Consider the following 103948-nt stretch of genomic DNA (forward strand, 5'->3'; position numbering starts at 1 on the left):
AGCGGGGCCGGAGGATGTCCCGGAGCTGCTGGGAGGGCTGGAGCCCCTCTGCTGTGGGGACAGGCTGAGAGAGCTGGGGGGGTTCAGCCTGGAGAAGAGAAGGCTCCGGGGAGACCTTCCAGCCCCTTCCAGTCCCTAAAGGGGCTCCAGGAAAGCTGGGGAGGGACTCTGGAGCAGGGAGGGGAGCCATGGGACGAGGGGGAATGGTTTTAAGCCAAAAGAGGGGAGATTCAGACGAGATATTGGAAGAAATTCTTGGCTGTGAGGGTGGTGGCCCAGGTTGCCCCATCCCTAAACACCGCAGGCCCCCACCCTTCGTCCTCGTCTATAGGGGAACCGGGCAGCGCCCCAAAATCAACCCCCAAACCACCCGTTATTTTCTAGAAGAGACTCAGAAAATCCCCCCAAACACCTATGTACCGCACTTGTTTTCTGTAAGACCCGCTCCCCCCCCCCCCAAATTAAGCCTCCGCCAAGCTGTGCTATTTACCCCCCTCCCCGCAACCACCACCCAAAATCATTTCGCGTCTCCCCAACGCCCTAAAGCACCCCAAAAATCATTGCCCGCAGCCCTCCCTGCCGCGCCGGATGGCCGGGAATCGCTCAATTTATTGGAACCCCCCCAAAACTATTAGAACACTCCCCCTCCCCCCCCCCCCCCGAAAATTAGAAAATCTGCCCCCCCCCAAAAAAAAACGAGTCAGGAGCCGCAATGACCCTTACGCTTTATCTCTTGGATACTCTACGTAGAAAACGGGGCGGCGGGGGCTCGCACCGCTCCCCCTTTACAATATAATAAGGAAAGTAATAAAAATAATAAACCCTCCCCCCTCCCCCTTATTTTTTTTTTTTTTTTAATTATTATGTGCACAGAAAGGAGGGGGAAAAAAAAAAAAAAAAAAGGACTTTTTTGGTTTTTATGCTCTTTCATGCACAGTTTCCTTAGCACCACGGTGAAGATCCGGAGCGGGACGGGGAGCCCGGGAAGAGGAGGATGGGAAGGGGTCGGGATGCCGGGATGCGGCCGGCGCAGGGGAGGGGGGGGGGAAGAGTTGGGGGGGGGGGGTGGGGGGGCGGTTGTTGTCCCCCCCCTGGGGCTCAGCATCCTCCGCAGCTGCGGGCGCAGGATGCGACCACGGTTTGGCAGAGCCCGCTGGTGGCCATCACCCCGCACTTGGAAAACTTGTCACGGCAGAGATCGGCTGCGGGGAGGGAGGAAGAACGGGAAAGGAATAATCCCTGGATGCAGGAAAAACAAGGAGGAGAAGCAGCAAGGCACCCCCCCCCCACACCCAGGGTGATGCTGCAAGGGGGTCCTCAGTATCCCCCCCCCCCCCCCAAAATGGGATCCCGGTTTAGTCCACTGGTGGCGGAGCGATGCCCGGCCCAACTTTGGTTGGTTGCTGGGATTTACCCCCCCACACTATGGGAAAAGGAGTGACTAACCCCAATTTGGGGGTTCCCCCCCCCACGCCCCCCCATTTACCTCTCAGCAGCTCTTCGTGGGCGCACACGGTGCGGACGCAGATCTCCTTGTTGATCACGTAAACCCGGCGGAGGCTGGATTGGGGGGGGGGGGGATTAAAAAAAAAAAAAAAAAAAAAAGATGGGGGGTTTAGCGCAAAAGCAGAGGGGATCCTCACAATATGGGGGGGGGGACTGTGTGTGTCAAGGAAGTTTCCCCCCCCTCCCTGCTCGCCTGTAGAAGCAGATCTCGTTCAGGCACTGCTTGCAGGGCTTGTGCACGGAGTAGAGCCTGGTGCAGGGGTACTGCTCCTCCCGGCAGTCTGCGGGGAGAAAAAAGCGGGGGGGGGGGGGGCTGTCTGGAAAAATCCATGGTGAGGGGGATAATCTGGGAAATCCATGGGGGAAGTCTGAGAAATCCATGAGGGGGAATCCGGGAAACCCATAGGGGACGCCCCGGGGATGGGCTCAGCACCCCCTGGATGCTTTCCTCCCACCTTCACATCCCCCCCCCCCACCACCCCAGAGGATGGAAACCTCCCCACGGAGTCGGGGGGGGGGGGGGAAACACTCACCGAGGGGTCCTGGCTCCGTGGGCTCGGTCTCGGGGGCAGCGGCTGTTGGGGGGGTGAGGGGGGGGGAGAGTAAATTTAGGGCTGGAGCAAAAGCATCTTGCAGCCTTTTTGCCCTGGGTTTTAGGGCTGGAGCATCCTTACGGCACCCGGGAAGCTGCTCCGGCGGGGGGGGGGGGGGGGGACACCACTGGGATAAGGGTGCAGGGGTGGGATAAGGGTGTGAGGAGCGGGGAGGGGGGGGGACAGTGGCTGTCACCCACCTGGGGTCGGAGCCGGCACGATTTCATGCTGGGATTGCTGCTGGGACTGGTACCGAAACTGCTCCTCGGGGGCACGGGGGGTCACATCTGCAGGGAGAAGAGACAGTGTGGGCACCCCCCCCCCCAAAAAAAACCTGCCCCCCCACCCCGGCATCCCGTGGAGGGGGGGGGGGGACCACTTACCGTGATAATCGTAGTAATCCTGAATTTCTGGGGAAGAAAACAGAAAGGAAGAGCGGAGGCTGAGGACGGAGCGGGTTTAACTGTACGGGGAGGGAACACCATCCCCCCCCCCCACCCCCCCCCCCGCCATCGGGGCCAGGGCTTTCCCACGAGCTTCCCAAATTTTTGCAGCTGAGTGATGGGAAAAACACCCTCCTGCCACCCCCAGGAACGAACCTGGGCAACATCCCACCTGGGTTTTGGGGTGTTTTGGGGGTTTTTTTGTTTGGTTTTTTTTTTGTTTGTTTGTTTTTAATTAAAAAAAAAGCTTAATAAAGGCTTAATAACTAAGTGGCGGCGCGAGGAAGGGGAAAGGAGAGGGATATGTCCGAGGGGGGAGGCGGGAAGGGGTCAGGGGTCGGGGAGGAGGGGGGGGAGGTCGGGAATTTAAGGAGCGGGAGAAAAGGGATGGAGGGGGGGGAGAAGGTGGGAGAAGAAGGAGGCATCAGGCTGAGGTGGATTTGCCCGGACAAAACAAAAACAAACAAAAAAAAAAAGAAGAAAGGGGGAAAGAAAGGGGAAAAGAAAGGGGAAAAGGCGAAAGAAAGGGGGAAAGAAAGGGGGAAAGAAAGGGGGAAAGGCAAAAGAAAGGGGAAAAGAAAGGGGGAAAGAAAGGGGAAAAGAAAGGGGAAAAGGCGAAAGAAAGGGGAAAAGAAAGGGGGAAAGAAAGGGGGAAAGGCAAAAGAAAGGGGAAAAGAAAGGGGAAAAGGCAAAAGAAAGGGGAAAAGAAAGGGGAAAAGAAAGGGGAAAAGAAAGGGGAAAAGGCGAAAGAAAGGGGAAAAGAAAGGGGGAAAGAAAGGGGGAAAGGCAAAAGAAAGGGGAAAAGAAAGGGGAAAAGGCAAAAGAAAGGGGAAAAGAAAGGGGAAAAGAAAGGGGAAAAGAAAGGGGAAAAGAAAGGGGAAAAGGGGAAAAGGCAAAAGAAAGGGGAAAAGAAAGGGGGAAAGAAAGGGGAAAAGAAAGGGGAAAAGGCGAAAGAAAGAGGAAAAGGCGAAAGAAAGGGGGAAAGAAAGGGGGAAAGAAAGGGGGAAAGAAAGGGGGAAAGGCAAAAGAAAGGGGAAAAGAAAGGGGAAAAGAAAGGGGAAAAGGCAAAAGAAAGGGGAAAAGAAAGGGGGAAAGAAAGGGGAAAAGAAAGGGGAAAAGGCGAAAGAAAGAGGAAAAGGCGAAAGAAAGGGGGAAAGAAAGGGGGAAAGAAAGGGGGAAAGAAAGGGGGAAAGGCAAAAGAAAGGGGAAAAGAAAGGGGGAAAGAAAGGGGAAAAGGGGAAAAGGCAAAAGAAAGGGGAAAAGAAAGGGGGAAAGAAAGGGGAAAAGGAAAAAGAAAGGGGAAAAGAAAGGGGAAAAGGAAAAAGAAAGGGAAAAAGAAAGGGGGAAAGAAAGGGGGAAAGGGGAAAAGGGAAAAAGAAAGGGAAAAAGAAAGGGAAAAAGAGGGGGAAAAAGAGGGGGAAAGAGAGGAAAGTAAACCTCTCCCAGTTCAGGGGGCTCTTACCTGATTGCTGGTCGTACTGGGAATATTGTACCGGCTCGGGGTAGGTGATGCCTTCAAACCTGCTGTACTGTCCCTGGACCAGGAGCGCTGCTGGAAAACAAAGCCGGGGGTGGAAAAGCATCACCAGGAGGGGCACGGCCACCCCCAGCTCGGGAATTCGGGGTTCCCTGCTCCGCCTTCCCCCTCGTCCCCCCAAAATATTCCCCGCCCCAGTGGCTGTCCCCGGGGAAGAGGGAGAGGAAAGTGGGATGCTCATGGACCAGCACCATCCCGGCGTTCCTATGTTATCCAGGTGCTGGCGGGGATGATCCCGGGCGATCCCGATGTCTGGCAGCACCCGGGTACCACGACCCCCTACCCCCCACCCCCCTACCCCCCCCGGGGAAGGGGCCAGCGTCCGGCGATGCTCCTGACACCCCCGGGGACCAGGACGCCCCCCGCATCCCTTGAGAACCCCTGGGAGCTGATCCCGCCGCCGATCCCGGGGCGGGGGGGGGGAAACGGGGTTCCACGAACTGTCGCGATCACACCGGCAGGATGCTTCGGGGGGGGGGGGAGGGCGGGGAGAAACAGGTCACACACACCCCCCCCACCCCCCCACCCCCCCATCCCCGGGATACTGCGGGGACAACACCATGATGCTCCGTGGTCCATCCAGCCCCCGCATCCCTCCGCCTCCTCACAAGAGGCGTCATCCACGAGCCAGACACCTCCGGGAATGATGCTGGGATGGGATTTATCTTTTCCGCCCGCTGCCCACCCACCCCCCCACCCCCCCCCCACGCTGCCCCCCCCTTCCCCTTCCTTAATCTTTCCCAGCTGCTCGCCAGCCTTTGTGCCGCCCAACTGGTTTCGCCCAAAGTTTTCCTGGCTCCAGGCTCCCCGTCGCCTCCCTCCTCCTTTCCATCCCGCCTTTGCCAACCCCCCCCCCCCCCCAGCCCCCCCCCTCCGTGGTGCCACCTCGATGTCCCCAGAGCAGCAGGGACTTGGGTGCCAGACCCCACGCCCCCCCTCCCGTGCCCTCCCGGTTGGAGCCAGTCTCAACCCATATACGAGCTGGTTTTTGGGTTAATTTTGGGGTATAACAGGCAATAAGGTGATGTTTGCCCCAAAGGGTGCAGGCACCCAAGCGTCATTGAGGGGGGGTGGCCGGCTCCTGGGGTGTCACCTCGCCTTGGGGACAATAAAAGGATGGTTTTGGGGTTAATTTTGGGGTATACCAGGCAATAAGGTGGTGTTTGCCCCAAAGGGTGCAGGCACCCAAGCGTCATTGAGGGGGGGGTGGCTGGCTCCTGGGGTGTCACCTCGCCTTGGGGACCCCCGGGGAGGGGACACTCACCTGGCAGACACAGCAAGAAGAGCCCCACCGCTCTCATCCTGACGGCAGCGATGGAGGAGCAGCGCGGGCCGGGATGCAGCCGGAGGAGTCTGGATGGGGCAGAGGGAAACGGAGGGGTCAGTGTGTGTGGGGGGGGTGGGGGGGACGGGACATGGACCCCCCAAACCCCTTGCTTCCTCTCTGCCCACCCCGCCCAGTGATGCCGCGCACCTCTCAGCCCCCGGGAGCTGGCTCAAAAAAAAAATAAATATATATATATAAAAAAAAAACCCAAAACCACAAACCCTAAAAAATAAAGAAACCTCCCCCAAAAATGCAGGCTGAGCTTCCCGACCGCTGGCTCCCGGGAGAGAATTGCAAGGGACAAACGCCGGGGGGGTGAGAAATGCCGGGATGTCTGAATCACCGCCATGAGGGGGCACATCTGGACGCCCCCCCCCGCCCCGGGGATAACGGACCCACGAGCCGGAGATTCGGGGCTCTTTTCCTGAGGTTTTTCAGCCCCACTCCTCGGCAACGGGCTTTATTTCGGGGGTCTGCGCTGCTGGGGGGAGGCTGTGTGTACTCCGGCATCCCCCAAATCTAAGGGGATGTTGAAATTTGGGGAGGGGAAAAAATAAAAAAAAAAAATAATAAAAAAATAATTAAAAAAAAAAAAAAATCTCTCTTTCAAGAAAATTCCCGCGCTGGGGTTTGGCAGCCTCGGGCGTTGGCGGCTCCCCGGCGTTTTCCAAGCGGGGATTTGCATGTCGAGCGTCTGCTTTCCCGACGGGAAGACGAGCCAAGGCCGCAGCCGGGCCCCCTTCCCCAGCGCGGGCTGGCAGGGACCCCGGCTGCCCTTCCCCCTCGTCCCAAGCCAGCTCCCGGTGGAGGGGGGGGGGAAATCGGCGTGAGGGGTGGGGGGAAAGATGAATTCTCCCCCCCCCGAAAAGCTCCTTCAAACCCAACCATTTGGCTGGCAGGGATAAAAGACGTCGGCTTTCCCGGCTTACCGGGATGGGGAATCCCTCCCGGCAACCCCGGCTCTGCTGCCGGAGCGGGGAAACTGAGGCACGGGTGGAGAGAAGCCGGACCCATTGGTATCTCGCTCCTGCTAGGCGGTTTGGGCTGAAGTATCAGCCCCCCCTCCCCGTGCCAGGAGGCACCCAAGCACCCATCCCGGCTCCTGGGGTGCAGCACCCTGGGGTGGGAACGCGGCTCCAGCCCCAGCACAGCACAGTCCCCGTTGTGTTTAAGGCCACGCTGGGGAAGGTGGGGTCAACGGGCCTGACTGCACCTTCACCAGAGCATGGCATCTTCTAGGGACCGTGTCCTCACCAGCACCAAAGCAGAGCACCTTCTAGCCACCACGTCCTGCATCATCAACAGAGTACAGCACCTTCTGGAGACCATGTCCTGCACCAGCACCACAGCGTTGCACCTTCTAGCCACCACATCCTGCATCATCAACATAGTGTTGCACCTTCTAGCCACCACGTCCTCACCAGCACCAAAGCCCAGCACCTTCTAGCCACCACGTCCTCACCAGCACCAAAGCCCAGCACCTTCAGGCCACCACGTCCTCACCAGCATCAAAGCCCAGCACCTTCAGGCCACCATGTCCTCACCAGCACCAAAGCCCAGCACCTTCAGGCCACCACGTCCTCACCAGCACCAAAGCCCAGCACCTTCAGGCCACTACGTCCTCACCGTCACCAAAGCCCAGCACCTTCTGGCCACCACGTCCTCACCAGCACCAAAGCCCAGCACCTTCAGGCCACTACGTCCTCACCGTCACCAAAGCCCAGCACCTTCTGGCCACCACGTCCTCACCAGCACCAAAGCCCAGCACCTTCTGGCCACCACGTCCTCACCAGCACCAAAGCCCAGCACCTTCAGGCCACCACGTCCTCACCGTCACCAAAGCCCAGCACCTTCAGGCCACCACGTCCTCACCAGCACCAAAGCCCAGCACCTTCAGGCCACCACGTCCTCACCAGCACCAAAGCCCAGCGCCTTCAGGCCACCACGTCCTCACCAGCACCAAAGCCCAGCGCCTTCAGGCCACCATGTCCTCACCATCACCAAAGCCCAGCACCTTCAGGCCACCACGTCCTCACCAGCACCAAAGCCCAGCACCTTCAGGCCACCATGTCCTCACCATCACCAAAGCCCAGCACCTTCAGGCCACCACGTCCTCACCGTCACCAAAGCCCAGCACCTTCAGGCCACCACGTCCTCACCAGCACCAAAGCCCAGCACCTTCTAGCCACCACGTCCTCACCAGCACCAAAGCCCAGCACCTTCAGGCCACTACGTCCTCACCGTCACCAAAGCCCAGCACCTTCAGGCCACCACGTCCTCACCGTCACCAAAGCCCAGCACCTTCAGGCCACCACGTCCTCACCGTCACCAAAGCCCAGCACCTTCAGGCCACCACGTCCTCACCGTCACCAAAGCCCAGCACCTTCAGGCCACCACGTCCTCACCGTCACCAAAGCCCAGCACCTTCAGGCCACCGTGTCCTCACCGTCACCAAAGCCCAGCACCTTCTAGCCACCGTGTCCTCAAGATGACCAAAGTGTTGCATCTTCTAGCAATCGTGCCCTTGCACCACCACCGTAGTTGCATCTTCTAGGCATCCTCCCCCATCCCCAGGCTTGTAGGTACTGGAGACGTTGACAATTGATTTCCAGACCCTTCCCAGCTTTGGGAAAACCAGAAGGTCGGTCCCTACCTGAGCTGGGCTGGGATAACCAAGCTCAGCTGATGGTCAGACTTTGGTGGTCCCAAGCGAAGCGCCCAGCAGTGCTCTATCCCCCACCCACAGCTGCACCTTGGTGGGACCTGGTCCCCTACAAGCCCCATCTGCTTCCCGTGACAAGGGAAGCCCCAGACCCGGGTTCAACCGAGGTGAAGCGTGTCCTGGGATAAAGGGGATTGCGCGGGGATGAGCGAGATCAACGCACGGCTCTGGGTTTGGTGGGCGCTTGGCCGGCATCTGGGAGGCTTTATCCAGCCCTAGCGCTGCCAGCAGACCTTGGGTTTGGGAGAGCAGCTGGGGCCTGGCCAAGACAAGGCTACTACAGGGCACCGGTGGGGCTTGGGGCTACCTCGAGGTGGCAAAAAGGGACTGGAGATGCCCATCTTGACCTTTGCCGCTTCTCCAGATGGCCAGATCCCATGGGATGCCGACGCCGACGTCCTGTGGCCCCAGATCACCCTGACCCGGCGCTCGTATCCCACCCAGGACAGCTTGGGGCCAGATGGACACCCATCTCTGGAGGCATCACGTGCCGTCCTCCCATTGCTCCAGCGATCCCAAGGACACGGCCACACGGCTCGGGATCAACCGGCCCTGCCAGCCCCTTTTTGTCCCAAAGCGCCCAAGGTTTCTCTCGAGGTCTAATTCCCCCTGAATTTCCTCCAAACTCGGAGATCTTGGCCCGAGCTGGCGGGGTTTGGCCGGGGAACGGGGACAGTTGGGTCACGTCTTCCCCCGACGGCGATGCCGCCGTCTTCTCCTGCCGACGGAGGACACCGAAGCGCCCGCCGTCACCTCCGAACCCGGCCGGGAGCGACGCCGAGGGTCACCGCGACGTCTTCCTTCAACCATGGAGGGGACGAGGCCACCTCCATCCTCCTCCTCCTCCTCCTCCTTCCCCCCACCCACACCTTCTCCTACCACCAAAGCCACCCGGTGGGAAGCTCTTGGGGGGGTGGGGGGGGTGGGGGGGCGGGTTGGGGGTATGACACCCGAGGTGTGTGTGTGTCCCCCCCCCCCCTTCCCAAGCTCCTCTCCCCTCCGCGCAGGGGTCCGGCGACTCCAACCGCGCCAGATGTTTTTGCAACTGCACATCTGGGAACAATCAACCCCGAAGAAAGAACACCACAGTCTCTCCCTTTCATTCTGCTAAACCCCACCTTCCCCCCCCCCCACTCCGCCTTTCCCCCCCCACTCCTCCCCCCGCTTTTTTTTTTTCTTCCCCTTTTTTCCTTTCTTTTCCTCCTTTTTTTTTTTTTTTTTTTTTTTTTTTTTTTAAGCTCTCCAGTTGCCAGAGAGTGGGAGAACAAAGGGAATATGAAAGGATTCGAAGTTTTTTTGGCCCCCGACCAAAGGTTAACAAAAAAAAAAAAAAAAAAACCACCAAAAAAGAACCCCAACCCTCCTTCCCCCCCGCCCCCCGTTTTCACACATCGCATTTTCCCATCTCCCCCCCCCCCCCCGCCAACAAGAAGGGGGTGGGGGCAAAATCAAGAGATCTATTAAAATATCCCTTTTCTACAATCTCTTTCCAGGATGGAAAAATAAAAAAAAAAAAAAATTAAAACACACGGCTTCCTTGGGACGTGGGGGTATTTTTAGCCCTTTTTTTTTTTTTTTTTTTTAGAAGCGGTTAAAAAAATCTACCAGGAGAGTTGTCAGGCTGCAAAGATTGCCCCCCCCCCCAAGCCCTTCCATCCCCTTCGGCACCCCCCCCCCAAAAAATCAAGTGGGTTTTGGGGGTTTTCTTTTTTTCCGGAGCTTAAAAAGTTGAAAACGGCTTTTGCGCTTTCGCCTGCCCCGACCCGTGGAGTATTTAAAATACCCCCCCAAAATTAGGGGGGGTAGGGGGTGGGGGGTGTCCCCAGCATCCCTGCAGGATGCAGGGGGTGGGATGGGATGGGATGGGGGGGTGGTGGTGGGGGGGTGTCTTTCTTCTGGTCCTTACCCGCTCTGGGTGTTAGTGCCGGTTCTGCCCTTGCCCACCGCCTTGTTCTCTTCTCTCTGCTTCCAAAAACTCCGAAAGGAGTTTAAAAAAAAAAAAAAAAAAAAAAAAAGAGAGAGAAAAAAAAAAAACCCACAACACAGAAAAAAAAAAAAAACCCACCAAAAAACACACCAAAAAAAAAAAAAAACCCCGAAAAAAAAAAAAACCTCCTACCTCCAACATGGGGGCTCCGCTGGGTCCTAATGCCACACCTGAGCCGGCCCCTTCCTCCTCCTCCTCCTCTTCCTCCTCCTCCCCAACTGCTGTTTGCGGGGGGGGCAAATAATAATTAAAAAAAAAAAATATATATAGCAATACGTGTTTATCGATGCGATGGTTGTCAGATCTAGGTTGTTTTTTTGGTTTTTTTTTTAGTTTTTGGTTTGTTTTTTTTTTCTGGTGGGTTTTTTTGTTGTTTTGTTTCTTTTTCCAGCTGGATGAATTTTAAAGTGAATTGGAAAAGCAAGGCGGGAGGAGGGTGTCGTGCAGCGCCGAGCACGCCGGCGCCCTGTGAGCTGGGTTTTGTGCTGCTGGAGGGTGAGATGGAAGGATCAGGTCGGGGAATTGCTCCGCCATCTCGGATAAACCCCCCCCAAAATGTGAGATCCCGGGATCCCAACCACCTCTCCCGACTCCAATCCCGGCATCGGCGCTCCGTTCCCCACCCCCCCACCCCCCCAACGGCAAGGATGCTGCAACCCTGCGGTAGATTGAAAGCTTTATCCCAGGATGGAGGGGGAAAAAATTTAAAAAAATCCCCTTTTTCCCCAGCCAGGGTGAGGATGGCGGCAGCCCCTGCATGGCGGCGGAGCCGGCACTGCTGACCGTGGGGCCCTCTTTCCCCCCGGCTCGCTGGCGGCTTTCCGGAGGATGCGGGATGCCGGCTGCATCCCGGCGAGGCTGGGGATGCTCCCAGAAAAACCCCGCAGCCCGGCGGTGACATCCAGCCTGGCGCCGGGGGATAAAAACACGGAAATTTTCGGCACGTTCCGATCCAAACGGAGGGTGCTGGAGGGGCTGGGATGGAGGGAGAAGGTCTGCGGAGACAGGCAGCGGCGTGCATGGGGATGGGGATGAGAAACAGGGATGAGAAACAGGGATGGGGATGAGAAATAGGGATGGGGATGAGAAATGGGGATGAGAAACAAGGAGGCGGATGAGAAGCTGGGATGGGGATTAGAAATAGGGATGGGGATGAGAAAAAGGGATGGGGATGAGAAACTGGGATGGGGATTAGAAATAGGGATGGGGATGAGAAAAAGGGATGGGGATGAGAAACGGCAATGAGAAACAGGGACGGGGATGAGAAACGGGGACGGGGATGAGAAACGGGGATGGGGATGAGCAAACTGGGAGGAGACGGCAGAGATTCTTCACCCGTGGGGCAGGATTGCACCCACCGCACCCATTACACCAACCCCACGACCAGTTGTGCCGAGGCGCGAACATTTCCGCAGCCGAGAGGGTCCGACCGCTCTAAAAAAAAAAAATGAGGAGAAAACTGAAGGATGGATGAAACCATCCAGACGATTCCAAAGCTCCCATCAAGCTTCCGCCTGCCCCGAAAACCCAGCGTGGCCCTTGCCCCCCGCCCGGGCCCTGGTAATCACTAGCCCAGGGCAGGAGCCGCCTGTTAATAATTAAGTGGGACTTTACAAACCGTCCCCCCCCGCCACCGCCGAGGCCAGGAACACCCTGCAAAAACCAGCCAAACAAAACACCCCGGGGGTGGGTGGAAGAAAAAGGTGTAAAGGGGGATCCCCCCTCCCCGATCCCCGGGTGCCTTTTGTTTTGAAAATCGCCAAGTCCAAGGGAAAAAATCTGGGAGGGTTGTGTGTGTGTTTGGGGTTTGGGTTTTTTTTTTTTTAATTTTTTTTTTTTTTTTTTTTATTAAGCTCAGGAAGGCTGGTTTAATAACTCCAGCCTTGGCTGGGGTTTCAGGAAACCTCTTACCTCTGCTTGTGCCTCATTTCCTGATCTAATCCCCAGCTCCCGGAGGGCAGAGAGGCGCCGCCGGCGCTCGGAGGGGTTTTAGACTTTCCATGCAGGAAGAGTTCCCTCAAGAACCAGCCTTCCATCCCAGAGCCGGGCTGGGAGACGGCCCAAAAAAACCTCCCCAACCCCATCCCACCCCGGCCATCGGCTCTTCCCCTTGCGGGATGCGGCATCTCGATCTCCCGGCTTCGCCTCCCTCGAAGGAGCGAGGTTTTTCCAGCAATTCTGGCTTTTTCCAGCAATTCTTCTTCTTTTCTAGGAAATTCCAGCTGGAAACAAGGCTCCGGGGGGGGGGTGGAGGGGGGTGGAGGCGGGGGGGCGGTTATTTGGGCCGCCGCGATCCCAGCTGTGCCATCCCTGGGTTCGCTCTCGGCTTTCGGGAGTCGAGGAGAGCATCTTCCGAGCCCCGACGGGAGGAACGAGGTGACCCTAAAACCTCTTTTTGCCCGCTCCACCCCCCCCCTGCCCCCCCCCCCTCCCCGCAGCCCATCCACACCAGCAGGCCCTCAAGAAAATAGTGTTAATTTATTAGCCAACGCTCAGGAAAGCGCCATACGGCAACCGAAAGCGGCACGTCAGCCTCCCGACCGCGCTCACACTGCGACGCGCTTGGAGTAGAGTTAAAAAATAAAGAGGATGGGGGGCTTTTTTTTTTTTTGTGGGGGTGGGGGGTGTTGGGTTTTTTTTTTTGTTTTTTTTTTGTTTTTTTTTGTTTTTTTTAATGCTACAAAGGTCCCATCCCGAAGCAGAAACGCTCGGCAGGAGCGCGGCAAGCGGAGAGGGTGCCCGCGGCCGGTCCCCTGGGATGTGGCGGGGGGGCTGCGCAGCATCCATGGCAAGCCGGGGCCGGTGGTGGCGGGGGGGGGGGGTGTTTGTAAACAGTTCCTACACATCCAGGGCGGCGGCAGGGGGGGTTTTTTTTCCTTTCACAGTGAGCAGAGAGGCGAGGCTGGGGGAGGGTTGCCCTCGCCGTGAGAAGATCGGGGATCCTCCTCTTGGTGCTTTCGACCAGCCAGGAGAGGAAAAGAGTGGGGGGACCCCATCCGTCGTCTGTCCCCCGTCCTGTCCCCCCCCCGCCCCGTGAAACGGTACCGGTGCCCAGCGCGGGGAGACGGGTCCGAGGCCAGCATGGAGAGGTCCTGGAGGAAGAGCTGGACCATTTCTCCTCTTCTTCTGGACCTTCTCCCCCACTTTGCTTCTCCAGCATCTCCTCCTCTGGGCTGTGGGACCAGCATGGGGGCGGCGGGGGGGGGGGTATGCTTCACAGCCGCTGGTCTCCCCGTGGGGAGGAGGACCCGCGCTGCCCGCCGCATCCCTTGATTTACCAGGATAAATAAATAAGAGTCTCCAAGGGCTGGCAGGCTTGGGGAGGGGGGGCGCACAGCCCGCCGCCTGCTATCTGACGGCGATGGACATCTTGGGCGTAGCGAAGAGCGGTTCGTTAAGGGGGGGCCAGGATGGCTGCTGCTGGCTCAGCTCCTTCTCCAGCCTCTTGAAAAGCTTCTTGGAGGCTTTCTTGCGGCGCAGCTGGCGGAGGCAGCTCAGCAAACCGTGGTCCAGGGCGGTCTGCAGCAAAGATGGCGGGGGCCGGGGGGGAGGAAAGGGGTTTGGGGGAGGCTGCGGACCCCGAGGAGAGGGGCAGAGCCGATGCCAAGGTGAGCCTTGCTCCCTCCGCGCCCACCACTCCTGGAAAAGGGGTGGCTTGGAGGGACCCAAAAGGATGACGCTTGTCCCCCCGCCGTGTGCCCAACGTCGCCCCCCCCCCCCACCCCAACACCCCAGCCCCGGGGCTGACCTACCTCCAGGACGAAGGCAGCAAAGAAGTTGAGGGCGGCGATCCCCAGCAGCAGCAGCTTGAAATTCAAGTCGTCGATGCCCTGCAGCTTCAGCAAGCTCTTGGGGAAGCCCAGCGGGTAGAGGGTCAACCATACCATGAGGCCAAAAAGGAGGACGAGGACTACCAGGAAGAGCACTGAGGGCGAGAAGGAAGAGGGTTGAGGAGGGGAGGGGGGGGATGAAGGTTCGATGTCTCTCTTCGTCCACGCGGCCGGTGTCATCCTCACCGTTGGTGTAGAGCGGCTCCCGGAACGGGTAACCCTTGGACATGGCGACAGCCAGGATGAGGTACTGGAAGCCCGTGACGCAGAAGAGGACGGTGTTCTCGTAGTTGGGCAGGTTCTGGGGAGCCGTCACCGTGCTGTTCAGCGGCACGTACCTGAGCCAGGCAGGGGAGAAGGCAGGGGGTGAGATGAAGCGAGAGGCGGGGAGAGGGTCCAAACGCCCACCCCTTGTTCTCCACGAGCCCGTGGGCGCCGCTCGCTGCAGGGTGGCCGGGCGCATCCCTTGGCCAACGCCAAGGGCTTGGTTGCCATCCTCTGCGCCGTTCCCATCACTAATTGGATGGACGGTCCCAAAGAGCGGTGGTCAACGGAGTTAACTCCAGCTGGCGGCCGGTCCCAAGTGGTGTTCCTCAGGGCTCAGCGTTGGGACCGTTTCTGTTTAACATCTTTATTGATGATCTTGATAAGGACATAGAGCGCATCATCAGGAAGTTTGCAGGAGACACCAGGTTAAGCGGGAGCGTGGATCTGCGTGAGGATAGGGAGGCTCTACAGAAAGACTTGGATGGATTGGGTCGATGGGCCAACGCTAACGGGATGAGCTTCAACCAGGCCAAGTTGCAGCTCTGAAGAAAAGGATCTGGGGGTCTTGGTAGACAGTAAATTATCCATGAGCCAGCAATGTGCCCTTGTTGCCAAGAAGGCCAATGGAATTCTGGGCTGCATAGGGAAGAGTGTGGCCAGCAGGTCAAGGGAGGTCATTCTCCCTCTCTGCTCTGCACTGGTGAGGCCACAAGTGGAATACTGTGCCCAGTTCTGGGCTCCCCAGTTCAAGAGAGACAGGGAACTACTGGAGAGAGTCCAGCGGAGGGCAACGAAGACGATGGAGGGATTGGAGCATCTCCCTTACGAGGAAAGGCTGAGAGAGCTGGGACTCTTTAGCCTGGAGAAGAGAAGGTTGAGGGGGGACCTTATTAATGTTGACAAGTATCTAAAGGGTGGGTTTAAGGAGGATGGAGCCAGACTCTTTTCAGCAGGTCCCAGTAACAGGAGGAGGGGTGATGGGCACAAGCTGGAACGTAGGAAGTTCCCATCAAATATGAGCAAAAACTTCTTTACGGCGAGGGTGACAGAGCCCTGGAACAGGCTGCCCAGGGAGGGTGTGGGGTCCCTTCTCTGGAGACTGTCAGGATCCGCCTGGATGCAGCCCTGAGTGAGGTGTTGGACTAGATGATCTCTAGAGTTGGACCAGATGATCTCTAGAGGTCCCTTCCAACTCGGAAAAATTCCATGATTCCGTGAAGTGAAGGGCCACAACAACCCCACAGAGCGCTACAGGCTTGGGGCAGTGTGGCTGGAGAGCTGCCCGGCAGAAAAGGACCTGGGGGTTCCAACTGACAAGCGGCTGAACATGAGCCAGCAGTGTGCCCAGGTGGCCAAGAAAGCCAGTGGCATCCTGGCTTGTATCAGAAATAGCGCAACCAGCAGAAGGAGGGAGGTGATCGTCCCCCTGTGCTCAACACTGGTGAGGCCACCCCTTGAGTATTGTGTCCAGTTTTGGGCACCTCAATATGAGAGAGACCTTGAGGTGCTGGAGCGAGCGCAGAGGAGGGCAACGAAGCTGGTGAAGGGCCTGGAGAATAAATCTGATGAGGAGCGACCTCATCACTCTCTACAACTACTTGAAAGGACACTGTAGAGAGGCTGGTGCTGGTCTCTTCTCACAGGTGATTAGCGATAGAACAAGAGGGAATGCGTTCAAGCCGCAACAGGGGAGGTTTAGACTGGACATTAGGAAAAAATTCTTCCCAGAAAGAGTGGTCAGACACTGGAACAGGCTGCCCAGGGAGGTGGTGGAGTCACCATCCCTGGATGTGTTTAAGAGTCGTTTAGATGTGGCGTTGGGGGATGTGGTGTAGGGGAGAACTTTGTAGAGTGGGGTTGATGGTTGGACTCAATGATCCCAAGGGTTTTTTCCAACCTGAACGACTCGATGACTCTACAACTCTAATCCCAGGTGAAGCCGGGTCCCTTACCAGCTCTGCGAGACGGTGATGAAGTAGCTGAGGACTTGCACGGTGATGAGCAGAGCCGTCTGGAGGAGCAGGCTGCCCAGCACCAGCACGCTGATCAAGGCCCCTTGGGGACGCTCCACTCCCAGCTCCCGGGCAGGACCGGTGCGACCCATCAGCACGGCCACGGTGGTGGTGATGATGAGGTCGAAGAAGAGGAACTGGAAATCGCTCAGGTTGGTGTTGAGCTGGGAAGGAGAAACCAGCCGCTCTCAGTTTGGGGGCTCAGGAGAGGGACAAGGTAAAACCCAGCGAGGACAAGGGGGCCCGAAGGCATCCCCGAGCATTCGGGCAAGCCTCGACTCACGGTGTAGAGCAGCAGGACGGACACGAACTGCACCAGGCTGTACAGGGCCATGTACTTGAAGACACCGAAGGAGGTGACCAGTGAGCACCTGCCCTCCCTGCGGGGAGAGGGAGACTCACCCACCGCCCACAGCGCCCTTTCCAGGAGTTGTCCCAAAGAGGAGACAGAGGCACCCATGAGACACCCCCCGCCTTGATTTTTGTCTCCCCCCAGGAGGCTCCCGGCAGCTCACCGGATGACGGTGGGCACGCACTCGATGTTGGCCACGCGGGAGGTGAACGGCGAGGCCACCGACGCCTCCGCCTCCGACAGCGAGATGCCCACGTCGGCCGCCTTCAGAGCCCCGCAGTCGTTGGCGCCGTCCCCGCACATCCCCACGCAGTAGCTGCGGAGAGAATCACAGAAAGGTTTGGGCGGGAAGGGACATTAAACACCATCCAAGTGCCACCTCGCTGCCCTGGGCAAGGACATCTCCCACCAGCCCAGGCTGCTCCAAGCCCCGTCCAACCTGGCCTTGAACCCCTCCAGGGATGGGGCAGCCACAGCTTCTCTGGGCAACCTGGGCCAGGGGCTCACCGCCCTCAGAGTGAAAAAATTCCTGATGCCTAGTCTAAATTTCCCCTCTTTCAGTTTAAAACCCTTCCCCCTCATCCCGTGGCTCCCCTCCCTGCTCCAGAGTCCCTCCCCAGCTTTCCTGGAGCCCCTTTAGGGGCTGGAAGGGGCTGGAAGGTCTCCCTGGAGCCTTCTCTTCTCCAGGCTGAACCCCCCCAGCTCTCTCAGCCTGTCCCCACAGCAGAGGGGCTCCAGCCCTCCCAGCATCTCCGGGGCCTCCTCCGGCCCCGCTCCGACAGCTCCGTGTCCTTCTTGTGCCGGGAAGGGATCCGATATTTCACGCGGGGATGGGGGAAAAGCCCTGGGTCTTCAAAGCTGCACTGCCATGCTCAGGATCACCCCACGCGTGGGAGAGGGCAGGGTGCGGTTTCGCAGCTGCCAAGCACTCGGGCACGCAAGAGGAGTCTCCGGGCAGAGGGAGACCCCCTTGTCCTCCTCTGTCCCTTGTCCCCTCGGGGCCGGAGGGACTCACTTGAGCTCCTGCAGGCTGCCCACCAGCTGAGTCTTCTGGTCGGGGGACATGCGGGCAAAGATGGTGGCTCGGATGAGGATCTGCAGGGAAGGGAAGGCTTCGTGTCAGCACTGCAGCACCCCTGTCCCCGCGCCCCCGGCAGGATCCGGCTTATTTTGGGCTTTGCCAGCTCGGCAGGGCAGAGGGGACTTCGCACCGGCAAAAAAAAAACCCCCACCCCTCAGGGCATTTTATCTTGGAGCTGCGAGGCTGCAGCAGGGAATCCCGGGGAGGCTGACCCGGGAGGATTCCCCACCATTGGATTCCCCGCCGTCGGATTCCCCACCGTCGGACTCACCTTCGGCAGCAGGTCGGCGAAGTGCTCGCAAACCACAGCGAAGGATTTGCCGTTCAGGGCGAAGTGGCAGGGCTGCGGCCGGAGGAGGCAGCCGGGATCCCGCTGGCACGCAGCCTGCCAGGAAAAACGCCTCCTTTCTTAACCCCGCAGCCGCAGCCGGGGCTTCGACTCGCGCTCCAGCCCCCGGGGGCGACGGGCTGAACCCGCCTCCTCCACCCGCACGGAGCAGGAGGTAAAGCAGCTTCCCTTAAACCTCAATTTCGGGCAGATAAATGATGGTATTTTGGATAAAAAGTTTGTGCGACCCAGCCCTTCGTGCCAAGCCTGGAGCGGGACCAGGGCAGCACCATGCCGGCTGCATCCCACCGGGATGTTTGGAGCATCACCTCCAGCCTGACGTGCTCGCAAGGAGAAAGAAGAGCAGTTATCTTCTCAAGGAAGCATTTAAGGAGGGGCAGAATCGCACCCATAATTGTTTTTAAGAGTAACGATGTTGGGAAAAAGAGATTCCCGCCAAGGCCTTGGCAGTTCGGGCTTTCCAAAATCCTCCCCGCAAAGAACGGCGGCGTCGCGGGGACTCACCTCCGGCTGCTCCTCGCCCCGGGAATGCTCGGCGGGGATGAATTTCAGGGCGGCGGGTTTGTCGTGGCCGGGCGGGGAGGCGTTGACGAAGATGACCCGCTCTTTCGGCTCCACCATGCGGCAGCTCCTGGCCACGTTCACGGCCGTCAGCATGTTGTCTCCTGGCGGAAAGAACCCGGCGGGACTTAGTAACCCCCCCGGGGGTGTTTGGTAGCCGGCGTTGGCAAGGGCTCGCACGGCCGCCGAGCCAAGAAGAGCAGCTCCAACCTCTTTTCAAACCTCCAAACCTTTTTCCCAGCCACCGCAGCCGCGCCGGGGGGCTCTTTGCTCTCCCCCCACCCCCAGTTTTGGGCGAGAACGTCAAAATCTCCTTTCTGCCCTACCCCAAAGCAAAGCGGCGGCTTCCAACCCTGCCAGCGGCTTGCAAAAAACCCGCAGGCGATTCCTGCGTCCCATCCCCCCCCCCCACTCCGGCATCATCAGCCGTGAGACTCGGGGTGCGCACGAAATATCGACATTTACGGGATCGGGGGTGAAACCGCCACCGGTTTTGCCGTTTTAAGCCGCCCATCCCAGGTCTGTGGGTTCAGGCTGCACCCACGGAAAAGCCCCCCTGCGTGTCCCCGTCCCCCCCCAACCCTGCCGGATGCGAGCCCACCCGCAGGGACACGCCACCAAGCAGCGGGGCTGCGCCAAACCAGGGGCGCGGAGTCCTCGCCGTGCCCCCCCCACCAAGCCCCCCAACCCCGGCCCACCCCCAGTTCCGGTGGGGAAACCCTCTACCCCCACCCGGTGTCAAGGGGCGCTCGTGTCCCCTCTCCTCCCCCAGCCCGGCGTCCCCCGTCCCGCCTCGGCAGGGTCACCTGTCACCATGACGGGGCGGATGTTGGCGTTCCTCAGGAGGCGAATGACGGGCGCAGATTCCGGCTTGAGGACGTTTTTCATGACGAGGAAGCCCAGGAAGGTCAGGCTGCTCTCCGCGGAGTCCCTGGGAGGGAGACAAGGAGCCGTTCGACACAAGGCAGAGAGCATCAATCGGGAACAACAGCCAAAAAAGCCAGCAGCTGCTTTCGTACGGGTTAGGGTTTAATTCCTCGCAGGCCGCGGGACAGGCCAAGCGTCCCGTGAAACGCTGGGAGCAAAGACGACGTAAACGGAGCGAGAAGCGGTTGGCACCAACCTGGGGAGCTGCAGGGCCTCCTGGAAGGTGGAGACGGCGCCGAGGGGTTTGGAAGCCAGAGCCAAGACCCGGAAACCATCCGTGGTGTAGTGTCGCAGCATCTGGGAGAAATCCAGGGGCACTGCCGCGGGAAAAGCGAGGTCAGACCCATCCCTGAACGAACCCGGGCGACGCGGACCCAGCTCCCAAAGGACCGAAGAGCTTCGGATGCTCATCCAGCCTCCCACCCCCTTCCCTGGCTTCTTGGTTCCCGTGTTCCTCCTGCCACAAGGCCGGAGCTAATCCAAAGCCCTTGCGCCTCTGGGATGTGGCATCCCCGAGGATAATTTCCCGTTGGGATGTGCTATGGGGATGCAGAAACAGCAGAACCGGCCGTTTTTCAGCGGGGGAGCGATAGCGAGCCGCCGTCCCCGCTCCGGGGCACGTACCCGTTTCCTTCCTGCAAAGGCTGGCCACCATCTCCGGCGCCCCCTTGACGTAGGCGTGGGCCGAGGCTTCGCCGGGCAGCTTGGCCAGGACGCTCATCCTCTGCAAGGAGGAGGAGAAGGGGAAACGCCGGAGGATCCCCACGGGCGACTGGTGCTTCTGGGGAGGAGAGGGAACGGGTGTCAGGGCTGGGATGGAGCTTCTCTGGGAGGTGGAACTTCTCCGGGGGCTGTGAAGAACAACCACCTGGGGAGCCCGAGCCACCCTGGTCCCCGCGACCTACCCTGTCCCGCGGCTGTTCTTCCTCGGGCGGAGGTTTCATCACAGCCAAGACCTTTGTCCCAAACTGCTGGAAGGCGGGAAGCTCACCCTCCTCCTCCTCCTCTTCCTCCATCATCTCCAGGCGCTGAAACCAAGGCAGATGCTGGGATGGCAAAGCCCTGCCTCGCAACCCCCAAGCTCCATCCACCCCCTGGCTGGTTTAAACACCCCCTCTGACAGAATCCCAGCATGGTGGGGGTGGGAAGGGACCTCTGGAGATCACCCCGTCCCACCCCCTGCCAGAGCAGGGTCACCCACAGCAGGTGGCACAGGAACACCTCCAGGTGGGGTTGGAATGTCTCCAGAGACGGAGACTCCCCCACCTCTCTGGGCAGCCTGTGCCAGGGCTCTGTCACCCTCACAGCAAAGAAGTTCCTCCTCATGTTTAGGTGGAACTTCCCATGGTCACGTCTGTGCCCGTTACCCCTTGTCCTGTCTCCAGGCACCACTGAGAAGAGCCTGGCCCCATCCTCCTGACACCCACCCTTTCAGTATTTATCAGCGTTGATAAGATCCCTCCTCAGCCATCTTTTTTCCAGACTGAGGAGACCCAAATCCCTCAGCCTTCCTTCATCAGAGAGGGGTTCCAGTCCCCTCAGCACCTTGGTAGCCCTTTGCTGTCCCCTCTCCAGCAGTTCCCCGTCCTTCTGGAACCGGGGAGCCCGGCAGAGCAAGACGTGTGCCGCCTCCCTCTTCACGGAAACGCAACTTTGCCCGCCGTTTCTCTTACCCAGCCGGTGGATTCCATCATCTTGAGGTCCACGGGGTCGCCGATGGGCTGCGCCCGCAGCAGCGAGACGGTGTGGCAGGCGGCCAGCGAGTAGAGCAAAGGGCCGGCGGGCAGGCGGCGGGGCTCGTGGACGATGGGCATGAAGTGGTTGTTCTCCAGCGGCACCACCCCCCAGACATCCAGACCTTCTTCCGTCAGGGTTCCCGTCTGCGGGGAAGAGCGTGGTGGGTCCGGGTCAGTCCTCCCGGAGCTGGAAACCATGGCGCTGCCCAAGACCCACCTTGTCGAAGCAAACCAGGCGGATCTTCCCGCAGAGGTTGATGCGGGGAGGGCTGATGCAGAAGATGCCCTGCTTCTTCAGCCTGTTCTGGGCGTAGATGGTGCCCACCGTCATCGCAGCCGGGAGAGCCGGGGGCACGATGACGGTGACCAGGTCGAGGGCGCGGATGATGATTTGCCCCACAGGGACCTCGGCAGGCGAGGAGGAAGAGGGGTGGGCATCCTCATAGCCCTCCCCCATCTTCATCCCCGTCGGCTGATGGTCCCAGTGCCAGCCCGAGCGCGGGGATTCACCGCCTCCAACAACCCTACCTGGTTTTTAACCAAGATGAGGATGCTGTAGAGCGTGCCGATAAAAGCTGCGCGGGAGAACGGGCTCGGTTACAAAGCAGAGCAGGCGATGGGGTGGGTTCAACCATTTTAAGAGGAGTTTGGCTGCTCCCGGCCATCCCTCCACGCTCAAGACGTACCCAGGACGGCGAGGAACAGGACGAATTTCACCGCGTCCTTGTAGAACTTGAAGCTGACGGGTTTGGGGTAGAGGATGGAGCTGATGAGATCCCCTTTGGCGGTGCAAAACCCTGCGGGAGAGGAAGGCAAGCACGTTGCAAAGTCACCGCTCCCAAGGAGGTAAAGGCTTCATCCTGGTTTTCCCCCCCCCACATCCGTCACCTGTGCGGGTCACCACGGCCAGCACTTCTCTGCCCACGTAGGACTTGGCTTGGATGACCTGCGTCCCGCAGAACAACGTGTGCCGCCTGTGCTCCTCGGGGGAATAGATGGTGCCAGAAGCCTGGCTGCCGGCCGGGAGAGGGGTCTTCATCACCGGCACGCTCTCCCCTGCGGTGAGGAACATCACGGAGGGAGGGTTATCACCCTTGGGGGGGGTCAGGAACCAACCAGCCTGAATGGGAAGGGGCTGCCATAGGGCCACGGAGATAGAAGGTTCGTCCTCTCCCCCAAAATCAAAGCATGAGGTGGGGTGGTGGAGGGGCGCAGGCCGCCGGGTGCGGGGGCTCTCACCCGTCAGCATGCTCTCGTTGACCATGCACTCGCCCGTCAGCAGCGCGGCGTCGCAAGGGACCAGCGTCCCGTCCGCGGGGAGGCTGATGCAATCGCCCGGCACCAGGTCCGCCGAGCTCACCACCATCTCCTCTGGAAAAAAGGGCGGCCGCGCTCAGGAACGTCATCCCGGCATCGTCCCCAGGAAAAGTCATGCCAGCATGGTCCCCGGGGACGCCATCCCGGCATGGTCCCCAGGAAAGTATTCCCGGCATCATCCCCAGGAACATCATCCCAAGGAATGCCATCCCAGCATCGTCCCCGGAAATCGTCCCCAGGAACGTCATCCCAGCATCGTCCCCAGGGACGTCATCCTGGCATTGTCTCCAGGAACATCATGCCGGCATCATCCCCAGGAACTTCATCCCAGCAATCGTCCCCAGGGATGTCATCCCAGCACCGTCCCCAGGAATGTCATCCCAGCGTCGTCCCCAGGCACCATCCCCAGGAACGTCATCCCGGCATCGTCCCCTGGGATGTCATCCCGGCATCGTCCCCAGAATGTCATCCCGGCATCGTCCCCAGGAAAGTCATCCCAGCAATTGTCCCCAGAGATGTCATCAGCCCCAGGAGCACCATCCAGGCACCGTCCCCAGAACGCCATCCCGGCATCGTCCCCAGGAACATCATCCCGGCATCATCCCCAGGAAAAGTCATCCCGGCATGGTCCCCAGGAAAGTATTCCCGCATGGTCCCCAGGAACATCATCCCAAGGAATGCCATCCCAGCATCGTCCCCAGAAATCATCCCCAGGGACGTCATCCCAGCGTCGTCCCCAGGCACCGTCCCCAGGAACATCATCCCAGCATCGTCCCCAGAATGTCATCCCGGCATCGTCCCCAGGAAAGTCATCCCAGCAATTGTCCCCAGGGATGTCATCGGCCCCAGGAGCATCATCCAGGCACCGTCCCCAGAACGCCATCCTGGCATCATCCCCAGGAACATCATCCTGGCATCGTCCCCAGGAACGTCATCCCCACAACGTCTCCGGGAACGTCATCCCAGTATTGTCCCCAGCAAAGTCATCCCGGCATAGTCCCCAGGAACATCATCCTGGCGTCGTCCCCAGGAATGTCATCCCGGCATCGTACCCAGGGACATCATCCTGGTATTGTCCCCAGGAACGTCATCCCGGCATCGTCCCCAACGCCTTCATGCCTGCAGCCCTTGCTCATCGCGGACATCGCACTCACCTCCGCTGGGGCGACGGACTCGGACACCGACCGACATCTTGGCCATGTTCTGCAGCGTGGCGCTTTGCTGCAAGGGAGGGGAGGGTTGGCAGCACACCTCAAACGACAGCCCAAAAAGCCCAGCAAAGCAGCCATAGAACAGGTCTCGAAGGCTCGGGACCGCGGACGAAGGACAAGGAGACCCGCCCCACCGTTGGAGCACGGGTTGTCCCCCGCCAAGCCGGGCTCCGAGGGAGTCCAGCGACAGCACAGAGGTCAAACAGCAGCAGAAAAGGGGTCTACTCCCCTAGAGATGGTTGTCCCAAATAAGGCCACCCACCAACCTTCCTCGTCTCGTAGAGGGACAGCCCTAAGGAGATGGTGGAGATGAGGAAGATGCAGGCGGCGTAGTAGTAATAGGCGTCGCAGACCCACAGCACAATGCTGAACACTTGGAAGATGTAGAAGGGATTGAGCACCTGGAAGGGAACACGGAGAGAGAGCAGGTTTGGGGGGGATGGGACTACGAGAGCTTCCTCCAGCCCATCGCGAGACCGCCATCCAGGCTCCTCGAGGAACAAGTGTTTACGCAGAGGAGAAGACGGTCCTTCCCTGGGGCTGGGGATGAACCGGCTGACTTCTCGCATGCCCTCCGTCCTCCCCGGCTTTGCTTACGGCCGGTGCTCCCAAGGGACGCTCAGCCACCTCCGCAACCTCCCTGGGGATGCTCCTGTCTGAGAGCTGAGAGGCAGGACGGGTGCCCTCCGCAGCTCTGTCCGCTCTGCCTCCTCTCATCTCTGCCCCAGCGCCTTCTCCTAAAGCCCTCTCCCCTCCCCGCCAGCAAGGGACACGGAGACGGGGAAGGATCTGCCCCGGGACGACCCGATCTTTCGGAAGCGGGGCCGCGCGGGCGCGCACCTCCTCCACCAACAGCCTGGCGTAGGACTTGACGGGCACCTCGATGAGGTTGGGTCCATAGATCTTCCTTCTGCAAAAGGGGAGAGAAAAAAAGCCAAGGGGGGAGCAAAGGCAGGTTGGGGAAAAGCCGCGTTTCCAACTCCCAGGGACCCTCGCCCTGCCCAGACCCCCCACGGGAGTCCCGTTCCGCGGAGGAGCCGCACCAGGGCAATGCTGCACACTCGGGATCCTCCGTTTTGAGGTCTGGGGGCAAGAAAAACCCCACGCTCCGGAATTTTCTGACCCCTGGAAAAGCCACATTTCCAACTCCCAGAGACCCTCACCCTGCCCGGACCCCCCACGGGAGCCCCGTTCCATGGAGGAGCCACACCGGGGCAATGCCACACACCCAGGGATCCTCCGTTTTGAGGTCTGGGGGTAAGAAAAACCCCACACTGCGGAATTTTCTGGCCCCTGGAAAAGCCTCATCCGCACTCCCCGGGTGTCCCGTGAAGCTGGAAGATCCCTACCTGGTGTTGTGGTCTTGCTGGTCCAGCCCAGCCTGGGCGAGGTGGAGATCTGCGCAGGTCCAGCCTTCGTCCAAGAGGCTGGGCAAGGCCGAGGGGAAAGAAAAAACGGAGAAATGGGAGTTAAAATCCGCATGGAGCCTGGCCCGGCAGAACAAACGCCACGTCCAAGTCCTTGGGGAAATACACACACACACACACAAAAAAAAAAAAAAAAAAACCAACAAAAAAAAAAAGAAGCTTTGGGAAAGGGAGAGCATCTTGTTCCTCGGCATCCGCCGCGGCTCGCGGGCGCCAAAGAGCCGGAACAAAAGGGGCACAGTTGGGAATGCCGGGAGCGGCACAGGGCGGCGGGGACAGTCCAGCGGACGCCAAACGGCTTCGCCTGGTCTCCTCTGCCCACAAAGACGGGCAAAATCAACAACCTGGCGGTGTGGTGGGGGGGAGGGTGTGGGGGGAGAGGGGCAGCACGGCTTTCCCCGACCCGACGCCCCAGGGATGGGCTTTGCAGCGCAGGGAAAAAGCTCCGGCGTGGTTACGTGACATCCAGGCGGGTCAGGATCATTCTTGGGTGGGGGAGGAGGGGGGGGACAAGGAGAGCAGCAGAGAGACGCAGAGAGGTTTGCCGCGGCAGGAGGGGGCCGGCAATACCTGACTTTGCAGTACGCCTGCCGCCGCTCGATCCAGATGTAGCGCATGCCCTCGAAGAGGTAGTACCGCAGGACGTTCTTCTGAGCGGAGCAGGACGGAAAAAACACGGCGTTAGCGGGACAGGAGGGCAGGCGACGCCGCGGGAGAGGGTTTACGGTGAGAGGAGAGGCGGGGAGGGTTCGTTACCTCCTCCTTGTCATGGAGGCAGATGGTGTCCCGGCTCTCCTCCTCGTCCGCCACGCCGATGGCGATGCTGGTCCTCCGGTCCTCCAGCCTGGCCCCGGGGTGATGCTCCAGGCTGCTCGGGGTGGAAAACCGATGGTCGGTCCCTCCCTCCCCAGCGCCCGTCTCCCTCGAAGCCGAAAGCCCACGGGAGTCCTGGCATTGCGGCGGAGACGGGACCCCAGCATCGTGGCGGGGACGGGATCCCGGCATAGCCATGGGGACGGGATCCTGGCATTGTGGTGGTGATGGGATCCCGGCATGGCCATGGGGATGTGATCCCGGCATTGCGGTGGGGACAGGATCCTGGCATCGTGGTGGTGATGGGATCCCGGCACTGCGGCGGGGACGGGATCCTAGCATGGCCATGGGGACGTGATCCCAGCATTGCGGTGGGGATGGGTTCCTGGCATGGCCATGGGGACGGGATCATGGCATCGCGGTGGGGATGGGATCCCAGCATTGCGGCGGGGATGTGACTCCAGCATCGTGGTGGGGATGGGATCCCGGCATTGTGGTGGTGATGGGATGCTGGCATTGCAGTGGGGATGTGATTCCAGCATTGCGGTGGGGATGGGATCCCAGCATCGCGGTGGGGATGGGATCCCGGGATCGCGACGGGGACGGGATCCTGGCATGGTCATGGGGATGTGATCCTAGCATTGTGGTTGTGATGGGATGCTGGTATTGCGGCGGGGACGGGATCCCGGCATGGCTATGGGGACGGGATCCCAGCATTGTGGTTGTGATGGGATCCCGGCATCGCGACGGGGACGTGATCCCAGCTCACCTTCCCTCACCCAGCGCCTCCGTCCGCACGCGGGTGGTGAAGCACTGCCCGAATCGGTCCTGCAGGACAGGCAGGACTCTGAGCAGGGGGAAACGGGGAGCGTGTGTCCCCCCGACCCCCAGCTCCTTCAAACGGGGACGGTGTCACAGGCAGGGAGTCCCTGGCCACCCGTCCCCGATGACGGCGGGGTTTTAGGGACAATAAAGAGAAACGCAAAGCCAGGCTGGCTGCTAGGGAAGGGGAAAGCGCAAAATTATTCAGAGGCAGGCTGTGAGGACAGGCTGAGAGAGCTGGGGGGGCTCAGCCTGGAAAAGAGAAGGCTCCGGGGAGACCTTCCAGCCCCTTCCAGTCCCTAAAGGGGCTCCAGGAAAGCTGGGGAGGGACTCTGGAGCAGGGAGGGGAGCCATGGGACGCGGGAACGGTTTTACACTGAAAGAGGGGAGATTTAGATGAGATATCGGGAAGAAATTCTTTGCTGTGAGGGTGGTGAGCCCCTGGCCCAGGTTGCCCAGAGAAGCTGTGGCTGCCCCATCCCTGGAGGGGTTCAAAGCCAGGTTGGCCGGGGCTTGGAGCCACCTGGGCTGGTGGGAGGTGTCCCTGCCCAGGGGACAGGGACGTGGTGAACTTTAACATCCCTTCCCACCCAAACCACTCTACGATTCTATGAATAATCTGGCTGTGGGGCAGCAATGTCACACACAGACAGGGGAGGGTGACAAGCAGCAAGGAACCTCCTGGGTGGTGGCAGAGCCCAACCCAGGTCCCCCGGTGTCATGTCCCCCTGCCCCCGGCCCAACCCCGGTACCCCCCTGCCCAGGGACTCACCCTGATGATGACCCAGTCGGCCTGGCCGAGGGCGCAGGGCTGGCATTTCGCCTGCACCTCCAGGCTCGGCTTCCAGTGGAAGAGGACGAGGAGCAGCCCCGCCGTCAGCACGGAGCCAGCGTGGCACAGGGCCACCCGCCACATCCTGGTCTGGTAGCCCGTGACCTCCTGCAAGAAAAGAGATCACCTTTACGGGGACGCTCATTCACAAAAATCAACGGGTAATAAGATTATCAAGCGTCTAAATTCTAAATCGATGAAAACCCCAAGCCTCCCGGCGCGATTTAACGCCCGGCAGGTGACAAGCGAGTAGTTTTGGGGCTGGAAAAGCACCGTCTCGTGCCGGTGTGGCAGGTAACGCGTGGATTTTTTGTGCCGGCCCTTCCCGAAATTCCCTTCCTCCCCACGGCGAAGCCCTCGGACCTACCATGGGGGATTTATCGGCGTCTCGCTGCAGCGTCCCGTACCCCGGCCGCTGGTGGCCCAGCAGCCTGCTGCTGTCTGCGAAACCAAAATAAAAAAAAAGGGGGGGGGAGGGAATTAAAATAATAAGGGGAGTTGATCCCAGGGGTTATTTAGGAGATGCCTGGGGTGCCGGCTGCACCGATGGCATCCCTGGATGCGTCCCAGAAGGTGGCTGGAGTCAGCGTCCCCTCCGTCACGCAGCCCTGGGGAGGTGGCGGGGGGGGGGGGGGGGGGATGCTGTGGGCACGGGGCGCCCCGGCGCTGCCCGCTCACCCTCCCGCGGCACGTGACGGTCACGGAAACGATGCCAAAAGGAGCCCGGGGAGGAAAAACTGGCACAAACCCAGCGGCTTAACGGCCGGGGGAAGGGAGCAGGGCTGGCGCAGAGCCAGGGCCGGCGCGGGGAGAGCTCTCCCAGCCGCTTTTCAGGCTTGTTGGCTCCTTGGCTTTCCCCCCCCCCCGGCCAGGCCGAGGATGCGGGCACAAAACGTGCTTTTTTTTTTTTCCCCAGTTTTAAGGATGCCCAGCGCGGCTCAGCACCTCCCGCTCCCGCTGGTCCCCTCTGCCCGGCCTGAGAGACGGGAGATCCTCAGAGGCATCGCCGCCGCCGTCGTCGTTCCGGGTGGGATTTTAACCATCGCCCTCCGTCCCACGAAGCGGATCCCGCTCATCCCTTAAATCCACGCCCGACTACAAGCAGCGGCGGCCCAACTCCGGGATGGGAGAGCAGCGGCGGGGAGATAACACGTGGCGCAAACACAAACCAATTCCCACCCTTTGGAACCAGGCAAATAATTTCCTGGATGGGTTTGGGTTTCCAGGAGGGCTCTTAGACCCGGCTGGGAGCCCCTGTTCCCGTCCTCCGCCGGAAAAAACCACCCCGGCCTGATTCCTGCCACTCCCCGCTCCGACCCCAAAGCTCGCTCCGACCCCAAAGCTCGTCTGCAGGTGACAAAAGCAACTAATTAAAAACCATCCCCTGGGTTTCGATGATCACCAGGACCGGGGGCTTCATCTCGCCGTGCGACCCAGTGGGTAACCAGTTCCCAAAACGCGGCCGGTGCCGCTCCAAGGGTTTGGGGTTGGGGAAGTGGAGGGGGGGGGGGATGAGCCCAAGGGATGGTTTAATGGTTTTAATAAACAAAAGCTCCCCCCCTCGGGAGGCAAAAGCCAACGGTGGCGAAGCTCGGCAAGGGCCGGCGAGGAGGGGAGGCCTCAGATCGCCCCGCTGCCAGCGTCAAAGCCTGGGAAAAGCAGGGATTCCAAGGGAAACGGGGATGGGAAAAGCAGGGATTCCAGGTGAAACAGGGTCGGGAGAAGCAGGGATTCTAGCTGAAACGGGGATGGGAAAAGCAGGGATTCCAGCTGCAATGCGGCCAATAAAAGCAGGGATTCCAGGTGAAACGGGGATGGGAAAAGCTGGGATTCTAGGTGAAATGGGGCCGGGAAAAGCAGGGATTCCAGGTGAAACAGGGTCAGGAAAACCAGGGATTCTAGCTGAAACGGGGATGGGAAAAGCAGGGATTCCACGGGTGAAATGGGGCCAGGAAAAGCAGGGATTCCAGGGGAAACAGGGCCAGGAAAAGCTGGGATTCTAGCTGAAATGGGGATGGGAAAAGCAGGGATTCCGGATGAAACAGGGCTGAGAAAAGCAGGGATTCCAGGTGAAACGGGGCCGGGAAAAGCAGGGATTCCAGGAGAATCGTGGTCAGGAAAAGCAGGGATGCCAGGTGAAATGTGGCTGGGAAAAGCAGGGATGCCAGGGGAAACGGGGATGGGAAAAGCAGGAATTCCAGGGGAAACAGGGCCAGGAAAAGCAGGGATCCCAGCTGAAATGGGGCCAATAAAACCAGGGATTCCAGGTGAAACGGGGCCGGGAAAAGCAGGGATTGCAGGGGTGAAATGGGGCCAGGAAAAGCAGGGATTCCAGGGGTGAAATGGGGCCAGGAAAAGCAGGGATTCCAGGTGAAATGTGTCTGGGAAAAGCTGGGATTTCAGGTGAAACAAGGCTGGGAAGAGCAGGAATTGCAGGGGTGAAATGGGGCCAATAAAAGCAGGGATTCCAGGGAAAATGGGGCCAGGAAAAGCAGGGATTCCAGGGGTGAAATGGGGCCAGGAAAAGCAGGGATTCCAGGTGAAACAGGGCCAATAAAAGCAGGGATTCCAGGTGAAATGTGTCTGGGAAAAGCTGGGATTTCAGGTGAAACAAGGCTGGGAAAAGCAGGGATTCCAGGGGAAACGGGAGCATGTGCCGCCCTTCCGAAGAGCCCAACAAAGGAGAGGGCGAGGGCGGGGGGGACACACCTCGCACAAAGGCTCGGCGGCGGGGGCTGCAGGAGGGGGAAAAGTAGCGAAACAACCTGAAAACAACCCAATTTGCTCTCGGCACCTCCCCGGGCAAGAGGCGAGAGGCGCAGCCCACCTCTCTCCGCAACTCCGGAATCGTTACGGTTTTCACGATCCTGTAAGCAGGAAATCTTTCGGAGGAGGAAAAGAGCACGGCCGCCATCGGCTGCGTCCGGCGGCTCTTGCGCAACCCCGTCCTCTCCCGGGGGGGGGGTTTCTCACCTCCCATCCCGGCTGCTCCCCAAAACAGCGGGAAAAGGGCTCTCTTGACCTTTGACTCACCGCTCCGCTTGGGATGGGACGGGACGGGATGGGATGGGACGGGCACAGCCCCGTCATCGCCCGCCGGCGGACGCGTTCCGGGACGCATCCGGCACCGGCGGAGCTGAGGGCGAAGCTGCGCCACCGGTTGGAACGGGCCACACCTCGTCGGCAAACACGGCGCGGGGGCAACCGGCCATCCCCTCCTCCCGTTGCCAAAGCTCATCTGGAGAGCCCCGGGGAAGGGATTTGCTTCTCTCTCGGCTGCTAAAAGTGGGGGTTAAAGGTGGGGGGTGACACCCCCGAGGTGGCTGCAGATGCTGGGGGGGGGGGGTCAGGGATGCACCAGCCCCGCTGGCCAAGGGAAGGGGGGAGCACCGAGTCCCCGCCGACGCCGGGTTTTGCGCGGTCGAAACGCTGCTTGAAGTCCTCGGAGCTCCGGGATTCGCCCCGTCTTGCACCTTCCGGAGAACCACCCCGTGGCCCCGCCGGCAAGGTTTCGGGGCGGGGGGGGGGGGAAAGTGGGAAGAACGGTGCTCGGGATGCCCCGACAGCTAGCACACGCGCTGGCCACGAGGACGTAACCTTGAGCCCACGCGTCTCGCGGCACCAAACACCCCTCTCCAAAGCACCCCCAGCCCCGGCTGGGGACCGTTTGCCAACACCAGCACTGGTCCTTGCCCTGAGATTTTGTCCCAAAACGCAGCCTTTCTCCCCAGCAGCACCCCCCCACCCCCGAAAGCGGACACAGCCCGGTCCCAGAGACCTTCTCCACAAGCTCCTTTTGCAGCTGCAGCTCTTTTACAAGCACCTTTCTCAAAGCAAACCAACCCCAAGCAGACTTTTAGATGTCCCTCTGCTCTCCTGGTCCACGCTGGATGCTCAGGGCTTCCCAGGCCGTGTCCGCCATCCTTCTATCTCCCATCCATCCATCCATCCATCCATTCATCCATCCACCTCCCACCCTCCTCCATCCATTCATCCTCCTCCATCCATCCTTCATCCATCCATCTGTCCATCTCCCACCCTCCTCTATCCATCCATCCTTCATCCATCCATCCGTCCATCTCCCACCCTCCTCCATCCATCCATCCTTCCTTCATCCATCCATCCCCCATCCATCCGCCCAGCTCCCATCCATCCATCATCTGCGATCCTCCTCCATCCATCTCCCATCCATCCATCATCTGCCATCTCCCTCCATCCATCCATCTCCCATCCATCCATCATCTGCCATCTCCCTCCATCCATCCATCTCCCATCCATCCATCATCTGCCATCTTCCTCTGTCCATTCATCCATCTCCTATCCACCCATCCATCCGTCCATCATCTGCCATCTTCCCCCATCCATCCATCCATCCATCCATCCATCCATCCATCATCTGCCATCTTCCTCCATCCATCCTCCTCCGTCCATCCATTTTGTTTCACCCATCCATTCTCCCTCCATCCATCTGTCCTCCCTCCATCCTTCTCCATCCATCCAACCATCCATCCACATGTGCAAGCTAGAGGTTCCATGCAAGAAGAGGAAGGTCCACCCAGGGAGGTTACTGCAGCCAGCAAAGTCTTGGTTGACAGGATGGAGCTGGCAAGGTCAACCCAGGTCCTTGGAGATGGCGAAATGGAAAATCAGGATGAGGCAAAAGTAAGGAAGGAGGAATAAGGACAGGGAAACGGTGCTTGGGTCACGTAGGGCGAGATTTAACTCAGGAGGATCTTGCGGAGCAGCCTTCAGGCTCTCCTTTGGGATGGGAGATGTCACGGCTGGCTGCAGGCCCAGCCCCAGCAAGGGGTTGGGAGGAGACGGCATGGACCCTCCCGCCCTTTCCACCAAGCCAACATCAACTCGTCCGCACGAGGAACACGCTGTCCTGCCCGCCACGCGGCCGGGGCAAACATGTCCGACCAGGAGATCTGGTCCTACCTGGCAGCATCCGTCAGGAAAATGCCCCAAGGCTGGAAGAAACAAAAGGACGAGACGGGCTCCATACGAGGTGGGCAGGTGGAAGATGGGGATTCCGTCTCTGGACACCCATCAAACCCTTGAGACGGGTGAGAAAATAAAGTCCTTGTGGGCGAGACGCCCTCCCAGCGTCCCCGTCTGTCTCAAACTGGTTTCAGTCTGGATTTGTAGGGAAGGGGAGGAAGCCGGCAGCACCACCAGCGTTTGCTTCGCTACGTGCCGACGACACCGGCTGAGGCAACGGCGGTCACAAACCCTTGCGGCCAGGCAGGTTTCTCCTCCACCCCGGGCGGGCATCGCCCCGACCTCCCCTGCACCCGCTTTCGCAAGACCTCGCCGTACGCCAAAACCTCCTGTCAGGATGGGGAAAGCGCCCGGTGGCTTCGGGAGCATCCTCGCTTGGGCAACTATCGACCACGGGGGACAAAAAAGGGTGGTTCGTAGCCCAAACCCACATTTTTTCCCCAAATTCTGGTGAAATAAGTTGCTCCTACCTGCCTTAGGGAGAGAGGGTCCGTGCTCCATCCCCGTTCCAGTGTGTTGAGCCGGGATGAGAGCATCCCCCGGCAGCTCCCAGGCTGGCAGCGCCCCTAAATTAACCTGGGTGGCCTTAAATTAAGCAGGGGGGGGAAATAAAAGGGGTGAGGTTTAAGCCCCCCGATGATTTTGGGGTCCGAGGGGCTGTGCGCGGGGTTGGGGACCACGGCGGCGGGGACCACGGTGGCGGCGGCACGGCTGGGAGAGCCCCGTGGAGCCGAGCGCGGGCCCCCGAAGAGCCCTCGGATGTCACACTCCTCCCTTTCCTGCCGCAAAGCTCTTCCTCTCTCACCCCGGGGAAACTCCTCCACCCCAAACCGGGGCAAATTCAAAGAGAAACGGGTAAAGGTCGCACGGGACGCGCCGCTTCCGCGTGGCCCCGCAGAAGAAACGCCGCCGGCATGAGGGATGCAAAGCACCTCGGGATGTTTTCTCTGGCACAACATCGCAGCCAGCGCCGGGCTGAACCCACAGCCGTGGTTTTCAGCCCCTTCCGAACCCCCGGGATGCCTTTTATCCCTTCCAGCCTCCACCCTGCAAAGGGTCTTTCTGCTGTAAAGCCACGCGGCAGCCGGCAGCGGTGCCGATCCGGGGCTCGCTTATCCCACCACATCCTTTCCCGGCGCAAGAAAAACCCCGGGATTGCTCGGCTCACGGGCTGAGAAAATGCAGCGTGGTCCTTCACAGCCTTAAAACGGGGCCAGAAAATGCAGCGTGGTCCTTCGCAGCCTTAAAAATGGGGCCAGAAAATGCAGCGTGGTCTTTCGCAGCCTTAAAACGGGGGTGCGAAAATGCAGCATGGTCCTTCGCAGCCTTAAAAACGGGGCCGGAAAATGCAGCGTGGTCCTTCACAGCCTTAAAACGGCGCCAGAAAATGCAGCGTGGTCTTTTGCAGCCTTAAAAACGGGGCCAGAAAATGCGGCGTGGTCTTTTGCAGCCTTAAAAACGGGGCCAGAAAATGCAGCGTGGTCCTTCGCAGCCTTAAAACCCACCCCTGCCTCCACGATGCCGATGAAGACGCCGCGAAGGGACGCGCTTGGTGACGAGCTCGGTGCCTCCCCAAGGTGGACCCGGAGCAGCCTGGCTGTGGGAAGCGGCCTCGGTGGAGCGCAGGGATTCGGCTGTGGGGTTCGGGGGTGTCGGAGCATCCCAGGGAGATGCCCGGGTTTCGTTTCCCGCAGATGAAATCAGCACGCGGCTTCACACGGAGTCCCCCGCGCTGGTGTGGGCAGGAGTCCCACAGCTCCCCTCCCTGATCCAGAGTCCCTTCCCGGCTTTCCTGGAGCCCCTTTAGGGACTGGAAGGGGCTGGAAGGTCTCCCCGGAGCCTTCTCTTCTCCAGGCTGAACCCCCCCAACTCTCTCAGCCTGTCCCCACAGCAGAGGGGCTCCAGCCCTCCCAGCATCTCCGGGGCATCCTCTGGCCCCGCTCCGACAGCTCCGTGTCCTTCTTGTGCCGAGGGCTCCAGAGCCGGACGCGGTGCTCCTGCTGGGGTCCCACCAGAGTGGAGCAGAGGGGGAGAATCACCTCCCTGGATCTGCTGGCCACGCTGCTTTTGATGCAAGCCCAGGATCATGTCACGGAATGGTTTGGTGGCCGTGCCCCCAAAAAAGGGCTTTGCACGCCCACGTTTTGCAAGGAAAGGCACAAGATTCTGCCCCAAAAAAGGGCTTTGCACCCCCAAAAAGTTGCAAGGAGTTGGTTTGGGTGGGAAGGGACCTTAAAGCCCCCCCAGTGCCACCCCCTGCCCTGGGCAGGGACACCTCCCACCAGCCCAGGCTGCTCCAAGCCCCGTCCAACCTGGCCTTGAACCCCTCCAGGGATGGGGCTGCCACAGCTTCTCTGGGCAACCTGGGCCGGGGGGGGGTCGGCCGCAGGGGGGGACACGACACACGACACACACGGGACGGGACCCGTTTTGGGTTGTCCCGACGGGATGTAAAACCAAACCCGTTCCCACCAAAGTCACCGACCGTTGCGACCCCCGGTTGGGCGGGGGGGCCGCAGGACATCGCTGCGCTGACACCCCCGGAGCGGCAGCACACCCCCACCCCCACACCCCACCCCACGGCGCCTCCTTCCGCAAAGCCCACGGGCAAAATAGGGCAAAACGGGGCAAAATAGGGCAAAGCTGCCCTCCCCGCGCTCTGTAAAACGCAACCGCAGGATGCGCAAAGTCCAATGCCGGCCCCCCCCGTGGGGACACGCACGGTGCCACCCCCCCACCCCCCCCCCGGTGGGCCGTGCGTGATGCAACCGTGGGGACACGCACAATGTAAACCCCCAGGGGCCACGCACAGTACAATCCCCCCCCCCCCTCCCCGTCGCGGGTCGTTCAGTGGAAACAATGGGGCCACGCATGACACAACCCCCGGGGGCAAAACGCAACCCCCCCACGGGGACACGCACGATGTGACCCCGCCACGGGGACACGCACGATGCGACCCCCACCCCCCACGATGTCAACCCCCGGGGGTCACGCAAAATGCAACACCCCCCCCCCCCCCCCCCCCCATGGGGAGCCACACACGACGCGACCCCCCCTCCGTGGGCCATACACGATGCAACCCCCGGGGGCCACACATAGTGTGAACCCCCCCCCACCCCACACACACCCCGGGAGCCACGCACGATGCAAACCCCCCCCCCCGCAGGGGTCGTGCACGATGCAAGCGTGGGGCCACACATGACACAACGCCCGGGGGCCCACGGACGATGCGACCCCCCCCCCCCCCCAACCCCCGTGGGGCAGGCAGGATGCAAGCGTGGGGCCACACGAGGTACAACCCTTAGGGGGGGCCACGCATAATGCGACACCGCCCCTCCCTCAGGGGGCCACGCACGACACAACTCCCGGGGGACACGCAAAATGCGACACCACCCCCCCCCCCGCCGTGGGTCGCGCACGATGCAACCACAACCATGGGGCCACGCACGATGTGACACCCCCCCGCCCCCCCGACCCCGCCTCAGGGTCGTGCACGATGCAACCGTGGGGCCAACTCATAATGCGACCCCCCCCCCAGGGCCCACGCACGATGCAAACCCACCCCCCCCCCCACCCCGGGGGCCACGCAAAACGCGACCGTGGGGCCACGCACGCAGCCGCCCGACAGGAGACGGGGGGGGGGGGGGGGGGGGGCGGGCAGGGTGGGGGCCGTGTCCCCAAACCCCCCCCCCGTCTCCTCCCTCAAGGCACCCCCCCCCCACCCGCGGGCCCCCTGACCTGAGCTCATGGCGAGCGGCCACGCGTGGGCCGCAGCCCCGCGCGCGCTGCCGGCGGGCCGGCGGAAGGGCGCCGCGCGGGGGGTGCTGGGACTTGTAGTCCTTTAACACCGCCCCCCCCCCCCCTCAAGCAAGGACACACGGAGGGGGCCAACAACAAAACGACCGGGGTTCTACCCCAAAAACGGGCTTTGCACCCCCAAAACTTGCAAGGAAACACGCCAGGTTCTGCCCCCCAAAAAAGGTTTTGCCCCCCCCAAACTTCTAAGGAAACATAGGGGGCTCTGACCCCCCCCCCCCCAAGTCTTTGCACCCTCAAAAACTGTCAGGAAACACAAGGGGCTCTGCCCCAAAAAAGGGCTTTGAACCCCCGAAACCTGTAAAGAAATGCACCTCGTTCTGACCCCAAAAAAGGAGCTTTGTACCCCCAAAACTTGTAAAGAAACGCACTGGGCTGTGCCCCCCCCAAAGGGCTTTGCACCCCCACATCTTGCAAGGAAACGCACGGGGTTCTGCCCCCAAAAAAGGGCTTTGCACGCCCACGTTTTGCAAGGAAATGCGCCAGGTTCTGCCCCAAGAAAGGGCTTTGCACCCCTCAAAACTTGTAAGGAAACACACTGGGCTGTGCCCCCCCCCCCCAAAAAAAGGGCTTTGAACCCCCACATCTTGCAAGGCAAGGCACGAGATTCTGCCCCAAAAAAGGGCTTTGCACCCCCACATCTTGCAGGGAAACGCACAGGGTTCTGCCCCCAAAAAAGGGCTTTGCACCCTCAAAAACCGTAAGGAAATGCAGGGGGCCCTGCCCCCAAAAAAGGGCTTTGCACCCCCAAAACTTGTAAGAAAACGCACCGGACTGTGCCCCCAAAAATGGCCTTGAACCCCCAAAATTTGGAAGAAAACACACCAGGCTGTGGCCCCCAAAAGCGATTTGCACCCCCACATCTTGTAAGGAAACACAGGGGGCTCTGCCCCCCCAAAAGGGCTTTGCACCCCCACATCTTGCAAGGAAAGGCGCCAGGTTTCACCCCCCAAAAAAAGGGCTTTGCACCCCCAAAACTTGCAAGGAAAAGCACCAGGCTGTGCCCCCCAAAAGGGCTTTGCACCCCCCACATTTCGCAAGGAACTGCAGGGGGTTCTGCCCCCCCCCAAAGGAGCTCTTTGCCCTCATGGCAGGGGGGTGGGGGACACAGCACCCACACTCCTGCTGCAGCGGGGCTCCCCCCCCGGGGAAGTCGCAGTGTGGGGGATGTTGAGGCCAATAACGAGGCGCAGCCCCCAAAAAACACCCGGCGCAGACCCCTCCGGCCACCCCTGGGCTTTTGGGTGCCCCAGTCGTTGCCAAACTGCTGCCCACCACCCCCGCGGCCAAAAAAAAAAAAAAAAAAATTAAAAAAAAAAAATATCACTTCCCCCCCCCCCCCCCATACGCATCCTCACACACGGGAGTTTGGGTTCCTTTCCCAGGAAGGGACATAAAAGTCCGTGTTTTCTTTGGATGCGCCTCAGGCAGAGCCTTGCGCTTCCTCCCCCAAACCAAAGGTGAAGCGGATTTTGGGAATCAGAACAGAAAAACCTCGACCAGCGTTTCCATCCAACCCAGCAACGAGGCAAAAACCAGTTCGTTTGTGCTCAAAAACCCCCCACGCCAACTAAAGAGAAGGGAATAGCGGGAGACGAGGTGGGTCGCAAAGCTCTCCTCATCCCAGCTGTGGATGGGAATCCCTTGGATTTAAGCGGGGAGGTGAGATTACGGAGCACGAGGATGCAATAGATACAGAAATATCGCTATCACAGGACTGAAAACGCGTCCCCGCTCCCTAACATCAGCAGCGGGGTCTTCCCTATCCCTTCCCCTTCCCTTCCCGGGACGGACGCTCACCCGTCCTCAGCCACAGCTCACTCGACGCACCGAAAATAGGGGCAGTAACAGCCCAACGCACGTGGATTTTCAGGGTAAAATCCCCGACCTACGGCAGCCTGTCCTACATCAGCTCTGGGGAACGAAGCCGTTAACTCAAGGAAAAGAAAGCAGCGTTTCTGCGAGTGAAAATTAAGACGGCAACGTCCGCTTGGCTTCTCGAGACAGCCACAAGGCTCCCTTACTGCAGGAGAGAGAAATAAACGGGGGAAAAAACCAAAACACCAAAAAACAGAGTCATTTTCGGGGCAAGTCTTTCCTGAGCCGTACGTGGCTTTTTGTACCACCTCGATCTTCATTCGCCGCCCACTGGCAGCACCCTGGCTGCCACACCAGGTCTCGGAAGCAGCGTCACGGTATTTCTAGAAGTTTTTACTACATCTAGACAAAAAAGAAATAAAAAAAAATAATAAATCTATCACGCAGCAAAACAGAAAGCGCTTCCTTTCTCTCCGGCCCCCTGAAGCTGCAAGCAAGCAACAACCTCCATCACAAGCTCGAGAAATCTGGAGCTAAAAACCACTCGTGCCAAAGCAAGAGACGGATTGAACCCTGGTTCTGACCAATCTCGTCTACTTTAGGACCCGAAATAAGAATGAGCAGCCCAGCAGCGGCAAGACACCCCTCTCCGGGTGGCACCGCCACCGGTATTTTGCCACACGCCGGCGCCCTGTGAGCTCCGGGTCCTCACCAAGGAGCCCAGGGGATTTCGGAACAGGGCGAGATTCTTCCAACATTCCCCTTTCCCAGCCGCTTCCATCTGTTTTCTCGCCAATGGCCACGGGGCTCATTGCTCGCAGGTCTCTTCCCACGCACGCATTCACTTCACAGACGTGGGATCAAGGTCCCTACGGGAATTTTCTGTCTCCCTTCATCTCCCCTCGCTTTCAAATCCTCCATCCCACCGCAGGGTCGCCGAGGTGACCCCAGCTGCTCCCACACTCAAAACCCCAAAGGTCTGGGCTCCTACGACAGCAGCGGAGGCATCAATTCCATATTATTAATAAATAACAACTCTTATTTGTTCTTTACAGTATTTATTGTACGTGCAAACCTGTGGGAGAAACACCAAACTCCCCGCTGGAACCTTCTCTTCCTAAATCAGGTAGAAATTACTTTCAGGTAAAGCATGTTGGTGTGTTACACTTCCAGTTAGGGAACAGCGTTACGCAGCGGTCGCCTTCTGTTTGTAGGTTGCCATCATCTTTTTGATCTCGGCAATTGCTTTGCCGGGGTTCAAACCCTAAAAAAGAAGAAGTTTTAGTTAGCTTTTCGGGAAATCAGCACGTTAAGAGCGTCCACCCCGTGTCACCCCCATGAAAGTCACAGCGAACTCACAAATACGCTGCTGCTTGTAAAAATAGCTGGCAAAGGAGACCCTTTTTTTTCCTAAAAGCTGGAGTCCAGCCTAATATTTCAAACGAGGAGGTTACGGGATACCGAGGGCCAGCTCTCAACAGCATTACGGTGCAATATATGCTCTAATAACCCTCGCTTAAGGTGGTGCTGACGCAGGTTTGCTGCGTTCCGGCCTCAATTTACAAGGGAAGAGCGAGGCAGGCCGGAGAAAAGCCGCAGCGCTGGGAGCTCACCTCCTCTACCCGGGGGCCAAACCAGCAGCACCTCCCAGTGCTGGAAGAAAAACGCTCATTTGACTCTGCAGGACTGGTTTTAATCGGCAACGCGAGGATCAAAGAGAAGAACGAGCGGCTGAGGGATAGGAACTGTTAATAAAGCTCAAGCAGGACTGAATTCAACACTTTTATGGGTGTTAGGAGACGATTTCTGGAGGCAGGAAACTGCTCGACAAAAGCTGGATAGTGACAGTACAAGAGATATGGGGTTTGGTGGTTTTTTGGGTTTTTTTTTTTTTCCTCCTTGCCTGAAATTAAAAAAAAAAAAAAAAAGCTGCGTATTGGAGGACACCAAGTCACAAGATGGAAGTGCTCCTCGCACAAAAGCCAGCTAAGCTTTCCAAAGGTTTTTCTACACTACGGGCACATGTCACGTTGCCAAGGCCCTTTATCTTGCAGCACGGCTAGCAAACCAAGCATGCCTAATCTCCAAACGAGAGGTGGGGGGTTGGGGGGGGGAACACGACTGCCCTGCTGCACGGTTGTGATCACAGCCGCAGCACGGCGGGACGGAGGAGAACGTGCAGGAAACGACCCCGGCGCGCAGCTCACCGCGCGGCCTTTCAGGGCCGACGGAGACGACAGCCGGGATCAGAGCACGTGAGCGGAAACGCGTTATTAACCATCAAGGTGTCGCAAATCCGACAGACCGAGCCTCAGCGTGCCACTTCCCCGCACGACGCGCATTCCTGCGCGCGGCCAGCTCTGCAAGTTCAACCCTCACCTCCAGCTGAACCGCGGCTGACACCAGATCACGAGCTAGCTCCCTATACAAAGGCGGAATTATCTGTAGCCAGTGAATCACTTTAGTAAAATAAAACCACAAAAATGCAGCATGCGGCGCTCCTGACCGACATCCGTCAACCCCAGATCTCTAGGATCTCATTTTTCCCCCCGCAATCTGCGACCCACTCAAACGTTTGCCTTCACATTGCTTTACAGCTCAAGAAGAATTACTCCCCCCCACCAGGTGCAAGCAAAGGCTGGCCCGAAAACAGCCCAGGCTGGCAGGAAAGCAAAACCTGATAATCCACCCAACAACAGGCACAAGGGCATCGCAAGATGAGGAAGAGGCACGTTTCGATTTGGGAAAAGCTTGCTCGGTTCTCCGAAGAAATGCCAGAGAGACCAGACCATCTGGAAAATGCCCTGAGAGGAGGAGGTCAGCATAAAACACATCCTCCAAAAAAAAAACCCAAACTTGCCGTAGTTTTCTCCGTTACAAAAGCGGCACGGTACGTCAGGGACAGATGCTACCGTCGGGAGCTTAAGGTTGCGCGGTGCGGGGGTTAAGCGCATTATTCACGAGGCTCAGGCTGCTGATCGGACGACGTGGGACAAACTTCCCCCGCACCCTTTCTGGCAGCGTCCCTTGCACGACCAGCGCCCTACTGTCACGTTCCTAAATCTTGGAACCTGACAGGCTCTCAAAGTCCCAGCCTTGCTCACGAGGAAGAGATGTTCCCGCGATGCCGGGCTTTGCCACGTCCTCTCGTACAGTCACTAGCACAAGCGCGACTGCTGGTAGCTCACCGTGTTTCAAAAAGCTGAACAAGCCAAGGCGAGCTCGGGGAAAACAAAAGCCTAAGCGGGTATTTTCCTCTCGGTTTCAAACAGGGTGCTTGGAAACGAGCCAGCAACCCCAGAAGGGACAAACAGAGGACGCACACGTACCTTCGGGCAAGTCCTTGTGCAGTTCATGATAGTGTGACAACGGTAGAGAGAAAACGGGTCTTGAAGCTGCGCCAGGCGTTCCTCCGTGTAGTCATCTCTGGAGTCAATCATCCAGCGATAGGCCTGCAAGTCAGTGGCATTTGACACCCCAAACGCTTCTTCGAGGTGGTGTAATCAGGGTGAGATTTTCAAAGCAACACCTAACTCAAGAATTTTGGTCCAGGATCTGGACTGCCTAATACCATCCCACCCGCGCTCGCCAACCGCTTGTAGCTGGGGGAGTCCCTCAGGATCGCACGCGACAAATGGGATCCGGCCTTACCTGCATCAGGACCGCAGGACCCAAGTACTTGTCCCCGTTCCACCAGTAACTGGGACAGCTGGTGCTGCAGCAGGCGCAGAGGATGCACTCGTAGAGTCCGTCCTGCATGGGGGTGGGAGACCACAGTCAAACCACTCCAGAAACCCGTGACGAAGCCTTTTTTCGAAAAGGGGATTTACACGAGCACGTGCCCCCATCACCACCTTCCCCTCTAGTGACTTGCCGCAACAGAGCGGCTCCGAAAACCTTACACCGAAGAAGTGCTGCCAGAAGAAAGCAATTCCTACACACCCGTCCTCTGAAACAAGACGCTTGCAATCCACCCAACTCCATCACTACAATAAACTAGGTTTTTTTGGTGAAAAACGGGAGGAAAAAAGCATTAAACTAAAGAAAAATGTGGAAATTGCTTGATGTTGCCGCCTTCTTTCCTCCCAGCCTGTCCCAGTAAGTAGGAAAGGAGGAGATACGTAACCAATTAACAATTTAAGGCCGTGCTACAGAAGAGAAGAAAGAGCAAAGTCTGTCCGACGGTCTAGAGGAGAAGCCCTCAGAGTTTCAAGCACCTGCAGCATGGGAACGCTGTGAAATCTTTGGCCGTTTCGCCTTTTTTTAGAGAGATGAAGGTGTTTTTATTTCAGGCGCTGAAGAAAAGAAAGGTAGACCCACACAGAAGTGAGACTGGGCAGAAGACAGGGGAGCAGAGGGTCTCCCAAGCCTCCTAAGTAGCCCAGTCAACCCCCCAGGCTGCGAGACAGCGTCCAGTCTGGCTTAATTTATGTATTTGGAAGTTCTTTTGGGACAAAGGTCTCATTAAATTTAGTTTAGAAAGATACCCGGTGCCAGAACTCCTGGGAGCTTGTAACAAGTCTACTGCGTTAGTCTTTTGGAAAGACTTGCCAAAGCTGGGTAAGTCAGAGTTACCTTCTCGCTCTGAATTTGACTTTTTTTCTAATTGTAACACTTCTAACGACTGACCGCTTAAAGAAATAGGCGGGAGTTTTTCAGCTGACGCTGCATTCAAGTCTCTCCTGCACTCAGGCCGTTCTCAAAGCCAGGAAAACTTCAACAATGAGATAAAAAGCAAATTTACTAGTTGTGGGAAAGATTCAGGCATCTCTTGCAGTCGCTTCTAGGTTTGCTCATTTCTACTCGAACGAGAAAGTGAGTTCAAGGATGCCACTGTATGAAACCCATGCGAAGGGAGAGTCCCTTTAGTCCTTGCACACGGATCAGATAACATTAGGAAGCTGTGCAGGAGAACGAACTGTGGCCCTTGGCCAGGGATTCTTTCAGGCTAAAATCCTGCTGGTTTTAAGGTGTCACAGCGCCAGTCGCACGGAGCTGCCGACACCTCGGGCTCGCCTGTTCATCGGCATTTAACTTCACAGCAAACACACATAATGGAAAGCTTTCAAAGATCACGGCAGAGGATGAGGCTGCAGCTCACAGGTTTTCACTGAATCCCCTCGGAACACCCTTCCTCTTTGCTCTTCACGTTCACCTCTCTCTCACCGCTTGCCCAAATCCAGGCTGCCTGCCCACTTTGTGCCCAACTCGGTGACGGCACGGCAGCAACCATTCACAGCCGAGCACTGACAGGCTGAGCTTTGAACTGGGAAGTGAGTGATGGATCCACTGAGACAGGTCAGAGGCAAAAGAGAAACCGCTGATTTAATCGTACTTACTGCAGCAGCCAAGGAAATCCAGAAGGACTTACCTGCACTATAAACTTTAAAGAGCTATTATCTCCCAGCTGTTCAAATAGTTTCGCAGATAACCTTTAGTTTTACGGGGAAACTTCAGACCAACCCATTATATCCCCACAAAATCCCCTCAAAATAACACAGTGCTCAAGACAGAAATCCAAAGACTTGCACTAACACATCATGCTCGCGTCTCCACATCCAAAAGGGTGTCGCTTTTGCCACTAATTTTTAAGGCTGTAAAACTCGGCAAGCAGCGACACGAGAGCGTTGCTTAGCGTGCTGCAGCTAGGCGAGGCAGACAGCGCTGAGCCTGACACCCTGCGCGCTGGCATAAACTCCAGTGCCTTATCTCCGCTGGAACTTTACAAGCCTGCAGCCTTCATGATGTTTTTACAAACGCACCCGGTTTCGCAGCGCAGACAGCGAGATCAGAGGCCCCATCGCAACCGCGACTGCATTTCATTAGCATACGTTACCCCTAGCAATGCAGGCATGCCGTGACACTGCATTTCAGGGAGCAGATTCCACCCCACGTCGGGTTTTGCACCAGACAGCTTTGTCATTAAAGGAGCTAGAAGCTACCGCAGGTTAATGTTTAACCCTGGTCTTATCTGGAAGGGATTTCAATGGTAGAAAAGAAGCAGTAACCAGTTTCTGACGGTCTTCTATGGACTGCAGGTACTGCTCCTTGCCCTGTTTCGACTCATCCTTCTTCTTCAGGTAAGGCTCGATGGATTTGTACTGCGCATAGAAGTTACTCAAGTCCTAGGAGTCAAAAGGCAAAGAGGTCACGTTTAGTACGGTGAACTGATGCACGAGAGACTGAACAGCTGCTACCACTCCAAGAGAAGGCGGCATTTTGTACCTCAACCAGCCACATTCCTCCAAACAAGGACAGATTTAGTCACTGCTGTGAAGCTCAGACCCACCCAAGCCAGAAAACACCAGCAGGACACGTGAATTGTGAGACCTGATCTTCTCGGCACCTCTCAGTGTTATCCCTTCCAGCCCAACCTGAACCCCACGCTGCCTGGAACGGTGTCACCCTTGGTCACGAGCTGACAGATACTCACCGGAACAAGGTCCTTCACCACATACATGTGGGGGAGAGGGTAGATTTTAGTGATCTTGTTGAGATCGGGGTCAATTCTTTTGATACAGGCCAGCGTGTTCCCGCCAGCAATGTTCATAGCACAAGAGCCACAGATGCCTGTGTGGGAGAGAAAGAATAAAGCATTAGATATTTACCCTCTTATCCTACTTGAGGAAGATCCTCTTGGCCCCAAACATGCCCTTGGGTTGTCTTCGAGAAAGTCTGTACGTGACAAGGAAAACGCCAGAAGTTGCCATTGGGCCAAACACGTTGCTATTTAAATAAAGAACAAACACAGGAGTCACTTTCATTAAAGCCTAAACACATTCTCAGCGTTGGAACTTTCTTCCACAGGCAGAAAAAGCTTGGACACTTCATCCCTTTCGCATCATTCATTAGTTTGACATGCTACTTAGGGTGGGGAAAACAGTCAGCTTTGTTCCCAAGTTTGAAGCACAAGCTCGTATTGATGCCAAGCAACTAACGCTAAGATTATAACACGGGAACCAGTCGCATCGCCCATCAGCCCTGCAGTTACAGTCAAAAGCAGCCCTGAAGGTCAGGAACATAAAACGAAGTCTCTAAGACAGTAGCTTCTTTCTGTGCCTTTGCAGCAGGGTAGAGTGGTGCCATAAACGACATTCCTTAACTCCCGAAGGTGAGAGGACAGACACTCTCCAGAACAAACAGCATATAAATAGCTTAACAAATGGATTAAATGACACCGCTAATGATCTCCCAGTAATAAAAGGATCAGATGTAGCCCAGGAAAGGCCAAGGTTTACAAGAAAAACCAGCGCAGAACCGTCACAGATACTGCTCAGGTCAGGAGCTCGGGTATCCAATTCTGACTGGTGCTTAAGACATCACGTTAGAAAGAAGACAAATGTTGAAAGGGCAGAACTCGAATTTCAGAGGATTTGACACATATCAATTGATATGAGTCAGAGAAATGCCACCGCTCCTCACACTGACGAGCCAGTCCGCCTCAGCGCCTGACGCATTGGCCTTCCCCTCGCTGCCAGACAAAAGGCTGGCACTTGAACAAGGTTATTCCTCCCACTCGAGAAATGGTTGCGAGCATTTTCCAGTCAACTGGAGAGGGAACCAGGACTGCAGACACAGGCCCACGAGCACGCAACAGGAACGCGTGATCAGGGTTTTTGGGTTTCTTTGGCCGCCCCCCACCCCCCCCCGGTAAAAAAGGGTCAAGATTGAACCAGCCCAGCTTGAAAATCTGTCTTCAGGTTCCCAAAGAAAAGTATTCAGGGCAATTCATTCCAGTTGCTTGGGAACAGTGTCGGCTATCTAAATATCAGACACTGAGAACAACCACGCTGCATGAAATTCCTCCATGCAGATTCTACAGGAAACGGCCGCATTAAAGCGTGCTTTTCATTTCGATCCAAGTCAAAACATCTTTAGGCATCAACTGCACCTGAAATTCTCCCTACTTGCAAACCCACCTAATTAAATCAAAAGTCATGCCATAAAGGCGTCCTCCCTTTCCGCATCTCCGCAACTATCATTTTAAGCTCGGCACTCCGACATTACCCACGAATTAGGATTATTTTTTTTTTTTTTTTTACAGGGAAAGTCAACTGGACAGGTAAGTTTTAATGCAGTTAAACAGACGTGCTCATCTGTACCTGTACGAGAACCAGCCCGTCGCCCTGCAATGTCACACCACCAGATGGCCTTTTCCTCGATCAATCATTTAGCTTAGTCAAAGAGCCAAAAAAAAGATTCCTGAAGCTATTCCTAGAAGTCATAAGTAGTCTTCCAGTTACACCCTTTCTTATTTCCGCAGCAGCACTAGATAAAGCAGCCCCTACAATTCGTTCCCATTCATGTCTGCCCCCTCAATTTTGGCTGTTGTAATCTCTCTTGCTGGATTTCCCTACGCTGCCTGTCACTGGAGGGCAGCAAGATGAGCAAGATTAGGACAGAAACAGGAAGGACTGGGGCTGTTTAAGCTGCTCATAGCTCAATGTTGCACGATTACGCCCTGTGAATATGAGCTTTAACTTTACTACTTGATTTATTGAGGTATTTCACAGGCAGCAGCTGGAAGGGGAGAGAGGTACGTTGCCGTCTACCCTGACGTTTTCTCGTGGTTACACGTACACTGTCAGCAACAGTCTTCAAGGACAATCTTCACTTTAGCAGGCTGGAAAATCCTTCTTACCTTCCCTGCATGATCTGCGGAAGGTCAGAGTGGAGTCCAGCTCATTTTTGATCTTGATCAGAGCATCGAGCACCATAGGCCCACATCTAGAACAGAAAACAAAGCCGGTGAACCTGTATAATTCACCCCCAGCCCCAGTGCTTGATCTCTGGCACCCCAACTGAGCAGCACCTAAAATGACTTCGATCAATTACAATTAAAAATACACTTTTTTTGGCCAACCCCAGGCAAGAAGATAGAGATCTCTTGCAGCACCATAATCCATTCGCCTCAGCACACCCCAGGGTCAGGGTGGGAGAGCAGCTCTTTTATTTTGCTGATACCCTGAAGATTTGGCTCAGCTGGAGAGGGTTCAGCACGCACAGCTGAAAACAGAGCACCTTGCTACTGGTTCTCTCCTCTTGGGTCAGGTTTTAACAAGTCTGCCTGTCCTCATTAGTCACAAGAGGCAGTGCTGCACACAAAAACCAAACAGTCTTGGGCAACTTATGTAATTTTATATATAGCAGACAAGGCAACACCCAGAAATGATTAACTGGTGTAAGTCGCACAAAAGTGTGAGTTCTCCTTCATGCCCTTCTTAAGTAGGGAGCTGCGTGGTTTCGTATCTGAAGCTTTCAGAAAGGGCTCGAGGTGAATTCCTCTGGCAAGAGCACAGCAGCAACTAGAGCTGAGGGAAATCAAGACGCCCCTGCCCACGTGAAGGTTTCTGCACACAGAGAAGACTGCACCCCTCCAAAGTACGGAGAAGTAAGAGCTTTCTTGGTGATGGCGACACCAAAGCACACAGGTGGTTACTAGGAGTAACTAAGCGTTAAGAAAACTATGAGAAGAGTCAAGAAAACAGCCTTCTCTTGGGTCTGCGATTGTGAGCTACACGTAAATGTTTCCTTTTGGTACATGCCCCCAAATTTACCATATAACTAAAGCTTATTAAAGCCACAAACACATTCAAGTATTCAACACAACTCAGGGACACAGGTAAAACCTCACAGAAGTCACAAAACAAAGGGACCATTTTACTCCTGACAGCTGTTGAGACACTGGCATTCAGGATAGTTTCATTTGCCACACTTAGCACTGACAGGTGAAGGAGGGGAAAATAAGCACAGTAAGATCTGCTTTATCAGGAAATAAAGCTGATCTCGCCTGTGCTGAGGACAAGGTGCTCTGTAACGCAGCTGAGGCACCACCTTCCTGAGGCATTCCAACAAGGTTTTAACAGTCCCTGAAGCTTAATGAGTCTGCTAACACCTTTAGCTGTCAGCTCAAGTGCTCCTCAACCACGTTCTGTTATCACTCGTCAGATAACCTCTGTGCACACGCAGCCCCAGCGCACCTGCCTGGCAGCAAAGCTTCTCCCTAATGGGCCCTACTCACTTATTCAAATCCACTTCGTATGTCTGCATGCGGGGCTTGTCCCCAGGCTTATCGGGATCCCATCTGTAGATGGCAAACTTCTTGAGACGGGGCGCTGCCGCAGCTGCTGTCTGAGCTCCTCGACACATCTGTATTCAAACAACAGCAAAACAGCCCTTAGGTCCCTTCGGGCGGCTTTTAGTTGAGCAATAAAATGACTTGAGGCCATGTGTTCCGGGTGAGAGCTGCAGGACCCATCGCTGCTTCATATTTGGGCGTTTGTACAGTTTTTGGAAAATCCTCCCAAGGATTTGTTGGAGCAGTACACCTGGGCCCAGGCAACCACCTCTGTCCTGGGGCTCCTTCCTCCATGAGGCAGAGGAGATAATCCCCGAACTAAAAAGGCAACCCACAGGTGCTCCTGCGGTGCCTGCGGACACTCTTTCCTCCACAGCCCTGAAAACTCTCCCTGCCCTCAGAAGCTCCCACCCTCAGAAGCTAGGCCACATCTTTACCCAGCTCCAGATCAACCAACCATTTCTCCCAGTATTCCCCCAGGAGCTTCTACCCCTCCCAGGCCACCTGACCCCCTACTCACCTCTCTCCAAATTGTCCCACATCCCTATTCCTCCTGTTCCCACATCTCTTCCCAACCCCTTTCTGGATCTCCTGCACCCCCCAGCCTCCTGTCAATCTCTACCTTCTCCTAAACACATCCCAGACCCCTTCCTGCTCCTTTTTGCCCCCAGACCCTCCCCAGCATCCCCCTCACGCATCCTCTTGCCCCCCAAAACTCACCTCCCCTTCTCTTATCCACTCTGAACCTTCTTTCCATCCTGTACTGCACTCTGGACCCCCTCCTGCCCCCAAGCCCCTCTGCACCCCTTCCAGCTCCCTCCCAGCCCCCTCTGCACCCCCTCCCCTGCCCCCAGCTCCCTCCCAGGCCCCTCTGCACCCCCTCTCCTGCCCCCCAGCTCTCTCCCAGGCCCCTCTGCACCCCCTCCCCTGCCCCCAGCTCTCTCCCAGGCCCCTCTGCACCCCCTCCCCTGCCCCCAGCTCCCTCCCAGGCCCCTCTGCACCCCCTCTCCTGCCCCCAGCTCCCTCCCAGGCCCCTCTGCACCCCCTCCCCTGCGCCTCAGCTCCCGCCCAGGCCCCTCTGCACCTCCTCCCCTGCCCCCCAGCTCCCTCCCAGGCCCCTCTGTCCCCCCTCCTGCCCCTCAACTCCTTCCCAGGCCCCTCTGCACCCCTCTCCTCCTCCCCAGCTCCCTCCCAGAACCCTCTGCCTCCCTCCCTGCCCCCCAGCTCCCTCCCAGGCCCCTCCTTCCCCCCTCCTGCCCTCCCAGCTCCCTCCCAGGGCCCTTTGCAGACCGCTCTTGCTCCCCTGCTCCCACTGTTCGCGCCCACCCCAAACCCCACACAGCCCCTCCCACCCACCAGGCCCCCGCTATCTCAGCCCACCTCACCCCCCATCTCCCCACGAAGGCCTCAGCCCCTCGCACCACGCCTCCCCCGAGGGTCCCCCCCACCCGGCTGTCGGGCGCAGGGCGACCCCAGGCCCCTCACCGGCCGCGGGCAAGCCCGCAGGAGCCGGGCGGGGACGCCGCGCCTCAAGGAGACTCCCACCACGGCCGCCGCCATCTTGGCGTTGCGCAGTTCCGACCCCGCTCCCGCCCCGGAAGCGGAAGGAGCCCCCGCAAGGCCAGGGAAGGGAAGGCGGGGCGGGGCTCTTCCGGCAGCCATCTTGGATGTGGCGGCGGCCTGAGGGGAGGCGCCATCTTGAGTGTGGCGCGTCCTGTGGCACAAGGCGGGATGGCGGGGCCAGGGCGCCTGGATCCCCCCTTTTTGGGGTGGAGGGAGACCAGTGCGGCCCCCCCCTTTAATTCCCAGCCGAGTTCTTTCTGCAGGGAAGATGCCCAGGCCCTCCTGCCTGCCCCAACACCAGGCAGAGCTAAATGGTGGGTGCTGAGGGCTGACATGGCACGTGTCCCCCCACCTCACCCTCCCTGAGTGCTTCCCACCTTTTCTCTCACGATTATCGCCCCTTATTAATTGATTTCCCGCCTTGTTCCTCACAGCAAATTTATTAATGAACTGAATTGCAAGCAACACACACCGAAAAAGCCGCCGGGGGCGAGGGTGGAGGGGGAAGGAGGCCCCGCTACGGCGTTACGTGCCACCATTTGAAGGTGAAGGGCCGCCGCTGGACGTTGGTGCCGCAGCGGACCTCCCCGAGCCGGCCGTGGTAGGAGGCCACATCCTCGAGGAAGCGGCAGCGGAGGCCCAGCGGCTCCAGGAGGGAACGGATCTGCCGCTCCAGGCAGCATTCGCCCCCCACTACGGGGCCAAAGGGCTTGGGGATGCCCAGGTCCATGGCCAGGACGATCATGGTGACCTGTGGGATGACACAAGGGGAGCCCAGCGGTGTCGGGACTGATGAAGCTGAAGGAAAGCCACTGGACACCCTCCTCCATCAGCCTCGTCCCACAATGGGGCATCGACACCACGTTTTGCAGCTGCCTTCCCCCAGGCCTCCAAATCCGGCATCGCTTTCCCTTCTTTTATCATTAAAAAGCACCCCACACCTTGCCATTTCACCGCTTTGGAGGGTTTTCGCCTCAAAACTGCGTGGTTTAACGCAACCACAAGCAACACAAAGCCACAAAGTTGTGGTAGACCCGGATTTATCCGAGCCTGGTTGGAGATATTTTCTTTTCCTGGGCAGCTGTAAATATTGTGCTGTTTTGGGACGATTTTGGGGACTCATCCTGTCTGAATAAGCTGATTTTGGGGAGGACCTGAGGAACGGGGATCCCCCCCTCACCATGTTGGGGAAATACGGCACGGCTTTGCCCTGCTTGTCAAGCTTGAAGAGGGCCGGCAGGTCGATGATGTCCTCCTCCGTCAAGCCCAGCTCCTTCTTGAGGACGTCCCTGTTCCAGTCGATGCAGCGCTGGAGGGGGTGGAGAAGAGCAGGTCGAGAAGGGGGACACAGGTGGGCACAGTCCCCCAAAACCATCTCAGGCAGGAAGGGAACCAAAATGCAAAACCTTCCCTTAAGATTTTGCACCACCCTGGGGCAGTTATTGCAGGAAATATCAATTATTGACAGAAATATCGGTTATTACCTGGACATACTGGTTCTGCTGCACCAGGATGTCGTTGGAAAGGACCTTGTTAATGGTGACCCGTTTCGTGTCCGCCCCCGAGTACCCTGCAAATGCAAAGCCCTGTCAAAATGAAGCGTCACTGGTAGGAGCCCAGCTTAAAACAGGGCACAAAGATGGGAAAAAAAAAACCCAAATCCCCATTTCCTGAGCTTGGGGTTAAGGCTGCCGGGAGTCCCAATTCTTAGTTTATTGGGAAACTGGGTGGGAGGAAAACCTTTCCCCATTGGAAAGAGCGTTGGAAAGGTCATATCACCCATCCTCCTGCCCACAGGAATTGTTAGCTCCTAAATTTCTCCACCCAGCTCCATAAAACCAGAGCTACCACCTCCACCCCTTGTTTGGGGACAGCCATGTCCCGGGCAGGTGGCAGTGACCCAGAGGGACCCGTGAAGGTATGGAGATCTTCCCCCCAACCCCATCGCGGATGGATGGTGTTGACAATTAAAGGGTGCCCAAACTGGTTGACAAAATATCATTGCTGCAGGGAGGCAAGGGCAAGCGAGAAAAAAATGCTGCTAATTTGGGGTGACACGAGAGCCCCTCGGTTGTCCCCACTCCGTGCTGGAACTCTGCTGGCCTTTACAGAGATGCTCCATCCCACCAAGCAAGCATCCCCTCCGTGCAGAGGGCTTTATCCCTCCCGTCCCACTCGCTTTCCCAAAATAGGGCTTGAGGAGGCTGGGTATGGTGGGCAGGCATCCCGTTTGCCAGCCGTGAAGGACAACGGCATGGGAAAAGGTCCCCATGTCCCCCCGATACCCGCACGACAGTCAGGCGCTGTCGCCCTCGTGCCGGCTGCTCTGCAGGGTGGCTCCGGCTGTCTCAGCCGACATCAAAGCTCAGCCGAAGCTGCCCGCTGTCCCCTTGCCTTTGAACATGGTGGCTTCGCCCTGGCCTTCTTTCTGCTTCTCCCGAAAGAGCTTGTAGCATGCTGCGGGGCTGGCCATCAGCATCCGAAATCGCTGGGACAAGACAGGAGGGAAAGCAGTCACCAAAAGTGCCTTATCCAAAGCCCTGAGTGGTTTCTTTTTGCAAGGAACCTGAGCCCAAACTCTTTAAAATGAGGCATCTTGGCTGTTATTTAGTGCCTTTTTTTAATGGGGTGCTGAGGGGATATGCCTGAATGAGGTGTCGTGATTTATGCTGTTGGCAAATAGCCACCTAAGCGTCCCTGAGGGGTTAAACTGCTGTTGGGACAGGGAGGAAAACTGCAGGCTCGGCTGCACCTGGGTCCAATCCTGCCCATCCCAGGTGGGGTATATAAACCCCAGGCAGGGTGTTTGCTGGAGGGTTGGGAGAGCTGAGGTGGTGAGTGGGGTTGTTGTTGATTTTGGTTTGTGCTGGGGTTTTTTTTTGGTGGTTTTATGTTTGTTTGTTTGTTTGTTTGTTTGTTTCTAGGCTGATGTTGCAATGCAGGGGACTTTTGAATTTGTAGGGTCTCAGCCCAAATCACGACAGTCCTGACTTGCTTCCCACCGTCAGAAATGGTCTGCTTGGTGGAGCGCTGGAGGCTGCTTGTTGTAGTCTTATGGTATCTCTTGCCAGGGCTTAGCACAGCCCTCGGGAGGGTAAAAGTGCTGTGGGGAGGGTTTGTGGGGTGTTGTGTGTACATAAATACTCCTCTTTTGAACCCTTCAGGTCAAGATGTGATTTCCCCAGGGGGAAAAATCTTGTGTCAGAAGCAGTAAAAACTGTGCTAGAGGAAAGAGCTGGCTTCTGAAAACATCTGGGACATGCTGAGCAGCTGTAAGCCCTGGCCAATCCACGTGAATCTTGAGGTTTAAATTTCTTAGACTACCTTTACAAGCATCTCTTTTTCTTCTCTGTGTTGATCATGAGCTCAGCAAGTCCCTTTTTGTGTTCAGAGCCCTCATTTTGGGGACAGAGGTGAGAACCTGAGCAAATACCGGTTGGAACTGTCAAAAAAAAAAATATGAGCTTTGGGATTTTTCCCTAGAGGTGCCCCAATAGGATTAGCTGCTCAGGAGAGAAAGCATGGAGCGGGGTGGGGTTTTGGCGTACCTTCGTGTCGGAGGTGGGCACAAAAGTGACGAACTCATCGACGTGGCCCACGGACAGCCAGTCGGAGTAGAGCTCCACGGGAGCCTGCACTTGCTGGGCATAGAGAAAATCCCGCACCACTCTAGTCATTCTCCTTCCTGCGGATCTGGGGGCGAAATACCCCCGAGAGAGGGAATAAGGGGGATAAATATTTTTGCATTGATATGTCCGTACACCTAAATTGCGATCAAGGTGGGGGAAGGAAAGGAGGGTGCAAATGTAAAGGCAGAGATTGGGTGTATCCACTCCATAGGGTACCAGTTCTGCAGATGGTTAAGGAATGGCTAATTGAGGCCCTTAAAGTAAGTTTTTTTTATGATGTTTAGGGACAATTGTGGCTTCTTTGCTCCCAAACACATGGGTTTCCCATCTCTTACGTGGGGAAGCTGCTGCCGATGAGAATACGTCCCAGGGGATATTCCTTCCCTGCCACGGTCACGGGTGGGCTGACCTCCAGGTTGCCGAAGGAGTCGAGGGTGGTGATGGCTTCGAAGAGGGGCTCTTGGCACACGTAGCCAAAGTCTGGGCCCTGCGGAAACAAAAACCGCTGTGGGCTTTGCCCTGAATCCCCCCTGCTTCCATGCTTTTGCTTTTATCCCTTCTGCTGGCCTCAGAGCTGCTCCCGTGGGTAAAAATATCAAGAGTGAAGCCTCTCCATGGGTGGTGAGAGGCTAAAGGAAAGGCAAGAGGATAAAGGTCTCTGGGTCATCTGGGCTCAGTAATAAATGGCAAGTGCCAGGGGTAGAGCTGGGGCATTGAGCTGGGGAGAGATCTCCTCTGCTATCCCACAGCCAATGTTTAAATGTCTGCATTAAGCTAATTAGGTGCTGGGGTAGCCCTGAAGCTGAGTTTCTGGATGGCTCTTGTGGAGCTAGATGAACTTCAGCCCCTGAGGAGGATCCACCCCAGGCGTAAGAGCCACCCAAAGGGCTGTGCTTCACTTAAATCCTATTTAAGCCCTGATTTTCAGGACTTAATATATCTGGGATTTAAGGCGTCGTGCATGCAGGGGTAATTAACCCTTGGTTGTGATGTGCCAGGGTCAAATGCCCAAAGGAGAGATTGCAATGCTAAAAACAGGGCAGAAATGGCAGTGGTGGGACAAAAATCCTGCCTTGAACCTGTCCTTGCTCTCCGGTTCAAGTCAACATGGGCTTGGAGCTCACGGCAGCCGCTGGGATGAGATCAGGTATCTCTTGGGTTTGCATTAAATCCCAATCGCTTATTAGTGTTGGGTTTCCTTGGGGGCAAACCAAATATACAGGTTGGTAAAAACGAGCAGGGAGACCTGAGGGTGCATGGCTTTGATCTCAAAAGTTGATATATTTATTTTTTTTTTTAAAATTGAGGGTGTTTGGAGAAGCTGGGATAGAGAGAGGGCAGCAGGGCTGCCTTTAGCCGGGGTCCCCCATGCGTTTTTGGGGTGCGTATCTGGAGGATGGCAGGGGGTCAGCTCCTTTCCCCGGGTGCTGCAGGAGGGACTGAGGATGAAACACCTGCTCTCAGCTTATTTCAGTTTAATAAACCACGGAGCCGGTACGGTTTCAACTGTCAAGGCGCTGGTTCATCCCAGGTTTGCAGGTCACATCCAAGTCCTATCAGTTCCAGATTGATTTTGAGGGGCTAATTCCCTCTCGTCTCCTTTTTCCCTGGCGCGGGGTCCCAGGGGCTTAGGGCTTGGCCGGGGCGAGAGGAGGACCCGTGCGTGTTGCATTTGGCTAAATATTCCTAGCTGGAAAATGAGATTGGAAAGATAGGAGTGGGGATTAGGGAAGGCTTCAAAGCAGAAATTGGAGTATAATGTATTAGCAGCTCCAAAGGCTGAAATTGCTTCTCTAAATATGAAGCAAAGCAATTCCTAAAGAGGGCAGATAGGAGCGGTTGCCCGGCTTATTTGCGAAGGAGCGGATCAGTGCGCTTTCCCATCCCGCCTGGTGAATCCGGGACTGCACGTACTCATTTCAGGCATGAGAAAAGATGTATTTCAAAGCTTTTGAAAGTGCTTAAACTTCCCCAAAGTGACATGCAGCAAAAAAAAAAGTGAGCTGCCAATATGCTGCCCTCTTCTCCCATTACTGCTGGAGAGATGAGCGGGGCTAAGGCTGCCCAGAGGGCCCAGCTGGGTTTATGGGGTTTATTGGTGGCTACCTGGGGATGTCCTGCTTTTTGGTGATATCTCAAAGGGATTGTTCAATCCATCTTTTTCCCTATGCTTGTCTTTGCTGGGCTCTCACAAAACGCCCTGGCCAGGGTCACTGCTCTCCCAGGCGGCTTTCTTTGCACGCCCTGTCTGTGGCTGTCGCTCTGCCTTGGCAGAGAAGACCCACAGGGATGTTTTTGGCAGCTGGCTGCATCTTGCTTCCTTCTGAGCAAGTAAATTGACCCTCTCACACTTTCCTTCCCTCTCCCGCTCGGGAGCGGCTACATATTTGCAGGCGTAGAAGAGGAAAGGAAAAACCAGCCCATTGCTCAGATATTCAGGGTGAAGAAATCCATTCCTCTCCTGGAGCTTGGCGGGAGCCTTTCGTTCCCAGAGGCGTGAGCTCCTCCTTGCCTCTCTCATCCAGCACCTTCTGGATAAAGGGTTTTCCAGATGGCTGGGATGTGGATTGGGCTCTGATCCTTGCTTTGAGGGGGGTGAGGCTGTTGGTGGCCTCCCAGCTGGAAGTGCATGGGGTAGCATCTCCGTGCAGCTGCATGCAGAGCTGTTAAACTCTCATTTTTCAGGGAATGCATTCTAGGGCATCCAAGTAGCCAAGTGCAAGGAGGGTTTTAGGAACAGTAAAATAGGGTAAGCATAAAATCCTTCAAGCTGCTCCTCAGGCAGTGCAAGTGACTGTCCTGCTCTTACCAGCAGCTCCTTGATGGGGAATCGCTCCAGCCCTCCATCTCGAGGCGAGTCCAGCACCACCGGGAAGCTTTTGTGGGGAGCGTGGGTGTAGCCAAACTCAATCTCTTCCTAAAGAAGGGAGGAAAACCCTCATGGGGCACATCAGCAGGGAGGGAAAGCTTTTCCCCCTCTCTGGTGTCCGCCTACCTGCATCCAGCGGTCCCCACGGTTGATGTAGCCGAAGCAAGCCCTCAGCTCACAGCCGGCCTTGTTCACCAGGTTTTTTATCTCCTTGATGAAGAGGTAGTTGTCCTTCATGCTGGGAAAGTGGATGGCAGGAGGGAAGGGGATGAAGGGCTGCTGGAGGATTGATATCCCGTGCAGGCAGCTGCCGTTCCCTCTGCCCATCACCTCCCCAGCCTGTCTCGGTGGGGCTGATGCTGGTTTGGCTGGGAAGGGGTCATCCCTTGGCCTTTACCTGCAGACAAAGACGTTCACCGGTGCCAAAGTGTTGGGGGTCATGATCCACGGTGCTACCCTGAACGTTACTGTGTCGGTGAAGATTGGCGTATGGGGGATACCCTGAGGGAGGCAAGCAGAAATTGGGGAATTTCCACACCCTGTTTACCACTATTTTCCCCAGATACCCTGCCCCTGAGGTCATGTTTGCGGTGAATTAGTGAGGACCGCTCGCCATTCAATCCCCTTCCCCTTCTCCATGCCCCTCAGGCTGTTGTGGCCTCCCATCTGCACCCCTTGCCTGGAGCCCCCAGACCTCAGCCAGGGTCTCCAGGAGGCTGACGTGGATGGAGACCAGCCCAGGGAAAGTGTCATCGGGAAAGCGGAGCCCCTCGACGAAGAAGTCGAGCTCGGCGGCCCCACCGATGTACTGCACAGTGTGGTACAGTTTCCTCCGCCCCAGCACGTGGATGTAGCGCTGCCCGAAGAAGGGGTCTGCAAGGAGAGAAAGGGGAAAGTGGATAATTTCCGAAGTTTCAGCGATGGTTTCGAAGCCTATTTTGCTTGTGTGCAAGGAGGTACCGCAATCCCTCTGTGCTGGAGCTTCTCCACCTCCGTGGGTGGATACATCTTCACCTGGCAGAAGTACCTTAAAACAGGAATTAAGGGCTTGCAGTTTTACAGTTGCGGACGAGAAGGGCGAGGAAAAATGTCTCAGCCTTTCCTTGGATGGAGCAGTCATTGGCAAGATGTTTTCATGGGGTTTCTGCCTTTGCAGCCCCTCTGACCACCAAACCCCCCACTGACAGACTGCCTCTGTATTGGAGAACAAAGCCAAGCTACTTCATGGCACGTTTCTGGGCTGGATGATGGCTTTTAGTCCCAGGGAATAAGTCTCTGTGCCCACATGTGGACATGAAGTATCTGGGTGTCAGGACACATGGCTTTTTTTTTTTTTTTGCTGGATGACCTTGGATAAACGGCTTTATGGCCCTGTGCCTCTGCTTGTTAATCACCAAAGTTTTCCAATTGACTAAGAAGAGAGAACGTTCAACGCCGGAAAAATTTGGAGGAAGGAGGCTGAGAGCATGATTTGCTTCAGAAGTGCCATTTGAAGAGCGTGGAGAGGACAAGGTCAGAGATGGAAAGGAAAAGAGTTTGCAGGGATCTCAAAAGCACCGCAAACAAGGAGGAGGGGAGGAAGGACTTACTCTGCATGTGAAAGACCCCAACTTTGTCAGCGTCGGAGACAGGAATATAGAGAACAATTTCATACCCCCGGGGCAGGCGCTGTGGCCCTTCAGTCCTCAAGACCATCCGAGACATGTCCAGCAATTCTGGGGTGCAAAACAAAAAAGGAAATTGGGTGATGGGTGACCGCACCATGCAGCTCTGGCCAGCTTGCGTGCTCCCGCGTGGGGTTCGCATCTCCCATGCCAAGAAATCTGCTCTTCCCTCGCTACCGGCCTTTGCAAGCTGGAAAAACAGCCTGCGGTCCTGCTAGCAAAGCTTGTGGCTTGTGCTTTGGAACAAATGTCCTCTTTCTTCTTTTTTTTTTTTTTTTTTTCCTTTCCCTCAACAGCCCTGGCAGAGCTGATCCCTGGCCTCAAGAAGTCGATGGGCACTGACTCCGGGTTTAGTTTTCCAGGAACAGGCGGGTATTCCCAGCCGCTGGCTGCATGCCTTGCCCTGAGCTCCTTTCACCTGCATGAAGCATCCGTGTGCCGAGCTCTGCCGTCACTGGCACTTCTATTTTTCTGCCTGTGCTTCGTGCCCCTGCTCGACCACAATTAGTTTGAGTGGCATTAAAAAAAAAATAAATAAAATCCCCATGTGGGAAGCTTACTCAGCAGCTTGGTGGAGAGCAGCTCATGGGCACTCGGTTCCCAAGCAAAATTTTGTCTCCAAAAAGATTAAAGAGGGGGGAATAATGGAGCATTTTTGATTTAGATGATGTTTTGTGTTGTTTTGGTTTTTTTTTTTTTTTGAAGCTGTGTTACCTTCTTTGCTGAATACCCTTTCGTCGTTGCAGTCTGATGCTGGAGTGAAGGGGCTCTCCTTGTCGCAGCTGACGAGCAGGATGGCCCCGTGTCCCTCGGGCCCCCAGGTCCAGCTTGCCTAAAACACCCCGCTGGGGCTTAGCAAGCTCAGGCTTTTGCAAGCCCGTGGGCTTTCTGTGCGGTGGAAGAGGCTGAATTACCTTGTTGGGGTTGTTGTTCTCCACCACGCCGTCCCGATCCGCATCGACGTCCAGAGAGATCCCTGGATGGGCAGACCAGGGTATGGCAAGGTTGAGTGTGTGCAAAAGTGCCCCCCACCCCCCCAGACCAAACAAACCTGGGTTCATCTTTGCCCCTGACATCAAAACACCCCACTCTGAGGGACTGAAGGGCTGAAGAGGGATTTTTGCATTGCAGCAGTCTTCATACTCACCGATGCCAGTGAGGAAGACCCCGGCTTGGTTGATGGGCTGCCCTCCCTCTGCGTAAAAGCTGACGGTTACCTGCAAACCCCCAAATCCCTGGTTGGGGAAGGATTCTCTACCTCCATGGAGGTCCCACACCCCAGCACCCCACTTCTTACCTTGTTATCGTTGACTTCGGTGCTGGCCTGGCTCATGCTGAACCTCAGGACTGTCCCCTTGTCGAGTGGCCACCGTGTCGGGCTGCTGGCAGCTGACCCGTCCTCACTTCGGCCCTGGCATGCCACCTCTATGCTCACCCCCTCAGTGTGTTTCACGCCGAAGGCGACTGCCCCAGCTGGGGCTGACCTGCCGAAAACACGCCATCTTTTTAGAGGTTTGCACTGAAAACACCTGGTTCTCACTGCAATTAATTTCACTGCCCAAAACACAGCCAAGACTGGGCACGCTGGCGTCTCCACGCTCACCGCCGGCACCTTTCTGCCCTTTCCTCCCTCCCTGGGAGTGCTTTAAGTGTCTTGTTTTTTTTTTTTTTTTTTAGGGCAGAACACACTATTTTAGCAAAATGAATCTATTTTGTAGCCACCGGTGCAGATTACAATCTGTAATAATCGCAGCCGAAACAATCCGTGCAGCTGGAACCGGACTCGGGTTTGCACTTCAATGGAGAAATCCGCGTTTGTTTTCCAACCAAGGCAAACCTGGTATTTAACAACTCATCGTAATGGTGTGGCATCCCCGCTGAGAGACTTTACCATGGGAAACTCTAATTTTCAGGGTGATTTTATCCAACCCCAAAGCAGCTGGTGTCGCACCGCTCCCAGTCTTGTGTGCCTTTGCTTTTCTCCAGCTCCTCCACGCATCCCCTTCCCTTCTCCTGGCTCCTTGTCCCTAATTTCCCCGTCTTTCCAGGATTATTATTTTTGGGCTGCTTGCAGCTCCCAAGGTACAGGCTCCCTTTGAGCATGCATGTTCCTGACACCCGAGAGCTTGCACCGTATCACCGTTACAGCATCATTTATTGGGTTTCTGGATGCCGACGGCCCCGCCAAACCCACACCGGGTAGATGAGGGGGAGAAGGAAATCTGAGCGCTTGTTTGCTGCTGCCCGGGCGTTTCTTAAACTGTTAAATTACATTTAATTATGCATGGAAAAACTGGTTTGGTTTCCTTGTTTCTGGGTTTTGGGAATCCCACCGGGAGGAGATTTGACCTGGAGAGAGATGCCAGATGAGTTTGTAACTGCGCTGCTTGGCTTGAATAGGGAGGGTGAGATTTGCAAAAGCAGCAAAGACCAGAATTAACCATGAAATGAGCTTTAAAACTTTTTCCTTTGGGGGAATAATTATCTTGCAATGCATTACGTTGGTTTTAGGAGTGCAGGGCTGGTGTTGTGGGGACTTCCATGCTTTGCCAGGACACTGCTTGGTCACTAAATCTTGTTTTCCTCCCCTCTTCTAGCTGCATCCCCTCCTTTCCAGTCCATCCCCATGGCTCCTGCTTATCCCTGCGCTCTCCAGCAGCTTTCCAAGATGATGCCGGATCTGTTGACCACAAATGGATCAAACCTGTCGCTGTTGTAGACCCAGGGTAAATACCGTGTCATGCAAACGTGGATGCTCAAAGCTTTCCTGGGATTCGCAAAGCCAGGGAGGATTTTGCCCACAATTTGCATTAAATCACAGTGTCAGGGCTGTGGGCTTTGGGGGAGTGGAAGGCAAAACGAGGAGGGGGGATTTGCAGGGAGGTAAAGGCAAGGAGAAAAGTGGAGGTGCAGAAACGGAGGGAGGAAAGGGAGCGTTGGGGAATCCCACTCACCCGTAGATGTCGACGGAGATGCGGGTGCCCAGCACGCACAGGGCCTCGATGCGGTTCCCATGCTGCAGCCGGAGTGTGCGGTCCCCTGACATCTCCCTCCGCAGCAGCCCAGGCGCTCCAACGATGGGCACACGCACCCTTTCCCGCCTGCTCCGGTTGGCACTGAGCCCCCCAGCAGTGCCCAGCCTCTTCTCCTTCCTCCCTGGCAAGCCTCCCCCCTCCTCCTCGACTGTCCCTGGAGCAAATCAATCGGCTTTTGGAGCTTGCAAAGTTTGGGATGGCAAATGTGCAGCCGCCACCCCGGTCTGAAAGGAGGGGGCGGTTGGATTGGACCCTCTAAAGCCCCAGGAAAATGATCTCAAAGGGGAGGGAAGGGATGGAGAGGGAGGGCAGCTGGCCTGAAGACCAGCTGGCTCCCAGCCCTGTGCAAGGAGCTCCCCCAGCTGTCCCCAACTCTTGTCTGTCCAGCATCTCCCTGACCCCAAACTGGGATGAGCAGCCCAACATGGAGGCGATTTTGCAGTGCTTTGGGTTTCGGCTGGTGTTTGCATCCATGGGGTATCCACTCTGCTCTCTAGGGCAAAGCACTGGCTGCTCTTGGGAGGAAGAAATACAATTTCCCAGCCCTCAGGCTAGAGCAGGACACTCCTTTCTTTTTTTAATTTTTTTTTAACCTTATTTTCAAAGAGAAATTGGGGAGCGAGTTGCCAATGAGGCGAAATCAGAGGCGGTTTTGCACGGTGAACCTGCCGCTTGCCACCCTGTGCCACAGCAGAGCACGTTGGGAGCAATTGCTGCCCACGCAGGCGTTTGCATTATTTATTACCGTCAAGGTAAATATTCATGTTAAAAACCAAACTTCTGCCCCAGATTTTGGAAGCCACAAGCAATTAGTGGAGGAGCGGAAGCGTTCAGGTTGATGTTCCTTATTTGTATCCCTTTTGGGCTTTTATTTTTTTTTAGTGCTTTCTTCCCTCTGTGGCCAGGGCATAGGAAACAAGCTCAAATCCAGTTTTCCATCGGAAGCAGATCTTGTTTTATTTTGCTGTGACCTGAACAAACGCGGCCGAGGGCTTTGCCTTGCTGAACAAACTTCTAGAAAGGAAAAAAAAAAAAAAGAGGCAGTTTTCCTGCTTTTCTGCACATGTAAAAATGAGGTTTGTGGTGAGGAGGGGATTTATTGAAGGCTGTAGATGTTCTCCTCTAAGAATATAAGAAAATGTAAATCACTTTGCTCCTGGAATGTGCCTTTTGTAGAGTATCGTGGTCAGGGTGGCACCGCTGCTGGGCAAAACGTTATGGGGACTTGGGTTTAAATGACCCCTGTTTGAGACACTCTGACCTGGGAGCTGAGCTTTCTGGCAGCTGGAAAATGCTCCTTCTGCTGAGAGAGAAGCATCATGATTTATCTGTTTAAACCACCGGTAGTAAGAAACGCTGGTGAAAGAGGAATGAGAAAGAGAAATTATTTAAAAAGGGGGGGGGGGGGGGACACACAATGAAAAACCCAAAAAACCCCCAACTGCATGTTGCTTGCACAAGTGGGCTCTGTTCTCATGCACCGCATGAGACTTATTTTCCCCTCTTTTTACCCCAATGCAGAGCCAGCAGCTGGCATTGAATGGGCTGGGGTGGCTTTACCTCCTTGCGCTTTCCTGGGACCTGTGGGCTGTGGAAATAGAAGTGTAAATGCACCAGTTCGGAAGAAAATGAGCCAAAAGCAGCTTCTCCTTTACTGCTTTCACTTCCCGATTCCTGCACCCGAGGATTTGGTATTTTGGTTGTCAGTAAGGAAAACATATGCTATTTAAATCCTCCTTTTCTCCAGAAAAAAAACGCCCCAACCCCAGAGCCTTCCCGTCTTACAGGAAGACCCCAAGGTCACTGCATCACTTGTGACTTTTGAAATCAGCAGGAGTATTTCTAGCTGGTTACGGGGTTTGTTTTATACATCTATATATAAATATAAATGTATTTATATCCCCCATGGTCCAGCTGGCGTGATGGTGCTGGCATGGGTAAAAGCCAAGGGGTCTTTCCAAGCTTCTTGGGGGTCTTCCCAAGCCATGCAGGTTCTTTGTAAGCTTTTTGGGGTCTTTGGAAGCCTGGGGGGGGGGGGTGGTGTCTTTGCAGAGCCCCTGCAGCAATGTTTGCAGTGAGGATAATATGAAATCCTTCCTGGGGAGGCTTTGGCAAAGCACCCACCCCTTGCAATGTCTGCATTTGGGGAGGAAGGAGAGGGACAATCACACCCAAGAGGCATCCAAGGCATCCTTCCTGTACCTGCTGCCGGCGCTGGGGACAAGCGTGAGGACCTGTATGTCCCCATCGCACGAGGGGCAGGAAAAGCCTGCGTGAATCCCCGCGCCAGTTACTGAATAAACCTGGTTTTATGCTGCAAGAATGGGATTTTTCAGGGTGCGAAAGTGCTATTGGCGATGCAGGCTCTGCTCTGTGCTATCAGGTGGGAGATCAGACATGGTAAACCATCCCAGGACGGATATATAGATACGGATATACACACGCATGTAGATGTCTGGAGGCTCGTGGTTTCGTGGCTATAGTCAATCTGGTCAGAGGAGTTCTCCGGTGTTTTTTTTAAAAATCAGATCTGCCAGATTAGGAGCTGCTCTGCATAAACTTCCCCGCCGCCGATGGATCTCTGCCTGCCCTAATTTCGAGGACCCGGGAACAGATCCCAGCGCTGGAGCTTGCAAACAACCACGGCGAGCTGATTCCTGAGGGTTTTCACGTCCGTGTCGCCCAGCATCTCCTCCGCGAGGAGGACCGAGCCGGTGAGTGCAAGGGGGTTTTAAGCTCCATGGGTGCTCGGTGAGGGTTTTTGGCGTGGTTTTGCAGCTCCCTTCCTGCCAGGCACGTGCCTTATTGCAAAGAGTAGGAGGGAAATGTCCCCCCTCGCGGCGTCCTTTCAAGCTGACCTTTTGCGTTTAGGAGGTGCAAACAGGTGCCTGTCCCGATCGAGCCACGAGGCGCTGCCCATTCCTGCCCGTTCCTGCCTGCGCTGGCTTTATTTTGGAAGAGGCAGGCAGCTTCGAGGAGGCGAAACCAACCCACTGGTGAGGATGAAGGAGCTTGGGCGAAGCTGAGCCCACCCGTAGCTTTGTTGCTCTCCCAGTGGGGGAGATATTTATAGGGCAGCAAATTTCATGCAAAGCTGGAGGAGAGCATGAGCACCGGGTGCGTGCACGGCTGCAGCCCCAGGGGGTAAAAGCAGTTTTATGGTGTGCTTGGCTCTTGGATTGCCAGGTATGAAGTCGCTCAGCAGGCAGACACCTTTATTTTGGGAAGAAGGAAGGATGGAGGGGGATTTCTGGTGCTTTCTCACCCAGGAGAAGGCAGATGCTAAGCCAGCTCTGACGAGTCCTGACCTCAGGTGTTTTACCAGGATGGGGACCAATCTCTCATGGGTTTTACTGGCTTTCAAAGCATTTTTTACTGGTCCATACTCCTCCTGCTCTTCTTCCCTGGCTTCCAAGCAGGATGGGGAAGGCAGGTCCCCAGGAAGGGACTTGGTGGCCACCTGGGATGCTCCTGCCGTGCTGTTACAGCTACACACCTGAAGAAAATAAACCCCCATGCAAACCGGAGCAGGACTTGATAACTGGTTTGATGCCTTGCCTTATTGCAAGTAATTAGGCTGACATGGCTCTTAAAAGTTCCTGCCTGCAATTACGTATGCAGAGTAATAAATAAGGTGTAATTATTGGCTCAGGGAGATTATCAAACTTTCCTTGACGGAGTGGTGGTGCAGGATGGGCGAGAAGAAATGCCCGAAGAGGGTCTGGGCCATTGGTGGTGTTCCTGGGGGAGCACTGAGGGGGTCAGGTATTGCTCCATCATGGCTAAAAACAGGCTGAAATTGGGAAAAAGATGAAGTGAGCCCCAAAAAACAAGGCTGACCAAGCTCACTCAATCTGATGGAGAGGCAGGATCCCATCCGTCATGTACCAGGGATCTTAATAGCAACTTCTCCGGACAAGGTGTTATTAGGAAGAAACACTCAGCTCTGTATGGGCCAGATGACTTAAAATCATCATTCTCCCTGTGCATGGGCATGTCGGTGCTAATAGAAGGTGGAGGAGGAAGAAGAGGTGAGTGTAGGTACCACCCAACGAAGACGAGGTGTTTTAGGCTTGAGCGAGCATCCGCAGTGATTGTGGTGGCTCAAAATGTGCCGTGACTAAACTCGCCGAAGAAAAAACCCAAATCCAAAATGAAGATGAGGTTTCAGCACTGTGTCTCCATCCTTTCTGGATAGGTGTGATCCCGGGTGGATTTTGAGAAGCGTATGCTCTCAAACCCTCTGCTGAAGCCCTCGTGCTTGCTGGGAGCCCGAAACCACCATCCTCCACCTCCCTCCAGATTACAGACCGTACCAGCCTGACCCCGTGGGGATTAAGGTGTGTTCCCTGTCCGGCACAGGGTTCAAACCAGCCAAGCAGGATGCGATGCTAAAATCACAGCAGGCGGCAAACTCAGCACCGTGCCCAGTCCAAACCAGTGCGACCAGCAGCTGCGAGTGGGAAATCCAACTTGCAGCTCTCTTCGGTAGAGATGCTGCTGTGGCCAGACTCTTCCTGGGAGGATGCAATGAGCTCCTCGCCCCCGCCGCCAGCTCTGCTTCGCCCCAGCTCACAGGGTTTTAACGGGGCGTGAAGCCTTGTGTTCCCCCATGAGGGCTTGAGAACCAACAAAATTCACAAGTCTGTGAACATCAGGAGTTTGGCTCGTGCTGGGTTTTGGGAAATGAGATTTTATCTAAAATCTCAAGCAAGGCGAGGTCCTGGAGAGCCTGGAAGTGCCGCTAGCGTTTCCCACTCGAGCATCCTGGCTGCCCCGGCAGGCTCCCACGATCTTATTAAAGCCGTGCTCGCATACGAGACATGGTGCTGTTGGTTATTTTTCTGCTGCAATTAAAGTCGGAAGGAGCCCTTTAATGTAGACTGGCTGGGAGATGTTTAAAGCAGCTGGTTTGATCTTGCAGGGGAAGGTGCGTGCAGGTCGCTGCTCCTCCGGCTGAGGACACACGGCTCAGTGCACTGGTGGGGACTGGTCCTTCTAGCTCTACTGAGCTTGCTTTGACCTTTTTGGCTTGCAAGGGGTCCTGCCGCTCGTAAAACCGAGTTTTTCCTGGCTCCAGCCCTCTCCTGCCCATTGCATTGCTAACGCGCCATGAGAATGGGGACCACGTTGCCCCATCCCCCTGGCTACGAGGATGAACCTTGTGGCAACGGGGCTACCAGCATGCTCTCTGTCCCTACGCTGCCTTTTTCCTCCATTTTAGCTGCTGCCTCCATCCCCGAGCGTGACAGAGAATTCCTTCCCGGCTTCAGCAAGAATAACCTCACCTGGTTTCCCTCTTCGCAGGCAGGTGAAGCCTCCTGGGATGGCCCGGAGAGAGATGCCTATCTCTGGTAGACGACATCTTCCAGCCACGGGGATGTTTCCCGTGAGACTTTTGCTGCTTGCCCAAAAGCCCCAATTCCCCTGAAATGCGAGGTCCAAGCGAAACACTGAGAACTTTTAATTTCCATTGAAAGCTTGTTTTGTTTTGTTGTTGTTTGTTTGTTTTCCCCTTCCCTGCGTGCCAAATAACCAGTTTTCCCTGCACCCGTTTCTGTCCGTCGCGCTCCTCGGGAATTGTTATGATGGGAAGGACCGACCTGGACAAACATTTCCTTTTGTTAGGCTTTATTCGGGCATTGCCCTAGTGGGGTGGCCGAGGCCGTGAGTCACCTGTGGAGAGGCTAGATGGAAAATTTGGGTTGTTTTAAAGAAAATGCTTTATTTTAATGATACTGTGTATTATAATAACCCTAAACAACCACTTTGCGCAACAGGAGGAGTTGAAATGTTTAATGCATTAAGCTTTGGAGTCCTTATATGGATCTATAAGGGAATAAAAAGGTGAGAATAAGCCCCAAAAGAGCTCGCTGCCGAGCATCCCAGGGCAGGGCTGGGTGTCACCCACCCTGTCCTGCCCCTTTGCCTCGTGTCCCCTCCCCGGAGCTGCCTGGCTCCCCCCAGGGGCTGCCTTATCGCCTCCATCTCCCCGAGTGGGGCGGCAGCTTGCTGGGTGGTGGAGGTGGAGACGGCAGGGTCCCCTGGCTAAACCCCGTCATCGAGGGAAGGAGGAGTTAAAATTCCCCTGCCTTTTAATCCAGTCGTGCTGGTTTACCTACAAAGCCAGGCAGCAGCTTCCTTCACATGCAGCCGCAGTCCCCGGCGCATCATGCCCCAACGACACGTCGTGCAGATGTCCACCAGCCACGCCAGCTACGGCGTCTGCGTGTTGGGTACTGAGGTCTTCCTCGATACGCGCCGGTAAGGCTTGGGATGGGGGGTACCCCCATCGTTTTCCATAGGGCTGATGGGTTTTGGGGGAGCCCAACAGTGTCTTTACTCTTTCTTTGGAGGAGAAATGAGCGCTAGGGGGGAAATCGGAGCTCATTTTGAGCCCACACCATGAGTTCAGCCAAGGATTTGGCGAGCTTGTTCGGTGCACGGGGGACACATCTCGCTGGGGCTGTGTTAAGGGACAACGTCCCATGCGGAGCTGCACCCAAAGGAGGGACGTCATTCTGGCAAATGTGAGGCGTCGAAGCGTAGCCGAGCCATGACGATTTGCAGGCAAAGCCCATGCACACCCCAGCTAAGCGGGATCTATTTCTGTCTGTGAAAACATTAGGCAAGAGCAATTCAAGATGAGTAACTTGGTCGGAGCTAAAATGGGGTAAAGAATAAAATGTGTGGCTCAGGCAGAAAAAATCCACCAGCAGGTTTGCATGGGTGATTTCACAAAAAGAGATTTTTTTTCCAGCATTAAATACGGGGGTTGCTTTATTGGCCAGATACGAGGCTGTATTTACCCTGCTGTTACGTTGTCGTTATTTAATAAATCACGTTTATAATGATAGAGACTACAGGACAAGCCAGTTGGGATCGCATCCGGGGCAATTATTGGGATCGTGTGTTGGAGCCAGGCCAGGACGTGCTGTCGTCCCTCTGAAGGGCTTTGGATTGAGCTTTAGCTGCCCTTAAAAAGTATTCTTTTTCTTCTCAGCCGGATGGGAATATATAAAACCTATTATTTGACTTTTTTTCCCTGGCTTTGGACCGAAAACGAGCTCAGTCCTATTTAAACATGGAGCTCGAGCCCCTAAATGGGCTGATTTGGCTTCTCAGTAGCAAAATCTGACCTTTGGTCCAAAAAAGCAGAGGGTGAATGTTCTTTCAAGTAAAAAAAATGGGATCATTTTGTTCCCCGAGAGCACTGGCCAGGGGGAACTCGGTGATGGATGCGTCAAGGTTTGACTGCGGTTTGGTCCGTTTTGGGGCAGAAAATGGAGCACGGTGGGAATCTGATGGTGACGCTGAGGTGTGAGGGCTGTAAAATCAGGGCAAATAGACCCAAATTCAAGAAGTCCTGGTATACAACAGCATGCAGGTGGATTTATGATGTTGCACGATGTTAAATACACGGAATGACGAATGAGATGACACTTTAATCTCCCCTTACAAGCTGCTGCAGGCACCAGGGATACCATGCCAAGAGCAGCACTGGGAATAAATCTCTTCTGGGATTTATTTTTGGTTTTATTCTCGCTGTTAAAATTTACTGCTCTGTCCCTTTTTGCGTGTGGCTGGGGAGGCTGGCTCCCGATGGCAGACAGGTTGGAGCACTCATGATCCTGGGATGGAGGTGCTGGGCCTGTAATGAGCAGGTAGGCAGCACTTCAAAGGCAAGGGACGTCATGCAGGTGGGGTGCGGGTTCTCCATGCTGGGATTCGGGCTCTACTCCAGTTTGGGCATCTCTCGGGTCAGGGGATGGTCCCATGATAACTATCTCCCCAGATGGCTGACATCAGAAGTTGTCCTGGCTCTTTGTCGGGGTTTTGTTGTGGAATGCTGAAGTTTTGGGGGTTTTCTTGCTGTTGTGGAGGGAGGCTGGATGCCCAAACTTCAGCAATTTGCAATCTAGGCTTGACCACGAACGGACGTGCCAAAGCTCCAGTGGGAGCTCTTCTTGCTCAACACCACCACAGAGATAATACATATAAAATTCAGACGACGTGTTTCGTCACCTGAAGGTGCCCTTTCCACCCAGTTAAGGCTGGATTTTAATTCCAGGTTCAAGTATTTGGCTCCACAGAGGAGAACAGGAGAGACAACTTGGTCTATAACCCCACACTGCTCTGTGTTTCAGATCTACCCCCAAAAGTGCCATGTCATTTGATGTCCATGCCACCTCCGCAGTTACGGTCCACATCGTCCACAACCCCACGACAAAACCCATGATTAACTCCAGATGGCCCCTGGATCCTGATATAGAGATTATAGTGACCATTGATGTCACCAGCAAGACCGTCAATGACAATAAGGTAAGTTGCTTTTTGTGCACTGAAACTGGAAAAAAAAGTTAAACTTTCCATGAAAGAATGGAGGATTGTGGGCAGGCTCAAGCATTTCTAGGTAATACTGACATTGGGCTTGTTTCCGTGGAGGAAACTCAAACTTAAAAAAGAATTGTGAAGTTATCATGTATGAAAAATGAAACTAAGAAGGAGAAGGAGATGAGATGATCACATTTTGTGCCCTAAATGTGAGGCAGCAGTGGTTGCAAAAGCTGGTGTCAGAAACTCCATGCCAGGCAGCAAAAGTAGTCCAGGCAGAAATGGTTCGGCTGAACTATGATTAATGGAGAATGACTTGGATGAACCCTCCATGAGCTTGTTGTATAGCGTTGGTTGGTCAACCCACTGAGTGGAAAGACCTACTCAGCATGACGGGACATGGGACTTGGGTCACGATGTGGTGATGTCTTTGCAGGTTAAGATTTCATACTACGGACGGGAAGGCAATGAGCTCTCGGTGGCTTGGTTGTACCTCACCTGCGTAGGTAGGTATTACAGCAATGCTTGTTCAAAACCCGGCCAACCCTTTCTGATGCCAAGATCTAGTTGGGTTCATGGGATGGGAGTTAAGTGGGGGGCGCGGGCTACCCATCTGTGATGTGCAATGAAGGTTTGGGTGTTGACTGATGCTGACAAGCAAGAGGGAAATAATTAAAATGTTATTATGCTGCCTTATATGGTGCAAAAAAGACACAGGCTGGGCCATGTCCCCACCCAACACATACACCAAGCATCCTTCTCTGCTTGCCAAGACCATTGCGTTGGCAGAAGAGGATCCGAAGGAGACCATCTCACCCAACTTTGGCCGGCGTCCCCCTCCTCGACCTCTGTTGCAGCTAGTGGAGAGGAATAGGTACCAAAGAGCAGTTGTCTGACCTATTTTAGAAGTTTAGGATGAGATGAATCATTCCCTTGAAATGCCTATTTTCCTCTGCTGACTACAAAGGGAGTCTAGACAACCAGTCTGGATGCAGAGCCTTCCACTTGGATGGATTAATTACCCTAAATTTGGAATTTTCTAAAGCGTTCACATGACAGCCAGACCTGTGTCCTAAAGTCATGCATATGCCTTCCAAAAATTGCACCTGAAGAGGCTGATGGTTTCCCACGTCCCATAACTGATGGTCTCCACTGGAGCCATCTGGGGCCACAGCTGTCTGCAGGGCTTCTGCCTTACAAATGCTCTTCTCTTGCTTAGATTTAAGAGCTCCATTTCCAGCTTTTCCACGCCCTCCTCTCTGCGTGAAGGAGGACAATCTCTGCTTCAGTGCCCGTGTTTTTCACAAGCCGAATATCCGATTCGGAGGAGTTTCTGTATTAAGATAGGCTTAATACAGATTTAAGTGGGGTTTAGATGAGGTTGCTTTATTGGGCCAAGAAGAGCTCTGTAAGGGAAAGTCCTTCTCAAACACTGCATTGAGCCTAGTAATTATTCAGATGTCCACTCACCCGTGGTGAAAACATTTTCATGCCTCCACCGTGTTTTGGCTTTGTGAAAAACTCTACAGTCAATATGAAATTGTTGAAAACACAAAATATGCCCTGAAGTGAGTACGTCCCTGCTGGGGGTGCCGAGAAGGGAGAAGGTAGCTGGAGACCGAAGGGGGAAAGGCGTGAAAAAGCCATCGAGTTGGCTTTTCTATTGGCATTCTGTTGGAGACGTTGGGTCTGGAGCAGCTTTGGGGCGTGAAGGTGGGGTTGGGGTTGGCTGACTCATGACTACTGCCAAGGATGAGCCCAAAATGCCACCCAAAGCTCATTCCCCTGCTATTGGCTTCCTTCTCTCTTGATGTTTCAGAGGTATCCCTGGATGTGGACTTGAGCCGTAATGGGAGAGTGAAGAGCAGAGGGAAGGACAAGGTAAGGAGAAGCTTTGCTGGAGTCAAAGTATGGAGGGTCAAAGCAGGGTGCAGCCGTTTACAGTCTCTTCCCTAAAAACTGCCAGGAGGGAGAGGGACTTGGATGGTATAATTGGTGTCTGAATTAGAGAAAATAACATGGCAAAATCTCAATGTACTAATTGAGGTGGAAAAGACTTTATTTTCTTATTCCGTGCCAAAATCTCCTGCCTCTCCAGTCCAGCCCCAAGGATCGTATAGGAGAAAATACTCTGCTTTCTTTTCTTTTCTTTCTTTTTTTTCTTTTTTTTTTTTTTTCTTTTTGGACTTGAAACGTGCCACTAAATGAGTCAGCTGCAAATTTTGCAAACAGCAAGAGATTTACCCCTTTGGCAACAAATCTGCATATGCCCAAGCACTTACACCCGGGTAATTAGCTGTAGCCCAATTGGCAGCGCAAATTGTACATCGAGATGAGATGCATTCCTAGAAACTGTGTAGTGTTGTCCAGATGAGGCCTGGCAGATACTGTCTGGCTTGTTAGAAGATAAGATCTGTTTGAAATAGTCTTTGCTGGCCCTGCTAGAAGCGGAGGGTTAGGAAATTTAGTGGCTTGAAAGCATCGCTGCTGTCTCCCCGCCAGTCTTGACTGCATGTTGTGGGTTGTCCTCTGAGCGTGGTCGTGGGGTTTTCCCCGGTTTGGGAGGAGGCTGGGATGGGGGAAATCTCACTCCCATCCTCTTTGGGTGCTTCTCCTCCAGGCCAAGTGGACGTGGGGTCCCAATGGGCAAGGTGCTGTGCTCCTGGTCAACTGCGACCGGGACAGCCCTGGTACAGGGGGGCCAGACAGCGGTCAGGTGGACATACGGACCACTGCAGGTAGGGTGTCATCTGCAGCGCAAGGGGACCCAAAAGATCTCACCGGGGTGTTTCCCACTTGTAAGACCTCTCTCCCCTCTTTCCATCTTCTTCTGCTCCGTAGACCTTCAGGACATGTCCGTCATGCTGCTGCGGACTCAAGGTCCCAGCGCTATCTTTGCTGAGTACCAGGTGATCCTGCACGTCCCCGAGTCGGATGCAGATAAAGTGCGGGTTTTCCATGCTATCCGTGAGTATTCCTTCCTTCCCAGATATCCATGCATGACCCCGAGGCGAGTGGACCCGGATTTCTTTTTGTTTACCGCGGCTAGAGGCTGGGTACCTCCAATTGCTGGAAACGCTCATTTATCCCCAAAGCTCCTCTGCTATTCTAGAAGATTTGGGTTATATGGGAAAAATCAAAGGGGAAAGGATAAAAAAAGGCTTTTCTCAGGGGGGTTGCTGAAATGTTGATGTTCCCACGGGGTGGATAACCCCTGCGTGGCTCCCGGCACCGTTTCAGTGAGGGCAATGACCCAGCTGCCAAAGCAGCCCATCTTGTTGGGCAGCGCGTTTTGCCTTTGAACACCCTGGCAGCTGGATCTCCAGCAGCTCCCCGCCGAAAATCAGGTCAGGGAACCCAAGCATATCATTAGATGCTTAACTGGAGCCACGCACCTTGAAAGGGTTGGACCTGAGGGTATAGAGTCCTCTTTGTATGAGGAAGATCAAGTGTGCTCCCCAGAGAAGAGGAGGCACACCCGCTCCTCTGCAAACCGCGCTGGCATCAGCCACCTCCTTGCTGGTGCCTCCTTCCAGCCCGGTGGACAGGTTGGTCACTCCGTCTTGGGTTGGGTATTTTGGTGTTTCTCTAGGGAGTGACTCACACCCCCACTACAAACCCGTGTTGGGGCCGGACAAGCTCTCCTACGTGCTGGACCATGTCGGCAGTGGAGAAAACATCTTCTACGTTGAAGGGTTGGCTTTCCCCGACGTGGGCTTCTCTGGGTTGGTTTCCTTCAGCGCCAGCTTGCTGGAGCTTCCTCATAAGGTACATGGGGTTTGCCTCATCCCCTGCAAAGTCCCCTAACAGTGGGGTGTCAACCATCGCTCCCTGGTGTTTCGCCCCTCGCAGAATTTGCCAGGCACCCCAATTTTCACGGATACGGTGGTTTTCCGCATGGCGCCCTGGATAATGACGCCCAACACCCAGCAGCCTATGGAGGTTTTTGTCTGCAGGTAGGAGGGACGTCAACCCATTGCTCTCCTGCCTTGGGTGACTCTCCAAGGAGGAGCTTTTGACCTTTCCTTGCTACGTAGCAGCCATAGGGTGAGCCAGGCTTTATGCATGCTATAATGGAGGCAATATTTGGGTGGGAAGCCTGCTGGCACTGCTGCACTCATTGCAACCCCAAGGAGAAAGGTCGGAGGACCCTCTCCAGGGTCTAACTACATGCAGGACTATTACCCAGTGCAATTAGAAATAAGGAATGTGCTGCAGAGTTGGGGGGGGGGGGCTTCTCATGATCCCCCCTTGCAGCATTTGCTCCTTCCTCTCCCTCCAGCATCCAGCGGGGCCCAGACTCCAACGAAGCCTTTCTGGAAGGGCTGAAGGTCCTGCTGAGGAAAGCCAACTGCAAGTTGACCATCTGCTCGGAGGTGGAAACCCGCAGTGACCGCTGGATCCAGGTCATCAATCGATGCTTGTAATACACAGCTCTCCTGGTCCCTTACAGGCTCCTGGGCATGTAGGGTGTGTCCCTGTTGCTGACACCCCTGGGAGGGACTAGCTGAGTTGCTGGGGCAAGCACCTAGATGCTAAGAGGTGAACCAGGCAACCGTGAACTAAAGCATGGGGAGATGCTGCTGGTGGTGGCAACCAGCGCAGACGTTGTCCAGAGACCCAAGGGGTCATTCCAAGAGGTACCCCGTTGCAAGAGAGACCCCATGGGACATCGCAAGAGGGGCCCCATTACAAGAGAGACCTAACGGAGGCATTGTGAGAGGGGCCCCATTGCGAGAGGGGCCTCATTGGGCTTTACCAGCGGGTCTCCACTGCAAGAGGGACCCTATAGAACATTGCAAGAGGGGTCCCATTGCAAGAGGGACTTTGTGGGGGCATTGCAAGAGGGATCCCATTGCAAGAGGGACCCTGTGGGGCTTTGCAAGGGGCTCCCCACTGCAAGAGGAACCCTACAGAGCAATGCAAGAGGGTCCCCACTGCAAGAGAGACCCTGTGAGACATTTCAAGAGGGACCCTGTTGCAAGAGGGGACCCTGTGGGGCATTGCAAGAGAGTTTCCGTTGCAAGAGGGACCCCACAGTACCTCTACAGGAGGGCACGGGCTGGATGTGCCGTGTGCTCCCTGCAGCGTGCCCAAGCCCTGCTCTCCCTTTCCCGCTTCCCTGCCCGTTGTGGCTCCAAGTTGCTTCCCCGGGGGTGACCTACGCCAGGCGCCACGGTGCTGGATAGGGTGTCACCCCCAGGGAGAGCAAGGCAACCGCTTCCCTTGGGCTTATGGGGAACTGCCAGGCTTTGCCAAGTTTGCCCCATTTCCTGCTCCACCTTCACCGCACACCTTGCCGAGATGGCTATCACCCCGCCACGAGTTTTCCTCCTCCTCCTTCCTCCCCTTTTTCCTCCTCCTTTCTCTCCTCTTCTTCCCACAACAGGACGAGCTGGAGTTTGGCTACGTGGAAGCGCCGCATAAGACCTTCCCTGTTGTCTTCGACTCACCCAGGAACAGAGGCTTGAAGGATTTTGCTTTTAAAAAGATCCTGGTGCGTTGTTGCGTTGCCAACCCCCTTTTCCCTGCCCAAAACCTCCACCCGGGGAGTCCCCATCACCGCTCCCCTCTTCCCCAGGGGCCCGATTTTGGCTACGTGACCCGTGAGCTCCCCGGGAGAGAGGTCACCAGCCTCGACTCCTTTGGCAACCTGGACGTCAGCCCACCGGTGACGGTGCGAGGGAAGGAGTATCCCCTGGGCCGGATCCTCATCGGCAGCTCCCTGCCTTGGTGAGACGCGGTGGGGCTCAAGCCCTACTTCCGGGATGCAGGGAAGCACCAAAAATCCTTGCATGAGAAAAGGTTGCACCCTTCAGAGCGGAAATCTGGGGGCCACTTCTCATCAAAATGGGAATTTGGGGCCAATTCCCATCAAATCCTGGATTCAACGTGCGTCATTATTCCTTCATCCCTTACAAAATCCTGCCACCGCTCTGATTTTTAACTTCTCCCAAACTGTTGGTGCTTTTGCTCTGATCCTACAGTGCTGTAAGCATCCCGCCTTGTTTTTATTTTCCCTCTATTAAAAGGAAAAACAGGGGAATCCAGGAAAGAGTAGAATCCTGAATAACTGGAAATTGTTTTGCTCTGGGCAGGCAGTGCTAGGCAGCCCCGTGGGAACAACAGCGCCCTGCAAAATCCTCCACAAAGGAGGTTATTTTCCTGGAAAAATAACAATGGGGACCAATCCAGATGGGGTTTGATCCGGGATAACAAATGGGATGCTCCCACCCCAGCCCCGCTGCAAGCCAGGGAGCTTGCTTTGGTTACAGCGGCGGGTAAATGGCATTTTCCCAGCCTCGCTGGGACCGTAATTATCCCTTATTACAAGAAGTTTAATTAATGTTTTCCCAGCCTGCTGCCGTCTGTCTAAGAAAACTTCACCCCTGTGTAAAGCGCTGCGTAAGGAGGGATTTAAGATTCACAGGGACGGGGGAAAATAAATCCAAAGGTGCCTGAACAGAACAGGGGATGTAATGCCGGATGCCTATAGATACATACAGCCTATATATATATATATATATTAAAAAAAAAATATGTATTTTAATATATAATACAGGTATATATTATATATAATATAGATATAGTAATATATAATATTTTGTATGTATATTACTATACTATATATTAATATATACTGTAAATATATTCATATATAACATATTTGTATATATTAATATATAATCTAGACATATATTGCTCAGACTATTTCCAGCCTCTTCCCGGTGTTTCCCATTAAAACGGGATGTGCAGATGCTGCTTCTCCCCTTGGTGTGACGTTTGGGGGAAGGATGGGGGTAAATTTTGGGGAGGGGTGTGATGGCCGCCCGCTTTCTTCTCCTCCGTCTGCTCCCTAGGGCCTCTGGCCGGAGGATGTCCAAGGCGGTCAGGGATTTTCTTTACGCCCAGAAAGTGCAGGCTCCGGTGGAGATTTACTCGGAATGGCTGACTGTGGGCCACGTGGATGAATTCCTCACCTTCGTCCCCACCTTTGATAGGAAGGTACCGGTTCCTGGAGTTGTTCCTGCTCCTGCACGAGGCTTCTTCTGCAAATGCCAAAAAGAAAAAAAAAAAAAAAAGAAGCCTTTTTTGTAATTGTTGTAATTGCTTGTCCTCCCCACGGTGGCTGGGTGATGCACCTGCGTTTGGGGTGGCTTCCTGGAAAACGGCGAGTCCCTGGGTGGCATCCTGTGCACCCTGTGATGATCGTGGCATCCCGTACAACCTGTGATGGTGGCATCCCGTACAACCTGCAACACCTGGGGCTGGGTTTGGAGTCAGCGTGGTGTCTCTCGGCAGGAGGGTGGGAATAAAATATTCCACCAGCAGCAAAGCCTGAAGCCCTTGGCTCTCTCCCGCAGGGTTTCCGGCTCCTCTTGGCCAGCCCCAATGCCTGCTACAAGCTCTTCAAGGAGAAGCAGAAGCAGGGCCACGGTGAAGCCACGCAGCTCGTTGGTAAGGGAGCAGGCGAGGGCATCCCTGCGGCCTGGTGGGGACCACTGGCATCTGTTACTGGTGTCCCTTACCGGTCTGCTCTGGTCCCCACACAGGGCTGAAGAGCACTGAGAGGAGAAGCATCGATGAGATCCTGGCGGATGAGTCGCTGAGGAACGACAACAGGCACGTGCAGGTGGGTCTTTGCACCCATGGATTTGGGTGGGTTTGCTCACATCGCTGCCGGGTGATTTCGGGGTGCAGGGAGTGTTTTTAGAGATCCTGGGAAAGAGCAAGAAACTGTGGTACAAGTCGCACTGTGCAGCGTGAAAGCAGACGGGCAAGAAGACCAACCGTGAAGGAGCCAGGCACCCTTGGGTGCTGGGTCACCCCAGCCCATTGTCCCACTGGGAGGTGACTGCAGAAGTGTCAAAACCAAAGGAAAGAGGTTGCTCAGGTTGGGGATGGGTTCGGGACGTTGCTCAGAGGGATCGGATGGGTGAGGATCTGGGCAGGGTGCAATAGGGCACACAGGGGTCCATGCATGGGATTTGGGGTGCTGGGATGGCCTGGGGTGTCAATTCCATGTCCTCCCTCTCTGCAGCGCTGCATCGACTGGAACCGCGACCTCCTGAAGCAGGAGCTGGGTTTGAGCGAACAGGACATCATCGACATCCCCCAGCTCTTCATCATGCATGGCTCCCGTGCAGATGCCCTCTTCCCAGACATGGTAAGACCCTCCGGCACCTTCTCCCCTCCAACCCCTCTTTTTCCATCCACACTTGATGCAAACACACATTTTGAGTGGAAAACACTGATTTTTTGGTCCGGCTGGCAGGTGAACATGCTGGTGCTGGGCAGGCACCTGGGCATCCCCAAGCCCTTTGGACCACTGGTGGGTGGGCAGTGCTGCCTGGAGGAGCGGGTGCGGGCGCTGCTGGAGCCCCTGGGCCTCACCTGCACCTTCATCGATGACTACTTCTCCTACCACGTCCTCTCTGGCGATGTCCACTGTGGCACCAACGTCCGGCGTAAGCCCTTCACCTTCAAATGGTGGCACATGGTGCCCTGAAGAACCCGGGGTCGGGCTTGGGTCCTGCAACTGGAGGATGAAGGTGCCTTTGGTGCATCAGGAGATGCATCAAAATAAAGGGTTTTGCCAATAAAGCTGCATTAACACTGAGGGCGCAGCTCTTCCCCATCTCCTGTCCTTTCTTCCTCGGCTCTTGGGTTGAAAATGTCATTTGAAACGTGTTTGTTTTGTTTTGTTGTGTTTTTTTTTTTTTTTTTTTTTTTTTAAGCACATGGGCTTGTTACGGGAATTGTGGTTTTATGGGATGGGGACAACCACGGTGGGTGGAGGATAGACACGGACCGTCTTTGGGAGCATGGCGCATGCGTGTCAGCAGGCAAGGAGGCTGCTTGGAGGGCTTCAGGCCCCGTCCCCCTGCTAAAGAGTCTTATAGTCCCTTATCCCAGGTTTGTAGCTAATAATCCCCCCTAAAAATTCCCAATTTATCGGCCAAAAAACCACCTCCCTTTGGGGTGACCAGCTCTTCACCCCAGCACGGTGTGGAGGCAGAGTCCCATCCTCATGCAAATCATTTTACACCTTCCCCAACGAGAAAATTTCCTTTTCCCTTTGCAGCCGCCCCGGCCGCCCTTTCTTTCCTTCTTTTCATGGCAAACGGAGCGTGGCATTTCCCCATCCGACCTGGCACCCCTGCCCGTCCCCGCTGCCAGCGCTGCCCTCACCCAGCAGGAACAGAAACTGCTCCCCTGCCCCGGGCATCGCATAGCCCTGTGCAACCCCGGAAGCTATTATGTGGCTAAAACCACTTTTTTTTTTTTTTTTTTCCCAGAAATTTGCTTTTCTAGCCATACTTTTTGAGGTGTAAAAGCGTAGCTGTGCCTCCGGTACAAACCGCTGCGACGCCGTGTTTGCAAACGGTGCCGGAGAATCAAGCGGGGATGCTCTCCGAAAGGATCATGCATCCCTCTTGACACCCCACTTTTTGGTAAAAAAAAAAAAATTAAAAAAAAAAAAAAAAAGAGGAGGATTCCTAACCCCAGGAACCCCCTTTCCCTGCGCTTACGGCTCTGCTGAGTTTCCCCCACCCCGAGGAGCGATATTAAATTCCAGCGGCGCATGACCCCGCAGGGAGTTGGTGGGGGGACAGCTGCATCGGCAAAGGGCTCTCCCACGCCGAGAGGAGGATTTAATTAAAAGAAAGACGATTAAAGCCGTGGCGGGGTCTGCTGTCCCCACCACAGGTGACGGACCCACCCCTCGACCCTGTGCAGCACCCAGGGGATGGGGCAAGCACCCAGTTAGCAAAAAGAAGAAAACCCTCCCAAAATAAGAAAACCCTCCCAAAATGCGAATGAAAGCCAATTTTTCTAGCTAGTCAATAAAACCCTTTAAGAGGAGAAACAAAACCCCGCCGAGCCCGGCGCTGGCACGTCCCCAGCTCGGCTCCAGTGTCACGCTGAATATTTTATGGCGTGGGTTTAAGGTTGGAGGGGGGGCTGGTCCCATCAGCATGTCTTTGTGCTAAGAGGGGAGGAAGAAAAAAAAAAACCTGAAAAAAACCAAAAAATCCCACCCCCGAGCTTCTTAAAAAGAAAAATAAAAACTCCGGTGGGTGTCTTGGGGTGCTTTTTCCCCCCCCCGCTGCGGCTGATTCATGCTCCATGGCCGGGCAGCGAGCACACCCAGCCTGCAGGCTGGGCGCCTGGAGGTGGGATTAAGCCGGGCTTTGGTTAATCCCCTCCCAGCAGCCGGGCTTTATAAATCCCCTTGTGCCACCCGTCGCAGCACCCAAGGGTGCCCCAGGGGCCCGCCGGCATGGCCCAGCAGCGCCGCGTCCAGCTTTCCACCCAACGTCCCACCAGCACCGTCTGCGTGCTGGGCACTGAGCTCTCCCTGGATGTCCGCGGGTAAGTGGCGAAACAAAAAAAATCTGCTTTTTTAAATTATTATTAGGTTTTTTTGCTTTTAGCCCCTTAATCAAGCCGATTAAAAATAGCTCGAGGTGGGGTGGGGGCAACGCTGCTGTGCTGGGGGTGGTTTTCCCAGGGGATGCGGATCCCCGGGAGGAAGAGGATGCTCCGAATCGTGATGTAGCAGCCGGACGGTGACCCCTCCAAGGGGGATTTTGCAATTTTCGGGTGCAAAAACCCCCTTCCTGGGAGCTTTAAGTGATACCGTGGGCTGAATTTCACATCCCGGCTGGGGGGGCTGCTGCGTCCTCCTGCAGAATGGAAATATTTCCTTGTTTTGGCAGAACGCGGGGAGTGAAACCGCCGGGGTGTCACCTCCCGGCACGGGGTGTTTCAGCTGCTCCGCTGGCCCCTGCCCAAGTTCAAGTGCTTTTCAGCAGCAGGTTTTGCTTTTTGCTTCCTTAAACCCCAGCTCAAGCAGCCGCTCAGGGATTTATATTTCCCTTAATGCCTCCAAACCTGCTGCACCGTCGCCGCCGGCAGCATCCCGCTGGCCGCAGGGTGGGTTTTTCCTCTCCCCCCCCCGGGGACGGATCCGGGTTTTCCTCCTCGGGGGTGAGGATTTGTGCTCCTTGGCCCGTTGCCTGTGGCTTCTTGCACCGAGACAGAGCCATGTGAGCTGCAGCCTGCCCCGCCGTCCCAGCTTCGCTTCCCTCTTAAGGGGATGCAACCGGTCGGGGCTCCCCGCCACGGGGTGAAATCCGAAGATTCGGGCAGCCCCGTGCCAAAATACATCCCCCCCCAAACAGCTCTGGGGTTTTGCTGCGATGGAATATTGGAGGGTTTGTTGCCATCGTGTCTTTGCAGGATGCGTTGCAATTGCGTTTCGCAGGACTCGGTGCCTGTCGCGGGGTTCGTTGTGATGGAATATTACAAAAATCGGGGCCCGTGGCGGGGCTGATTTGCAATTAATACAATAATTGCGGGGTTTGTTGCAATATCATATTGCGGGACTTGCTGCGTTTTGCATCCTTCGACGCGCTTGAATATCGCAAGCTTTTGCGCGTATCGCCGGGTTCGTTGCAATTAACGTCGCGGGATTTAGCGCCGGTGCCTTTCCGCAGGATTTGTTGCCTCGGGCAGGATTTGTTGTAATCACCTTGTGCGGGATTTGTTGCAATTGCCTTTCGCGGGATTTGTCACAATCGCGTTTTGCGGGATTGGTTGCGTGTGGAAGGACGGCTTGCAACTGAATTTTGCGGGGTTCCGTCGCACGTCGCGGGATTTGCTGCGGTTGCCTTCTGCAGGATTCGTGGTGTGTCGCAGGATTTCCTGCGATTGCGTCTCGCGGGGTTTCCTGGGTACCGAAGAACTCGTTGCGACTGCAGTTGGCGGGAGTCGTTGCGTTTCGCTGGACTTGCTGCGGCTGCGAATTGCGGCTTTTGTTGCGTATTGAAGTTGCAACTTTATGGAGTTGCCTTTCGCAGGATTTGTCGTGTATCGCAGGATTTACTGCAACGGCGCGTGGTGGGATTCATTCCAATTGCATTTCGCAGGATTCGTCGCCTTTTGCACCACTTGTCGCAAGGGTTCCTTGCACGTCGCAAGATTTCATGCGCGCGGCAGGGTTGGCATCCCCTGCGGATGGCCGCACATTATTTTATTCCAGCATTACCCCACCCTGGGGCTCTCACCGGGTGTTTTCTCCCCCCCCCCAGATCTGCACCCAAAGATGCCGTCGCCTTCCACGTGCAGGGGACGCCGGGCGTGAAACTCTACGTGGTCCATGAGACCCAGAGCGTCAAGTTGCCCTCCAGCGTGTGCCGCTGGCCCCTGGCAGCCGGCACCGAGGTGCTGCTGGCCATGGACGCCCTCAGCAAGGACGTGGGCGATGAAAAGGTGGGTGCCGGGGGCCACCGGCAGGATATGGCCCTTCTTTGCACCCTGGCGAGCACCCGCTCCTTCTTGCAGGTCAGGATTTCGTATTTTGGGGAGGCCGGCGGGGTGCCCGTGGCCAGAGCCATGCTGTACCTCACCTGCGTGGGTAAGTAGCGGGGGGACACCCCCAAATCATGGTGGGGATGTGTGCCTTCCCCCCCCCACCCCCCCCCACCCAGCATCCCTCTCCCTGCAGAGGTCTCGCTGGACGCCGACACCAGCCGCAGCGGGGCTGTGAGCAGGACGCTGCTTGATAAGGTATAAAGAAGGGGAGTGGGAGCCCCCCCGGGACCACCATGGGATGAGGGGGTGAGGGTGATGGCTGACACCCCCAGCCCTGCTTTTTTTCCCCCCCGCTCCAGGCGACGTGGACGTGGGGTCCCGACGGACACGGGGCCATCCTGCTGGTGAACTGCGACCGCGACGACCCCAAAGCCAAGATGCTGGATAACTGCGACACCGCCGTCCGCTCCTACGCCGGTACTGGCACATCCCGTACAAGGAACCCCCATTTTCCTAGAGTTTTCTCCCCAATTTTCCTTTGTAACACTCCCTTTCCCCTCCCTAGATCTGAAGGACATGTCGCAGATGGTGCTGCGGACCCGAGGACCTCGCACCATCTTCACCGGCCACCGCCTCGTCCTCCACGTGGACTTTGGCAACGCTGACAAAGTCGGGGTTTTCTACGGCGGCAGTGAGTGTTTTGGCGGGGGGGGGTCAGGGGACGGACAGACACCCCCAAATTTTCGGGGCGCAAGCCAAATGCTTGCAGCAGAGCGAGTGTCTCTTCTGCAGCACCCAACCTACACCCCATGGCGGGGATTTTATCTCATGCACCGGGTGATTTTGCTCCCCCTGTCCATGGGATTGAAATATGTCTTTTTTTGCAAGGTTTTAGGGGAAAAAAAAAAAAAAAATGGAGCTGAAACGGGGCAGAAAAGGGGTCGGTTGTTTAAGGGGGTCGCACGGTGCTTGCACCCGCAGACAGCGTCGCGCTGGAGGAGTACAAGCACGTGCTGGGGGGCTCGAAGCTCGCCTACGCCGTCAAACCCAGCCGGCACCAGGAGGAGAGCATCTTCTACGTGGAGGGGCTCGCCTTCCCCGACGTCGGCTTCTCGGGACTGGTGGCATTCCATGTCACCCTGCTGGAGAGCCCTGAGAAGGTACCGGCCATGGTGGGGTCTGGGGTGGTGCAGGCAGGGGGACCCTTAATGGGGGGCAGCAGAGCCCAAATTCTGTCCCATCTCCATTCCCTCATCCTCAGGGTTTTCTGGAGACGCCGATTTTCACCGACACGGTGGTTTTCCGTGTGGCTCCCTGGATCATGACCCCCAACACGGCAGCACCGCTGGAGGTCTTCGTCTGCAGGTGGGTGCCGGGGAGGCGGCCGCATCCTGCCCGGTGCTGGATCAGCCCCCACATCCCATTTTTCTTCCCAGCGTGGACGATAACGAGGATTTCGTGGCGGCCGTGGGCGCCGTGGCCGAGAAAGCCAAGTGCCCGCTCACTGTCTGCCCGCTGCCGGAGAACCGCCAGGACCGCTGGATCCAGGTGGGTGCAGGATGATGCCCAGCCCCGTCCTCCCTGCAGCGGCTCCAGGGGGGCTCCCCCCATCTTCTCCATCCCTTCTCCAGGACGAGGTCGAATTCGGCTACGTGCAAGCCCCCCACAAGACCTTCCCCGTCGTCTTTGACTCCCCCCGCGACCGGGGGCTGAAGGATTTCCCCGTCAAGAGCATCCTGGTACCTGACTCCTTCCTCCTCCCTTCCCCAGCAAGGCATAAAGCTTTGCAAACACATAAAAAAATAGAATAAATCAAGGGTTTTTCCTTGCATTTTTGAAGAGCCAGCATCAAAGAGGATTTGAGAGTGCTGCATTTTGTGTGCTTACAGCTTATTTTTTAACCATTTAACCATTATTGCTTTTTTTTTTTTTTTTTTTTTTTAACAATTGTCACCTTTTTTTCCGCCCTACCCAGGGCCCTGATTTTGGCTACGTGGCCCGGCAAGCGCCGGAGGGTGCTTCCAGCCTTGATTCCTTCGGTAATTTGGAGGTGAGCCCCCCCGTGACGGTGCGGGGCAAGGAGTACCCCTTGGGCCGCATCCTGATCGGCAGCAGCTTCCCCAGGTGAGATGCAGGATGGGAGGCACCAAAGCATCTGGGGGTGGGGGAAAAAAAAACCCCAAACAAACACAAAAAGGGGATTTTTTATGCACAATTTGAGGTTGGGTGCAAGCAGAGCATCACCTCGGGCACCCTAAAATGGCAACTCCCCCCTTGTGGCCCCCCCCACCCCCTTCCCCTCCCCAGATTCGGTGGCCGGCGGATGGCGAAAGCCGTCAAGGATTTTCTCATCGCCCAACAAGTGCAAGCGCCGGTGGAGCTGTTTTCCGACTGGCTCCACGTCGGCCACGTAGACGAGTTCCTCAGCTTCGTCCCTGCGCCCGATAGGAAGGTAAACAGCCCTGGGTGGGGGGGTGGGGGGCGGAAAAAGTGGGGTGCAACCTTTATACCACCCCCCAACCCCAAAAAAAAAAATCATCCCTTTCTCCCTCTCCAGGGTTTTCGGCTGCTCCTGGCCAGCCCCAGCGCCTGCTACCAGCTCCTCAAGGAGAAGCAAGAGGAGGGGTTTGGCGAGGCGGCGATGTTCGAGGGTAAGGGGAGGATGAAAAACGGGGCTCGATGGGTTGTTTTTTCCTTTTTTTCCTGCAAAATGCAATGGGGCGGGTGAACGCACGGCCCCCCTGAAACCCAGCTAATGGCTGGAAAGTGCTGCCGGCAGCAAGGATTGGGGGGCAGAAATAAGCTGTATTAATTAAAAAGCTGCATGGATTTGATTTCCCGGGGTTGGGATGGAGCTCGCTGCTGGTGACCCCCGACTGGGGGAGCTCCTGGCTCAGACCCGACAGTCTTCTCCCAAACGTGTTGAGGGAAGAATTCCTGCCCGGTTATTTGTGCTGCAGGACTGGAGAAGGTGCCCAAGCCGACGATAAACGAGATTCTGGCTAATGAAAGCCTCCGGAAATTCAATAATTATGTCCAGGTGAGGAAGGGGAGCAGGGGGCCCCTTCCCAGCCCACCCTGTCCATCTGTCTGCCCATCCCTTTGTCCCTCTGTCCGTCCATCCATCCCTTCATCCACCCACCCATCCCTCCCTCCATCTGTCCACCTATTCCTCTGTCCATCCCTTTGTCTGTCCATCTACCCATCCCTCTGTCTACCCATCCTTCTGCCCATTCTTCCATCCACCCATCCTTCCATCTATCCCTCTGTCCTTCCAACCACCCATCCACCCATTCCTCCCTCTGTGCGTCCACACATCCCTCCACCCATCCCTCCCTCCATCTGTCCACCTATTCCTCTGTCCATCCCTTTGTCCATCCATCCACCCATCCATCGTTCTGTCCATTCTTCCAACCACCCATCCACCCATTCCTCCCTCTGTCTATCCATCCCTCCCTCCCTCCCTCCATCCACCTATTCCTCTATCCATCCCTCCCTCTGTCCACCTATTCCTCTGTCCGTTCCGTTGTCCCTCTGTCCATCCACTCACCCCTCCATCCCTCTCTCTGTCCCTCTGTCCATCCTTCCTTCCATCCCTGTCCATCCACTCATCCCTCTGCCCATCCCTCTGCCCGTCCACCCATCTCTCCCTCCCTCTATCCCTCTCTATCCATCTTTCCATTCATTCCTCCCTCCCTCCCTCCCTCCATCCGTTCCTCCCTCCCTCCATCCCTCTATCCCTCCCTCCATCCCTCTATCCCTCCCTCCATCCATTCCTCCCTCCCTCCATCCCTCTATCCCTCCCTCCATCCATTCCTCCCTCCCTCCCTCTCTCCCCCATCACCACCGCTGACACCCCCCTCCCTCCCCCCAGAGCTGCATCAGCTGGAACAGGGACATCCTCAAGCGGGCGCTGGGGCTGGCGGAGCCGGACATCCTCGACATCCCCCAGCTCTTCCGAGGCGACGTGACCATGGGCGCCGAAGCCTTCTTCCCCGACATGGTAACACCCCCATCATCCTCCTCTCCTCCTTTCGCCCCGACCTCCCCGGGCGGGGAATTTGGGCTGGGATTTGGTCCTCTCACCGGCATCCCCGTGCCGCAGGTGAACATGCTGGTGCTGGGCAGGCACCTGGGCATCCCCAAGCCCTTTGGACCACTGGTGGGTGGGCAGTGCTGCCTGGAGGAGCGGGTGCGGGCGCTGCTGGAGCCCCTGGGCCTTACCTGCACCTTCATCGACGACTACTTCTCCTACCACGTCCTCTCCGGGGAGGTCCACTGTGGCACCAACGTCCGGCGTAAGCCCTTCGCCTTCAAATGGTGGCACATGGTGCCCTGAAGTGGCCTCAGCACCCACGTTCCCCCTCCCCCATAATCCCTCTCCCCATCCCTGCAAGTGCCTTCAGCGGCGGCGGCCCTCGCCTGCGTTTGAAATAAAAAAGGGGCTGCAGCTTTCTCCTGGCCTCCCTTTCGCTGGGGCGCAAGGTTTGAAGCTTGGTTTTGAAGCGGAAAGGTGGGTTTTTGCACTCTCCGGGTGACCCCGCGTGGTGGCACGGGACACGGGCGTCCCCCTCTCCCCGCGCTGCGATTCAAATGGAAACGGGTAAAGGCCCGGGGGGGGTTTGTGCGTGACAAAATATTTTTTTTGTGGGGGTGACGCAGTCCCGGCTGCGGCGATGCACGTGAAAAACGCACGTGTGCGTCCCCCAGAACACAGCGGGGCAAAGCCACGTGGGCAGGCACGGGTACGCGGGCACAAAAACAGGGGTGGGCAACGCGTCAAAACCCAGGCGGGCAGAAAAATGCAGGCGTTTGTGCACACGTGCCTGCGCAGAAAGGCACGTGCACGGGCAAAAAGACACCTGCACGTGCGCACAAACCCCGCGCGCGCGCGCGGAAGCACAGGCATGCGAAAAAACACACGTGCAGGCAAACCCACCGCACGTGCGTGCAGAACGGCAGCCGCGCGCGCCGCCAAAAACCAGGCGCATGCGCAAAGAGCATCCCCGCGCACACACAGGACTCCACACGCACGCACAAACCCATGCATACGTGCACAGGTGTGCACACAAAGCACGTATTTGCACGCACAAAAAGCCACGCGCGTGCACGAGACCAGGCGTGCACGCGGAAAAATGCGCACGCGTGCACAGAAATCCACATGGACGCACAAATCCGTGGATGCACGCACAGAAATGCACGAAACCCCACATGCACGCACAAACCCATGCACCCATGTGCGGAAAAACACCCACGCAGGCACCCGTGCATGCACAAAACCGTGCCTGCATGCCCCAAATCCCACACGTGTGCCCGAAGAGCATGCGTATGCACCCCCCAAAATCCATACAAACGCACAAATCCACGCGTGTACGCACAGAAATGCACACGCGTTCACCAAAGGCACATAGGTGCATGCAGAAAAATCTGCGTGCGTGCCCCAAACCACGCACACGTGCGCCCGAATGCCCGTGCGTGCCCCAAAATCCACGTGCGTGCCCGAAGAGCACGCGTATGCACCCCCCAAAATCCACACAAACGCACAAATCCACGCGTGTACGCAGAGAAATGCACACGCGTACACCAAAGGCACACAGGTGGATGCAGAAAAATCCACGCGCGTGCCCAAAACCACGCACACGTGTGCCCGAATGCCTGTGCGTGCCCCAAAATCCACATGCGTGCCCAAAGAGCACGCGTATGCATGCACAGAAATCCACGTAAACGCACAAATCCACGCGTGTACGCAGAGAAATGCACACGCGCGCACCAAAGGCACACAGGTGGATGCAGAAAAATCTGCGTGCGTGCCCAAAACCACGCACACACGTGCCTGTGCGTGCCCCAAAATCCACGTGCGTGCCCAAAGAGCACGCGTATGCACGCACAAAAATCCACGGCCATATGCAAATCCCTGCACGTGCGTGCCCCAAAAATCCACGCAAACGCACAAATCCACGCGTGTACGCACAGAAATGCACACGCGTGCACCAAAGGCACATAGGTGCATGCAGAAAAATCCGCGTGCGTGCCCAAAACCACGCACACGTGCGCCCGAATGCCCGTGCGTGCCCCAAAATCCACGTGCGTGCCCGAAGAGCACGCGTATGCACCCCCCAAAAATCCACACAAATGCACAAATCCACACGTGTACGCACAGAAATGCACGCAAGTGCACCAAAGGCACACAGGTGCATGCAGAAAAATCCGTGTGCATGCCCCAAACCACGCACACGTGCGCCCAAATGCCCGTGCGTGCCCCAAAATCCACGTGTGTGCCCGAAGAGCACGCGTATGCATGCACAGAAATCCACGTAAACGCACAAATCCACGCGTGTACGCAGAGAAATGCACACGCGCGCACCAAAGGCACACAGGTGGATGCAGAAAAATCTGCGTGCGTGCCCAAAACCACGCACATACGTGCCTGTGCGTGCCCCAAAATCCACGTGCGTGCCCAAAGAGCACGCGTATGCATGCACAAAAATCCACGGGCATATGCAAATCCCTGCACGTGCGTGCCCCCAAAATCCACGCAAACGCACAAATCCACGCGTGTACGCACAGAAATGCACACGCGTGCACCAAAGGCACATAGGTGCATGCAGAAAAATCCGCGTGCGTGCCCAAAACCACGCACACGTGCGCCCGAATGCCCGTGCGTGCCCCAAAATCCACGTTCGTGCCCAAAGAGCACGCGTATGCATGCACAGAAATCCACGTAAACGCACAAATCCACGCGTGTACGCACCGAAATGCACGCAAACGCACAAAAGGCACATAGGTGCATGCAGAAAAATCTGCGTGCGTGCCCCAAACCACGCACACGTGCGCCCGAATGCCCGTGCGTGCCCCAAAATCCACGTGCGTGCCCGAAGAGCACGCGTATGCACCCCCCAAAAATCCACACAAACGCACAAATCCACGCGTGTACGCACAGAAATGCACACGCGTGCACCAAAGGCACACAGGTGGATGCAGAAAAATCTGCATGCGTGCCCAAAACCACGCACACACGTGCCTGTGCGTGCCCCAAAATCCACCTGCGTGCCCAAAGAGCACGCGTATGCATGCACAAAAATCCACGGGCATACGCAAATCCCTGCACGTGCGTGCCCCAAAAATCCACGCAAACGCACAAATCCACGTGTGTACGCACAGAAATGCACACGCGTGCACCAAAGGCACATAGGTGCATGCAGAAAAATCCGCGTGCATGCCCAAAACCACGCACACGTGCGCCCGAATGCCCGTGCGTGCCCCAAAATCCACGTGTGCCCAAAGAGCACGCGTATGCATGCACAGAAATCCACGTAAACGCACAAATCCACGCGTGTACGCACCGAAATGCACGCAAACGCACAAAAGGCACATAGGTGCATGCAGAAAAATCTGCGTGTGTGCCCAAAACCACGCACATGTGCGCCCGAATGCCCGTGCGTTTCCCAAAATCCACGTGCGTGCCCGAAGAGCACGCGTATGCACCCCCCAAAAATCCACACAAACGCACAAATCCACGTGTGTACGCACCAGAATGCACGCAAACGCACCAAAGGCACACAGGTGCATGCAGAAAAATCCGCGCGCATGCCTAAAACCACGCACACGTGCGCCCGAATGCCCGTGCGTGCCCCAAAATCCACGTGCGTGCCCGAAGAGCACGCGTATGCACCCCCCAAAAATCCACACAAACGCACAAATCCACGCGTGTACGCAGAGAAATGCACACGTGCACCAAAGGCACACAGGTGGATGCAGAAAAATCCGCGCGCGTGCCTAAAACCACGCACACGTGCGCCCGAATGCCCGTGCGTGCCCCAAAAAAAAAAAAAAAAAGACGCAGAAACCCGCGCCGAGCTGCGAATACAATATTTGGGGGGGGGGAAGACGGGGACGGACGACCCTATTTCGGGATGGAAAGCGGCGCTTTTGGGGACACGGGGAGGGGAGAAGAGAAAAAAAAAAAAAAAGCCTCCGCTGCCCGCATCCCGCGAAAGGAATTTAAAAATTCCTTATAATTTTTATTTTTATATTTTTTATATAAATATATATATTTTACCCTAATAATTATGGCTTATTAGGATAAATTTATATTTATCTTTATATCCTTATACTTTATCCTAATAATAAAAATAAAAAAGAAATTTAAAAATAAAATAAAACGCCCCGAGCGGAGCCGGGGGGGGGGGGGTGGGGGTGGGGGGCGGATAAAGGGAGCCGAGCGAGGGGGGGGTACACAATGACGGCCTTTATTTAAACATTTACTCCAAGAAATATAAAAACCCACACCCCCCCACCCCCCCTCAATCCCCCCCCCCCCCCCCCCCCGAAGAAGACGCCGACAGCCCTAACCCAGGAGCCTCCGCTAAAGGCCGGATCCCGGCGCTTCCGCATTATTTTATTCCTTGAGCTTCCTCCTAAAAAATACTTTGCCGGCGGGCGGGATCAACCGAAAAAATGATGCTTTTATTTTTTTTTTTTCCTTTTTTTTTTTTTGGGGGGGGGGGGGTGGGAGAGGTAAAAAGCGGGGGCTTTTTTTTGGTGTTTTCTCCACCGCTCCCCCCCACCCCCTTTTATGGGGCATCCCCCCAAAAACTGAATATTGCTAAAAAAGCGGAATATTTCTTTTTTTTTTGTTGTTTTTTTTTTTTTTTTTTGCCCCCCGGCCCAGCTGCTCTCCCTGTCCTGGATGGTTTAGTTCTAATAGCGCCCCCCCCCCCCCTCAAATAACCCCCAACCCCAAAGAAATATTTTTTATTTTAAAAAAAACCCCAAAACCCCTTTTTTTTTTTTTTTATACTGCAAAACCTCCCGAATGGGTGCGAATGCCACCGCCCTCCATCCCCCCCCCACCGCCCCCCCCGGGGGGGGGGAGGGGGGAGAGCGGAAAGGACTTTCAAAAAAAACCCCAAACTCGATAATTCCAAAGAAAGCCTAAACACGGAAAAATAACATTAAAAAAAAATAATAATAATTAAAAAAAAAAAAAACCAAAAACCCCAAACCCTAAAAAACGACCAACCCCAAACGAATGACCCACGGGTTGCGCGCCGGGGGGGGGGGGCGGGGGGGGGGCAGAGCCGGGCTCCGCTCCAAAAAGGCACCTGTTTTCTCCAGCACAGTGCACAGCCTCGGAGGAGGGACTTTGGGCCGATACCAGGCGGAAATAATTAATAATAATTAAACAAAAAAACCCCCAAAACCCCCCAAAAATCCCCCCCCAACAAAAAAATCCCCCCCCCCCCCCCCCAATTAATTAAGTCAAAGGAAAAGCTTATGCGATGCTTTGGGGGGGGGGGGGGGGGGCGCGGAGCGGGGGCTCCCCTCTTCATACCTGAGATCTTCCCGGGGGGGGGGGGGGCACGACAGCGGGGAGGGGAGCCCCAAAATGCTGGGGATGGGGGTGGTCCATGGTGGGGGGGGGGGCGGCTGATCCCGAATCCCTCTGGGATAAAGGGATGCTGGGAGGGGGATAAAGGGATGCCGCGGGGGGGTGTGTGTAGGATGAGGAAGGGGGGGGGAGACAGGGCAGGGCACCCCCCCCCCCCCCCCCCAAAATTATAGCACCCAAAGCGAGGGGGGGGGGAAGGGATTTGGGAAAAATGCCAAAAAATGGTAATATTGGGGGGGGGGGGGGGGGAGAAAAAACCCCCAAATTTAAAAAAAAAAAAGTGTTATTTCCACCCCCCCACCCACCCCCCCCCAAAAAAAAAAAATAAAAAATCTAAGCCTGGATGTGCCGAAAGATCCTGCTACAGTCGGGAACTCAAAAAGCCTTGGGGGGGGGGGCGGTGTGGGGGGGTTGGAAATGACACGCAGCCCCCCCCCAAAGTTTCGGAATGGGGAGGACAGGTAGTTAAAACGGCGGCTGGCTCGGAAAAGCGGGGTTTTGGGGGGGAGAGGGGGGGGGCAGGACGCCGGGTCCCGCTGCGGGGAGTGGGGGGGGGGACACACACATGGGGAAACCCCCCCCCCCGCCCTCAGATGGTGCGGGGGTTGTACTCGGGCAGCTTGCGCAGCTTCTCTTTCTCGGCGTCGGTCTCGTCGCGGGCGATGACCAGCGAGTGGGCGTAGCCCATGGCCACCTGCGCGGGGGCAGAGTGGGGAAACTGAGGCACGGGGTCACGCGCCTCCTGCCCCTGCTGCTGCTTCGCCACCCCCCCCCCACCCCCCCCTCCCCTCCACTTTTATCCAGGACCATGTTTGAGTTCCCCACAGGTGCCATGAGTTGTGTACAGCCTCGGCGGCCACAATTTATTTCAGGCGGGGGGGGGGTGTGTGTGTGTGTGTGTGTGTGTCCACGCGCCCTCCCTCCAGCATCCCATGGGTGTGATGAGTTGTGCACACCCTCGGCCACCAGATTTATTTAAGGGGGGGGGAGGGGGTCCACGCGCCCTCCCTCCAGCACCACGCGGGTGTGATGAGCTGTGTTACGGCCTCAGCTACCGGTATTTATGTGGAGGGGGATCCCACGTGCCCTCCCTCCAGCATCCCACGGGTGTGATGAGTTGTGTACAGCCTCAGCTGCCGGCCTTCATTTAAGGCAGGGGTCGACACACCCTCACTTCAGCAGCCTGTGGGTGTGACGAGTTGTGTACAGCCTCAGCTGCCGTTATTTATTTCCGGTGGGGGTCCACACACCCTCCCTTCGGCACCCCATGGGTGCGATGAGTTGTGTACAGCCTCAGCTGCCATTATTTATTCACAGCGGGGGTCCACACACCCTCCCTTTGGCACCCCATGGGTGTGATGAGTTGCCTATGGCCTCAGCCACTGTTTTTATTTAAGGGGGGACTCCATGCACACCCCCCCCCCCCAACTCCAGCATCCTCCGGCGGTGTCCCCCACTCACCTGCTCTGTGTAGATCCCATCCAGGGTCTTCACCTCTTGAGCAGCCGTCGAGGATTTGGGCTTGTGGTCCCCGTAGCCCTGCCAAGTGCATCCCACGGAGGGGAGAAAAATCAATGGAGGGGAGGTGGGAAGCAGCCGGTCCCTCCCGCTAGCGACTGTGGCGGGGGGAAGAAATTGGGGTGTCGAGGGGGTGGGGGTCTCCGGTAATTCCTTCTTACCAGCTCCCCGAAGGTGGGCGAGGGACCCCAGCTGATGGTGCTCTCATCCGCCGCCACGATGATGCTGCTCTTCCTGCAGCGGGGCGCAAGGCAGGGTGACCCCGTGCCAACCCCCCCCTCTCCCCCCGCCAAAAACCGCCCCGTAGGCAGCTGTACCCCAAAAAGCTGGGAAATTGGGGGTTTTTTTTGGGGGGGGGGGGGAGGGAGGGGAGGGGGGCCGGGACTTACCCACAGGCCAGGCTGCGGATTTTCCAGCCGCAGAGGTCCTGCACGGCTTTGGGATACATGGTGGACTCCCGCGAGGTGTTGGTGGCGCCCCAAAAAAACAAGCCGCCTGCGAACCCCGACACCACCCATGAAGCTACGGCATCCCCGGAGAATCCCCGAAACACCCCCCAAAAAGGAGGGAATTTCCTTTAAAATACCCGCCCCCGTCCGTCCCCCCCCCCCAAAAAATCCCCACCTGTCTCGCTGACGGCGAAGGAGCAGGTGTAGCCGGCGTAGATCTGCGCCGCCCCGCGCCCCGGGAAGTCGAAGAGCTTCACCAGCCGCGGCACCATCTCGTCCTTCTGCTCGGCGTGGCCCAGCCGCCCGTAACCCCCGAACCCCCAGGAGAAAACGCGCTTCTGCGAGTCCAGCACCAGCTGGGGACGGAGAAATACGTGCGTGCCCGTGCGTGTGCGCGCCTCCGTGTCCCCCCGCACCCCGTCCCTCAGCGGCTGAGAACCCACCGGCTCGGCGCAGGGAAAAACCGCGGCGGCCGCAGCGGGAAGGGCTTCGGTTGCGGCGAGTATCGCGCGTATTAAATATTTTCGATATGAAGTTGTTTTTCCCCCGAAACGCACGCTGCGAGGATTCGGTTAGCCTTAAGTGCGCCCCGCGGGTATTTATCCTTCAACGCGTGCTGCAAGAATTTACCCTGAGACGCACCCTGCAGACATTTACCCTTAAACCTTTACCCTGAAATGCGCGCTGCAAGAATTTATCCTTTCATGCAGGCTGCAAACCTCTGTCCTAAAATGCACCCCGCAAATCTCTGTCCTGCAATGCGCCCTGCAAGAATTTACCCTTAAATCCATCCTGCCAGTATTTATCCTTTCGTCCGCGCCGCAAGAATTTATCCTTAAACGCACCCCGCAAATCTCTACCCTTAAATGCACCCTGCAAGAATTTACCCTTAAACCCACCCTGCAAATATTTATCCTTTAATGCGCGCTGCAAGAATGTACCCTTAAACGCACCCTGCAAAGGTTTATCCTTAAATCCGTCCTGCGACAATTTACCCTTAAACGCAGGCTGCAAATCTTGATCCGTAACTGCGCCCTGCAGGCATTTATTCCTAAACGCACCCGGCAAATATCTATTCCTTAAGGCGCCTTGCAAATCTCTGCCCTTGAACGCGCCCTGCAAGAATTTATCCTTAAACCCAAGCTGCAAGAATTTATCCCTAAATGCACCCTGCAAGAATTTATCCTTAAACACACGCTGCAAGAATTTATCCTTAAATCCATGCTGCAAGAATTTATCCTTAAACACGCCATGCAAGAATTTATCCTTAAATGCGCCCTGCAAATATTTATCCTTAAATCCATGCTGCAAGAATTTATCCTTAAACACACGCTGCAAGAATTTACCCTAAAATGCACCCTGCAAATATTTATCCTTAAACACGCCCTGCAAGAATTTATCCTTAAATCCAAGCTGCAGGAATTTACCCTTAAACACACCCTGCAAATATGTATCCTTAAACGCGCCCTGCAAAAATTTATCCTTAAATCCAAGCTGCAGGAATTTATCCCTAAACACACGCTGCAAGAATTTACCCTTAAATGCACCCTGCAAGAATTTATCCTTAAACGTGCTCTGCAAATATTTATCCTTAAATCCACCCTGCAAGAATGTATCCTTAAACACACGCTGCAAGAATTTATCCTTAAATCCATGCTGCAAGAATTTATCCTTAAACACGCCAGGCAAGAATTTATCCTTAAATGTGCCCTGCAAATATTTATCCTTAAACACGCCCTGCAAAAATTTATCCTTAAATCCACCCTGCAAGAATTTATCCTTAAACACACGCTGCAAGAATTTACCCTTAAATGCACGCTGCAAATATTTATCCTTAAATGCACCCTGCAAGAATTTATCCTTAAATCCAAGCTGCAAGAATTTATCCTTAAACGCGCCCTGCAAGAATTTATCCTTAAACGTGCTCTGCAAATATTTATCCTTAAATCCAAGCTGCAAGAATTTATCCTTAAATGCGCCCTGCAAGAATTTATCCTTAAACACACACTGCAAGAATTTACCCTTAAATGCACCCTGCAAATATTTATCCTTAAATCCACGCTGCAAGAATTTATCCTTAAACGCGCCCTGCAAATATTTATCCTTAAACGCGCCCTGCAAATATTTATCCTTAAACGCGCCCTGCAAATATTTATCCTTAAATCCACCCTGCGAATCTCTGTCCTTAAATGCAGGCTGCAAACCTCCCGTCCTCCAGCGCGCCCCGCGAATGCTCACCTTCCCGAGCCCAATGCGAACATCTCCAGCCGCGGACGCGCCCCCCCCGCCCCCAGCAAACCTTCGCGTTTACTTACGGAGGCTGCAAAACCTCGCCCCGAAACGCCCGCTGCCAACGTCAACCCCGCGGGTCCTCGCCCCTTAACGCGGGCGCCGGGAAAACCCCCTCGCCCCTACAGCGGGCGCCGCGAACGCGTCTCTCCACCCTCCGCCGCGCCCCGCGTCCTCGCACCCCCGGCCGCGGAACCTCCGCCGTTAAACGCGGCGCCGAGGATTGAGCCTTAAAACGCGCGCTCGCAAACCTTGGGCCTGCCCATCTCCACCCTTGGACGCGCTGCGAGGATTCAACCGGAGACGCAGCCGGCGGAACTTCGTCCCTCCGTACGCACGCGCGCGCTCTGCCTGCTGACCCTAAAACGCAGGCTACGGCTCGCTCCCCTTAAACGCGCCCTGCAAACCGTTATTCCATTTATTCTCTTACGCGCCCCCTGCGAATCCGCGGCCTTAAACGCTCCCCGCCGGGTCTCGCCCAATTAACGCACGCGGCGGGTAATTGCGGGCGAAGGGACGCCGCCGAGTCGTGCCCGGCTGACGCGCGCGGCGGGGATTTGGGGTGAAACGCGCGCCGCCGAGCTCTGCCGAGGAACGCGGGCTGCGGGCGATCGCGGATGAAGGGATGCTGCAGGTCTCGCCCAATTAACGCAGGCCGCAGGTGATTAGTGACGCTGCAAATCAGCCCCAATTAACGCAGGCTGCAGCTATTTGTGGATAAATTGCGCGCTGCAAATCATCCCCAATCAGCGCAGGCTGCAGGTGATTATTGATGCTGCAAGTCTTCCCCAATTAACGCAGGCTGCAGGTAATTACGGATGAAGGGATGCTGCAAGTCTTTCCCAATTAACGCAGGCTGCAGGTAACTATGGATAAACGCACGCTGCCGATCTTTGTTAATTAGTGCATGCTGCAGGTAACTACGGCTAAACGCATGCTGCCAATCTTTGTTAATTAGTGCATGCTGCAGGTAATTATGGACAAATGCAGGCTGCAAATCTTTCCCAATTAACGCAGGCTGCAGGTAATTACGGATGAAGGGATGCTGCAAGTCTTCCCCAATTAACGCAGGCTGCAGGTAACTATGGATAAACGCACGCTGCCAATCTGTGTTAATTAGTGCATGCTGCAGGTAACTACGGCTAAACGCATGCTGCCAATCTTTGTTAATTAGTGCATGCTGCAGGTAATTATGGACAAATGCAGGCTGCAAATCTTTCCCAATTAACGCAGGCTGCAGGTAATTACGGATGAAGGGATGCTGCAAGTCTTCCCCAATTAACGCAGGCTGCAGGTAACTACGGCTAAACGCACGCTGCCAATCTGTGTTAATTAGTGCATGCTGCAGGTAATTATGGACAAATGCAGGCTGCAAATCTTTCCCAATTAACGCAGGCTGCAGGTAATTACGGATGAAGGGATGCTGCAAGTCTTCCCCAATTAACGCAGGCTGCAGGTAACTATGGATAAACGCGCGCTGCCAATCTTTGTTAATTAGTGCATGCTGCAGGTAATTATGGATAAACGCACGCTGCCAATCTTTCCCAATTAACGCCCGCTGCAGCTGTTTAAGAGTTGATGCCCGCTGCGAACCTTCGTCAATTAATAATTGATGCCCGCCGCAGCTACTTAGGGACGAATGCCCGCCGCCCGCCTTTCCCAATTAGCGGGCGGCGGGTTAACGAGGGCGGAGGCGGTGGGAGGGGGGGTGCCCGCGCGCGTACCGTGTGGTTGGCCCCGCAGGCCACGTCCCGCACCACCACGTTGGGGACGGGCAGGATCTGCCCGTCTTTGGTCTTCTCGATGAAGATGGCCACGCGCCGCGGCACCAGCTCGCAGTCGTACTCGATGCGCTGCGCCCGGGCGATGAACTTCCCGTCCGAATTATGCCCTGCGGGACCCGGCACCGCGATTAAAAACGGATGTTTTTCGTCTCACGTCCCGCCCGTGTTCCCCCCTGGCAGCCTCGTCCTCCCCCGTTACTTCCTAAATATTTCCAAAAATCCCCCTTTCCACCCCGCCGGGGTTTTTTTGCGGGACGGGCCAAGGGATGCTGCGGGTTGCTCCAAGGGGGAAACTGAGGCAGGGAACTTTTCCCTCCCCACCCCCATCCCCGAAAAAGCTCCAAATTTTAGGAAATCGCCCCAAAACAGCACCGCACCCAGGGAACTCCCCTAACCCCGACCCCCTGAAAAAGCTCCGGATTTGAGGAAATCGCCCCAAAACGGCACCGTACCCAGGGAACTCCCTCCACACACCCCCCCCGCCTCGTCCCGACCCCCCTGAAAAAGCTGCAAATTTTAGCAAATTGCCCCAAAACAACACCGCGTCCAGGGAACTCCCCCACTGAACCCCTGAAAAAGCTCCAAATTTGAGGAAATCGCCCCAAAACAGCACCGCACCCACGAATTCCCCCCCCCAGCCACCCTGACTCCCTGAAAAAGCTCCAAATTTGAGGAAACTGCCCCAAAACAGCACCGTACCCAGGGAACTCCCTGCCACGACCCCTGAAAAAGCTCCAAATTTCAGGAAATCTCCCCAAAACGGCACTGTACCCAGGGAATTCCCCCCCTCTGCCACCCCGACCCCCTGAAAAAGCTCCAAATCTGAGGAAATTGCCCCAAAACAGCACCTTACCCAGGGAACTCCCTGCCACGACCCCTGAAAAAGCTCCAGATTTGAGGAAATCGCCCCAAAACAGCACCTTACCCAGGGAATTCCCCCCCCCCAGCCACCCTGACTCCCTGAAAAAGCTCCAAATTTGAGGAAATTGCCCCAAAACAGCACCGCACCCAGGGAACTCCCTGCCACGACCCCTGAAAAAGCTCCAGATTTGAGGAAATCGCCCCAAAACAGCACCTTACCCAGGGAATTCTGCCCCCCCAGCCACCCCGACCCCCTGAAAAAGCTCCAAATTTGAGGAAATCGCCCCAAAACGGCACCGTACCCAGGGAATTACCCGCCCCCCGCCACCCCGACCCCCTGAAAAAGCTCCAAATCTGAGGAAATCGCCCCAAAACAGCACCTTACCCAGGGAATTCCCCCAGTGAACCCCTGAAAAAGCTCCAAATTTCAGGAAATCGCCGCAAAACGGCACCGTACCCAGGGAATTACCCGCCCCCCGCCACCCTGACCCCCTGAAAAAGCTCCAGATTTGAGGAAATCGCCCCAAAACAGCACTGCACCCAGGGAATTGCCTGCCACGACCCCCTGAAAAAGCTCCAGATTTGAGGAAATCGCCCCAAAACGGCACCATACCCAGGGAATTCCCCCCCTCTGCCACCCCGACCCCCCGAAAAAGCTCCAAATCTGAGGGAATCGCCCCGAAACGGCACCATACCCAGGGAATTCCCCCCTCTGCCACCCCGACCCCCCGAAAAAGCTCCAATTCTGAGGAAATCGCCCCGAAACGGCGCCGTACCCAGGGAATTCCCCCCTCTGCCACCCCGACCCCCCGAAAAAGCTCCAATTCTGAGGAAATCGCCCCAAAACGGCGCCGTACCCAGCTGCCCGTACTCGGGGCACCCGAAGGAGTAGAGGTTTCCTTTGCAATCCATGATCATGCTGAATTCCGCCCCGCAGGCCAGTTTGGTGATGGGCTGCCCGTTGTACATGATCTGCGGGGGGGGGGAAAAAGCGGATCAAAAAACCAAACCCCAAACTTTCCAAAAAAGGAGAAAAAAAGGCCCCACCTTTACATTTCCCCCCGGGAACCCCCCCCCAAAATCCTCAAATCCCTGGTTTTATTTGGCGTTCTTGCCTGTTCTTTTCCCTAGCCGAGAGGGACGCTCCCGCGTCCCGAAGGGGTTTGGGGGCCGCTAGGGATTTTTTATTCCCCGCCCCGAGAAGAAAAGCCCCAGTTTTGCTGTTTTTTCACCCCCCCCAAAAATTAAAAAAAAAAGGCCAAAGGGGGCGGCGATACCTGCGCGGGGCTGGGCACGGCGTCCGTCTGGTTCCCCAGCCCCAGCTGCCCCATTTTATTCTCCCCGAAGGCGAAGACGGAGCCGCTCTCTGCAAGGCAAAACACGGGCTGATTTCGGGCGCTTTGCCCCAAAATGTGGTGGGTTTTTTGGGGGTTTTTTTTTTTTTTGCTTTTTTTTTTTTCTCTGCTCCCCCCTCCCGCCCCGCGGTACCTGTGAGCGCCAGGGTGTGGTTGCGGCCGCAGGCTGCCAGCACGATGGCTTCCCCCCCCAGCACCTCGATGAGCTTCGGGGCTTCCACCCGCTTCGTGTCCCCGTGGCCCAACTGCCCTTTTTCATTGCGACCTAACCCAAAACCGCCGTTTTTTGGGGGTTTTTTTGGGTTTTTTGGTTTTTTTTTTCCCCAAACCGGGAAGGCAGAGCTTTGCACCATCCCGTTCCGGGGGCGTTTTTATTTATTTATCGAGGAAATCGCCCCCAAAACAGCACCGTACCCACGGAACTCCCCCCCACCTCCCCTGCGGACCCCTGGAAAAAGCTCCAAATTTGTGGAAATTGCCCCAAAACAGCACCGTACCCACGGAACTCCCCCCACCCCCCCAGCCCCCCTCCTGGCCCCACTGAAAAAGCTCCAAATTTTAGCAAATCGCCCCAAAACAGCACCGTACCCACGGAACTCCCCCTCCCTCCCCCCCTGCGGACCCCTGGAAAAAGCTCCAAATTTGTGGAAATTGCCCCAAAACAGCACCGTACCCAGGGAACTCCCCCCACCCCCCCAGCCCTCCTCCTGGCCCCACTGAAAAAGCTCCAAATTTTAGCAAATCGCCCCAAAGCAGCACCGCACCCAGGGAACTCCCCCCTCGGACCCCCTGAAAAAGCTCCGAATTTGTGGAAATCGCCCCAAAACAGCACCGTACCCACGGAACTCCCCCCCACCCCCCCCCGGCCCCCCTGAAAAAGCTCCAAATTTTAGCAAATCGCCCCAAAACAGCACCGCACCCAGGGAACTCCCCCCTCAGACCCCCTGAAAAAGCTCCGAATTTGTGGAAATCGCCCCAAAACAACACCGTACCCAAGGAACTCCCCCCCACCCCCCCGGCCCCCCTCCCGGCCCCACTGAAAAAGCTCCAAATTTTAGCAAATCGCCCCAAAACAGCACCGTACCCACGGAACTCCCCCCACCCCCCCGGGCCCCCTCCTGGCCCCACTGAAAAAGCTCCAAATTTTAGCAAATCGTCCCAAAGCAGCACCGCACCCAGGGAACTCCCCCCTCAGACCCCCTGAAAAAGCTCCGAATTTGTGGAAATCGCCCCAAAACAACACCATACCCAGGGAACTCCCCCCCACCCCCCCCCCGGCCCCCCTGAAAAAGCTCCAAATTTTAGCAAATCGCCCCAAAACAGCACCGCATCCAGGGAACTCCCCCCTCAGACCCCCTGAAAAAGCTCCGAATTGTAGCAAATCGCCCCCAAACCGTATTTATTTGGGGTGTATATTTATTTTTAGGGGGTGTCGTGTCCCCCCGTCCGTGTCCCCCCCCCCCGCCAAGGCTCACCCCAGCTCCAGAGCTTGCCCTCGGCGGTGATGAGCAGGCTGTGGGCGGCGCAGGGACCCGAGACCACGCTGCGCACCCGAATCCCTGAGAGGCACCCGTACCTGTGCGGCCCCCACAGGTTTTGGCCCAGGTTCCGGTAAGCGACTGGATTTGGCGAAAGAAAAATAAGGATTTTAAAAAAAAAAAAAAAAAAAAAAAAAAAAAAAAGACCTTCCGAAATATTAATATATTAATTAATACAAATGCGTTAAATGTAGGCGCAGAAAAATAAGCAAGGAAAAAAAAAAAAAAAATTAACGAAATGTAAATGCATCAAAAATGAGCAGCGGGTTTATTTGGGCTTTGCGTTCTGGCCCAGATTATTCTACGCAACTGTTAAAAAAAAAAAAAAAACCCCTCCGAAAGTATCAATTAATAAAAGCGATAATTAATTTTAACGGCGTAAAAAATAAGGAGACAACTTAATGAAACAGAAACCTATCAAAAATAAGCCGCGGGTTGATTCCGCTTTTATTCTGCAGGAGATCTGGGGGCACCCCAAGTCCTGGCCCAGATTATTCTATGCAGCTGTAAAAAAAACAAAACAAAACAAAACCCTCCGAAAATATTAATTCATAAAAATAAGAATTCAATACCCGTGCATAAAAATAAGCAGCAAAAAAATAATGAAATGTGAACGCGCTAAAAAAAAGCAGCACCTTTATCGTGCTCTGCCAGCGCGCCCTGGACCCCCGATTATGACACGCAACTGGTTTGAGAAACCCCCCAAATATTAATTAAATATTAATTAAATATCAATTCAATATAAATGCAGAAGAATAAGCCGAAACCAACGAATCAAAATATAAATGCCTAAAAAAGGCGTGTCTCGGGCCCGCCCGCACCTTGCTGCTTAGGCACTTCTTTGCGGCCGATGAGGTCCCAGTTGGTGGCCCCGAAGATGAGGAGCTGCCCCCGGCACCTGGAGCCCTCCAGCTTCTGCGGGGACACGGGGACATTGGGGACGTGGGGGACATCGGGGACGCGGGGGACGTGGGGGACATTGGGAACATGGGGGATGCGGGGGGACATAGGGGCATTGGGGACATCAGGGGCATTGGGGACATGTGGGGGCATTGGGGACCTGGGGGACATCGGGGAGGTGGGGGGACATGGGGGACATCGGGGACGTGGGGGGACACGGGGGACATCGGGGGCATCGGGGATGCAGGGGGATGTGGGGGACATTGGGGGCATCGGGGACATTGGAGACATGGGGGATACCAGGGACATGGAGGACATCGGGGATGTGGGGGGACGTGGGGGACATGGGGGACACAGGGGCATCGGGGACGCAGGGGGACGTGGGGGACATCGGGGATGCGGGGGGACGTGGGGGACATCGGGAACATCGGGGGCATCGAGGCACTGGGGGCATTGGGGGTGTAAGGGACATTAGGAGCATTGGGGATGGGGGGGCATCGGGGACGTGGGGGAACATCGGGGACATGGGGGACGCGGGGGGACATGGAGGGGCATCGGGGACATGGGGGACACGGGGGGACACTGGGGGATATGGGGACATGGGGGACATCAGGGACGTGGCAGACATTGGGGACATGGGGGGACATGGGAGACATCATGGAGGTGGGGGACATCGGGGGACACGGGGGATACTGGGGACCCCGGGGGGGACATTCCCCCACCAGTCCCCCCCTTTTCCCGCTGGCGCCCCCCGGGGTGTCAGCGCCCCCCCCCCTCCCCCAAAGCCCTGGGGCAGGAATGGGGTGGGGAGGGGGGGCAGGGGGTGCAATGTGGGGGGTACTGGGGGGCGGGGGAGCATTAATGGGGTGCGTTGAGGGGTCCCATGAGGGGCTGCATTAAGGGGTTGCAGCGGGGGGGGGCAACGGGGGGGTGCTTTCAGGGGTGCAGAGAGGGCACATTTAGGGGTGCAGTGGGGGGGTGATGGGGGGCCTCAACGAGGGATGCAGTGGGGGGGGCACGCTGGGGGGTGCATTTGGGGTACAAGAGAAGGGCACAAGGGGGGGTGCAGTGGGGGGGGGGGGCGCGATGGGGGGGGTGTTGGGGGTGGAATAGGGGGGTGCAATGTGGGGGTGGAACAGGGGGTGCCCTGGGGTTGCAATGGGAGGGTGCAAGGGGGGGGGTGCACGAGGGATGCAAGGGGGGGTGAACTGGGGGGTGCATTAGGGGGTGCAAGGGGGGGGGTGCAACGTGGGGATGCAATGGGGGGGTACAACGGGGGAAGGCGCATTAGGGGGTGCAATGGGGGGGTGCAAGGCGGGGGGGTGCATTAGGGGGTGCAAGGAGTGCGTTGCATTAGGGGGTGCAATGGGGGGGTGCAAGGCGGGGGGGTGCATTAGGGGGTGCAAGGAGTGCGTTGCATTAGGGGGTGCAATGGGGGGGGGTGCAAGGGGGGAAGGTGCTTTAGGGGATGCATTGGGGGTGCCGGGGGGGGGTGTTGCATTAGGGGGTGTGATGGGGGGTGTGTGTTCCATTACGGGGTGCAATGGGGGGTGTTGCATTAGGGGGTGCTGGGGGGGTGTTGCATTAGGGGGGTGCAAGGGGGGTGTGTGTTCCATTAGGGGGTGCAATGGGGGGGTGCTGCATTAGGGGGGTGCCATGGGGGGTGTTGCATTAGGGGGGTGCAAGGGGGAAGGTGCAATGGGGGGGTGTTGCATTAGGGGGGTGCAAGGGGGGTGTGTGTTCCATTAGGGGGTGCAATAGGGGGGGTGTTGCATTAGGGGGGTGCCATGGGGGTGCTGCATTAGGGGGTGCAAGGGGGGGGTGTGTTCCATTAGGGGGTGCCATGGGGGGTTGCTGCATTAGGGAGTGCAAGGGGGAAGGTGCAATGGGGGGGGGGTGCTGCATTAGGGGTTGCAATGGGGGGGTGCTGCATTAGGGGGGTGCAAGGGGGGGTGTGTTCCATTAGGGGGGTGCAATGGGGGGGTGTTGCATTAGGGGGTGCCATGGGGGGTGTTCCATTAGGGGGGTGCAAGGGGGGGTGTGTTCCATTACGGGGTGCAAGGGGGGTGCTGCATTAGGG

General features: G+C 56.2%; 7 protein-coding genes across 13 annotated transcripts; 2 read left to right on the forward strand and 5 right to left on the reverse strand.

The window, feature by feature from the left end:
- Window positions 1–713: 713 nt before the first annotated feature.
- MFAP2 (microfibril associated protein 2) lies at window positions 714–10334 on the reverse strand. 2 transcript variants are annotated; one of them, XM_074609561.1, is made up of 9 exons: window positions 10248–10334; window positions 5344–5432; window positions 4005–4094; window positions 2483–2509; window positions 2300–2386; window positions 2040–2081; window positions 1700–1787; window positions 1487–1560; window positions 714–1202 (listed from the first exon to the last, which is right to left on the reverse strand). In XM_074609561.1, exons 2-9 carry the CDS (start codon window positions 5378–5380, stop codon window positions 1099–1101), a joined length of 549 nt encoding a protein of 182 aa, XP_074465662.1. In that variant the 5' UTR covers window positions 5381–5432; window positions 10248–10334; the 3' UTR covers window positions 714–1098. The 2 variants fall into 2 exon arrangements, with proteins under 2 accessions (XP_074465662.1, XP_074465663.1); XM_074609562.1 differs by lacking the exon at window positions 10248–10334 and adding an exon at window positions 10035–10098 and having other exon boundaries at window positions 4005–4091.
- A 2238-nt stretch (window positions 10335–12572) lies between these two features.
- On the reverse strand, window positions 12573–36444 carry ATP13A2 (ATPase cation transporting 13A2). Of its 5 annotated transcripts, XM_074560392.1 has the most exons (30): window positions 32594–32691; window positions 30686–30928; window positions 28020–28093; window positions 27593–27760; window positions 26768–26826; window positions 25942–26053; window positions 25756–25835; window positions 25108–25185; window positions 24599–24668; window positions 24025–24159; window positions 23702–23768; window positions 22470–22601; window positions 22119–22286; window positions 21917–22027; window positions 21759–21805; window positions 21448–21636; window positions 21168–21374; window positions 20400–20522; window positions 20119–20275; window positions 19691–19811; window positions 19374–19498; window positions 18511–18671; window positions 17929–18042; window positions 17592–17671; window positions 16740–16892; window positions 16508–16604; window positions 16165–16388; window positions 14132–14283; window positions 13868–14040; window positions 12576–13634 (listed from the first exon to the last, which is right to left on the reverse strand). In XM_074560392.1, exons 1-30 carry the CDS (start codon window positions 32601–32603, stop codon window positions 13464–13466), a joined length of 3801 nt encoding a protein of 1266 aa, XP_074416493.1. In that variant the 5' UTR covers window positions 32604–32691; the 3' UTR covers window positions 12576–13463. The 5 variants fall into 5 exon arrangements, with proteins under 5 accessions (XP_074416492.1, XP_074416491.1, XP_074416493.1 ...); XM_074560391.1 differs by lacking the exons at window positions 30686–30928; window positions 32594–32691 and adding an exon at window positions 36395–36444 and having other exon boundaries at window positions 12573–13634; XM_074560390.1 differs by lacking the exons at window positions 30686–30928; window positions 32594–32691 and adding an exon at window positions 33127–33303 and having other exon boundaries at window positions 12573–13634.
- A 1398-nt stretch (window positions 36445–37842) lies between these two features.
- On the reverse strand, window positions 37843–49973 carry SDHB (succinate dehydrogenase complex iron sulfur subunit B). Of its 2 annotated transcripts, XR_012590145.1 has the most exons (9): window positions 49854–49973; window positions 48312–48439; window positions 46932–47017; window positions 44724–44860; window positions 44299–44415; window positions 41942–42043; window positions 41620–41742; window positions 39366–39554; window positions 37843–38692 (listed from the first exon to the last, which is right to left on the reverse strand). XR_012590145.1 is itself a non-coding variant. In XM_074609589.1 (8 exons), exons 1-8 carry the CDS (start codon window positions 49926–49928, stop codon window positions 39477–39479), a joined length of 846 nt encoding a protein of 281 aa, XP_074465690.1. In that variant the 5' UTR covers window positions 49929–49973; the 3' UTR covers window positions 39329–39476. The 2 variants fall into 2 exon arrangements, 1 of the variants encoding a protein (XP_074465690.1); XM_074609589.1 differs by lacking the exon at window positions 37843–38692 and having other exon boundaries at window positions 39329–39554.
- Window positions 49974–50448: 475 nt separating this feature from the next.
- LOC141751906 (protein-arginine deiminase type-2-like) lies at window positions 50449–61139 on the reverse strand. The gene is made up of 16 exons (XM_074609512.1): window positions 61048–61139; window positions 59391–59577; window positions 59241–59310; window positions 59008–59069; window positions 58808–58925; window positions 58019–58144; window positions 57124–57302; window positions 56827–56930; window positions 56556–56667; window positions 56370–56477; window positions 53896–54047; window positions 53480–53624; window positions 52326–52419; window positions 51416–51501; window positions 51112–51240; window positions 50449–50682 (listed from the first exon to the last, which is right to left on the reverse strand). Exons 1-16 carry the CDS (start codon window positions 61137–61139, stop codon window positions 50449–50451), a joined length of 1998 nt encoding a protein of 665 aa, XP_074465613.1.
- A 284-nt stretch (window positions 61140–61423) lies between these two features.
- LOC141732210 (protein-arginine deiminase type-1-like) lies at window positions 61424–78097 on the forward strand. The gene is made up of 22 exons (XM_074560790.1): window positions 61424–61605; window positions 61735–61880; window positions 65049–65159; window positions 65491–65616; window positions 66353–66439; window positions 66909–66975; window positions 67255–67392; window positions 69276–69450; window positions 69899–69968; window positions 71282–71343; window positions 72083–72200; window positions 72304–72429; window positions 73055–73230; window positions 73315–73418; window positions 73745–73868; window positions 74852–74959; window positions 75044–75195; window positions 76323–76467; window positions 76827–76920; window positions 77016–77095; window positions 77504–77629; window positions 77738–78097. Exons 1-22 carry the CDS (start codon window positions 61424–61426, stop codon window positions 77969–77971), a joined length of 2751 nt encoding a protein of 916 aa, XP_074416891.1. The 3' UTR covers window positions 77972–78097.
- A 1288-nt stretch (window positions 78098–79385) lies between these two features.
- LOC141732097 (protein-arginine deiminase type-3-like) lies at window positions 79386–86275 on the forward strand. Its single transcript, XM_074560453.1, has 16 exons — window positions 79386–79839; window positions 81561–81741; window positions 81814–81886; window positions 81977–82038; window positions 82143–82260; window positions 82349–82474; window positions 82765–82943; window positions 83045–83148; window positions 83220–83331; window positions 83415–83522; window positions 83759–83907; window positions 84091–84235; window positions 84341–84434; window positions 84744–84823; window positions 85658–85786; window positions 85889–86275. Exons 1-16 carry the CDS (start codon window positions 79748–79750, stop codon window positions 86120–86122), a joined length of 1986 nt encoding a protein of 661 aa, XP_074416554.1. The 5' UTR covers window positions 79386–79747; the 3' UTR covers window positions 86123–86275.
- A 5347-nt stretch (window positions 86276–91622) lies between these two features.
- RCC2 (regulator of chromosome condensation 2) lies at window positions 91623–102303 on the reverse strand. Its single transcript, XM_074560500.1, has 11 exons — window positions 101790–102303; window positions 100906–101049; window positions 99564–99695; window positions 99353–99441; window positions 98933–99047; window positions 97155–97321; window positions 93317–93497; window positions 93082–93187; window positions 92854–92926; window positions 92636–92713; window positions 91623–91868 (listed from the first exon to the last, which is right to left on the reverse strand). Exons 1-11 carry the CDS (start codon window positions 102229–102231, stop codon window positions 91764–91766), a joined length of 1632 nt encoding a protein of 543 aa, XP_074416601.1. The 5' UTR covers window positions 102232–102303; the 3' UTR covers window positions 91623–91763.
- Window positions 102304–103948: the final 1645 nt, after the last annotated feature.

The sequence above is a fragment of the Larus michahellis genome, chromosome 16 (genome assembly GCF_964199755.1).
Source record: "Larus michahellis chromosome 16, bLarMic1.1, whole genome shotgun sequence".
NCBI lineage: Eukaryota > Metazoa > Chordata > Aves > Charadriiformes > Laridae > Larus > Larus michahellis.

Bases quoted from the DNA above. Each gene is read 5' to 3' on its own strand.
- LOC141732210 (XM_074560790.1), top strand. From the start codon at position 61,424: ATGGAGAGGGAGGGCAGCTGGCCTGAAGACCAGCTGGCTCCCAGCCCT. The intron at 61,606-61,734 runs GTATCCACTCTG...TTATTTTCAAAG, and splicing joins CTGGTGTTTGCATCCATGGG to AGAAATTGGGGAGCGAGTTG. The intron at 67,393-69,275 runs GTAAGGCTTGGG...TCTGTGTTTCAG, and splicing joins GTCTTCCTCGATACGCGCCG to ATCTACCCCCAAAAGTGCCA.
- LOC141732097 (XM_074560453.1), top strand. From the start codon at position 79,748: ATGGCCCAGCAGCGCCGCGTCCAGCTTTCCACCCAACGTCCCACCAGC. The intron at 81,887-81,976 runs GTAAGTAGCGGG...CTCTCCCTGCAG, and splicing joins GCTGTACCTCACCTGCGTGG to AGGTCTCGCTGGACGCCGAC. The intron at 82,261-82,348 runs GTACTGGCACAT...TCCCCTCCCTAG, and splicing joins CGCCGTCCGCTCCTACGCCG to ATCTGAAGGACATGTCGCAG.
- ATP13A2 (XM_074560392.1), bottom strand. The intron at 27,761-28,019 runs GTAGGTCCGAGG...CTTTTCTTGCAG, and splicing joins ACGCCGATAAATCCCCCATG to GAGGTCACGGGCTACCAGAC. The intron at 26,054-26,767 runs GTGAGCTGGGAT...CACCCCGAGCAG, and splicing joins GAGGCGCTGGGTGAGGGAAG to CCTGGAGCATCACCCCGGGG.
- LOC141751906 (XM_074609512.1), bottom strand. From the start codon at position 61,139: ATGTCAGGGGACCGCACACTCCGGCTGCAGCATGGGAACCGCATCGAG. The intron at 59,311-59,390 runs GTAAGAAGTGGG...GGGGGTTTGCAG, and splicing joins CCGAAGTCAACGATAACAAG to GTAACCGTCAGCTTTTACGC. The intron at 56,931-57,123 runs GTCTGGGGGCTC...TGCCTCCCTCAG, and splicing joins TCCTGGAGACCCTGGCTGAG to GGTATCCCCCATACGCCAAT.
- SDHB (XM_074609589.1), bottom strand. From the start codon at position 49,928: ATGGCGGCGGCCGTGGTGGGAGTCTCCTTGAGGCGCGGCGTCCCCGCC. The intron at 44,861-46,931 runs GTAAGAAGGATT...TCTCCCACACAG, and splicing joins CCGCAGATCATGCAGGGAAG to GCATCTGTGGCTCTTGTGCT. The intron at 41,743-41,941 runs GTAAGGCCGGAT...ACTGACTTGCAG, and splicing joins GTCCTGCGGTCCTGATGCAG to GCCTATCGCTGGATGATTGA.
- RCC2 (XM_074560500.1), bottom strand. From the start codon at position 102,231: ATGCCCCTGTGTCCCCCATGTCCCCCACGTCCCCCCACATCCCCGATG. The intron at 99,696-100,905 runs GTGAGCCTTGGC...GTTTTGGGTTAG, and splicing joins GGGCAAGCTCTGGAGCTGGG to GTCGCAATGAAAAAGGGCAG. The intron at 99,442-99,563 runs GTACCGCGGGGC...TTTGCCTTGCAG, and splicing joins CCACACCCTGGCGCTCACAG to AGAGCGGCTCCGTCTTCGCC.
- MFAP2 (XM_074609561.1), bottom strand. From the start codon at position 5,380: ATGAGAGCGGTGGGGCTCTTCTTGCTGTGTCTGCCAG. The intron at 4,095-5,343 runs GTGAGTGTCCCC...TTTGTTTTCCAG, and splicing joins CTTCTTGCTGTGTCTGCCAG to CAGCGCTCCTGGTCCAGGGA. The intron at 1,203-1,486 runs GTAAATGGGGGG...CCCTCCCCGCAG, and splicing joins CCACGAAGAGCTGCTGAGAG to CCGATCTCTGCCGTGACAAG.